The sequence below is a fragment of the Daucus carota genome, chromosome 3 (genome assembly GCF_001625215.2).
Source record: "Daucus carota subsp. sativus chromosome 3, DH1 v3.0, whole genome shotgun sequence".
Classification (NCBI taxonomy): Eukaryota; Viridiplantae; Streptophyta; class Magnoliopsida; order Apiales; family Apiaceae; genus Daucus; species Daucus carota.
The window spans coordinates 38390587-38534765 of record NC_030383.2 but is presented as its reverse complement, the minus strand read 5'-3'; the positions used below and the strand labels follow the sequence as shown (position 1 = coordinate 38534765).

Sequence of the window (144179 nt, the reverse complement as noted above, 5' to 3'; positions counted from 1 at the left end):
CAAATAAACAAGAAATTTCAATCAGGATACCACAACCAACAGAGCATGATCAGGATCAACAACAGTATAAAGCAAAGCATAAACATCAATATCCAGATCTAGCTAATCAAAGATGAGCAGGAAATAGCAAAAAAGATGAGCAAGAAATAGCAAGTCAAGACACTTACAACCCCAATTGCATAACTTCTTGAAGTTCATAAAAGTATCCCGGGTAACCTGATGACCCAAGCAATCACAAAAATCACGAATCTGCCCCAAAGCCTCTCCCTCCAAAGCGGGGGCACGAAAATCAGTAACAACCCCATCAGTCGCGATATAAGGCATGAACTCTAAATCCAAGCCCTTCAACATTATAATTCCTCGGTTCCAGTTCTTCAAAGAGGAGCCCAGGACCATAGGCCTCTCATCACCAGGTTCAAACCCGCACTCCGCACCCTGGAACCTCAACTCATAGAAGGGTTTATAACTGGAATGAGCAAAAGTGAACAAGTGGTGGAACAACTTAAAAGTGGGCTGCAGATTCATCTTGTCACAAGCAATCATGAACCATGTCATCCACTTCACCCCGTTGGGAGTAATCTGCATCACAGAACACCTAAACTTATATTTACACAAATGTTTTAGAAACATGTGCCATCTGGGATGCCACCCGGATCTTAAATGTTCTAACCACACGGGGATGAAGCCATCATCCGGACGATGGTAAATCTTCTCCCCGGCCACCGGCCATTGATAAGTGGTATTTATACACACTTATAGGCCTTCATTTCCACTTAAATTGGTTGGTTGTACTTAAGTGTTTAGTGTCTTTTGATATGTTTTTATTGTTTTTCTGTGCAGGTCACGAGTTGAGGTGATGAAGTGATTTTCTATCATTTTAGGTTGGTTTTGGTGCATTATTTGCAAGAATAGAGAATTGTGGATTCATCACGACTTGGGATTTTGTGGGTATATCTTCTACAAACCCTCACGAGAACACACTCGTCCACTAGAGCTATCTAGGGGTTTAAAGGGCTTGTTGCATGTGCTAAATGCAACCGTGATCACCTACGGAAGTGGTACTAGAAGCGAGGAAGGACATGCACGCGAGAACGAGCGAGAAACGAAGAAACGAAGCTGCCATGACAGACAGTAGCGCGCCCGCGCTAACTTCTAGCGCGCCCGCGCTACAGACTGCTGCAACTAGCGCGCCTGCGCTAGTTTAGCGCGGCCGCGCCCAGCAGAACTTCCCCGGGCCGATTTTTACAGCTTTTCTGATGGATTTTCGCAGCGGTCGAGGCCCGGTTGACTTGGTCAATGTATTTTACTTTCTCGTGTGTAAAACCCTAGCCGTATAGAAGTAGTTTAGTAGAGAACAATATCGTAGTTTTCAGTTAATTATTGAAGCACATTATCAGTTGTATTGGATCGTTCTTTGCGAGGAAGTGACAGTTTCGAGCGAGATCGTGAACATCAAATCTGTAACGTGTGATCCTTATTATTATTAATTCAAGCATTTTTATTCCATTCAATTCTTGTCTTTTATTTATCATGTTTTCATTAGAACCCATGATGTCGATTAGTTCGATTATGAACTAACCGCCTTCATGGGATTCTAATGGATTTATCGATGTAATCTAGTAACGAATATTAATTACTTGATCTTGTGACGTACGTTGATTTCTTTGCATGAGCCGTGCTTATTCTTCTTAGGAGCGTAGCTAACTTCTAAGTTGTTTGTTAATTCTTTCTGAAGCGAGAGTGGATGATTGAATTTAGAACTATGCCATGTAAACATAGGATTATGTGAATGAAACATAATTTGTGATAGACTTGAACTATTTTTATCACCCTGTGTAATCACGATAGATGACTTGTTTTTAAACCTCTCTGCTTACACTACCGCTATAGAGATATAGGGTCTGAGCTTTGTTGGTGTCCATGAGATTTCTGTCTTAATTGTGGATTTTGATTGGTATGATATGTGTGCAACGAGAGTTGGCATGTATTACTTTCGTGTTGTCTGATTAGGATCAACAGTCGCATGTTAATCAGTAATTTCAATTCTAGATGAATTCGATAATGAAGTTAGAATCCCATATGTTTTCCTATTCTGAATTTGATTAGTAATTTTAATTATTAGTATAAAAGAAACCAATCCTTGTTAATTGTCTTAGCAGTGAAAATTACTCATACATTGTTGCATAGGTGCGTATTCTTAATTCACCAGTCTCTGTGGGAACGAACTTAATATATTACTTGTGATCACGTGCGCTTGCGTGTAGATTTTTGCGAACAAGTTTTTGGCGCCGCTGCCGGGGACTCGGTGTTAATTAATTAGTTTATGTACTTGTCATCAGTGTGCATTAAAATTCACTGACTAGGATTCTATTCTCTTCTCACTTTTCTTCTTTTCTTTAATTCAGGTACTTGGATCACGTTTATACTAACGAGTTCTCAAACCCGTAAGAAAGCAATGGATTCATCTTTTTCTTCTGATTCTGAAACAATGGATTATGCTAGGACAGCAGTTGGAGAGGCGTCACGTGAATTTTCTCGGTTGAAAATCAATGATAATCAGGCTGACACAATTGAGCCAGCGATATCAGCCAGTGGTATTCGCATCAAGCCATCAATCATTCTCAAGCTGCATGATACTATTCAATTTGGGGGATCTGTTCTTGAGGACCCAAACCTGCATCTAAGGAATTTCGAGGAATTTATTACTGCATTGGATTTCAATATCGGACCTAAGGATCTGGTGAAGCTGAGACTCTTTCCATTCACGCTACGTGATGTAGCACGATCGTGGTTTATCTCTCTCTCGGCAAGCACTACTAATAGCTGGAACAAGTTGGAGAAAATATTCTGTACAAGGTTTTATCCTCTAATCAAAGTATCAGCTATCAAAAACACTGAAGGTAAATTCTCTCAATTCTCGGGAGAATATCTTTGTCTAGCTTGGGACCGATTCAAGAAGATTCTCGAAAATCTCAATGAAGATGGCATGCCTCCTGGAATGGCAATTCATTATTTCTACAGGGGTCTTAATGATCAATGTAGAGCAGAGTTAGACGTGGCAGCTGGAGGAAACTTGTGGAGCAAAAGCTTCGAGGATGCTTACGAACTGATAGAGAACCTGGCTGCTGCTGAGCACAGAGACCTAAAGTGGAAAATTCCAAAAGAGGAAGAATCAGAGAATGATGAAGCGGTCGAAGTCACTCAGGAAATTCAGATGACTAACTGGCACAGAATTAGAGCTCACTCAAACTCAATTCCTAATGCATGTGGAGACACTTGTCCTCTACTCTCTAGCAGTGCGAGTAGCCAATCTGTAATTCAATCACCTGCTGATTCAACATTGAATGAAGTACAGTACCGAAGGATAATCCGGCGTATTGATGCGGTGGAAGAACGAATTGGTCGCTTTGCTGATATATTAACGGACTCTCTTGCTGAAGCATTCTTGGCATTAGATGTTAATGTTACTTGGGATTCGTTTGGTTATGGAACGAGGTATCCTCCACAGGATACTTCATCAGAATCGGACTAATTCTGGACTTCACGTCGAGCTAACGACGTTAAACAAGCGCTTCGTGGGAGGCAACCCACGCATTGGAACCACATTGTACCATTGTAAACCTCAAAAACACAAAAATCGAGAAAAATCAACCCCCGGTGTCAGACACTAGCGCGCCCGCGCTAGTGTCCAGCGCGCCCGCGCTAAGTTGCACAGCGCGCCCGCGCTACTGACTGCCGGGATTGGCGATTTTTCTCCCAAAAATATTTTCTTTTCGTTTTTAAAAGCCCACAATCCTAATTTTGCATGCCTAGCCCGAAATACATCCCATAAAACCCTAACTCAGCTCTCCAATCCTTATATAAACACAAAACCCATCTCCAAATCCCATAATAATTCTCTAAACCCTAATTATATATACACATCCATATACACAACCTTCATCCAATCTCTCAAACCCACTACACATAAACCTCTTGCAACTCTAAATCTCTACCAATGGCACCCAAAAGAGCCCGAAGATCACAAGGACCGAGCACCCAAGCCCCTACATCTAGCGATTCTTCCTCGATGGGTGAGGTTGAGTTCACTTCCGATGGTGCACGAACCGAATTTCAACGGCTTATGAATAAGTCGATAGTTAAGGAGAGAGGATTCTTACCCACGGCGGAAGATGGTGAGCTCTTGAACATGATTCAAGAACGGGGTTGGGAGTCTTTTTGCGAGGCTCCGGAGGCGGTTCCCTTGGCTATTATTCGAGAGTTTTATGCTAATGCCAAGGAGAATCGCGATGGATTCACGATGGTGCGGGGAATCCGTGTTGATTATAGTGCGGAGGCGATCCGTAGAGTTATTGGGGGGCGTGCCAAGCGCCGTAATGAAGAAGATTGGGTTGTGGAGAGGATCGGGCGTGCCAAACGCCGGTTTGATGATGATCCGATAGATTTTGAGCGGTTGGTGTATGACATGTGTGTGCCGGACACGACTTGGAAGATGACTGCACCTCCTTTGCCGGCACATGTTTCTTTTCCTGCAGCCGCGTTGAACCGGTATGCGAAGGCGTGGAACGCCTTCATCTGTGCTAACATCATGCCATCTTCACATGGGCATGAGGTGACAGTGGATAGAGCTATTCTGCTCTTTGGGATTGTCTCGGGCAAGTATATTGATCTGGGACATGTTATTCATCAGGGGATTCTGAGGTTCTTACAGGGAGGAACCACTGGTGCCATTCCATATGGCACAATTGTGACGAAGCTCTGTCGATCGAGTGGTGTTCGTTGGCCAGCCAACGAGCAATTACAGTTGCCGGCGACACCTATTGATCATTCGGCGATCAGTCGGATGACAGAGTGGGATGGAGGAGTTCCCCACCCTCGAGGCCTCGGGTACTTATATGATGAGATGCCAGGGGGACGTCCAGCATTTGTTAGGAGGGAGCAGACTAGAGCTTCTGGAGCTGGTACTTCTCAGACGGAGAGGAGCTCCGAACCGATGGGAGATGTTCATTATCGCCGATTAGCGAGACGGATGGACACCATGCATGACATCCACCAGAGGTTTGCTTTTGATTTGACACAGGCTCTAGGTAGTGCTTTTCAGGCACAGGGGGTCACAATTCAGTGGCCAGTATTCGGAGCGGGGATGCAGTATCCTCCACCTGATTCACCTCCAGCAGAGGAGGGGGAGGACTCGGACTCCGAGTAGGTATGTGGGTGCTCTAGCCTTTTTATCACTTTCAATGGGGACATTGAAAATTTTAAGTTTGGGGGTGGTAATCTAAGGAAGAGCATATATTATATATTTTATTGCATGTGTTAGTTAGTTCATGTAGTTCACGTTTATTTTATTTTATCTTTGATTAATTCTCACGTTTTTTTTTTATTTTCTCACGTTTTCTTCCTAGTTTTCTCATTTTTTTTATTATTTTACATGTTTAGTGGTAATTGTCGTAGTTAGTATCACGAGCATTTGCATGAATTATGAAGTTAAGCCAAGTTAATTGCCTATGATGAGTTATGTGCGTAGTTCTTGATTAGTAGTTTCAATTGCAATGCTAGGTTAGTACTTGGAAATTGCTTGTGTTGGAAATTGTACTTCACATATGTTCTTGAGATAGGATTTAGACGAATTTCCATGAATTCTAGGATTGAATTGAGCATCCTTCAGCTTAGGTCTGTAAATCTTAAGTTTGGGGGAACTGAGGGGTAGATATGCCTTTCTAAATAGAAAAAAAAAGAAAAGAAAAAGAAAAAAAAATAGTAGTAAATAAATTCACTAGAAAAAATAAGTGGTAGAATTAACTAGGTTGAGCTCATTAGTACTCGAGTAATTAAGTCTGAGGGGACTTTGTGCCTAACAACCTAAAGCCCTTCGTGGTTTGGGATTGTTGACCCAACGCTCGCTACATGGGTACTAGTGCATAAATCTTTAGGGATCTCAACCATTGCACGGTTAAATAAACCACTAGAATAAAGTGAATAATTGGTGTGTGAAGTCTTGTGGTGTTCGTAACGCATTTACACTGCGAAGCGCTCTGACCTTAGACCGAGCAATTAATCACCAATAAAAAGAAAAAAAATATAGTGAATAAAATAGAAGGGTGTGGACATTCTTTGGGACCTTGGCTTTTAGTTGGACTTAAGTGACGGGGTGTTAGTTTTAAACTTTTACGATTCTTGATGGGGATTCTGTGGGAGTAGTAGTTTTTATCTTGTCTCAATAAAAGAGCATGCTTGCACACACTGGCACTCCACACTTGTAAATAGAGGAGTAATTGACTTAGTAGCGAGAGAGATGAATTTCGAGAACATTAGCACAATCTGAGGTATAAAAATTGGCAAGGCAATTACTTCATAGTTTACTCATTCATCACGTAGTTGCATTCATGCATTGCATTGTATTATTGTTAGTGTCGTTGACGCTTGAGGACAAGCATCAGTTTAAGTTTGGGGGTGTGATAAGTGGTATTTATACACACTTATAGGCCTTCATTTCCACTTAAATTGGTTGGTTGTACTTAAGTGTTTAGTGTCTTTTGATATGTTTTTATTGTTTTTCTGTGCAGGTCACGAGTTGAGGTGATGAAGTGATTTTCTATCATTTTAGGTTGGTTTTGGTGCATTATTTGCAAGAATAGAGAATTGTGGATTCATCACGACTTGGGATTTTGTGGGTATATCTTCTACAAACCCTCACGAGAACACACTCGTCCACTAGAGCTATCTAGGAGTTTAAAGGGCTTGTTGCATGTGCTAAATGCAACCGTGATCACCTACGGAAGTGGTACTAGAAGCGAGGAAGGACATGCACGCGAGAACGAGCGAGAAACGAAGAAACGAAGCTGCCATGACAGACAGTAGCGCGCCCGCGCTAACTTCTAGCGCGCCCGCGCTACAGACTGCTGCAACTAGCGCGCCTGCGCTAGTTTAGCGCGGCCGCGCCCAGCAGAACTTCCCCGGGCCGATTTTTACAGCTTTTCTGATGGATTTTCGCAGCGGTCGAGGCCCGGTTGACTTGGTCAATGTATTTTACTTTCTCGTGTGTAAAACCCTAGCCGTATAGAAGTAGTTTAGTAGAGAACAATATCGTAGTTTTCAGTTAATTATTGAAGCACATTATCAGTTGTATTGGATCGTTCTTTGCGAGGAAGTGACAGTTTCGAGCGAGATCGTGAACATCAAATCTGTAACGTGTGATCCTTATTATTATTAATTCAAGCATTTTTATTCCATTCAATTCTTGTCTTTTATTTATCATGTTTTCATTAGAACCCATGATGTCGATTAGTTCGATTATGAACTAACCGCCTTCATGGGATTCTAATGGATTTATCGATGTAATCTAGTAACGAATATTAATTACTTGATCTTGTGACGTACGTTGATTTCTTTGCATGAGCCGTGCTTATTCTTCTTAGGAGCGTAGCTAACTTCTAAGTTGTTTGTTAATTCTTTCTGAAGCGAGAGTGGATGATTGAATTTAGAACTATGCCATGTAAACATAGGATTATGTGAATGAAACATAATTTGTGATAGACTTGAACTATTTTTATCACCCTGTGTAATCACGATAGATGACTTGTTTTTAAACCTCTCTGCTTACACTACCGCTATAGAGATATAGGGTCTGAGCTTTGTTGGTGTCCATGAGATTTCTGTCTTAATTGTGGATTTTGATTGGTATGATATGTGTGCAACGAGAGTTGGCATGTATTACTTTCGTGTTGTCTGATTAGGATCAACAGTCGCATGTTAATCAGTAATTTCAATTCTAGATGAATTCGATAATGAAGTTAGAATCCCATATGTTTTCCTATTCTGAATTTGATTAGTAATTTTAATTATTAGTATAAAAGAAACCAATCCTTGTTAATTGTCTTAGCAGTGAAAATTACTCATACATTGTTGCATAGGTGCGTATTCTTAATTCACCAGTCTCTGTGGGAACGAACTTAATATATTACTTGTGATCACGTGCGCTTGCGTGTAGATTTTTGCGAACAGCCATCTCCACTCTATATCCGAGTCAAGTTGAAAAGCGGCTCGGACAGCAAAATCAACCTCGTCAGCGGGTAATTCAGACAAGAAGGGTTTTAGGGGAAAAGGATCCCGGATCATGGGGAACTTTTCAAACTTGGAGTCCAACTCCTCTTTGTTATAAGGACCAAGACGACCCTCGGCATGCTTGAATCTATAAACTCCAGCCAAATTCCTAAAATAATACCCCGTCTCAATATCCAGTGCTCTCCTGATGAAATAGAATCTACTATCAGCCCAGAAACCATCCGGACCGAAGGGAACCTCCCCATCTTCAACCTCTCTCACAACAATCCTTCCATCAACAATCCCGTTCTGCCTGTCCCTTCGGACCCGAACCCGCTCAGCAAGAGGCATATCAGAATCACTCGAGCTTTCACTCTCACTGGAAAACCCGGAGATAATCCTCCGAGCACGCTCCTTGGTCCGGACCATTTACCTATATATTCGACAATCCGGGTTAGTTTTACGTGTTCAACCTAATCTCTACAAATTTTATTGATCCGGACCAAACAACTAGCCATAAAACAGAAGTCACAAACGATCCGGACCGAAGCCACAGATCAGGACCACACTTACGTTTCTACGAAACAACGAAAAGCAAGTCGACAAATTTAACATGGTCCTGGCCTGCCCGCCTGAACCCAACCCAGCATGACACCCCCAAAAATAAACCCAGATCAAAGCCCAACCACAAGAAACCCAAAAGCCCAAAAACACTTTACCGAAAAGTGCCACAACACAACCCCACAATCCGGACCGGACCAAACAATTGATCGCGAGTATGAGCCGAAGAGAATCCGGACCAACATCACAAGACCCGGACCACACTTCGCCTCATGCATACGACCACACCGTGAAAAACCAAGCAAAGAAATAGGTCCAAATCATAATAAACAACCTGCCAATCCTGATTCAACCTAAACACCCGCCCCGGCACTACTATCCCTGCCTTCAAAGGAATACACCCGAATCAGGACTCAACCCCGGGAAAGCGAAAGGCTGCAAACACTTTACCGAAAACATCACAGCAAAAAACAGGATCTAGACAAAAACCCTACCATACGCATATATACATACAGATATACACACAAAACCATCAAACCGAGAACACCATGGCAGTTCTTCAACAAAGCCAGAAAAACGATTACAAAACCCGCAAAAAACCAACAACTCAACTCAAACCCAACCCACCAATCCTGGTCCAACCCAACTGCCCGTTCCCGGATCAGAATACAGCCCCGGGAAAGTGAAAAGCCACAAACACTTTGTCAAAAATTTCAAACCGAAAAACAAAATCAAACAAGAAACCCTAATATACATACAGGCATACACATAAACACCCACCCAAGAACATCATACCAAGCTTCCAACCAGTAACCCAGAAACGAAATCGCGAAGCACCTACCTCTACCAAAACTCAAAACCGAAAGCAAAAACACACGCCACTTCCTAGACTCAAGCCTACAAGCATTCAACATTCAAAACCAAACGACAAAGCCCGTGCGCAAGAAAAATCAGCGGAAAATAACACGAAACAAGTAAATCGCACGAAGAAAAGGACAATCACAAAAAGAGGAAGAACAGAGACAAGAACTTACTCGGCCGACGAACGAAAGAATGGAATACACGGCAGTGACAACAACCCAGCGAAGCAACGGTGCCGAGAGCCCGAAATCTTGCAGTGTTTCACAGAAAAATAAAATAGAGAAGATGATCAGTGAAAAGGCTTGGGCGCGGTTTTTTATAAGCCCATGATGGAAAAAATAAACAGCCACGTGGCGAGAACCGATTGGCCCGGTCATTAAATGCTAGCAGTAAAACAATCAACTATGACTGACATCACACGACTTTTCACGGAAAGTAACCGCTGAAAATTCAAATTTTGGGGAAAATAAACGCACATTGCTTCGTATTCCGCTCGCAAAGACGCTTCACATTCAGGACAATCCGGATCAGTATCCGAAAAATTCCAAACTCCCAAACCATAATCCGGATCACCCTAGATCAAATGAAACATCCCAACAAAAATAAAACCCCATCCAGGACTACCCGAATTGGGGGGCAAAATTTTAGCAACCTCCAAACCTCGATCCACATCAACCCGGGTCATAAAATAAGACTCAAATATTACCACATCAATCCGGATTAAAGGACAGCCCCCAACCTTTCCTTACCAAAACCGGACCCATGACTCGCCACCGCGACATCCAAATTAACTTCCTCATGCAGAAAATCCACATAAGGAAGTGGGGGGCAAATGATAGGATATAATCCATTCCGGCCAAAATACACTGATCCCGCTACAAAACCACCTTCGGGAGATCCCGCTGCGACCACTCCTTTGGAATCACTCTCCTCCCAGCAACGCGAATACAAGTCCAATCCCGCTACGACAATCCGGACAAGACCACCTAATCCCGCTACCCCGATCCAAGAAGCCAACAGAGTCCCTTCTGAGACATCCCAGACATATAACAAACATGACCCCACATGTCTGTTACAACAGCTGGTAACGGTCGGAGGAATGGATGCAGCCAAACGTACGAATCAGTACACTCTTGGAGTCATCCTCAGCCTCAACAACCGGGACACGTGTAAGGCGCTGGTTAATGAAGGATGTCCTTCTTGGACCACCACAGCAGTCAGGACACGCGTCAAGCGATCAGGACCTACAGCTGTTCCCAGATGAACGGTCAGGATCAAAGGTACCAACCCTTAAACCCTAGTCCTCCACCTATAAATAGGGAAAGGAACAAAGGTTTAAGGGTTACGAAATACATACACACTCAAAAGCTCACACACTCACCCTCTACATTTTCTGATATCTTCTATTTTCATATTCCCCTTCCAAAGCTACCAACTTACTCTCACGCCGGAGGCGCCGCGGGGCCACAACCCCCCTCCGGTGTTGTTTTGCAGAATCCCACCAGCAGCCACACCACGACGAAACCATGCACGGCGGAGGAAGGACCGGAACGGAAAAAGGAGTTATCAGTCATAATCCTGATTAGTGAAGATGTTCTCAGTTTCAGGCATTTTGCCTTTAGATTTGCTAGCTGCAGAAGAATCCTTTTTACTTGCTCCCTCTCCACCCTTATCACTCCTATCAGTATCACCACCCTTATCACTCCTATCAGCAGCATCAGCATTGCTGTCATCCTTATCTTTGTCATCCTTATCCTTCTCCCCCTTAGTTGAGGGATCCTCTGGAGTAGACTGAGATGTTGACGGATCGATCTTTAAGTGTTGAACAACTTGAGCCAAAGTTTGCTCCAAATTGTCAAGCTTCGTCAGACAGAGCTCCTGAGTTGTATCAAATTTGTCCATCCTAGAGTGAATGCCCCGTACATGATCATCCAATTCCTTTTTCAGAGAAGTAAAGGAGGGATCAACAACTTTCTCTTGCAGAGTCACCAGCTCTCCACTTCTGAACCTTGCATTCTCAGCATTCAACCTTTCTATCTCAGCTCTCAGAGCAGCCATTTGTTCCTGTAACAGATCTGTCTTGGTGTGTGCACTCACCTCACGAACACTCAAAGATTTTTCACTATCCTCTCGTGCATGTGTTTCGCTCGGTGTTTGCCTGATTTCACTCGTAGTTTTCACACCGTCACCAGAACCTGTATATACAACCATAGTCCCCTGAGATGGAACCGTAGGAAGTGAAGGAACAAATTGTCCTTCAGATGCCTGTGAAGGCTGATGTACTTGCAGGTTGCCAAGTAGATCCTGATCCAAAAAGAAAGTGTGATCAGAAAGATTTTCATATAACATGTTTTGAAATTCTATGCTCTCTCTAAGTGAAGAATCAAAAGACACAGGTTCAGTGTTTACTAGCGTGAGTGCTAGTTGTGTGCTTGACTCTTTACAGGATACCGCGGTCGGACGGCCAATTTCAATAAATGCATTCTGTGGAGAGAATGAATCTAGAGACTGTATATTTACCGTTTCAGTGTCCAAATCCTTTTGGGAGGAAATGGATGCAGCTGCAGTTGTCTCTGGTTCTGCCACCCTTTGCTTCTTATGAGACAGAGCTGCGGGATCTCGTAAAAGTGCACTCCCACTCCGTTTCCGGGCTACCTTTCTAACAACAGGGGTTGAAGTAGTGTTGTTTGAAGTGTTTGATGAAGAATCAGTAGTTGAAGTGGAAACATCAGCTTGGATATGAACCTGGGTGTTTTCAAGTTCAATGCTGGGAGTCTGGAAATCAAATCCAATATCACAATCATAATCTGCAATATCAATATTAAAGGTATCAGTGAGATTAGAAAGTACCTGAGCTACCTGTAAATCACCCCTGAAGTCCTGTAGGCCAGGATTGATAGCAGAATCAGCAGGCAGTGGCTGAGAGGTTGATTGTGGTTGAGGAATGGTATGTGTATGTGTAGGTGAAGGTGTTGGTTCAGATTGAGAGGGAAGAATGGAGGCTTGTTGGTCTGGGAAGAAGTTGTATTGTGGAGGGGATTGGTGTTGAGATTGGTGAGGAGAATTGTATGATGATTGGTGAGGTGATTGTTGTGGTGAATTGTAAGGAGGGTTGTAGGGAGAGTAATGTGAGGATTGGCTGGATGACTGATAGTCTTGAAGTAGTTGAAGTGGTTGATAGTTTTGAGGAGGTGATTGTTGTTGCGGTTGTTCTTGTTGAGCTTGTTGTTGTGCTTGTTGTTGTTGTTGTGGTTGATATTGTTGAGCTTGTAGTGGTTGTGGAACCTGAATAGGTTGAAATGCAACACTAAATTGCTCTAGCATGAAAGGAGTCACCACCAGTGGCACATTGTCATGCTTTTTCTTGTTCACCAGCCTGGTCTGGATCTTGGCACAAGTCCTCTGAATAGGAACAACAGGAGAATCTACGTACATGTGCCTATCAGCATCATCCATTTTATCATTCATGAATAACATCAGAAACCTGGGGTAGAAACATTCAACTTTCTCATTCCTTTGAATTGATCTCTGTGTAACAGACCCCATCTTTCTGATAATCTCCTTTAGCAATATCTTCCCAAAATTGATTCGACGGTTATAAGCTATGCTGAATCCAAAGATTTGCAGCATTGAAGATATATTCTCAAAGTTCTTTCGATTAGTGGGAGCAAACACCTTGGCAAGGGTGTCAAAGAACACATCCCATTCAGCCTTCAGATTTCCCTTTGACATCTTCGGGAGAAAAATCTGACCTTGATAGTGAATATCCTGAAAGAATTGTCTCAGTTCATCCTCTGAGGGATCTGGCTCAAAATTGTCCCTTGGAAGTCCTAAGATCCGGTTCACATCATCGACAGTGATTACAATACGTTTCCTATTAGGAAGATCCCCTATGATCTTGTAATTCTCCAGAGTCGTAGAATTGACAGCATTTGAGTAGAAGTCAAAAAGAGGTTGCAGCTTAATCGGAATATCTGCAGTCAGTGCCGTACTGACTAAACTCTGTCTCGAAAGGAATCTGACCCATGTCCGGAATCTATCAGAGCAATCATCAGGGTTGAGGCTGGCACAGTAGTTAGTCTCAGCAATTAAGAATTCTCCGGCCATTTTTAATAATTAAAAATTGAATTAAGCGAGAATTTTTCAAATAAAATGTGAATTCTCAAATGTCTCGCAAATTTCAACTATTAATTAAAGTTTAATTAATTAATTAATAATTCGAAATGATAGAGTAAAATCGAATTAAAAGTTAATTAATTTAAATGGCACTTAATCAATTAATCCACAAGCTAGCCAAACAAACAAGTCCTTAAATCAAAAATAACCCAACAAAGCCAAACGCGCCCTTAAGTCCAAAAAGCCCCAATTTTCACTAACTCCAAACCAAACGTAGCCTTAACTTCAAATTCAAACCCAAATCAACTCCAAACCCTAAATAAATCCAAACCCTAGAATAAACTGAATAAACGTGGTTCAAGAATACACCAACAAATCAGATAAGCCGAGATCGTAGGCGTTCACAGCAGTAACAGTCGAGTGTGGAATTCCGATCAAAAACCGGCAGAGTTCCGGCTGAAATCGATAGATTAGGAGTAACACAGCAAGCGTTTAAGCTTGAAAACGTGATCAAAGCAAGTTTTTATCGATTAAACTTGAAAAACGGACTGAAATCGGGTGTGTGTATATGCAGTCGTGTGTATATGCGAGGTTGGAGAAGATGAAGTATCGGGCAAGACAATATATATTGTCTTGTTCGATTGCCTAACAGATGGTTAAGTACAAGCTAGCAAGACAAACACCAGTTTAGTCTCGGTAAGACAATTTAAGATTGTCTTGCCGAGATTTTAACGAAGCAGACAAAACAAGTGTCAGCAAGACAATTACAATTGTCTTACGGACACAAATGGCGGTTAAAAAGACAGGCTCGGTAAGACAAAATAATTGTCTTGCCGAGTTTTTTGTTTGATTTAATAGAGATAAACTGAAAAACCAGTTCAGCAAGACAATTTGAGATTGTCTTGCCGAGCCAATCAGTAGACAATGTAATTGTCTAATAGAAAAACAAATAATAATAATAATAATAATAATAATAATAATATGATTTTTGATTAATTTAAAAGATAAAACTTTTTGCAATTAAAATCAAAAATCTATAATAATAATAAAAAAAACAATACTATAAATTACACAAATATTTTGTAAATTTCAACTTTAATTAAATATAAATACTTATGACTTTAACTTTAATTCAAAAAGATGAATTAACTTAAAATCAAATATTTATGCTTAATTAATTTTGAAAAATACAAAATAATTACAAATAATTATATAAATGCTTAGGGAATATTACAGGGGAGAGTGTGAGCACTTAGAAAAATACAGACTAATATACAAGCATGCATAATTATTCAGAATATTATCAGATAATATACAGAAAATCATATAAATTCTAATAATATAGATATAATTATACAGAAAATTCACAAAAATATACAAAAACATATAATGCATATGAAAAATATATACAAGAGAACTATGTCATATTTAACATCCCTAACTCACAAACCAGCTTAGAGAAAGTGGATTCATCCAGTGGTTTCGTGAAGATGTCAGCAATTTGCTCAGTCGTGGGTACAAAATGTAACACCACTGTACCATTCATGACATGTTCTCGTATGAAATGATACCGGATATCAATGTGCTTGGTTCTTGAGTGTTGAACCGGATTGTTGGAAATGGCTATGGCACTTGTATTATCACAAAATATAGGAATTTTGTTTACTACAACACTATAATCATTCAGTTGATTCTTGATCCACAAGATCTGAGCACAGCAGCTTCCAGCAGCTATATACTCAGCTTCAGCAATAGAAGTAGACACGGAGTGCTGCTTCGTGCTATACCAGGAAACCAACCGACGTCCTAGAAATTGACAGCTTCCAGACGTACTCTTCCTATCAATCCTGCATCCTGCATAATCAGAATCTGTATAGCCGGTTAAGTCAAAACCAGTATTGTTAGGGTACCAAATACCCAATCCAGGTGTACCCTTAAGATATCTAAAGATTCTTTTGACGGCTATAAGATGTGATTCTTTAGGATCAGCTTGGAACCTAGCACACAAACATGTTGCAAACATGATATCTGGTCTACTTACAGTAAGATAAAGTAGAGAGCCAATCATACCTCGATAGCTTGTGATATCAACTTTCTTACCAGATTTATCCTGGTCAAGCTTTGTGGCAGTGGCCATGGGTGTCTTTGCCGGTGAAGAGTCTTCTAGATTGAACTTTCGAAGAAGATCTCTGACATACTTGGATTGGCAAATGAATATACCATCTTCCTTTTGGCTTACTTGAAGACCAAGGAAGTAGGACAGCTCACCCATCATACTCATCTCATAGTTACTCTGCATCAACTTAGCAAATCTCTTGCACAAGTTATCGTTAGTAGAACCAAATATAATATCATCAACATATATTTGTACAAATATCATATCCTTATCATGCAATTTGTAAAAGAGAGTTTTGTCTATGACACCTCTAGTAAAATTGTTTTCAATTAAAAACTCAGAGAGAGTGTCATACCATGTCCTTGGTGACTGCTTGAGTCCATAGACAGCTTTGAATAGGAAGTATACAAAATCAGCAAACTTGGGATTTTCAAAGCCAGGGGGCTGTTCCAGATATACTTCTTCTTCTAGCTTTCCATTCAGAAATGCACTTTTCACATCCATTTGATATACCTTGAAGTTGGAGTGTGCAGCAAATGCAAGAAATATTCTGATGGCTTCAAGACGAGCAACTGGAGCATAGGTTTCATCATAATCAATTCCTTCTTCTTGTGAATAACCTTTTGCAACCAGTCTGGCTTTGTTCCTTACAACAATGCCATCACCATCTAACTTGTTACGGAAGACCCATCTAGCTCCAATTGTAGATTTTCCTTTTGGTCTTGGAACTAGGGCCCAGACTTCTTGTCTCTCAAATTGATTGAGTTTTTCTTGCATGGCAAGAACCCAATCAGGATCAGCAAGTGCTTCTTCTATTTTCTTTGGTTCTAGTTGAGATAGAAACCCATAGAATAGGCATTCATTTGTCGTAGCACTTCTAGTCCTGACACCAACATCAGGATCACCAATAATTAAATCAAAGGGATGATCTCTGCTCCAAATCCTTTCCCTTGGAAGATGTGTCCTTGATGATTCAGCAGTATTATCATTAAGCTGAAATGTGTGACTAGTTGATCCATCAGCTCCCCCTGAGTTGTTGCCAGGTTGACTTGATGATCCACCACTGGCATCAGTGGAATCTCCAGCATTATTGCCATTTCCTCCACCATTGCCTGGATCATTATCATTGTTGTCATCTCCTGTTGCAACCTCAGGTGGTATATCATCATCTGAATCAGAGTCTGGATAGTTGTCAAACTTCAGAGACTCAGATGGATCAGCAGATTGTAGACTTGGAAGTTTAGTGTCATCAAATGTAACATTGACACTAACTTTTACTGACAGAGTATCAATTACAAAAACTCTATAAGCATTATTTGTATAACCAACAAAAATTGCTTCAGATGCCTTTGGCTCAAACTTGTTCAAGTTCTCTTCACCATCCTTGAGAACATAACACTTGGCTCCAAAGACATGAAGATGTTTGACATAAGGTTTCTTGTTGTTATACAGATGAAATGGAGTTTTCATATGATCCTTGTTGATCAAAGTTCTATTCTGGGTATAGCAGGCAGTAGACACAGCTTCAGCCCAAAAGTACAGAGGAAGCTTTGCTTCAGCAATCATAGTCCTTGCAGCTTCGATCAGTGTACGATTCTTTCTTTCGATGACTCCATTCTGCTGAGGAGTCCTTGGTGCTGAATACTGCCTTCTAATTCCCTTTTCAGAGTAAAAGTTGATTAGAGTTTGATTTTTGAACTCAGTTCCATTGTCTGATCTTACAGCTTTTACAGGAACACCTTTTTCCAACTCAACCAACTTGATATGATCAATTACTATCAGGGGAGTTTCATCCTTAGAAGCCAGGAAGTAAACCCATGTAAATTTTGAGAAGTCATCCACAATAACCAAGGCATATCTTCCTCCATCAATGGATGCAACATTCACAGGGCCAAACAAATCCATATGCAACAAATGAAGTGGATCTGTAATGGTATTGATGGTTTTGCCTTTGTGAGATGCTCTCTTCGCTTTTCCTTTCTGACAAGCTTCACAAAGATCATCAGTTGAGAATTCCAGGGAAGGCAACCCTCTCACTAGATCTCTCTTGACTAGAGAGTTCATGGTTTTGAAGTTGAGGTGTGAGAGCTTCTTATGCCATAACCAACTATCTTCAGCAGACGCTTTGGCGTAGAAACAGTGAACTTCGTTTCCTGGTCCTGAAGACAAATCAGCTACGAATATATTGCCTTTCCTTATGCCACATAGTGAAGGACGCTTATCCTTGATATGCTTAATGATACATATCTCCTTTTCAAAATGAACATAATAACCTTTGTCACAGAATTGACTGACACTCAGGAGATTATGTTGAAGTCCTTCAACTATTGCAATATCTTCTATGATGATCCTTCCAATTTTGTACTTGCCATATCCCACAGTACGACCTTTGCTATTATCAGCAAAACTGACTGTAGGGCCAGCTCCTTCTCTTATGTCTTCTAGCAGGGATTTATTGCCAGTCATGTGCATTGACGCTCCACTGTCAAGCACCCAGGTAACACGAACAATTCCACTGGCACCCTGTAAAAGACAATTTGATTAAACATTCTTTGGGACCCACACTTGATTGGGTCCAGTAAACTTAAAGAACTGATTTCTATCAGGTGTAACAACAGAGCCTCTTGGACTGATACTTGGTTCAGACTTGACTGAACTTACTTCCTTAACAACATCCTTATAAACCTTAGTTTTAGGCTTTGGAACATAAGTCTCCTTCCTAACATGAGTAGGACTAGCAGTCTTTGATCTAGCATGCTTGTTGTTTGTGTGTTGTCTAGGCGATGTGTTTTCATTTTTAGCATGCAAATTTTTAAAATAAGCAGACATCAAATTGAAAGCACAAGTCATACAATTATCAACACTACAATATTTATGACATGCATCAAACGCAGGAACAACAGGAGTATCAGTCATAATAATAGGAACATCAACAGATTCTACTCTACTATTGTTAACAGTTTTAAAATTCTCAGTAGAATGGCATCTATTGTTTCTGTTCTTACTATTCACAAAGTTATTAGGCTTGTTGAACTTAGTTCTTTCAGAGTTGACACCTAAACCAGCTTTAGGCAACCTAACATTGCCTTTCACTTTGATTGGTTTCAGGTTTGTCAGAATCTCATCTCTCATCTCATTACTCTCTTTCATTTTAAGGTCTTCCTGTTTTAGTTCATATCTAATGACAACAGGAGTCTCTAAAAGAGGTTCAGCTTCTGAGGTTTTAAACAAAGGTTTAAGGGAATCTTTCAAAACAAAAGGAATCCCTCTTTCCTCAGCACTCTTCTTGAAAGGAGTAATGTTACTAGCCTTACCTACGGATTTGTTATAGTCAAAACCTATTCCAACAGTTCTCTTGATCTCTTGTTTATCATTAAGTTCTTTGACTATAGTGGAGGCATCCTTAAAGGCTTTACACTTAACTTTCTCTTCGTCTAGCTGAAGTCTTAAAGCAATCTCACCTTTCTCTAGAACTTTGACTTTAGCACATTGTAATCCTAAATCCATAGTCAATTGTTCTATTTTAGGTTTTGATACTTTCATCTCATTCATCTTATAAGCATGAATTTCTAAGACTAAAGTATCAATTTTAAGATTGGCAGCTTTCATCTTTTTAATAGCATCATCTCTTTCAAGTCCTAATTGCATAAACAGTTTAGGGCATGTAGGATCTACCTGAAAGCTTCCAGCAGGAGGAGGTGAAGATGATCCAGCATTAGCCATGAGAGCAACATTCCCAATCTGCTCTTCTTCATCACTATCTGTATCATCCCAGCTTTTCTCTTCTGCTAGATATGATTTGCTCTTGAAGCTTTGACTTCCAGAAGTACCATCATGCTTTCTTACTAAGGCATCATACTTCAGCTTCAGCTCATCATACGAATCCTTTCTCTTTCCTTGAACCTTGGGCTGCTTGCACTCAGTTGCAAAGTGTCCAGGTTCACCACAGTTGAAACATTTAAATTTACTTCTGTCCACCATCCTAGTCTTGTATCCTCCTTTGCTTGTTGAAGATGAATAGCCTCCCTTCTGAAACTTACTAACAGTAGGTTTGTATTTATAGGAAGGATTCTTCCGGAATCTCATGTTTCCAAACTTCTTGGCAAACAGTGATAGAGATTGATCTTCTAACTGTTCAAGCTCTTCCATTGTATAGAACTCTTCATCACCACTGGAAGAAGCAGTCTGACCCATCTCAGGTACAACAAATTCCTGAGTAGTCTTAGAAGGAACAACAACATCCTTCTTTTCTTCCGGTGCAGGTGACTCAACAACTAGAGCTCTCGAATGGTTCTGTGTTTTACCCCAGCCATATCTCTGTTTACTCTGAACTTGCTCCAGTTCATAAGTTTTCAAAACTCCGTAGAGTCTTTCTAGAGAAATCTCATTCAGATCTCTGCTTTCCCTGATGGCAGTGATTCTGTGTTCCAGATGTTCAGGAAGTGTTAAGAGAAACTTCATGTTGACCTCTTTCTTGTCATAGAATTTCCCATTCAGATTTAAATTATTTATCAAATTATTAAGTCTGATAAACACTTCTGAAATCCCTTCTCCGGGATTGGAACCAAACTGTTCATACTGAGCCATCAGTATCTCTTTCTTGTTTTCCCTAACTTCCTCTGAGCCTTCATTGATAATCTCTAATGTATCCCAGATTTGCTTGGCATTCGTACAATTTACAACAGCATTGTACATCACTGGATTTAGAGATTCAACCAAGATTAGTTGAAGAGCGTCATCTAAGTTCATCTGTTCACTCTCTTCATCTGTGTACTCAGAAAGTTCTTTCGGAATGACCTGATGAGGTATTAACACACCATCCTCTTCGTGTGCTAATATGACATTCATCGGAGTAGTAACACCTTTGTCTAAAATCCCGATGTATTTTCTGTTCGCTGTTCGGAGGAATAGGAACATGTGCATTTTCCATAGGCCAAAGTGTTCCTGGCTGAACGGTGGGATTTTAATGCTACTGATCTTTTGCGTACTCATTTTTTTTAAGAATTTAAAGTGAATAGTGTTTGGAGAGATTTGGATTTTTGAAAGAAAAATATTTTTAATCAAAATTAATTTTTGGAATAAAATTAATTCGAATAAAAAATATTTGGACGTTACAGAGTGTGTATAGGATCTGATACGAAAAATAGTATCAACCTCTCTGATGCCAATTGTTAGGTCCAGATATGATTGTAGAAGGGGGGGGTTGAATACAATCAATACCAAATTGTCGCGGAAGTGATTCTGATTGAATATAACTTGTTAATCAGATTATAATTAATTAATATAACAATGTTTGAAGTCGTTATATAATTAATATGGTTCAGTTTTAATGTCCACTAAAAGTTCGTAGAATAAATTCGACAGGGTATATTCTAGATTTTAGTGATTAAAACAACCGGGTTATCAAAGCACAGAAAACTGTGGATATAACGATCAAGCAAGTTACGAACAACTTGAAAGCTTTACAAATGCTTTGATTTACAAAGTGATGAACACTAAAAATGAAGAATGCAAAGCCATATTTATAGGCAAAGCATTTGTACTTGTAAGACAATTGAAAGACAAGACAATTGTAAGTAGCAAAGAAAAAGTGGAAAGGGCAAGATAATTTTAGATTGCCTTGCAAGCACAAGACACAGCAGAAAGACAATTTTATAGCTAGCAAGACAATACAGAGCTCGGTCAGACAATCTCCATTCGGTCAGACAATCAAAGATTGTCTTGCTGATCTTCATTCGGTCAGACAATCTACATTCGGTCAGACAATCAAAGATTGTCTTGCTGATCTTCATTCGGTCAGACAATCAAGGATTGTCTTGGAGGCTTCATTCGGTCAGACAATCCAAGATTGTCTGGGAAGCCACAGACATTGTCTTGCAGGCAACACCACACAATCGGTAAGACAATTGTGATTGTCTTGGCAGAGGCTAGAAGAAACGGTAAGACAATTAGGTTTGTCTTGCATGCTTCCCTGCTTTCTTCGGTAAGACAAAGGTTGATTGTCTTGGTTGTTGCAGCATTCATCCTTGAAACAGATTCGGTAAGACAATCTTGGATTGTCTTACTGAGTTTGTTTTGTTGATTTAAGGATGTAATTTAAGATATATATTAAATAGAAAATTATCCACTTAATTAAATTAATCATATAATTCATACATTAAATTAATTCGTGAGTGAATTAACTTAACAAATAAATTACATAATTAATATAATTATTTGTGAAGTGAAATAATAATCTATTAAATATTTAATCACCTATTCTTCAGTAGAACAGTTTCCCGTCTTCTTTAAACATTAATAACTTCGTCTTGATCTGTCGAACGAACGAACCACCAACTCTGCTTGACTTCAAATATTTAATTTGAATAACTGATACACAGATGTACTGTCTGGTTCATCTGTATCTAGTTAAATCAAATATTCTTTGTCAAATAAACATTAGGAAATTGATTTGTTCGTCGAGTCTTCGTCTTGTAAGTACTTCTTCATTAAATGGAATCTTCTGATAAAATAAAGTATAGAAACTTTATATCTTCTGAACTCCTGGACGTGCCACAAAAGATTATTTGTGCACTGAGGCTTGAACATATTAATGAACTTTTTTCAGTGGTGTGCAGCAGCATCCTGGAATTTATCCGACATATAATTCCCATAAATCATTTGACGTTCTTCGTACGGATTCCGTTGACTTGCTATTTACTGAGCTTTCTTATCTGAGTTGAGTTGTATCTCTTTAAATACAAATAGGCTGAACATATGCCTTTCAATCTCCCCCTATTTGTTTGTTAACATAACATGCAAATTTCCTAGAGGATAACTCAACTAATAGATAAGACAAAGATTTAAACAATGGAATGTAAATAGCAAAAGTTTATGGCTTGCATTAAACATTAAACCATGATCATAAATAGATTACAAAAGGATGTTCCTTGAACATATCTAACAAATATCCTAATCAATCTATTCACTCAGAACGAGTACACTAGTTTTTAAAGGCCCTTGTAGGCAAGGCCTTTGAGTCACACCACTGCATAAAGTTAGTTTAGGATCATATCAACCTGTATAAATTAGTTTGGAGTCAATGCCTTAAGTGGAGATGCCTCATTCCCACTAAAGAACACAAGTGTCACACATAGAGTCACATTTCAGAACCAACTTAGGGTGCATTGCATTTGAGTGTGTCATCAGTGAGGCCTTGACCTCATATTGAGTCCATGAGTTAGTTTTAAGTCATATTAGATTGTTCAAGTTAGTTTAAGTCAATGCACTTAGTGTAGATACATTATTTTAACCAAGGCACATAAGTGTCGCCAAGGTAAGCATACTAGTAAGTCACTTAGGTTGCACTTCACTTGTAAGTCTTGGGAGGTGGGGCACAAGTGTGCCTTACTATTAATTGGTTAAGTTGAGGTCAGTAGAGTATAGTTAGGAGGTGTTGGTCTTAGACCTTATGTGTTACTTGATTAATTGCTTAAGTGACTTCGGTATAATTAGAGGATTATTAAGTGATAATAGTTAAGTAATAAAATGCCATGCTTTACTTGTTATGTGCATTACTTGATGAACATGTTACTTGTTTTAATTAAGATTAAGTGTATATATATATATATATATATGTATAAATTTATTTATGTATATATATATATATATCTATACATGAAAGGGTAGTTAGCTTTGTAGTGACGAGGATACTATTGATTATAGGTGCAAGTAGGAGGCCAGGCAAGGAACCCCTAGAAGCATCTATACAAGAGCTCAGTAAGCTTAGTCCAAGCAAGTGAAACTCTTCCTTTATACTTGCTTGCTAATTGTATACCCTGTGAATGTTGAATTACTGTTTACTTAGAACGGAATCACCTTATCACCCCTTATGATCAAAACTTTGGATTCCAATAATACCCTTAATACTTGAATTACCTTTTTCATATAATATCACCTTACACCCACATGAATACACTCTAATAGTCCCATGATGAATAATGAGAACTTGATACCCCACATTAAACGGAACTATCTCTTTTGGAACCCTGATCTTAATAACATTCCCTCATTTAGAAAGATCACTTGTATTTTGAAAATACCATTGCTTATGACTTGTCTTTGATCAAGACTCCTTTTTGAAAATGAATTGAATTGATATGACCTTAAAAGGAATTGGATAATATTTTTTATTTAAGACTGAGGCGCCAGTCAATTAATTGCAGCATCAGTAGCGGGGAGCCTGATGCCTGTTTATGGCCAATGTGTGCCGAGGATCCTCCCTGGTTGAATCACTTTATGTGGTTCTGATCTTGGTGTGGGTTGATCACCCCTCAATACTCGTAGCGCTGTGTGTTTCCAATTCCAATAAATTCGCTATCCCACTTGCACCTTTACTTGTGATTATACCTTGTGATATCTATTGTTGTTTTTTGCACTTGTTTATATTGCATATTGTGAACTGTTATATACTGCTTTCACTTGCTGAGCTTTTTGCTCATACATATTGTTGTTTATTATAACCCTTCAATGAAACCCGAGAATGGCATGATTCAAGCAGACCGCCCATAAGTCCACCTCAGGATCAGGGATTGCGTACCGCCGTATGATGGAGCAGGTTGGGAACTCATAGTTCCCTAATTTTATCTTTTAGAAACTTTTGGGATTTGAAATGTGTAGTAATGACTTAGACTTTAATTTGGGTTTGTAATACTTTAGATGTTGTTCATACTCATTCCTGGTGATCCGGGGATTGTGGATTTAGATTTTAGTTCTAATATTTTATAACTCTGTAATTCTCATTTATTTATCGTTTTATGCATGCTTTAGTCGGATAATTATGGTGGGTCCGTCACATTTCTTTTGAAAAATTCTCGCTTGATTCAATTTTTAATTATTATAAATGGCCGGAGAATTTGTGATCGCTGAGACCAACTATTGTGCAAACCTGAATCCTAATGACTGCTCAGATAGATTCAAAACATGGGTCAGATTCCTTACAAGCCAATGTCTAGCCAGTACTGCACTTACAGCTGATATTCCGATTCAAGTGCAACCACTGTTTGACTTCTACTCAAATGCTGTCAACTCTACAACTCTAGATAACTTCAAACTGATAGGTGATCTACCTAATGGAAAGAGGATTGTCATCACTGTTGATGATGTTAATAGAATCTTGGGATTTCCAAGGGAACATTTTGAAGAAGACCCTACAGATGCTGAGATTAGACAATTCTTCCAGGACATTAACTATCAGGCACGGATCTTTCTCCCTAAAATGGCTAAGGGAAATCTGAAGGCTGAATGAGATGTATTCTTCGACACCCTGGCAAAGGTGTTTGCTCCCACTAATAGGAAGAATTTTGGCAATATATCTTCGATTCTGCAAATCTTTGGATTCAGCATAGCATATAATCGTCGGATCAACTTTGGGAAGATATTGCTGAGGGAGATTATCAGAAAAATGGGTTCTGTTAAACAAAGATCTATTCATCAGAATGAGAAGGTTGAATGCTTTTATCCGAGGTTTCTGATGTTATTTTTAAATGATAAGATGAATGAGGCTGATAGGAACATGTATGTCGATTCTCCTGTGGTTCCTATTCAGAGGACTTGTGCTAAGATTCAGACCAGGCTGGTCAACAAGAAGAAGCATGAGAATGTGCCACTGGTTGTGACTCCTTTCATGCTGGAGCAGTTTAGTGCTCCATTTCAGCCTGTTCAAGTCCCTGAACCTCTACAACAGCATCAATATCAACAACAACAACAACAGCAACAGGCTCAACCAGAAATACAAGAACAACAACAACCACCTCAACAAAACCTCCAACCACTACAACTCATCCAAGACTACCAATCCTCCAGCCAATCCTCACACCACTCACCATACAACCCTCCATACAACTCACCATATCAATCACCTTACCAATCACCATACAACTCTCCTCGCCAATCTCAAAACCAATCCCCTCCCCACTACAACTTTTTCCCTGAACAACAATCATCAATCTTTCCTTCACAGTCTGAACCTATACCTTCACCTACCCATACACATCACATTCCCCAAACACAATCCACCTCTCAACCCCTGCCATCGGATTCTGCTATCAATCCAGAGCTACAGGACTTCAGGACTGACTTACAGGTAGCTCAGGTACTTTCTAATCTCACTGATACTTTTAATATTGATATTGCAGATTTTGATTGTGACATTGGATTTGATTTTCAGACTCCCAGCAATGAACCTGAAAACACCCAGGTTCATAACCAAGCTGACGTTTCCATTTCAAAAACTGATTCTTCATCAAACACATCAACCAACACTACTACTACACCAGTTGTTAGAAAGGTAGTCCGGAAACGGAGTGGGAGTGCAATATTGAGAGAACCCGCAGCTCTGTCTCACAAGAAGCAAAGGGTGACAGAACCGGAAACAACTGCCGCTGCATCCATTTCCTCCCAAAAGGATTTGGACACTGAAATGGTAAATATATAGTCTCTAGATTCATTCTCTCCACAGAATGCGTTTATTGAAATTGGTCGTCCGACCGCGGTATCCTGTAAAGAGTCAAGCACACAACTAGCACTCACGCTAGTAAACACTGAACCTTTGTCTTATGATTCTTCACTTAGAGAGAGCACAGATTTTCAAAATATGTCATATGAAAACTTTTCTGATCACTCTTTCCTTTTGGATCAGGATCTACTTGGCAACCTGCAAGTACATCTGCCTTCACAGGCATCGGAAGGACAATTTGTTCCTTCACATCCTACAGTTCCATCTCAGGGAACTATGGTTGTATATACAGGTTCTGGTGACAGTGTGAAAAATACGAGTGAAATCAGGCAAACACCGAGCGAAACACATGCACGCGAGGATAGTGACAAATCTTTGAGTGTTCGTGAGGTGAGTGCACACACCAACACAGATCTGTTACAGGAACAAATGGCTGCTCTAAAAGCTGAAATAGAAAGGTTGAATGCTGAGAATGCAAAGTTCAGAAGTGGAGAGCTGGTAACTCTACAGGAGAAAGTTGTTGATACTTCCTTTACTTCTCTGAAAAAGGAAATGGACGATCATGTCAAGGGTATCCACTCTAGGATGGACAAGTTTGACAAGAACCGGGAGCTCTGTATGACAAAGCTTGATGGCTTGGAGCAGACTTTAGCTCAAGTTGTTCAACACTTGAAGATCAATCAGTCTACATCTCAGTCTACTCCAGAGGATCCCTCAACTAAGGGGGAGAAGGATAAGGAAGACTCTTCTGAAGCTGATAGAAGTTATGAAAGGTCAAAAGTCAAAGAGCCGTTACATCATTCTGATAATGTCTTCAACACTGACAATTATGATGATTATCCGAAAGACATGGATGATGATGACGTCTTCGATGCTACCCATCGTCAGGCTAAAGAAGAAGGTAAATTTGATGAAAGTTATTTGTTTCAGGAAGAACCTGTTGATCTTGAACACGAGGAGAATGTCAGGAAGTTCAAAGCAGAAAATGAATCTAGGAAGCGTAAGCTTCGTGATTATCAGAAACTTCTGGAGGACAAGTTGATCACAGAGGAACAAATCAAGATTGAAAAATAGAAAATCTATGATGCTGCGATCAAGAAGAAGAATCTTGAGATTAAAAGAAAGGAAGGAGAAAGCTGGGACATTGCAAGAAGGATCTTTGATGGACCTCAAAGGGAACCTTTCGATGACAGAAAGTTCTTATCTCTGATTTATGATCTCCGAGAGGTAAACCCTGATGAGGATGTCTTTATGCATGCCTTTGCTTTAGAGTTGGAATATTTAACTGTTGCAGCTAAGGGTTTTCTAGAAGAATGAGAGCTGATTGTCTATACACAGAGGAATGGTTCATTCAGACTATCTGTTGAATTTCTCAAATCATTCTTTGTATCTGAGCTCTGGGTACTTCGCAACAAAGTCAAGCGTTGCTCCAACTTGAATGAACTCCTTCGCGACAAACTGTTGGATTGTGCTGTCTTCAACAGTCCTCAGGTTGTCAAGAACCCATACTGTGTCAAGTTCATTCACAAGGAAGTCCTCTGCACTGTCTATCTAAATGAAGAGGCTTTGCCAAAGTACCCTGCCAAACGTCTGGCTCTAGCATCCACTTTACTGAGAACCAAGGGCTTCGCTTCCAAAGCCAAGTCTGATGCTGATGATGTAATCTTATCTTACTGCACCCGAAGAAATATTTCTCAATACTTTCGGAGGATGAAGGGTGTAACAAAATCTCAGCCATCAGACTTCCGTGAAGACCCTGTGGAATTGGAAGTACTTCACCAGCTAGCTCTGGCTCATGAAAGAAAGAAGCGTGGAGAATCCACTCCAGCTGAAGAGCCTACTCAGAATGTGCCTTCTACTCCAATCATTTATTTCTCAGATATCGAAGAAGGAGAAGTCACTCGTTCTGAGTGAAATAGATTGATTAGGATATTTGTTAGATATGTTCAAGGAACATCCTTTTGTAATCTGTTAATGATCATGGCTTAATGTTTAATGCAACGCCATAAACTTTTACTATTTAGATTCCAATGTTTAAATCTTTGTCTTATCTATTATTTGAGTTATCCTCTAGAAAATTTGCATGTTATGTTAACAAACAAATAGGGGGAGATTGAAAGGCATATGTTCAGCCTATTTGTATTTAAAGAGGTACAACTCAACTCAGATAAGAAAGCTCAGTAAATAGCAAGTCATCAGAATTCGTACGAAGAACGCCAAATGATTTATGGGAATTATACATCAGAAGAATTCCAGGATGTTGTTGCACACCACTGAAAGAAGTTCATTAATATGTTCAAGCCTCAGTGCACAAATAATCTTTTGTGGCACGTCCAGGAGTTCAGAATATATAAAGTTTCTATACTTTATTTTATCAGAAGATTCCATTCAATGAAGAAGTACTTACAAGACGAAGACTCGACGAACAAACCAAATTCTTATTGTTTATTTGACGAAGAATATTTGATTTAACTAGATACAGATGAACCAGACAGTACATCTGTGTATCAGTTATTCAAATTAAATATTCGAAGTCAAGCAGAAGTGGTAGTTCGTTCGTTCGACAAATCAAGAAGAAGTTATTAAAAGTTTAAAGAAGACAGGAAGCAGCTCTACTGAAGATTGGGTGAATAAATATTTAATAGATTATTATTTCACTTCACAAATAATTATATTAATTATTTAATTTTTTTATCAAATTAATTCACTCTCGAATTAATTTAATTTATGAATTTATATGATTAACTTAATTAAGTGGATGATTTTCTATTTAATATATACTTCAAATTACATCCTTAATCATCAAAACAAACTCTGTAAGACAATTAAAGATTGTCTTACCAAATGTGTTTCAAGTATAAAAGAAGACCAGCAAGACAATTTCCTTGAAATTGTCCTACCGAATGAAATATGATGCAGCAAGAGAATTTCCATGAAATTGTCCTACCGAAATTTGGATGAATCAACAAGACAATTTCCATGAAATTGTCCTACCGAAATTTGGATAAATCAGCAAGACAATTCCAAATTGTCCTACCGATTCTTTGAGTGGCCAAGACAAATTGTCTTCCTGCCTTGAATTGTCTTGCCCCTTCACAGAATTGTCTTGCCCTTCTAAATTTGGCTTACTGCCATGCTTTTAGCTTGTTAGGCAATTGTAATTGTCTTCCCTTTCTTTTAGTTTGTCTTGCCCAAGCTATATTGTCTTTTCTACTTGTATTTGTCTTGTCTTTCCTTTGTCTTACAAGTACAAAGCTTTGCCTATATATATGGCTTAGTTTTTTCATTTCTAAGTGTTCATCACTTTGTAAATCAAAGCATTTGTAAAGCTTTCAAGTTGTTCGTAACCTGCTTGATCGTTATATCCACAGTTTTATGTGCTTTGATAACCCGGTTGTTTTAATCACTAATCTAGAATATACCCTGTCGAATTTATTCTACGAACATTAGTGGACATTAAAACTGAACCATATTAATTATATAACGACTTAAAACATTGTTATATTAATTAATTATAATCTGATTAACAAGTCATATTCCAATCAGATTCACTTCCGTGATTATTTGGTATCGATTGTATTCAACCCCCCCCCTTCTACAATCGTATCTGGACCTAACAAATAGATTGATCACTAGCATCACGCATGATCTCGAAAGGGAAATTCCAACCTAGTGGTTGTATTATTGGAGAAGAGATAAGAGCTTTCTTTAACCAGTCAAAAGTCTCAACACAAGCATCATTAAAAACAAAAGGGACCTCTTTGCCTAAGAGCTCAAATATATGTCGAGCAATTTTCGAAAAATCTTTTATAAAGCGGTGGTAAAATCCTGCATGACCAAGAAAAATTCTTACACCCTTCATCGAGGGTGGGGGTGGTAAGCGCTCGACAACCTCTACCTTAGCTCTATCGACCTCGATGCCTCTGTGTGAGACAACATGACCCAAAACAACTCCTTCTTGTACCATAAAATGACATTTTTCCCAGTTTAAAACTAGACTAACTTCCTTACATTTATGAAGCACCTATTCTAAATTATTTAACCAGATGTCAAAATCTGTTCCATAAACAGAAAAGGCGTCCATAAACTCTTCAATTATATCTTCAAGAAAATCTGAGAAAATTGTCATCATACAACATTGAAAGGTTGGAGGAGAACCACATAATCCAAATCATATTCTACGACATGAAAATGTATCATATGGACATGTAAAAGTCGTCTTTTTCAGATCATCTTGATGGACGAGAATTTGAAAGAAGCCTGAATATCCATTCAAATAGTAGAAAAGTGAATGTTTTGCCAACCTTTGAAGCAATAGATTAATAAAAGAGAGAGGAAGATGATCTTTTCTGGTGGCTTTATTCTACTTTAAGCAAACAATACACATACCCCCACTCAGTTACAGTTCTGGTAAAGATTAACTCACCCTTATCATTTTTGACAACTGTCATTCTTCTATTCTTTGGAACTAATTGTACATGCCCACTTACTATCAAAGATAGGGTAGATTATACATGCATCAAGAAGTTTTAAAACCTCATTTTTGACTATCTCCATCATATTAGGATTAAGTCTCCTTTGAGGTTCTATAGAGAAGGCTTACTCATCCTCAAGAATGATCATACACAAAGATAGATTGATGCCCTTAATATCATCAAATGTATACTCAATGACACTTTTATATGTTTTCAAAATCGTGAGTAATCACTCAATTTGCTTGTCATAAAGCCCAGTATTAATAATAACATGATATGTACTATTAGGGCTCATAACCACATATTTCAAAGATGCAGTAAGTGGTTTTAGTTCTACCTGAAGAGACTTACAACTCTCCTTCACATCTTCTTGGTTTAGTACATTGAGATGAGATTGCATAATTGTGGGTGTTGCATCAAGAAGTTTATTGTAGTCTATACACCCTATATTTTCAACATCAATGCCTCCCACAAGAACATCTTGAAGTGGATCATCACATGATAGAGTGTCAACCTAGGTGTTTTGCTTCTTCTAATACATCCACCCTGTTTATAGTTTCACCCATCGGGGGTGAGTCATTGAGTTCTGAAGCTGAAATTCCATCTTCTCCTCTCCCAATTGAAAAAAAAAATTCCCACTTTGCATGTCAATAATAGCACCATCTGTCGCTAAGAATGGTCTCCCAAGAATTCAGAGAATACATGTCAAAGATGCTCTTTCACCTTATCAAAAAGCCACTTTATGCTTTATGGGGAAATGGAGTAAACTTGGTTGCCTAAGGTTACTTTATGCTTTATCATTTTAAAATTAAATATAAAATGCCCATTATTTTGGCTATAAATACTACCCACCCACCCCCCCCCCCCAATTCATTTATCTTAAGCTAAGAGCCAAATATATGCTAAAGATTTAGTTAAAAATATTAAAAAAACTAATCTAACAACACTTTGTCCCCCGCAGCGGCGCCAAAAATTTGAAAAGGCTGTCGCGTGCCTGCCAAATAATAAATATCTAACAAGACCTCCGAACTATGTAGTAGGGTAAGTCGACTCTCTCACAGAAACAAACATCTCAACCATTAGTTATTCTCGTTTCAATCCAACTAAGCAAATGACACAATAAAAGATGGAGATATGATCAAACTAATATTATACTAATACAAATAATACTTATTAAGCAAATAACAAAATATATTTAAAATCAAGGATCCCCACTAGCATGAATCAATATAATTATGAATTTCTACCCCAATTAATCATATATGTTACTCACGAGTAAGGATGCGCCCTAGAAAATACAAATAACCTCTTCTGGGTAGGGATGACAACGGGTCGGATCGGTTCAGATATTTGAGATATCCAAATCCAAATTATTTTTAAAATCCTAATCCAAATCCAAATCCAATCGGGTTTCACATATCAAATCCAAATCCACGGGTTTCGGATCGGGTTCAGGTTTGTTCGGGTTTATCCAAAACCCGAATCCCGAAATGTAAGTTAGGGTCCCCGTTTGATTGCTAGGGTCGAGGAGATCATTCGTATGGCTGAGGACCGCTTGGCAGCTATTCCACCCTACCGCGAGCGTGAGAGTCGCATCACTTTGACCGCCATTACTGACGAGCTCCGCCGTGTGATTAGCAGTCTTCGTGAGCCCGTTGCCAGTCCACCAGCTTCACCAGCATCATCATCATCCACCTAGACTATCTCTTAGTCTATTTATTTCTGTTATCGTGTTATCCGTACTTTGACTTTTATTCGTACTTGTACCCCGGATTGTTTCGGGAAGACTTATTCGCATTTTACTTTCTGTTGGTACTTCGACTTGCACTTTATTTCGGCTTAATGTTTAACATTCGCACTTTGATTATTTATCTCATTTTGCCATCATATTACCATTGAATATGCCATGCTTAGATAGATTTTGCCATGTTAAACCCTTTAGAACTTGATTATACTCAGACTTTACCAATATACAATGAATATGACCTTGACCGAATGATTGTACCCTTTTTATGTGATACCTTAGACTCTAATAATATACCCACATACCATCATGCCATGTTAATAACAACAATAAACCTTTACATTGTGAATAATCCTTGAATAATACCTATGTACCCAATATTTACCCTTTAATATAACTTGTATGCATATATTGAACTGTGAATAAGCTTTTCTTGTCTACATTCAGAATCATGCCTCCTCGAAGAGCCCGCAACACCAACAATGAAAATATCGAAGAACCACCACCAACCTTGGCTCAACTTATGCAACTTCTTCACCAATAATCTGTCACCCTTGCTCAACAACAACAATTACTCCAACAACAACTCCAGCAACAACAACAAGCACCTCCACCACCACCTACTACCTTCAAATCTTTTCAGGCTGTGAAACCACCCGAGTTCCGAGGAACTCAAGACCCTGTTGAAGCTCAATCCTGGCTTAAGGAGATGGAGAAGGCTTTCACATTGGCTGTGGTAACTGAAGAAAAGAAAGTTGAGTATGCCTCTTATTTTCTGAGAGATGAAGCAAACTATTGGTGGGAGTCAGCACGTGCTTTAGAAGAAGGTGATGTTATTGCTTGGGACAGGTTTAAGAAGATTTTTCTAGACAATTATTTTCCAAGGTATATGCAAACTCAAATGGAGTTGAAATTTTTTGAATTAAAGCAGGAGGGAATGACTGTTGGAGAATATGAAAAGAAATTTACAGAATTGGCAAGGTTCGTGGGAGATTATGTGGACACGGATGAGAAAAGAGCAAAGAGATTTCAACAAGGATTGAAGCCTTGGCTACGAAGCAGAGTGGCTGCTTTTGAATTGGCCACATATGCTGAAGTGGTCCAGAAGGCAATGGTAATCGAAGGAGAAAGTGATCAGAATCAGAAGAAGAAGGACAACAAGAAGAGGAAGTTTGGGAATAATAGTGAAGGTTCGGCGCAAGGGAGCCAAAAGGGGAAGAATTTTAAGAAGTTTGGATTTCAGAATCAAGCAGGTCCCCGAGGTTTCAAGAAAGGTAATAATAGGAATGTGAGGAAGATTCAAGGACCAAGTGGTCAAAAGAGTCAACAAGCAACTTCAGAATGTAAGTTCTGTAACAAGAAACACACGGGAAATTGTAATAAGGCTGATATTGTCTGTTTCAAGTACAACTCGAAGGGTCATTATGCAAACGAGTGCCAGAACCCGAAGCCTTTTGTTACATGTTTCAAGTGTGGAAAGACCAGTCACATGTCAAGGGATTGTAAAGCTTCTGGAACCAACAAGTTGATGCAATTGGCAGCTACCCCATACAATCAAGGAATGACATCTTCTGCTCCGATTCTGCAATTACCTTCTACTCAAGTTTTTGAGTCTGCAACTCCTGTTTACCATCCCTCTTATCCGGCTCAAGCAAGGACTTTTAACATGAATATCAAGGATGTTGTTCAGAGTTCTGAGGTTGTGGCAGGTACGCTTTCTGTCAACAACATCCATGCTAAAGTGCTATTTGATTCCGGAGCTACTAGATCTTTCATATCTGAATCTTTTGTTGGCAAGTTGAATTGTGAAATTGAACCGGTAGTTGAACCTCTTTCTATCATTATTGCTAATCAACAACAAGTATCTGTTAAAAGTATTTGCCCCCGGTGTACTATAGAGATTTCTGGCTTTAGTTTTCCTGCTTCCCTTATACCTTTTCGATTAGGAGAATTTGATGTCATATTAGGTATGGATTGGTTAGCAGAAAATGGTGCTCAAATAGATTGTAAGAAGAAGAAGATAATCCTTAAGTCTCCTCAAGGCAAGAAAGTAGAGTTTAAAGGGCAGAAACAAGTTAAGACATTTTTGACGATAATTCAAGCTAAGAAACTGTTAAGACAAGGTTGTGAAGGTTATTTGGCTTATGTGATTGATAGATCTAAAGAGACGCCGAATATAGAAAGTATTCCGATAGTTAACGAGTTTCTTGATGTGTTTCCTGACGATCTTCCTGGATTGCCGCCTGACCGTCAAATTGAGTTTTCTATCGACTTAGCGCCCGGCACGGAACCAGTTTCGAAGCAACCGTATCGGATGGCACCGGCAGAAATGAAGGAATTGGCCAAGCAATTACAAGAGTTGTTAGATAAAGGAGTTATAAGGCCGAGTGTATCCCCGTGGGGAGCTCCAGTTCTTTTTGTGAAGAAAAAGGACGGAAGCATGAGATTGTGCATCGACTATAGAGAATTGAACAAGCTGACAATCAAGAATAGGTATCATTTGCCTCGTATCGACGACTTATTTGATCAACTCAAAGGAGCAACTTACTTTTCAAAGATTGATTTGCGTTCGGGATATCATCAATTGAAGATTAAGCTGGAGGACATCCCAAAGACAGCTTTTAGAACTCGGTATGGACATTACAAGTTTCTAGTTATGGCATTTGGATTGACAAACGCGCCAGCCGCCTTCATGGATTTGATGAACCGTGTATTCAAGAAGTATTTAGATAAGTTCATCATTGTATTCATCGATGACACTCGAAATCTGAAGAAGAACATGCTGAACATCTGAGGATAGCTTTGAAACTTTAAGGAAGGAGAAGTTATATGCAGAGTTCTCTAAATGTGAATTCTAGCTACGAGAAGTGCAGTTTTTAGGGCATATTGTTGGAAGTGAAGGAATTCGTGTGGATCCAGCGAAGATAGAAGCTGTAATGAATTGGGAAAGGCCAAAGACCCCAACTGAAGTTAGAAGTTTCATAGGATTGGCAGGATATTATCGAAGGTTTGTGAAGGATTTCTCAAAGATTGCAGTACCGTTGACAAGATTGACTCGGAAGAACGAGAAGTTTGAATGGACCGACAAATGTGAAAAGAGTTTTCAAGAGTTGAAGCAGAAGTTAGTTACCGCTCCAGTTTTGGCTTTGCTAGATGATCAAGGAGATTTTGTTATCTACAGTGATGCGTCGTATAAAGGATTAGGTTGTGTCTTAATGCAACACGGGAAAGTAATAGCCTAGGCGTCAAGACAACTTAAGCCACACGAACAAAGATACCCGACTCATGACTTGGAATTGGTAGCAATTGTGTTTGCTTTGAAGCTTTGGAGACACTATCTTTATGGCGAGAAGTGTGAAATATTCACGGATCACAAAAGCTTAAAGTACATTTTCACGCAAAAAGAGTTGAACATGAGGCAACGAAGATGGTTGGAATTGATTAAAGACTACGACTGCACGATTAATTATCATCCCGGAAAGGCAAACGTGGTAGCAGATGCGTTAAGTCGCAAAGAAAGGTTGAATATGGTGGCCATGGCTCAAGAGTTATCACAAGAATTTGAGAAGATGGGAATTGAAATTCGAGCTCCAAGTGCACCTACAGAAATGATTTGTACCATGACTTTTCAGCCTGAATTGATGGAAAAGATAAAGAAGTGCCAAGAAGAAGTAATGAATGAGAAGATGAATGAGTTGACCGGAGAAGAAATTCGTACACAAAAAGACAACCAAGGAATCTTGAGGTTTTCATCAAGGATTTGGATACCAAATGTGGAAGAATTGAAGAATGAGATTTTGAAGGATGCTCACAATTCAGAATTTTCTATTCACCCCGGAAGCACAAAGATGTACCAAGATTTGAAGCAAAACTTTTGGTGGCCAGATATGAAGAAGGAAATTGCTCAATGGATCAGTAAATGCTACACTTGTCAAAGAGTAAAAGCTGAACATCAGAAGCCAAGTGGAATGATACAGCCTTTAGAGATACCAGAATGGAAGTGGGAGCACATTGCAATGGACTTTATAGTTGGATTGCCAAGGACAAAATCTAATCATGATGCTATTTGGGTAATCATTGATCGATTGACCAAGTCAGCTTATTTTCTGCCAATCAACGAGAGATTTTCAATGGACAAGCTGATTCACATGTATTTGAAAGAGATTGTTACTCGTCATGGAGTTCCAGTATCTATTGTGTCAGATCGAGACCCTCGTTTTAACTCTAGATTCTGGAAGCAATTTCAAGAACATTTGGGAACCCGACTCAAGATGAGTACTGCTTATCATCCACAAATGGACGGACAAAGCGAGCGTACAATTCAAACTATCGAAGACATGTTAAGGTCTTGTGCTTTGGACTTCAAAGGAAATTGGGACGAGCATTTGCCTTTGGTTGTGTTTTTGTATGATAACAGTTATCATGCCAGCATTGGAATGCCCCCGTACGAAGCTCTTTACGGGAGGAAGTGTAGATCTCCGATATATTGGGATGAAGTTGGAGAAAGGAAAGTAATTGGTCCAGAATTGATCCAGCAAACAAAGGAAGCAGTATATGTGATTCGAAGCAGACTGATTGCAGCTCAAGACAGGCAACGAAAGTATGCTGACCGGCACAGAAAGGATGTTGAGTATGAAGTAGGAGAAGCTGTTTTGTTGAAAGTGTCACCTTGGAAAGGAATAGCAAGATTCGGAAAGAAAGGGAAATTGAGTCCAAGATTTATTGGTCCTTTTGAGATTCTAAGCAGAATTGGGAAAGTGGCATACGAATTAGCCTTACCGCCTCAAATGCAGCACGTTCACAATGTTTTCCATGTCTCATTGCTTAAGAAGTTCAACCCCGACACCAAGTGCATCATAGAGAATGAACCAGTTGAAATAGAGCCCGATTTGTCTTATATCGAGCAACCGGTTAGCATTCTAGATAGAAAGAATAAGGTGTTAAGGAATAAAACAGTTCCTTTAGTTAGAGTTTTGTGGAGGAATCCCAAGGTTGAAGAATCAACATGGGAATTAGAAAGTGATATGTTAGATAAGTATCCTCATTTATTTATTTAGATTGTGGGGTCAGAATCCTTTTAAGGGGGGAAGGATGTAACGCCTGTAATATTTGACTTATATATATATTACATTATTTCATTTTTGGTAATATATAAATCTTCGTGTCTTAATTGCCAAATTATGTGAATTTGACTCGTTTATTGTTATGTGACTTCCGATTATAGTTTAAATGTACTTGTTTAATATTTGGTGAATAAATCTCGCTACGCGATTAAATGATACTACTAGTTGCGACGGTTTTGACTTAATATTAATAAATGTGATCATTGTCGCTACCCGATTTAATAATAATAGAGATTGATACGATTTAGTAATATTCGATAAATTGCGAGTAGCCGATAGATCTTAACTTGTAAAATGACGATTTGATATATATACTCTTCTCGAGATTTTACGTGTATCATATTCGTGTTTTTATATTTATGTGTAATGTGAATATTAGAGCTCTACTTTTAGTAAATCCTTTAAAATTCATTCTTTGTCCAAAATTTTTGAAAACTATTTTATTAAACTTTTAAAATCTCATATTATTTGTGATATTAATTTCATGATTTATAGATTTGTACTTTATTTATTAAAACTCTTTCTTTTAATACTTTTAAATCACACTTTAAATAATTACCAAATGTCTACTCTACCCTTGCATGCAAACACCCCTTACATTGCTTCCAAGGACAAGCTAGTCATTACAAACCCCGCTAACTTATTTCTAGTCAAAAGAAGGATCAAGGCAAGCACTTGGCTCCACTTGTCACACCCCCTTTCACTCACCAAAACCCTCTCCACTCTCCTCTCTTCTCTCCCTCATCTCTCTCGGCCGAATCTCTCTCTCTACACCTCTCCACCATTTTCTTCATTTCTTCTTCATTTTCAAGCTTGTCAAGGCACATACTCCATCATCCAAGCTTGTATCTTCATTTTGAGGTTAGAACTTATGTTGCATGTTGAATTTGGAGCCGAAATGGGGCCTTAGTTCTTATGAGCTTAGGGTCACCATTTTGGGGGTTCCTAAAGATGAGCTTGAGGTGTTCTTGGTGAGGTTTATGCCTCCATTTGACCAAGACACGCGCTTGTTTCATCACATTCGGCCATGACCTTTAAGGGAGCCGAATGAAATGGATTTTTGGTGATTGGTTTTGAGAATGAAATGATGTTATACTTATGGTTTTGAGAAGATTTGATCCCTTACCATATGTTTTATAAAGTTTTAGAGCTTGCATGTTATGATTTGTACAAGAAATATGTGAAACTAGTGATTTTATGCCATGACTTTCGAATGGATGCTATATGTGATGATTTGGAGTTTCTAACTTGGTTTTTGATTAATGCATGCTATGTTACTTGTGAAACATGGTTGGTTCTTAACATATATGATAGTTTACAATGATAATCAGCGGTTAGTTTGAGAGTATCATGTTCATATATTCGAAATTTTGCTCATGTATGCTCCCTGAAAATTCTGCTCTGTTTTGGCTCACTATTTTGCTTCGGCATTGTATTTTATATGGTTAAAAATTATGGTATCTTGCTTGGTGAGGATAGACAGTAGATATATGTATCATGTAGAGTAGTTTTGTGGCTTGTTTGCTTGGAATATGGCGTTTGGAAGGGAGTTAAGGTGGAAGGAGTCACACACACACCAAAGCAGATTTTTACACTATAGAAACCATGAAAAATGGAGATGTCATGCTTAGGCCCTCATAGGCCCAAGTTACCTGGAGCTGGGACTTGGTATATACAAGTCTCCAGTAGCCATAAAGGCATAAAAACAATCATTTACATAGGTACACACACACATTTTTGAGTACAGGGCAGAATAGGGCACTTTAGGATCAATTGCATCCTTGAGTGGTTAAAGCTATGTCATTGGTGAGGCCCTCATGGGGCCTTAATCTAGATGAGTTTAGGGAAGTCTTAGGAAGCTTATTGAGTCATTTTATTGGTGTATTGGGTGAGTTTAGTGAGTTTCAAGTTGGTAAGATCAGGGTAGTCCCCACAGCAAGTCAAGGTGTTCTGTGCCAACTTGGCATGGAGGCCCAAGGAGGCCTGAGCAAGGGGCCTTAGTGTCATTCCAAGTGCACAACTTAGATTTATGTCTTAGGTATCCAGAGGAGTCACAATTTCACCAAGGCACATGGTGGAAACACTTGTTTTTGCCAAGACCCCCAAGAGGTGCCAAAGTGCTTAGGCAGAATGGTCACCTTAGTACACTAGTTTTTAAAGGCCCTTGTAGGCAAGGCCTTTGAGTCACACCACTGAATAAAGTTAGTTTAGGATCATATCAACCTGTATAAATTAGTTTGGAGTCAATGCCTTAAGTGGAGATGCCTCATTCCCACTAAAGAACACAAGTGTCATACATAGAGTCACATTTCAGAACCAACTTAGGGTGCATTGCATTTGAGTGTGTCATCAGTGAGGCCTTGACCTTATATTGAGTCCATGAGTTAGTTTTAAGTCATATTAGATTGTTCAAGTTAGTTTAAGTCAATGCACTTAGTGTAGATACATTATTTTAACCAAGGCACATAAGTGTCGCCAAGGTAAGCATACTAGTAAGTCACTTAGGTTGCACTTCACTTGTAAGTCTTGGGAGGTGGGGCACAAGTGTGCCTTACTATTAATTGGTTAAGTTGAGGTCAGTAGAGTATAGTTAGGAGGTGTTGGTCTTAGACCTTATGTGTTACTTGATTAATTGCTTAAGTGACTTAGGTATAATTAGAGGATTATTAAGTGATAATAGTTAAGTAATAAAATGCCATGCTTTACTTGTTATGTGCATTACTTGATGAACATGTTACTTGTTTTAATTAAGATTAAGTGTATATATATATATATATATATATATATATATATATATGTATAAATTTATTTATGTATATATATATATATATATATATATATATATATATTTATACATGAAAGGGTAGTTAGCTTTGTAGTGACGAGGATACTATTGATTATAGGTGCAAGTAGGAGGCCAGGCAAGGAACCCCTAGAAGCATCTATACAAGAGCTCAGTAAGCTTAGTCCAAGCAAGTGAAACTCTTCCTTTATACTTGCTTGATAATTGTATACCCTGTGAATGTTGAATTACTGTTTACTTAGAACGGAATCACCTTATCACCCCTTATGATCAAAACTTTGGATTCCAATAATACCCTTAATACTTGAATTACCTTTTTCATATAATATCACCTTACACCCACATGAATACACTCTAATAGTCCCATGATGAATAATGAGAACTTGATACCCCACATTAAACGGAACTATCTCTTTTGGAACCCTGATCTTAATAACATTCCCTCATTTAGAAAGATCACTTGTATTTTGAAAATACCATTGCTTATGACTTGTCTTTGATCAAGACTCCTTTTTGAAAATGAATTGAATTGATATGACCTTAAAAGGAATTGGATAATATTTTTTATTTAAGACTGAGGCGCCAGTCAATTAATTGCAGCATCAGTAGCGGGGAGCCTGATGTCTGTTTATGGCCAATGTGTGCCGAGGATCCTCCCTGGTTGAATCACTTTATGTGGTTCGGATCTTGGTGTGGGTTGATCACCCCTCAATGCTCGTAGCGCTGTGTGTTTCCAATTCTAATAAATTCGCTATCTCACTTGCACCTTTACTTGTGATTATACCTTGTGATATCTATTGTTGTTTTTTGCACTTGTTTATATTGCATATTGTGAACTGTTATATACTGCTTTCACTTGCTGAGCTTTTTGCTCGTACATATTGTTGTTTATTATAACCCTTCAGTGAAACCCGAGAATGGCATGATTCAAGCAGACCGCCCATAAGTCCACCTCAGGATCAGGGATTGCGTACTGCCGTATGATGGAGCAGGTTGGGAACTCATAGTTCCCTAATTTTATCTTTTAGAAACTTTTGGGATTTGAAATGTGTAGTAATGACTTAGACTTTAATTTGGGTTTGTAATACTTTAGATGTTGTTCATACTCATTCCTGGTGATCCGGGGATTGTGGATTTAGATTTTAGTTCTAATATTTTATAACTCTGTAATTCTCGTTTATTTATCGTTTTATGCATGCTTTAGTCGGATAATTATGGTGGGTCCTTCACATTTCTTTTGAAAAATTCTCGCTTGATTCAATTTTTAATTATTATAAATGGCCGGAGAATTTGTGATCGCTGAGACCAACTATTGTGCAAACCTGAATCCTAATGACTGCTCAGATAGATTCAAAACATGGGTCAGATTCCTTACAAGCCAATGTCTAGCCAGTACTGCACTTACAGTTGATATTCCGATTCAAGTGCAACCACTGTTTGACTTCTACTCAAATGCTGTCAACTCTACAACTCTAGATAACTTCAAACTGATAGGTGATCTACCTAATGGAAAGAGGATTGTCATCACTGTTGATGATGTTAATAGAATCTTGGGATTTTCAAGGGAAAATTTTGAAGAAGACCCTACAGATGCTGAGATTAGACAATTCTTCCAGGACATTAACTATCAGGCACAGATCTTTCTCCCTAAAATGGCTAAGGGAAATCTGAAGGCTGAATGAGATGTATTCTTCGACACCCTGGCAAAGGTGTTTGCTCCCACTAATAGGAAGAATTTTGGCAATATATCTTCGATTCTGCAAATCTTTGGATTCAGCATAGCATATAATCGTCGGATCAACTTTGGGAAGATATTGCTGAGGGAGATTATCAGAAAAATGGGTTCTGTTAAACAAAGATCTATTCATCAGAATGAGAAGGTTGAATGCTTTTATCCGAGGTTTCTGATGTTATTTTTAAATGATAAGATGAATGAGGCTGATAGGAACATGTATGTCGATTCTCCTGTGGTTCCTATTCAGAGGACTTGTGCTAAGATTCAGACCAGGCTGGTCAACAAGAAGAAGCATGAGAATGTGCCACTGGTTGTGACTCCTTTCATGCTGGAGCAGTTTAGTGCTCCATTTCAGCCTGTTCAAGTCCCTGAACCTCTACAACAACATCAATATCAACAACAACAACAACAACAACAACAACAGCAGCAACATGCTCAACCAGAAATGCAAGAACAACAACAACCACCTCAACAAAACCTCCAACCACTACAACTCATCCAAGACTACCAATCCTCCAGCCAATCCTCACACCACTCACCATACAACCCTCCATACAACTCACCATATCAATCACCTTACCAATCACCATACAACTCTCCTCGCCAATCTCAAAACCAATCCCCTCCGCACTACAACTTCTTCCCTGAACAACAATCATCAATATTTCCTTCACAGTCTGAACCTATACCTTCACCTACCCATACACATCACATTCCCCAAACACAATCCACCTCTCAACCCCTGCCATCTGATTCTGCTATCAATCCAGAGCTACAGGACTTCAGGACTGACTTACAGGTAGCTCAGGTACTTTCTAATCTCACTGATACTTTTAATATTGATATTGCAGATTTTGATTGTGACATTGGATTTGATTTTCAGACTCCCAGCAATGAACCTGAAAACACCCAGGTTCATAACCAAGCTGACGTTTCCATTTCAAAAACTGATTCTTCATCAAACACATCAACCAACACTACTACTACACCAGTTGTTAGAAAGGTAGTCCGGAAACGGAGTGGGAGTGCAATATTGAGAGAACCCGCAGCTCTGTCTCACAAGAAGCAAAGGGTGGCAGAACCGGAAACAACTGCCGCTGCATCCATTTCCTCCCAAAAGGATTTGGACACTGAAATGGTAAATATATAGTCTCTAGATTCATTCTCTCCACAGAATGCGTTTATTGAAATTGGTCGTCCGACCGCGGTATCCTGTAAAGAGTCAAGCACACAACTAGCACTCACGCTAGTAAACACTGAACCTTTGTTTTATGATTCTTCACTTAGAGAGAGCACAGATTTTCAAAATATGTCATATGAAAACTTTTCTGATCACTCTTTCCTTTTGGATCAGGATCTACTTGGCAACCTGCAAGTACATCTGCCTTCACAGGCATCGGAAGGACAATTTGTTCCTTCACATCCTACAGTTCCATCTCAGGGAACTATGGTTGTATATACAGGTTCTGGTGACGGTGTGAAAAATACGAGTGAAATCAGGCAAACACCGAGCGAAACACATGCACGCGAGGATAGTGACAAATCTTTGAGTGTTCGTGAGGTGAGTGCACACACCAACACAGATCTGTTACAGGAACAAATGGCTGCTCTGAAAGCTGAAATAGAAAGGTTGAATGCTGAGAATGCAAAGTTCAGAAGTGGAGAGCTGGTAACTCTACAGGAGAAAGTTGTTGATACTTCCTTTACTTCTCTGAAAAAGGAAATGGACGATCATGTCAAGGGTATCCACTCTAGGATGGACAAGTTTGACAAGAACCAGGAGCTCTGTATGACAAAGCTTGATGGCTTGGAGCAGACTTTAGCTCAAGTTGTTCAACACTTGAAGATCAATCAGTCTACATCTCAGTCTACTCCAGAGGATCCCTCAACTAAGGGGAAGAAGGATAAGGAAGACAAAGATGATAACAGCAATGTTGATGCTGCTGATAGGAGTGATAAGGGTGGAGAAGGAGCAAGTGGTAAGGACTCTTCTGAAGCTGAAAGAAGTTATGAAAGGTCAAAAGTCAAAGAGCCGTTACATCATTCTGATAATGTCTTCAACACTGACAATTATGATGATTATCCGAAAGACATGGATGATGATGACGTCTTCGATGCTACCCATCGTCAGGCTAAAGAAGAAGGTAAATTTGATGAAAGTTATTTGTTTCAGGAAGAACCTGTTGATCTTGAACACGAGGAGAATGTCAGGAAGTTCAAAGCAGAAAATGAATCTAGGAAGCGTAAGCTTCGTGATTATCAGAAACTTCTGGAGGACAAGTTGATCACAGAGGAACAAATCAAGATTGAAAAACAGAAAATCTATGATGCTGCGATCAAGAAGAAGAATCTTGAGATTAAAAGAAAGGAAGGAAAAAGCTGGGACATTGCAAGAAGGATCTTTAATGGACCTCAAAGGGAACCTTTTGATGACAGAAAGTTCTTATCTCTGATTTATGATCTCCGAGAGGTAAACCCTGATGAGGATGTCTTTATGCATGCCTTTGCTTTAGAGTTGGAATATTTAACTGTTGCAGCTAAGGATTTTCTAGAAGAATGGGAGCTGATTGTCTATACACAGAGGAATGGTTCATTCAGACTATCTGTTGAATTTCTCAAATCATTCTCTGTATCTGAGCTCTGGGTACTTCGCAACAAAGTCAAGCGTTGCTCCAACTTGAATGAACTCCTTCGCGACAAACTGTTGGATTGTGCTGTCTTCAACAGTCCTCAGGTTGTCAAGAACCCATACTGTGTCAAGTTCATTCACAAGGAAGTCCTCTGCACTGTCTATCTAAATGAAGAGGCTTTGCCAAAGTACCCTGCCAAACGTCTGGCTCTAGCATCCACTTTACTGAGAACCAAGGGCTTCGCTTCCAAAGCCAAGTCTGATGCTGATGATGTAATCTTGTCTTACTGCACCCGAAGAAATATTTCTCAATACTTTCGGAGGATGAAGGGTGTAACAAAATCTCAGCCATCAGACTTCCGTGAAGACCCTGTGGAATTGGAAGTACTTCACCAGCTAGCTCTGGCTCATGAAAGAAAGAAGCGTGGAGAATCCACTCCAGCTGAAGAGCCTACTCAGAATGTGCCTTCTACTCCAATCATTTATTTCTCAGATATCGAAGAAGGAGAAGTCACTCGTTCTGAGTGAAATAGATTGATTAGGATATTTGTTAGATATGTTCAAGGAACATCCTTTTGTAATCTGTTAATGATCATGGTTTAATGTTTAATGCAACGCCATAAACTTTTGCTATTTACATTCCAATGTTTAAATCTTTGTCTTATCTATTATTTGAGTTATCCTCTAGAAAATTTGCATGTTATGTTAACAAACAAATAGGGGGAGATTGAAAGGCATATGTTCAGCCTATTTGTATTTAAAGAGGTACAACTCAACTCAGATAAGAAAGCTCAGTAAATAGCAAGTCATCAGAATTCGTATGAAGAACGCCAAATGATTTATGGGAATTATACATCAGAAGAATTCCAGGATGTTGCTGCACACCACTCAAAGAAGTTCATTAATATGTTCAAGCCTCAGTGCACAAATAATCTTTTGTGGCACGTCCAGGAGTTCAGAATATATAAAGTTTCTATACTTTATTTTATCAGAAGATTCCATTCAATGAAGAAGTACTTACAAGACGAAGACTCGACGAACAAACCAAATTCTTATTGTTTATTTGACGAAGAATATTTGATTTAACTAGATACAGATGAACCAGACAGTACATCTGTGTATCAGTTATTCAAATTAAATATTCGAAGTCAAGCAGAAGTGGTAGTTCGTTCGTTCGACAAATCAAGAAGAAGTTATTAAAAGTTTAAAGAAGACAGGAAGCAGCTCTACTGAAGATTGGGTGAATAAATATTTAATAGATTATTATTTCACTTCACAAATAATTATATTAATTATTTAATTTTTTTATCAAATTAATTCACTCTCGAATTAATTTAATTTATGAATTTATATGATTAACTTAATTAAGTGGATGATTTTCTATTTAATATATACTTCAAATTACATCCTTAATCATCAAAACAAACTCTGTAAGACAATCAAAGATTGTCTTACCAAATGTGTTTCAAGTATAAAAGAAGACCAGCAAGACAATTTCCTTGAAATTGTCCTACCGAATGAAATATGATGCAGCAAGAGAATTTCCATGAAATTGTCCTACCGAAATTTGGATGAATCAACAAGACAATTTCCATGAAATTGTCCTACCGAAATTTGGATAAATCAGCAAGACAATTCCAAATTGTCCTACCGATTCTTTGAGTGGCCAAGACAAATTGTCTTCCTGCCTTGAATTGTCTTGCCCCTTCACAGAATTGTCTTGCCCTTCTAAATTTGGCTTACTGCCATGCTTTTAGCTTGTTAGGCAATTGTAATTGTCTTCCCTTTCTTTTAGTTTGTCTTGCCCAAGCTATATTGTCTTTTCTACTTGTATTTGTCTTGTCTTTCCTTTGTCTTACAAGTACAAAGCTTTGCCTATATATATGGCTTAGTTTTTTCATTTCTAAGTGTTCATCACTTTGTAAATCAAAGCACTTGTAAAGCTTTCAAGTTGTTCGTAACCTGCTTGATCGTTATATCCACAGTTTTCTGTGCTTTGATAACCCGGTTGTTTTAATCACTAATCTAGAATATACCCTGTCGAATTTATTCTACGAACATTAGTGGACATTAAAACTGAACCATATTAATTATATAACGACTTAAAACATTGTTATATTAATTAATTATAATCTGATTAACAAGTCATATTCCAATCAGATTCACTTCCGTGATTATTTGGTATCGATTGTATTCAACCCCCCCCCCCTTCTACAATCGTATCTGGACCTATCACATAGATTGATCACTAGCATCACGCATGATCTCGAAAGGGAAATTCCAACCTAGTGGTTGTATTATTGGAGAAGAGATAAGAGCTTTCTTTAACCAGTCAAAAGTCTCAACACAAGCATCATTAAAAACAAAAGGGACCTCTTTGCCTAAGAGCTCAAATATATGTCGAGCAATTTTCGAAAAATCTTTTATAAAGCGGTGGTAAAATCCCGCATGACCAAGAAATATTCTTACACCCTTCATCGAGGGTGGGGGTGGTAAGCGCTCGACTACCTCTACCTTAGCTCTATCGACCTCGATGCCTCTGTGTGAGACAACATGACCCAAAACAACTCCTTCTTGTACCATAAAATGACATTTTTCCCAGTTTAAAACTAGACTAACTTCCTTACATTTATGAAGCACCTATTCTAAATTATTTAACCAGATGTCAAAATATGTTCCATAAACAGAAAAGGCGTCCATAAACTCTTCCATTATATCTTCAAGAAAATCTGAGAAAATTGTCATCATACAACATTGAAAGGTTGGAGGAGAATCACATAATCCAAATCATATTCTACGACATGAAAATGTATCATATGGACATGTAAAAGTCTTCTTTTTCAGATCATCTAGATGGACGAGAATTTGAAAGAAGCCTGAATATCCATCCAAATAGTAGAAAAGTGAATGTTTTGCCAACCTTTGAAGCAATAGATTAATAAAAGAGAGAGGAAGATGATCTTTTCTGGTGGCTTTATTCTATTTTAAGCAAACAATACACATACCCCCACTCAGTTACAGTTCGGGTAAAGATTAACTCACCCTTATCATTTTTGACAACTGTCATTCTTCTATTCTTTGGAACTACTTGTACATGCCCACTTACTATCAAAGATAGGGTAGATTATACATGCATCAAGAAGTTTTAAAACCTCATTTTTGACTATCTCCATCATATTAGGATTAAGTCTCCTTTGAGGTTCTATAGAGAAGGCTTACTCATCCTCAAGAATGATCATACACAAAGATAGATTGATGCCCTTAATATCATCAAATGTATACTCAATGACACTTTTATATGTTTTCAAAATCGTGAGTAATCACTCAATTTGCTTGTCATAAAGCCCAGTATTAATAATAACATGATATGTACTATTAGGGCTCATAACCACATATTTCAAAGATGCAGTAAGTGGTTTTAGTTCTACCTGAAGAGACTTACAACTCTCCTTCACATCTTCTTGGTTTAGTACATTGAGATGAGATTGCATAATTGTGGGTGTTGCATCAAGAAGTTTATTGTAGTCTATACACCCTATATTTTCAACATCAATGCCTCCCACAAGAACATCTTGAAGTGGATCATCACATGATAGAGTGTCAACCTAGGTGTTTTGCTTCTTCTAGTACATCCACCCTGTTTATAGTTTCACCCATCGGGGGTGACTCATTGAGTTCTGAAGCTGAAATTCCATCTTCTCCTCTCCCAATTGAAAAAAAAATTCCCACTTTGCATGTCAATAATAGCACCATCTGTCGCTAAGAATGGTCTCCCAAGAATTCAGAGAATACAGGTCAAAGATGTTCTTTCACTTTATCAAAAAGCCACTTTATGCTTTATGGGGAAATGGAGTAAACTTGGTTGCCTAAGGTTACTTTATGCTTTATCATTTTAAAATTAAATATAAAATGCCCATTATTTTGGCTATAAATACTAACCCCCCCCCCCCCCAATTCATTTATCTTAAGCTAAGAGCCAAATATATGCTAAAGATTTAGTTAAAAATATTAAAAAAACTAATCTAACAACACTTTGTCCCCCGCAGCGGCGCCAAAAATTTGAAAAGGCTGTCGCGTGCCTGCCAAATAATAAATATCTAACAAGACCTCCGAACTATGTAGTAGGGTAAGTCGACTCTCTCACAGAAACAAACATCTCAACCATTAGTTATTCTCGTTTCAATCCAACTAAGCAAATGACACAATAAAAGATGGAGATATGATCAAACTAATATTATACTAATACAAATAATACTTATTAAGCAAATAACAAAATATATTTAAAATCAAGGATCCCCACTAGCATGAATCAATATAATTATGAATTTCTACCCCAATTAATCATATATGTTACTCACGAGTAAAGATGCGCCCTAGAAAATACAAATAACCTCTTCTGGGTAGGGATGACAACGGGTCGGATCGGTTCAGATATTTGAGATATCCAAATCCAAATTATTTTTAAAATCCTAATCCAAATCCAAATCCAATCGGGTTTCACATATCAAATCCAAATCCACGGGTTTCGGATCGGGTTCAGTTTTGTTCGGGTTTATCCAAAACCCGAATCCCGAAATGTAAGTAGTATTGTAAAATTTTTTTGATTTTTTCGCCCTTGAATTTCATTATATTCAAAATTAAACTACACTAATAATAAATTATTACACACTAATAAAATCTTGAACCGTATTTAATAATTTCTAAACAAAAATCTTCACTATATAGAGTATGAAATTTTAAAGTAATTCATCAATTAAACAAAAAAATACATTATCGCCCAAGAATATACACATCCACAATTTATCTATATATATTATAAAAAAAATTAGTATATTTAAAATTAAAAAAAATATATTAGTATACTCTATACAGATACATATATACATATTTAGATATTTGGATTTTTTTTTCGGGTTTCGGGTTCGGATCGGTTTCAGATTTCGGGTCGGGTTTCGATACGGAATACCTAATATCCAAATCCAAATCCAAACTCGTTCGGGTCTAAAAATCAAATCCAAAATATCGGGTTCGGTAAAATCCACTCGGTAGAAACGATCGGGTATCCATTTGGATCAGTTTTTTCTGCCATCCCTACTTCCGGGTATTAATGGCTTCTCTAAAAATATAATCAAGCCTATTTCCATGGTATCATTCAATTCACAGACATTAAACACAACATCCTCATTTCCAAACAATTCATTCTACCTATTTTCATGGAGAAGTTCATGTCCTTATTGAATAAATCACAACCATCTAAATCCAACTTTCGTTGATAAATAGATATCGGTTCAAACAATACACATAATCACGTCTAACCTGTAATTGTTAATTAGCACAACTCAATAAGCAAGAGCAAATAATAAATCAAACTGGGTTTGGGGGAATCATGCATCTATCATAGCTAGGGTATAACTTAATCTCATATTATAAATCTACTCACTCATATTTAAACTAACAAAACACGAGATATAATAAAAACACATAATTAAACTATTATTGAGAATAGACAAACAACCTTTGATCTTCAATCTTTCGACAAGAAGAAAAGTAAAAGTCTCGCTCTATTTTTTCTCTTTCTATCTCTATATATGTATATATCACTAATAAAAACTTATTGATATCTTCCCAAATAGAATTATTTTAATGTTTTAATGAATATATAAGACAATCTTGGAAACCGAATAGGATTCTATAATCAAAATTCGTAACTCTGTTTTCTCCACAGTTTATGGGTTTTTCTATTTGGGTTTTTCTAAAATTTGCGTGAACTGTAAGATCGTCAAAATTTGATGTATATGACCCAAACAATGTAATAATATGTGTAATCCAATAAATCCCAATTCTCATCTAAATTTGAGCCCAATTAAGCTTTCTTTCTCCAAATCCTTCCAACTTTAGTAATTTCTTACACTCTGTAATAAAACATTGAAATCTATTAAATAAATATCCAAATCAATGCAAAATATAATTAAATATGAGAATAAAATCATCTAGTATATATATATATATATATATATATATATAATATACTTTATTATATTCAAACTTACATATTGTTGGGATTTATGGGTGATAGACCGCGGTCAACTCAACATTTTCATGTACTTAAATTTATCTAAGTAGAATATACTGTCACAGCCAGAGTATGTCTTTGTAGTGTCTTTTTCAATACTGTCGATTGTAATACATGTATACCTGGAAGAAGTTCAATTGATATTGTTCATGCCCCAAGACGCAAAAAAGAATGACAACAAGAATGAAGGATTGCTACTGTCAGATGGTTGGCAACAGTACTACACAAGGCAGACAGTTGCAAGGTCAAGACAGCCAGTCTATCTGACAGCAACATTGATTGAAACTCCGCATACAACAAGTTTCCGCTCGCATGACAGCAGAACTTGGCGTTCCTACCAAAAGCGTACTCAAGAAGCCACTGTCATCTCAATCTTTGCTTGACAGCAAGTTCTGGTGTCTCCATGTGACTGTCATTGGAGATCTTGGATTAGATTTGATTCCCCATCAAGTCAATCCTGTGGCAGATAAAGATGTTCAACATTTTAGGATTGCTACAGAAAGATGTTTTGTAGCAGACCTACCAAGCCTACAGCTTGAAGCTCAAGGATACACAAAAGTCGTGGATAGCAACCTGGAAAGAAGACAAATCACTATTCACTCAAATCTGTTAAGCGTAAAATGGAATGTTCCTAGGTTGCTTTTCATACAATGTAACAACTGTTGATTAGTATTTTAGGAAAGTCACATGGGCTGCAATCTACAAAGTAGCCGCAAAAGCAAAAGTCTACTTTATAGATCTGCAGAACCCGTGGTGACCAAGTTATGTTTAACTCTGATATATATATATATATATATATATATATATATATATATATATATATATATATATATATATAGGGATAGGATCAAATAAAAACTTTTTTAAGTTACAAACTTACAAACTTTTTTTTATTCTCCCATCGTGTTAATCCTTAGTTATAATAAGTATACATGTTGAAAATTCTTCAAAAAACATCACAATTTTTAAAAATAACGCATAAATAAATCGCGTTTTCAACACATTTATAACTGGGGTTCAACATCGGGTGTTGAACACTAATTATCATTGTGTTGAATATATCTAAAAAGATGTTTAAACTATACCTCTGGGGTTTGGGTAGGGTCTAGAAACATAAATATTAGTTAAATAACATTTTTACCTTAGTTCTTACATTTAAAAATTGGTTTATGTACTTCTCCACCACTATTTTAATCGATGTTCAACGAAATATATTAAAAAAATGTTGAACTCAAGTTATATATGTGTTGAACAAAAAAAGTTTGTAAGTTTGTAAGTTTGTACCAGAACCCTCCCCTATATAGGGATATATATATATATATATATATATATATATATATATATATATATATATATATATATATATATATATATATATATATATATAGGAAACATAACATAAGCTTAGTAGAATATCAAACAGAGAGAACACCAAAAGAGTGAAACACAAGTGTATTCCTTGAGAGAACTGAAGCTCGAGAAACTTTTTCTTGAGGTTGCAGCAAAACAACAAAATAAATAAACCATTTATTTTGTAAAGTTAAACTACTGTGTTCTTAACTTAGTTTGTATCATTCTCTACTGACATATTTAAATCTTGAATTAGTTGTTGAATTAGGATTTGAATTTATCAGTATTGCATTCAACCCCCCCCCCCTCTACAATACATCCGAGGACCAACATATATACAATAAAAGTGCTACCATAAGAAATTTTTTGTGAATTTTATATTCAGCTAGCACTTTCGTTTTTAACCATTTTTTAAAATATAAGTTGACGATTTTTATTTGAACATATATATTTATATTTAATTTATATTTGACGTATTGCAGTTCCTTCATTTCAATTTATTAATATATCGTACGAAAGTATATAGTTCATTTCATATTTAAAAAAAAATCATATAATTGTTTTATTATTCATGTGCCAATCTTAACACAAATTTATTATAATGAAATATGTTTATACTATTAAAAATTTAAAAATACAAACATTATTTGCTATGAAATTCGTACACTTATCAATATTTATGGTATACAATAAATAAACTTGTTTTTGGTAAACTACTAATGTTTAAAACTTTAAAATTTAAAATATTCGATATCCAAATTTAAAAACAATAATTGTCATTAACAAGATTATAATAGTATAAAAATATTTCATGTATAACAAATATGTTGTTAAAGTTAAAGTATGGACGATAAAATAGAAACTTAAAATTTTCGGAATATTAAATAAATAAGTTTGGAAAAAAATGTAGTAAATAAATTATCTAATAGAAGGAAGAAGATTGTTAAATTTTAAAAAATATAATACATATATAATAAAATAACGAATAATAGAAGTTAAAAAGAAAGATATTAAAGTATAATGTAAATATCTTTGTTTATATAAAAAATTGTAAAAAATGATTAAATATATTGTGTTGAAATCAGTGTTGTAATAATTAATTAATCCGCTTATTAACCCGCTTAAAATTCCGCTTAAGCGTCCGCTTTACCGCTTAAGCGCTAGAAGGCTCTACCGCCGCTTAGAACCGATTTGCGTTTTTCACAACACTGGTTGAAATCTGATTGGATGCATTCACTTCAATAATAATGTTACCCCATTTATCTACATCAATCACTCAATCACAATTTTCTATTTGTGCCACATCATTTGGTAAAAAAAATTACGAAATTTTTTTGGGGCACAAGCATTACCCATTTCAAAAAATTTAAAGTACATTGAGATATTTCACAAATTCCATCATTTATTGAAATAAAAAAAAATCCATTAGCATTTGAATACCATCATATTTAGGTGGATTTTAAACAATCCTAATTGAATATTCTCACTCAAATAAACCAAAATTTTACTCCCTCCGTCCCACCAGGTTCTTTACGTTACTTTTTGGCACGCATTTTAAGGCTCCTATAAAGTACACTTGCGTTATATATTTAATTTTTAAAAAATTCCTGAAAAAAAGTTTGACGTTGAAACTTTTATTAAAAAAAATTTTAAAAAATATTATTAAACTATACTTTATAAGAGGCTCAAAATACGTACAAACAAAACACGGAACCACGGAGGGAGTAATAGATTACAAACGATCCCAACTAAATAAATACATGTCCCATCGAATAAGCCCCGTGAATTAAAACAATCCTTAATAAAATTAAAGAATTGCAGGCCGCCTAATGATCATTTTTTAAGCTATGCATTATATATCCAATAACCAGTGACTTCGTAACATCACAAGTAATATATTTGGAATAATCATGGGACGGTCATGTTGTTCGGCGTTTGTGTTCCCACGATCCATAATGTTGTTCATGTTATTCACCCTTTGTCTTCACATTCACATGATCGAGAAGGTCCATGCTGAAGTCGTTAAAGGCATCAATGGCCTCGATAAATTCGTCCTCCGTGAAGCTCGCGGCAGTTCCGCTGAGGTCTTTTTAATTTATTAATTAATTTTTTCTTATTGATTGTTTTGATGGGTTGATTATGCCTCTGATTTGATTTGTGTTGTTTGGGTGGGTTCACTTGTTTGTTTATGGCAGCATTGTGCATTTTGGTTTCACTTGTTCATTAATCAATTGCGCCAAAGGGCTTAGATGGGTAGAGATAATTTCTAATTGTGCTTATCACAGATTGCAAGTGTTTATTGATATGTCCATTTCTTACAGATATATTTGTATGGTGCCCATGTCACTTCTTGGAAGAATGCCTGTGGGGAGGAGTTGCTTCTTCTCGGTAGTAAGGTACCATGTGCTTCATTGCGATTGATGATACAAAATTGCATATATATACTTCTTTCAGTAGGTTATGCATCCTCGGTATATGACTGAATTGTTATCATTTCAATTAGCAAAAAATAAAATTGTTTTCATGTCTCTTCAAGTAGCCTGAAAATTTCCATGTTGGCTTTGTTATCGGAAGTGTCAGTTGGTCCTTTCTGTTCCAAAGTGCCAGTATTAAGGCCCCTTCCACTGGAAATGTATCAAACATGTGACCTAAATTCATTTCTTAATTACTTTATATGAATGATTAGAGCTTGAAAATTATTCTAGTTGTTTTCATTTCTAGACTACACCCTATAGGATTGGCAGTTCCTATCTACTTCCCCATTTATAAATTAGTTGCTACTTCCGATTTATAAATTAGTTGTAATTTTTTAAATAAGTGTAATCTGCCGATATGTATGTTTATGTTATTTGCCTTTTGCAGGCAATTTTCGAGCCTCCGAAGCCAATACGTGGGGGTATTCCGATATGCTTCCCTCAAGTACGTGTGTCAACCACTATGTGCTTGCTTGTTTTGTGTTGATCTCTAATTTAATCGAACTTTCACTTCCGTATGCGCAGTTCTCGAACCATGGTCCTCTTGACTCTCATGGTTTTGCTAGAAACAGGGTCTGGAGCATTGATTCTAACCCACCTCCTTTTCCAACAAGCTCCGCAAGTAAGACTTTTGTTGACCTGATCCTTAAGCCTTCTGAAGATGATCTAAAGATATGGCCCAATAGGTGAACGTTAGACTTCCCTTGCAATGTTTGAAATATAGAATGCCATTACTTGACTGCCATAGAGTCAAACTGGTTTAGAGTTTTTTTTTTTACTGGCACATTTTCTCTATAGGTTCGAGTTTCGGCTAAGGATTGCACTTGGACCTGGAGGAGAATTGACGATGACATCTCGAATCAGAAATACCAACACTGATGGAAAGCCATTTACATTTACATTTGCATATCACACCTATTACTCTGTTTCGAATATCAGGTACTATGTCTATATGTGGTTATGTGATGCACAAATGACTATTGACATTATAACCTGTGTAGTCTCAGTTCTATAGTTTTTGATTGAACCTTAAATTTTTTTAGTATGTATCCTGGTTGGATGGAGTTTATATATAGCTTGCACCATATCAATTTTCTATTACTATGTGTACAGTGAAGTTCGGGTTGAAGGATTAAAGACACTGAACTATCTTGACAATCTGCAGAATGAAACGAGAATCACTGAACAAAGAAATGCGATAACTTTTCAATCAGAAGTAGGATTCGCAATTCATTCCCTATTTTACTCTATCCTTTATCATGTTCTTTTACTGCACAGATATGAAATGCTGGCCTGACTGGAACTATTTTATTAGGTGGACAGGATATATCTTAGCACACCAACAAACATTTCAGTTCTGGATAATGGGAAGAACCGGACATATGTGATTCACAAAGATGGACTTCCTGATACCGGTTAGAAAGTCTTTACAATACCTGACTGAATACTTTGTTACGTAGTGAAGTTGTAAGCTACAATTTCTTCTCTTCCAGTTTTCGTGGTACCGTAAACCCTTTCTAGTACCTAAATTGTATTGGTACGTTAGGTTCTTCTTGTCAGACAACATGCAAAGAATAAGAAGTAAGAATAGAGATCTTAAAGTCAGATCTGAAAGTATTGAATTTGCATTTTGAGTTAACTTGTTCATCCAAGGCATTTAGCAACTTATTTTTTTGATTGGTAATTTGAATCTAGCTTCTTGAACTTTATGTTCTTAAATACATCTGGTTCTTTCCTGTTATCATAAAAGAAATATGTTACACAGTTGCACTACTTCTTGTATAACAGATTCTGTCAGTGTATACTTTGTTCATTGCTTTCTTCTATCTTTTGATAGATATGATTCTTAGACATCTGTAGTTTTCCAATAAACCACGTTTTGTAGTGGCTTTTCATGTTACATACACGAAGGATAAAACCATTAATACTTTTTTAACTCTACATTTCAGTTTTGTGGAATCCTTGGGCGAAGGCTGTTGCAGATCTCGGAGTGGATGATTATAAGCACATGGTTTGCGTTGAGGCTGCTGCAGTGGAAAAACCCATTACCCTGAATCCAGGTGAGGATTGGAGGGGAAGCCAGGAAATCTCAACAGTTCCTTCAAGTCCCTGTAGTGGGCTGCCTCTTCCCAGGAAAGTGCTGGGTAACTAAAAGATTAAACACGCTGGTCCATGTCGTGTACAGACAGGGGCAGAGCTTCTTTCAGCCGAGAGTGTGTACAAGCAGAGACGGAGCTACTCTCAGCCGAGTATGCGACTGCAATCTTTACTAGCCCTAAATATAATATTAGTGATTCATGTGTCTGTTTGATATAATTTTGAGTTTTATGTACATACTGGCCTAAATTTTAGTTAGTGATTGGCCAAAATTCTGTTATATCATTAATCTGGTATTCTGGTTGTAATTATTACGAGGGAGAAAAATTGATGTCGAAATTAGCAAAATAGACAACAAGTCTTTTTCTCGCAACTTGGTATAGATAATCTGTAACTAGAAATGAACTCTAGATCTCAGCAGCAAGAAATAAGGGTTTTATATCAAACAGGCCACCCGTTACGTCTAAATATCTCACTTGACCCACTCATCTCACCGAGAACTCATTTAAGGCACTGTAAATCAAATATATATCATTTTACCCACATCATTATTCATACCTCTTTACTTAATCACTAGCTTTTTTTGCCCGTGCTACGCACACGGGTATTGATTCTCTGATTTTCTATTAACTTAATCTATACTTTTTCTCGTGATTAACCTCAAATCTGACGGGTAATCGGCGTAGTCAAACTATTTATTAGGAGTTTTAGATTATAAAATTTTATGTGTTTATTAGCATTTTAGCCTGTGCTACGCGCACAGGTATAATTTTTTGTTTTTTTAATCTATTTAACCTATACATTTTTTATTAACAAACAGTATGATAGGATATATAATTAAGAAAGACAACGTATGTAAGGGTCAAAATACTCGAGTTATGTTATTGGCGATCAGTACGTGATGTTATTGGCGATCAGTTCGTTGTAGATGTTAACGATAATATATATATATTGAAAAAAAAAATCACGCAACGCAACAGAAATTATAACGACGCAGACTATAAATTTTTATATTTAGAATCATAAATAATTACCCGTCTGTCCCCCTCATTTCTTTACGTTACTTTTCGGCACGTTTTCCACACTCATTTAAAGTATAGTTCCATAATATATTTTTTAAAATTGTTTTCTCTGAATAAAAATTTAATACTTAAACTTTTATTCAAAAAAGGAAAATTTTAGAAAAAGTTCTACGACTATACTTTATAGTAGCCTCAAAATGCGTCAAACAGTGAACGTAAACAACCACGGGGGACGGAGGGAGTATAAATTTAACCTGATTATACAGATTATAAAACTTCCATCCATTCTTTAATTGTAATATTAAGGTGAATATGGTGATGATGGAATTTCCTCCCGTCCTTAATAAAAAATAATAAATAGGTTAATAAATAATTAAGCTTAAGGGAATACATCACTAAAGGACTACATATGTAGTCATAATTTAGTTACATTACTAAAATTATATGCTACAATTATTGCATATAGATAAAATTGATAATAAGAAGATCTACGTGATAAAAATCCATAATAAAATAGACTCTCTATTGATTTTATAACAGTATAGATTTTTCATTAGTATAATTAATATAACCAAATATTTAATATAATAATAATATTTCATGTTTGGAATAAAAATTTAAAAGTTTCTGGATCTATTATTAAATAATTATTTGTATAGTTAAAATAATAAAAAATATTAGGTAATATTTTCTAAATATTTATAAAAAACATTAAAATAGTAATAACTATATAATTAAAATTTCTCGGCGACACATCTTATCTTAAATAAAATAATAAAAAATAATAATAAACTGTATGTAAAAAGTTTTATTGTTAAGTTATTTAAATGAAAATATGCTCATATATCAAATTTTTATTTAAATAAATATATACTCATAGCATTTTGGCCCGTGTTACGCACACGAGTATGATTTTTTTTTTTAATCTAGTTAACCGATACATTTTTTATTAACAAACAGTATAATATGAGATATAAGTTATGAAAGGCAACGTATGTAAGAGTCAAAATACTCGAGCTATGTTATTGGCGATGAGTACGTTGTAGATGATAAAGATAATATATACAAAATCTCGATTGAAAAAATTAAAGCATGCAACAGAAATTATAACGACGCGGACTATATAAATCATTGTATTTAGAAACATAAATAATTAGGCTTAATGACCTTTTAGCCCTCGAAGTATGGGTGGAAGTTCCGATGCGGCCTCGAAATTTAAAAACGTATTTTTCGACCCTTAAAGTATCTTTGTCGTACCTTTTAGCCCTTTTTAAAAATACCGGTATAAATTGGGGGATAAACTTGACAATTCATATTCGGGATAAAGTTTGGACGTAACTTTTAACCCTTAAAAGTATACATCTCGTTCCTTTTAACCCTTAAAGAATACATTAAAATACATTAGATGTTCTTTTTAACCCTTAATGTTTAATGCCCCTTTTAACCCTCACGTGTGAAATGTCAACTTTGTCCAGCCCCGTTATATACCGGTATACGCCATAAGGGCTAAAAGGTACGACAAATATAATTTGAGGATCGAAAGGAGCGTTTTTAAATTTCGAGGCCGCATCGGAACTTCCACCCAAACTTTAAGGGCTAAAAGATCATTGAACCAAATAATTATGAACTTAACCTGGTTATGTAGATTATAAAGCTTAGATTCATTCCTTAATTATAAAATTAAGGTGAATATGCTGATGATAGAGTTTCCTCTCGTCCTTAATAAAAATTAATAAATAGGTTAAGAAATAATTAACATCAAAAGAATTCATCAATAAAGGAATACATATGTAGTCATAATTCAGTCACATTACTATTCCATTATATGCTATAATTATTGCCTATATTGAAAATTGATAATAAAAATATATACGTGACAAATATCTATAATGAAATAGTTTCTTTATTAATTTTATAACGGAATAGATTTTTCATTAGTATCATTAATACAACCAAATATTAGATATAATAATAATATATCATGTTTGGAATAAAAACTTATAAGTTAATAGATCTATTATTAAATCATTATATGTATAGTTAAAATAATAAAAAAAATATAGGTAATTGTTTCTAAAATATCCATTAAAGACATGATAATAGTAATGACTATATAATTAAAATTTCTCGACGTCGCCTAACGGCGATCCCTCGTATCTTAAATAAAATAACAAAAAATTATAATAAACAGTATGCAAAAATTTTCAAATGAAAATATATTCATTTATCAAATTTTTATTTAAATAAAAATATGCTCAATAACATTTTGGCTCGTGCTACGCACGCGGGTATGATTTTTTGTTTTTTTTATCTAGTTAACCTATACATATTTTATCAACAAACAGAATGATATGAAATATAAATTAAAAAAAGCAATATATGTAAAAGTCAAAATACTCGAGTTTTGTTATTGGCGATCAGTACGTGGCAGATGTTAAAAATATGATAAGGAAGGGCTTGGTGAAAAAATTAATACATGTACGAATACTATATATGAGATATGTTAATAAAAAATTAAAAAAATAGAGTGCGAATTGATTTTATATGTGCTATACCTTAAACAATGCATTACACATTTAAAACATATAAATCGTTATCATATTTACCAACTTTGACAATGTAAAACATATAATTTTATAAGAATCATACTAATAAATTTCAAATTAATAAAATCAATTAAAATTTGACAAAGTTTCTTTATTATTTGCATATGAGTTATAAACAGCCTAAATTCCTGTATTTGAATATTTAAAAAGTCTGATATATAAAAACTTCTTAAATAGAAGTTAAAATTGTGGAGTGAAAAAATACTTTACTAATCGAAAATAAAAACTGCACAAATTATACGAAAAAATATTGTAATAATATATGCTAAAATTAGTGAAAATCAAATTAAGTTTGATTACGTTTTCTTGTTTGCATATGAATTATAGCTTGCTAAATTCATGTATTTGGAAATTGAAAAAAAATCATTATCAAGAACTAAAATTTTGGATTTAAAAAGTGTTCCATTGATATGAAATTATATAAAAAAAAGTCTAAATTTGAAATTGAATGTGGTGAATATGGAAACCAGTACATATAATAGGAAAAAAGATTGTAATAATAAATGTCAAAATCAGTGACTATTTTTCCTTATTTACGTATGGGTAGCATGCTAGGCCCATGCATCCAAAAATTTTAAAAATTCGAATATATAAAAACTTTCTTATCAATAGCTAAAATTATGGAGTGAAAAAATTCTCTATTAATTTTAAATTATGACAAGAATTCTTAATTTGAAAATTGAATATAACGAACATGAAAACTATAAAAATTAAATGAAAAGGCCTTTTAGTAATTAATGTCAAAATCAATGGAAATTAAATAAAGTTTGACTACCTTATTTGCATATGAGCTATAACAGTCTTGATTCATGTATCTGAATATATAAAAATTTAATATATAAAAACTTCCTTATCAATTTAGTTTTATTATTATCATTGTTTTTATATAATATATACTCCCTCCGTCCCACCCATTTCTTATCGAATGGGTTGGGCACGGAGGTTAAAGAATATGTATAAAGTAGTGGAAAAGATGAAGAAAAGTGGGTAAAGTGGTGGGACCCATTGATTTTTAATGTATAAAAATAAGTTAGTGGAGTAAAAGTAGTGTGAAAAGAAAAGAAAAGTGGAGAAGTGGTGTGACCCATTGACTATTTTTGGTAAGTTTTGAAATGTAAAGAATTGGATGGGACGTCCCAAAAAGGAAAGTGTAAAGAAATGGGTGGGACGGAGGGAGTATTAATGTTCAATATTTTTTAAATTGGTAGGAATCTAATTTTGTATGTTTAGGCAAAAGATTTTGCTGATTTACTTTTTTTTGATGTTTTATATCTCTTGTGCTAATTTTATGGGTAATTGTGATCTTCAAATCTTTTGCTATATAAATATTCTTTATGAATATTTAGTATCATTTATGGGGGTCATTATTGATGATATTATTGTGCCTTTAATGGCATATAATTTCATGATTGTGTGCCATTTTTATGGCTTGTGTTACCATTTTGATGGTCATTATATAATATATATTTGATTATGTTTTAATGTCATTATTTTGTTACTCGATTAAATAATTAAGTTTTATGTATCCAACCAAAGGAATCCCCTTTGGTTAGATTTCTTTTCTATTAATTATTATTTCTTATTATTTTACTTCTTTTATTTTATTATATTCATTCCTTTCATTTTTGTTTTATTAAATTTATTAATTTTTTACATTAATTAAGTTTATATATATATATAATATTTATATATGATTTTTTGTATTGATTTATGTTTTGTTTTTTTTCTTTTTTCAAGATTATTTGGAAGAATAGAAGATGGTTTTATCTTTTCAATCATTAAGGTCTTATTTTCTAATTTATGAGGCCATTTTGCATGACCTTCAGTTAGAAAATAAATTTTTTTTCAATCAAACAATTTCCTTGTGGTAGCTATTGTATTCGATACAATTCATCTATGTGTATGTAGACCTTTACCCAAAAAAAACAAAAAAACTTCCTTATCAAGAGATAAAATTGTTGAGTGAAAAAAGACTTCATTAATTTGAAATTATAACAAAAAATCTAGATTTGAAAAATAAATATAGTGAATATGGAAACCACTACATATTATACAAAAAAAAGGATTGTAATACTAAATGCCAAAATCTTTGAAAATCAAATATATTCTGACTACTTTTTCTTATTAACATATGATTTATAGCAGGCTAGATTCATGTATTTAGACGGAAATTGCGTCATATTCATTCTCGGTGACTCAAAGAAATATTTGATAAATAGGTTAAGAAATAATTAACCTCAAAGAAATTCATCAATAAATGAATACATATGTAGTCATTATTCAGTTACATTACTAAAATTATATGCTACAATTAGTGCCTATATTGAAAATTGATAATAAAAAGATATACACGAAAGATATATATAACGGAATAGATATTATATTGATTTTATAACGGAAAATATTTTTCATTAGTATCATTAATATTACCAGATATTTAACATAATAATAATATTTCATGTTTGGAATAGAATTTATAAGTTTATGGATCTATTATCATATCATTATTTGTATGTTTAAAATAATAAAAAATATTAGGTAATTTTTTTCTAAAATATTTATAAAAGTCATGAAAATAGTAATGATTATATAATTAAAATTTCTCGGCGACGCCTCGTATCTTAAATAAAATAACAAAAATTTATAATAATCTGTATGTAAAAATTTTTACTGTTAAGTTATTTAAATGAAAATATGCTCACTTATCAAATTTTTATTTAAATAAAGATATGCTCATAGCATTTTGGCCCGTGCTACGCATACGGGCACGATTTTTTTTTCTTTATCTAGATAACCTATACATTTTTTTATTAACAAACAGTATGATGATATAAGTTTTGGAAAACAACGTATGTAAGATTCAAAATACTCAAGTTATGTTATTTGCGATCAGTACGTTGTAGATGTTAAAATATAATATATATACAAATGTCGATTGAAAAAAATAAAATCATGTAACAGAAATTATAACGATCGGACTATATAAATCTTTGTATTTAAAAACATAAATAATAATAAACTTAACCAGATTATGCAGATTATAAAGCTTTCATCCATTCCTTAATTATAAAATTAAAGTGAATATGCTGATGATAGATTTTCCTCCCGTCCTTAATAAAAATTGATAAATACATTAATAAATAATTAACCTTAAAAAGATTCATCAATAAAGGAATATATATGTAGTCATAATTCAGTTACATTACTGAAATTATATGCTACAATTATTGCTTATATTGATAATTGATAATAAAAAGATATACGTGATAAATATCTATGATGGAATATATTCGGTATTGATTTTATAACAGAATAGATTTTCCATTAGTATCATTATATTACCAAATATTTAATATAATAATAATATTACATGTTTCGAATAAAATTTATAAGTTTGTGGATTTATTATCAAATCATTATTTGTATAGTTAAAATAATAAAATATATTATGTAATTTTTTCTAAAATATATATAAAAGTCATGAAAATAGTAATGACTATATAACAAAAATATCTCGGCGTCGCCCCGTATCTTAAATAAAATAAAAAAATTATAATAACCTGTATGTAAATAATTTTATTGTTAAGTTGTTTAAATTAAAATATGCCCATGTATCAAATTTTTATTTAAATAAAAATATGCTCATTGCATTTTGGCCCGTGCTACGCACACGGGTATGATTTTTTTGAAAAATGTTGTATATGAAAACTTCCTTCTCAAAAGCTGAAATTATGGAGTGAGAAAGGACTCAATTAATTTGAAATTATGACAAAACTCTTGATTTGCTTATTGAATATAGTGTATACGGAAGACAATATATTTTATATAAAAATAGATTGTAATAATAAATGCCAAAATCATTGAAAATCAAATAAACTTTGACTATGTTTCTTTATTTTCATATAAGTTATAGCTAGCTACATTCATGTATCTGAAAATTTAAAAGTCTAATATAGAGAAACTTCCTTATCAAGAGTTCAAATTGTGGAGTGAAAAATACTCCATTAATCGAAAATTATAATAAAAAGTCGATTTTAAATTGAATATAGTTAAAATAGAAACCGCACAAATTATAAGAAAAAATATTGTGGTAATAAATGCTAAAATCAGTGGAAATCAAAATATATTTGACTACATTTCCTTACTTGCTATGAGTTATAGCATATGCCCATGTATCGAAAAATATAAAAAAATTTAATATATAAAAACTTCACTATCAAAAGCTAAAATTGTTGTGTTAAAAAGTGTTCCACTGATTAGGAATTATGACAAAAGTCTTGATTAATGTACTGAATTTGGAATTCAGTATATATTATACAATAAAGGATTATAATACTAACGGCCAAAATCAGTTAAATCAAATAAATTTTGACTATTTCATATGGGACCCATGCATCCAAAAAATTTAAAAAATTGAATATATAAAAACTTTCTTATCAATAGCTAAGATTATGGAGTGAAAAAAATACTCTATTAATTAGAAATTATGACAAAAAGTCTTGATTTGAAAATTGAATATAATGAACATGGAAACGACAAAAATTAAATGAAAAAGCCTTTTAGTAATTAATGTCAAAATCAGTGGAAATCAAATAAAGTTTGACTTCCTTATTTGCATATGAGCTATAATAGTCTAGATCCATGTATCTGAATATATAAAAATCTAATCTATAAAAATTCCTAGTCAAGAGTCAAAATTGTGGAGTGAAAAAAGACTCTTTTAATTTGAAATTATAACAAAAAATCTGGATTTGAAAATTGAATATAGTGAATATGGAAACCACTGCATATTATACAAAAAAAGGATTGTAATAATAAATGCAAAAATCATTGAAAATCAATTATATTATGACTACTCTAATAAAATATATTATGTATTTTTTTCTAAAATATATATAAAAGTCATGAAAATAATAATGACTATATAAGTAAAATTTCTCGGCGTCGCCGCGTATCTTAAATAAAATAATAAAAATTTATAATAACCTGTATGTAAATAATTTTATTGTTAAGTTATTTAAATTAAAATATGCTCATTTATTAAATTTTTATTTAAATAAAAATATGCTCGTTGCATTTTGGCCCGTGCTACGCACACGGGTATGATTTTTTTGAAAAATCTTGTGTATGAAAACTTCCTTCTCAAAAGCTGAAATTATGGAGTGCGAAAGGACTCCATTAATTTGAAAATATAACAAAACTCTTGATTTGCTTATTGAATATAGTGTATACGGAAGACAATATATTTTATATAAAAATGGTTTGTAATAATAAATGCCAAAATCATTGAAAATCAAATAAACTTTGACTATGTTTCTTTATTTTCATATAAGTTATAGCAAGCTAGATTCATGTATCTGAAAATGTAAAAGTCTAATATATAGAAACTTCCTTATCAAGAGTTCAAATTGTGGAGTGAAAAATACTCCATTAATCGGAAATTATAACAAAAAGTCGATTTTAAATTGAATATAGTTAAAATAGAAACTGCACAAATTATAAGAAAAAAATATTGTGGTAATAAATGCTAAAATAAGTGGAAATCAAAATATATTTGACTACATTTCCTTACTTGCTATGAGTTATAGCATATGCCCATGTATCGAAAAATATAAAAAAATTTAATATATAAAAACTTCACTATCAAGAGCTAAAATTGTTGTGTTAAAAAATGTTCCACTGATTAGGAATTATGACAAAAGTCTTGATTAATGTACTGAATTTGGAATTCAGTATATATTATACAATAAAGGATTATAATACTAACGGCCAAAATCAGTTAAATCAAATAAATTTTGACTATTTCATATGGGACCCATGCATCCAAAAAATTTAAAAAATTGAATATATAAAAACTTTCTTATTAATAGCTAAGATTATGGAGTGAAAAAAATACTCTATTAATTAGAAATTATGACAAAAAGTCTTGATTTGAAAATTGAATATAATGAACATGGAAACGACAAAAATTAAATGAAAAAGCCTTTTAGTAATTAATGTCAAAATCAGTGGAAATCAAATAAAGTTTGACTTCCTTATTTGCATATGAGCTATAATAGTCTAGATCCATGTATCTGAATATATAAAAATCTAATCTATAAAAACTTCCTTGTCAAGAGTCAAAATTGTGAAGTGAAAAAAGACTCTTTTAATTTGAAATTATAACAAAAAATCTAGATTTGAAAATTGAATATAGTGAATATGGAGACCACTGCATATTATACAAAAAAGGATTGTAATAATAAATGCAAAAATCATTGAAAATCAATTATATTATGACTACTCTAATCAAATATATTATGTAATTTTTTCTAAAATATATATAAAAGTCATGAAAATAATAATGACTATATAATTAAGTAAAATTTCTCGGCGTCGCCGCTTATCTTAAATAAAATAACAAAAATTTATAATAACCTGTGTGTAAATAATTTTATTGTTAAGTTGTTTAAATTAAAATATGCTCATGTATCAAAATTTTATTTAAATAAAAATATGCTAATTGCATTTTGCCCCGTGCTACGCACACGGGTATGATTTTTTTGAAAAATCTTGTATATGAAAACTTCCTTCTCAAAAGCTGAAATTATGGAGTGAGAAAGGACTCCATTAATTTGAAATTATAACAAAACTCTTGATTTGCTTATTGAATATAGTGTATACGGAAGACAATATATTTTATATAAAAATGGATTGTAATAATAAATGCCAAAATCATTGAAAATCAAATAAACTTTGACTATGTTTCTTTATTTTCATATAAGTTATAGCAAGCTACATTCATGTATCTGAAAATTTAAAAGTCTAATATAGAGAAACTTCCGTATCAAGAGTTCAAATTGTGGAATGAAAAATACTCCATTAATCGGAAATTATAACAAAAAGTTGATTTTAAATTGAATATAGCTAAAATAGAAACCGCACAAATTATAAGAAAAATTATTGTGGTAATAAATGCTAAAATCAGTGGAAATCAAAATATATTTGACTACATTTCCTTACTTGCTATGAGTTATAGCATATGTCCATGTATCGAAAAATATAAAAAAATTTAATATATAAAAACTTCACTATCAAGAGCTAAAATTGTTGTGTTAAAAAGTGTTCCACTGATTAGGAATTATAACAAAATCTTGATTTGGAAATTAAATGTATTTAATTTGGAATTCAGTATATATTATACAATAAAGGATTATAATAATAACGGTCAAAATCAGTTAAATCAAATAAATTTTGACTATTTTTCCTTATTTACATATGGGACCCATGCATCCAAAAATTATAAAAAATCGAATATATATAACCTTCTTTATCAATAGCTAAGATTATGGAGTGAAAAAAATACTCTATCAATTAGAAATTATGACAAAAAGTCTTGATTTTAAAATTGAATATAATGAAAATGGAAACGACAAAAATGAAATGAAAAAGCCTTTTAGTAATTAATGTCAAAATCAGTGGAAATCAAATAAAGTTTGACTTCCTTATTTGCATATGAGCTATAATAGTCTAGATCCATGTATCTAAATATATAAAAATATAATATAGAAAAACTTACTTGTCAAGAGCTAAAATTATGGAGTGAAAAAAGACTTCTTTAATTTGAAATTATAACAAAAAATCTAGATTTGAAAATTGAATATAGAAACCATCGTATATTATATAAAAAAGGATTGTAATAATAAATGCAAAAATCATTGAAAATCAATTATATTATGACTACTTTTTTCTATTTACATATGATTTATAGCAGGCTAGATTCATGTATCTGGACGGAAATTTCGTCATATTCATTCTCCGTGGCTCTTGTCAAAAAACAATGACACACGATAAGAAGTAAGCTCAAGATCAATAAAGCAGATGTTGAGGAAAAGTGAATATAAATCTTCACACGATGAGCATCCGATAGTGGCGTGGATGAAGCATCTCTATTCAGTAGCTGCAAGGAAAACTCAATAACAAAAAGAGCCTCAATAAATACAGTACTGGAGGACATATATGCATCATAATCACTATCAATACGAAGGGAAATTATGCAAAAATAATGTAAAAAAATTACAAATTATAATGTCATCTATACAATATAAAAAAAACTCAAAAACTGGAACATGAATACAAAAAGGAGAACATAGACCAGTGCTAAGCGACAATCCCATATGTGTAGGTCGATCGTATACTTTCATTGGATCTTTTTTCAAATTCCTGGAAATTAAAATCAATAGAAATCGTGAGGAAATATCTCTCAGCTTTTCTCTGTAGCAAATTATCAAACACGCTATATACAAAATCATGTATTGATTACGATACCTGCAGCGTTCAAACAACAAACTTCAGAACCCGTTCGAGATTGGAGCCAGGAAAAGTAACACTGCTTCAGAATCCGTCCGAGATTGGAGACGCGGTTGAAAAGCCATAAGACGTGGGTGGAGCCAGTAGAAACCATAAGATTCAGAAAACGCCAAAAAGAACAGCATATACCGCTCTTCTAGTTTGAAAACCAGGCTTCTTAAACTGATGTCGTGATCAAAGGCGTTAAAAATAGATTTGTGTTTATTCTTGATAGAATTAGTAAGAACACTAACTTTTTTTAACATTTGGTTTTCTTCCACAATCCTTTGATACCAAACCATGGATGTCGAACAAACCATCAAATACCTGGTGCATGTGCTTTTTTTTATTCTTGAAAATTGTTTCAACACTTGAACCACATCCTTTCCTTTACGCACCTGCAGAAACAAAATTTTACGATTATAATCGAGGATTTCGATACTGCAACATGACCTACCATAGAAAGGATTGCAAAACTTGTTGACGACGTTGAATCCGTCTTCATGCTAAAAAAACACGACCACCGTTATCACTACAATATATAAAAAAAATATTAGTACCAAAAACTCTGCAAATCGAGAGAGAAAAAATGATCAAATGATTACAGATGCAAGCAGATTATAAGAATTTCGAATTTCAAATGAAAAAAATAGCATAGAGCATAATGGAGGAGGAAGAGATTGATTAAGATTATTAAGCATGGATTTGTTATGATTAACTATCATGTTTGAATTTGAATCAATCAGACGTAGTAATGAGTGCCATGATTGGAGGAACCGAATTCAATGCCTTTTTCAAACTCTCACATGGTTGGAAGATACTATGAGATCCAACATTATCTGGGTCGGGTTACATGAAGATCCGAAATTTGAAATTATAGTGTTAATTTGAATAAGAAAGATGCTGGGTCGATCCGAAGCTTAATGGGTTGATCCAAGAGAATGTGAAATTACCAAACCAGCCTTAAAAAATGACTCATGCTTTAAGAATTATATAGATTTATTAAAAATTAACCGTTTATTTTTTTATTACGAAACCATTTTGAGTACTTTCATAATTGTCTCTAGTATTTATCAAAATAATTTGAGAATTTATAAAGCAACACAAAAATGAATCACAGTTAATATGTTTATAACATCTAAACATAAAATAAAATTTTTGTTTCTGAAAAATAAGATTAGTCAAACTAACCTTATTATTCCTTTTATAAATTTGAAATTCCAACCTTCAAAATGAAAAAACAAATAAAATTGGATTTCCAACACAAAAACCAGAGCAACAATTAAAAAAAAATGAATCACAGTTAAGGTGTTTATAACATCTAAACATAATTGAAATCACAGAATTGAACCAAAAGTCAATCATGAAGCATAAGTTGTGAACGCCCATGAATCTGAAGAGCACGACAACGGCAGCAATGTAGAATCAGCTCCCGAAGCCAACAAAAGCCGTGTAATATCATCACATCTCAGAAGCTGAGAAATGTAGAGAGGAGTGGCACCTTTGTTGGTCAAGGCGTTCACCTCAGCTCCCCTGTTGAGCAACACCTCTACCATAGCTTGGTCGCCGCTCTGAACCGCCAAATGCAACGGAGTGTGGCCATCGGCATCGCGAGAATTGATCAGTTCTGAGCCGTACTCAACCAGCAACATGGCTACGTCCTTGTGGCCTTTGATTGCAGCCGCGTGCAGAGGACTCAGTCCGTATTGATCGCAGTAGTTAATCTTAGCGTCCGTTTCTAAGAGCTGTTCAACTAGTTTTACATGTCCGCTTCTTGAAGCATTTAGTACCGCTTCCCCGCGTTCAAGTAGCTCTACTACTTCCTTCTGCATCATCAAAATAAATATGTAAAAATTTCCGCGACAGAACTAATCATTTAACATGATATCGGAACATCAAAGTTGAAATACCTCAAAACAAATATATAAACATTTCCGCAGCAGAACTAGTGATTTAATACGATATCAGAATCTCGAGTTAAAATATGTCAAAATAAATATATAAAAATATCCATAGCAGCATTGGTCATTTAACACGATATCAGAACGAACCAGTGATCGTTCACGTGCCAGTTGGAGAGGAGATCGTCCACGATGATCTGAGGTGGGGTCCGCACCCATTTGAAGGAGGAGCTCCATCATCCGACGGTCACCATTAGTGAATGCTTTATAGAGCGCCGTCCGACCGTCATGAGTCCTGGCGTCCACGTTAGCACCTGCACGCGCCAGCACCGTAACACATCCCTCAAACCCTTCCTTGGCTGCCAAATACAAGGCGGTTCTGCCTTCCGCATCTTTACAATCCAACGGCCCGCCTTCTTTCTTGCTTATCAAACTCGAGATCTCGTCCGTCCGATTATTCGCCGCCGCCACGTGTAATTCAGTCCAGCTCAGTTCCCGGTCGTTAATAAGACTAATGTTATGTGTTGTTGACTCGGTAAGCAACTCAACCATGGCCTCCGAGTTCTCCAACTCCGCCGCAACTCGGACGAGTGACTCAGCCTCCCGACTCGCCAGCCCCGTCTTCTGCCGCCTCAAAACATTCCTCGCCGACTCGTAATCTCCGGTAATAACCGCGTGGCGCAGGAGAAACGGGCCCACGAAGGACACCTTGAGTCTCACATCCCGAGTCACGAACGAGTCAGGGAGCGAATTGAACCAGGAATTAACGTCACCGAGTTGCGGCGGCGCGAGGGCGGTGCGGACGAGGAACTTGTCGCAAGGAGAGCAGCGAGGGAAAGGAGAGGGAAGCTGCGACTGAGGCTTGAGAATGACTTGAAACGTGGTGTGAGAGAGAGGAGCGATGAGTCCGGAGGGCGGATTGACCAGGAATTTGTGCGGAGACGAGGTCTGGATTTTGAAGGCGGTGGAGGCGGTGGAGCTGAGGGATCTTAAGTGGACCGTGGCGCGGCATTTGCAGCCGAGTGAGAAGTCTATGCATATTTCTTGTTCAGACACCTCTACGAGTTTCTCGGCCTCCTCCTCCTCCATGTTTTTGGTTGTGATGATGAGAAATGTGTTTGATGATGAATGGGCTGCATGTGATGCACCGGACCCATCAGAACAAACTTTATCAATCATGCATCTGTATGAATATGATAGGTATGTCGTCTAATGGACTGGACCTGGGCGATGATGAATCGGATGAAATCAAACAGGATATTCGTGGATGTATTCAAGTGAGATTTTAATGAATTTGGTAATAATTTGTAGATGAGATTCTGATAGATGTTACTCATTTTGTGTAGATATTGGACTGAATTTTCGACATATTTTGTCTAGCTATTTTTCATGATCCATAAGTGCAAGCCCTGCACCATAAAACGAACTGAAAATGATATTGAAACCTTAATCAAAACGGATGATGTTCTTTGCCAGGTTTAATGTGTCTGAAATGGTGTTCTGTTATTTTATTTTGGATTTATAAATAAAATGTTGTAATTATTACATATCTTGTATGATTTGTAGATGAATTGAAGGATCTAGTGATGTACCGAAACTTTTTGAACGTGTTATTGAAGAGTTACAGAGTAGCCTTCTTTACTGGACATGCTGATTTCACCTGTGGATAGGTTGATTTTACTGTAATGTAAGTTACAGTATATTATGACAATCAATATTGCAAAAGCAGCATTTTGGGTTGCAAACTTGCAGTTTAAAGTTTAAACTAGCACTATCAGCTTATAAATAAATCTGCTATTAAGTGCAGACTTGCAGAGTCTTACACTAGCTAGTCACTACATTTTGTTGCTGTTGTGGAAGGTTTCTTACTTGCTGCTACCTTCCGGACTAATTTTGCTGCTGCTGCTGTATGGATTCTTGTCTCTGCTGATTTCTTTATCCAGGTACTTAATCTAAAGGTTATTCGTTATACATTTGTGGAATTGTAGCTTGATTCTACTAAGTGCCTAATTGTGATATCTAATTTATAGTATGCTGCGAAGCTCACAGTTTGTTTCGATATCTAGCAACTCCTAAGTACCCATTTCACAGTTTGTAAATCTTGATGTCTTGCGGATTTCTTTTGATGCATTTCCAGCTTAGTCTCAGTTAGTTTTAGATTTAAACCACACCATTCTTGTGGAGTATAAGTATTGTACATATGGAAAATTCCTATTTTATTACAGGGAAATCATAGCAAGAAAAATTCTGATTCCAGCCTATCTCTTTATTTATAAGGACCAGATTCTCATTCTATTACCAATTTCTCCTAAATTCAGAGAAGAGGACAATCTATTCAACAAGTAACATACAGTGCCAGTACTGAAAAAACCAACCAAGGACACTAGCTATTTACTATTGCGAAATATAAGAAGGGAAAAAGAACCTCTGCCTCTTGCTCTTTGCACGATAGTTGGAACAAGTCGACGAGGTAACCACTCTACTCAACACCACTTTCAGGGATTGTTTGATCATGTTCGCGTCACCAGCCCCGTTCAAGCTCTTGCTGTCCTTTGTACAGACCACGAAACAGCTTCTTATTCGGCCTCCCAAACAAGACATATCCGCTTGAATCATTTTCAATCTTAGGCTTTCAATCGCCTGGCTTATCTCCCCAAAGAGTTCTGGCCTGTTCTCACAACAAATTGAGGCCCTCATGAACATAGCATTAGTACTGGAGCTGGCTTCTTGATCAGGACGACAATCTGTGACGGATACTTCATCAATACCTGATGGAATTGCAATGTGTTGGCTAACCTCCATAGTTTTTCTCTTCAATTCCTTCAAATGTTCAACTGCACTTCCAAGAAGAGCTGCCTTGTCCATCTGTAACTGGTTTAGTATTAGACCAGGCAATTCCTGTCGTGTACTTTCATGTTCGTTGGTGTACTTTCATGTCATGTACTAAAAACGTAAACACGAAATTTTCGTGTCGCTCATTCGTGTTATTGTGTACCAAAAATTTCCATGACTATTTAATATTTCCCTTTTAGTTAATCTTGCAAATATATGTGGTGTTTGGTCTTTGTTTTTCCAGGACTAGTTAATATTTCCCTTTACCGTTAGAAAATATAACTGTAAGTTTGGTCGTTTTAACCTGCCCAAATCATGTGTGCAATAGATCCCTCGTACTCCCTCCGTCTCTAAATACTTTTCCTGTTTGTACTTTTCACGTTTGCCAACACACACTTTTAATCGTTAATATCTTTAATTTCGTAGTAACATTAAATATAAAAACTTCACTGTATTAAAGTACTCGTGAATACGAATCTAACAAGATCACTCATGACTATATTTAGTTTTATAGATTAGATGTAAATTAGTAATTTGTCTCATGTTATGAACAGTACCGACATCCCAAATAGGAAAAGAATAAAGAAACGGAGGGAGTAGTACTTATCCATTTTACAGCTGACAAAGTGGACAAACCTGACATTCAACTAAACATCTACACGTGCATGAACCAAACTGGATCATGCATGACCACATCTTTCGCGATATCTAACTGAAGAAGGCCATCATTGGTGAATCCAAGACCCACTCATAATGATGACTGACGATGTACATAATACTCTTTCAGTACAACAAGGTAACAATTGGATATTACCCCTGGCCGTAAATTTATATTACAGAGATGATAATATTAGAACAAATCTCTGACTTAGAAGTAGAGCAACTCCAATAACTTAACTATTTTCAGTTTTAAATTAAAATATAAATAATGTGGGAAAAAAAATCGCTATAACGATATCCAAGTGATTTCTTAAATCGGTAAGATTTTCTTCTCATTCCTTATTTTTAACGAATCTCTCTCCTCTTCTAACTCTTACTATTTTATAATATAATTTGTTATTACATAGGATGAATACGGAGAATGTTGTTGGAAATCATATTGATCTCTTAATTTACTAGAATCTGATATTTTATATTAAATTCGAGAAATGAACTAAGATGTTGTTAGAGATGCTCTTAGAATCAGCTATTTACCTTATCGGATTTGGGAATCAGCTTGCGAAGAGTAGCCAGTTGTGCATTGATTCTGTCCCTGCGTCGCTTCTCGGCTTGGCTATGGCTCTTGGAAGCAGATGCAGCAGATCTGTCTTCTTCCCCTCCTTGAAATGATTTCGGCAACTGAGAATGAGAATAACCATGCATGTAGACATTAGAATCATCAGGTAATTGCAAGGAACAAGTACTTCCCAAGTCTTCGTTCACTGCGGCAGCTCGAGATTGAGAAAAATGCCAGGCCTCTGTTGCTGCTGCTTCAGCCCAATAATAATTTTCCATCTCTCGCTCTCATACAGTATATAACATGCAGGATTGAATTTTGTGGCAATGCCAGTGTAATAACTTGTCTAATAATGCAGAGAAATAAGTCTAGTAACCTTTGATTGGTCAGACCATAATTATTATTCTTGCTTGCACTTATCGTCTTGTCACGCTTAAATTGAAAAGCAGTATATGTTCAAAGAACGCGTGTGGAAGTACTGCTAGTCGGTTATAAACTTTTAAAGTTGTTTGAATGGTTGAAAATTTTAGCACTTTATCAAACCTTTTTTTTCTGTGTGGGCAAAAAGTTAAACATTGTTAATTGCAAACGAAACTCGATCGCGCGAGCATAATTGTCCGAATGGGATCTAATCCAGTTCATCTAAATCGCTTAAAAATAGGTTTTTGATTTTGTAATTTGTTTGATTTGATTACGATTTTGATAATTAGAAAATCGAATTTTTTTTTATTGGCATTCGGTTTTCATTTATAAACGGACCGAAATAACCGAACAAAAATGTTCATAAATATATTTTAGAAATAATATTTTAACAATGAGCTTCTGCCAGTTTTTGGAATGCTACCGATTAGCTAAGCATCATGAAATAGTAAACTTGAAGCTGGCAAACGTTGGATAATATAGTGGACTGTAAAATATTTGTTATGAGACACTTAAAGTGCTATATGGTAAACATGATTGCATGATTGCTTCTGCCAGTTTTTGGAATGCTACCGATTAGCTAAGCATCGTGAAATAATACCTGAAGCTGGTTATTGTTACAATGAGCTAGCAAATGTTGGATAATGTAGTGGACTGCGGAGTATTTGTTATCAGACACTTAAATTGCTATATGAGAAACATGTCTAGATGGAGTACTGGATTGCGTTCTGAGAGGGTATGTAGTTATACACGTCTCCCTTTTCTTATTTCTTGGTTGTACATCCACGTGGTTGATTCTTTTGTAAATAATTTACAGACAATCAGAAAAGTGTGTTGCAGAAACTAAGAGCGATGTATGCTCACCGAACGCTGTTGGGGTCCAAAAACAAAAAAAGGCCTCTGGTGCTGCAGAAAAATGTCAATTTCACAACGAGTAAGTTGTTATGAGATTAATGCTTTTAATATCTTCCTGATGTGTTCCACGAATGTTAGATTTTGTGTTTAGGTGATACATTAGTTTGTGTGGTATATTGAAACACTTGTTTGCATAACTGATGATCAAGGAATGCATGATATTTTATTATTACTTTAAGCCATTGCGTTTTGTGATGGATGTCTTAAGGGTTGTCGTATTACTCACATCATGTGTTATGATTACCTACAAAATCTGTTATCAATTGTTTTTTTAATGTGTCAACAACAGAAGTCGTTATAATATATGTACCTTCTATCTATTATGTAGTTTCATTGTGTTATCAGTCCAGTTATAGTCAAAAAGATCATGTTATTTGAAATGATATATCCGCAAGTTCTTCAAGCTTCTCAAAGTATATATACCTACACATGTGCATACTTTTGTAGGTAAATGTACAATTATTTTCATGTAAAACAAACATGTAACTAGCGCAACACAAATTCTTTTTTACTCCTAACAAAATAATCTTGCACGCATTGAGAACACAAGTTGTTCACTGAAAGCGGAAACTTCAAAATACATGTGAATGATGGGACACTAACACAAAGTAGCCAAAATGAAGCAAGATTCAGGGGAATATTACAATATAAACCAAACGAAGGGGATTATAATAAGAACCATATCCTAGCAGTAGTCATAATACACTAATATAAGGGGAGTAGCCAAATGACTCAAAACATATATTAACGGACAAGAAAAGGCTGCTGAGTTACATAAGCAACATGAACATCGTACAACGACATTAAATTATCTCCAAGAACAAAGATATGACTCCGCATTATTTTTTCAGAGTCGTGCAAGTTCGCGCATGGTGTCATTATTGATCTGGACTTCATCATCTCCATCCTCGTCACTTTCACAAATGTCCTGATCATAATCTATGTAAGAATGTTCAGAATTTGAACTCTCAACATGGGGGACATCTTGGACACCTATATATAAAACAAAATTCAAAATTACATACCAACCCAAACATTAAAAACTATAGTGAATCACACAACCATCTAAATAAAAAATGCAGAACAGAGATGCTAATGAAGCGCCATACCACATGTGTAGAACAAAACACAGAAGCACTGGAACAAAATAGAGTAACAATGAACACGTCTTACACACAACTACTCGATATATGAATACATAAAACAAAATTCAGAATTACGTACTACCCCAAACATTAAAACACTATAGTGAACCACACACCCATCTAATTCAAGAATGCAGAACAAAGATTTCAATGAAGCACAAAACCAAATGTGCAGGCTGAAAACACAACAAAAAAAAAAAAACAGGAACAAAATAGATTAACATTTAACACATCTTGCACACAAATACTCAATATATAAATACACAGAGAAACTTTTTAGTGTGACAAAAAAAGTACAATTTACATGAAATATCTTTTTTATTAGCCATTAGACACTGGATACGTATAATAAAAGAAAGTGTTGCAGTAGTGGTTTATATTGTCTCCTATAGATAAAAAAAAAGAAAAAGAGAAAAAAAATGAACGAACGACTGCTGAACACTCTTCTTTCCGGTAATCCACAAAACTCTCGAACAGTTGTAACTGCTGAGTGATTCAAGCAAGAACGCGCGCCAGTGATCCCTGGTCGGCATAATTACTCTTTTACCTTTCAATCATTGTGTCATAATCTGTAATTTGTGTTGGATATAGCACGCAATTGCACGCCACTGTATTCCTATTGTGATAGCCTGTTGGCTTGTAGATCCAATAAATATATGTTTGAAAGGCACATCCTTTTGAAGTTTTGTTATCATATTTTTTGAAGAACCGGAATATCACTTCACTAAGATCCTACTTTCAACACTAAACTTAATGCTATCATGGGTCAGTGTTTCAGGATCACATAATTATCACTGGTACATATCCTCTATGGTTTTTGCGAGTTCTTTACAATATCTGTGGGAAAATACGTGTCATATAAATTAACATCTGTGTTGTCGTGTTTCTTCACGCACACACGCACGCACGCACCATCTATAAATATTTGGGCTTTTTTTATTCATAACTACGTTTTCAATCTTATTTCCAAAAATACTACCTTATCCAATCTTATTTTCAAAAATACTACCTTCTCTAAAATATTTTCAAAAATACTGTGGTTGCATATGCAACTACAAATCCTGATTTCAAGTTCCAGATTTCAAATGTCATTTTCGACCTCATCGTTGGAGTCGATATATATATATATATATATATATATATATATATATATATATATATATATATATATATATATATATCGACTCCAACGATGAGGTCGAAAATAAGATTGGATAAGGTAGTATTTTTGAAAATAAGATTGAAAAAACAATATACAAGATAATTCCCCTAAATATTTTTTCAACTAATTATAAATATAATTTTTAATTTTTTCTTTAAAAAAATATTATTTATCTTATATAAGTTACATGATACTTTATTTGTCTTGAGTAGAATACATTAGAGTTAAGAAGACACATATAAGATTATCCCTCGTTATTTAATATATTTTTGTTTAATATTTAAAATAATATAAACAAAATGATAATCCAATAATAATCAAAAATATATACCCAGACTATGATTAGTACAAATATCGTATTCTAGTATTAGTATATCCATATATACATCGGCATATAGCACTTTTTTTGTGTCAGGATATAGCACTTATTTTTAATAATATGGAAATGGAAAATAACCTTAGAGAAACATTATCGCGGCACCTTTGACATGCAAAATCAGCTGATAATTACGCTTAAACAAGAGATTGGCGCACAGTTCACCGCGGGAGTAGTAAAAAGAATGAAATAGCACCTTCTAAAAGCATCTCCGCAGCATCTTTACATATTTTTTAAATATAATATAAAATATTAGATCCAAATGACTTCTCACCTCCAACGATATTTTTTATATTAATTTCTTGTATACTAATTTATTGTTAAAAGTTATTATTATTACAATAGGTGAAGAGAGAAAACATATTTGTTGTCAAAATTTATTATAAAATAAAATTTAGGAGAGGAGAAAGGTTAGCTAAAGATAAAGCATGACTAATAGATCTTAGTGATTTAGGGAATGACTAAGATATTATCTTATTGGAGTGGATTATTTTCTCATATTTCTCATATTTTGGTTTAAGACTCCAAATAGCTAAGTTATTAGAGTTGCTCTAACTTCTGCATGTGAGACTCTTTCTGAAATTATAGATTGTAGGGACCATACATAAGCATCCACAGCGCCAAATTTGTCCTGCCCAATAAAAATAACCTTAAATTATCGATCCTTTAGCTTAAAAACTACCATTGCATTGCGTTAAACAATTTCTAAACGCTCAAGTTCCATAGGTGGTGTCTAGGAAACGTTTATAAGCCCGGCTTCCGGGCTTTTAAGTTAGAAGCACTTATTTGTATCGTTTGTGTGAAAATTCGAGAAGCACTTAAAAAAAGTTAGGATTACTAATTTTTGTTTCAGAAATTCTACTTATTTCCCAAACAGTTTAATCACTTATAAGTCTTAATTTGCTTCTGACTTCTAATTCACTTTTTTACTTTAAGCAAAAATCACTTATTTTAAACTTACCCAAACGGTCCCATAAATTTTTGTGGTGAAATCTTGATTGAATAATAATTGATAAGATAATAATTTTATCAAAAACATACTAAATTATTCAATTTGCAATTAATTTATTAATTGATTAGTCACTCGAAAATATCCAATCTCGCATACTTTGAAATTTGAATCGAGAGTTTTCCGTAAAATGGACATTTGTAATCCAAATCCTGTGTGGATAACTAGATACGGTACTTTATCCTGGCGAGCGGAGACCTTTGTGCATCACATAAGAAAAAGGTTTAGGTGTGAATGGAATATATGATGCCACCGATGTAAATAATTCTAGTAGCTTTCTTTCAAATCAAATCTCCAGCGGACTTGACATTCTTTTGTCGCCACCCAACAATACAAGACCGAGTTAAAATGCACTCTTGGAGTTACCGACTGTAATTCGAGTCGGCAAGCTGAGTCTAATTTGAGCCAAATTTAGTCAAGTCAAATCGAGTTGATTGAGTCTAAATTTTCGTTCAAACTCGATTCATTTAATTTCTAGAGTCCACTCGTGATGGCTCATTTAACTAAACAAGTCGGTTAACGAGTCCGAGACAACTAGTATAATTTTACATCTAATGGAGTGTAAATCTCCACCCAAAGTTGGCTCTCGTTTAATTAAACAAACTGTAATTCTTCTTCGAATTTCAGCTCATTTAACGAGTCAAAGCCGAGCCGAGTAAAATAAGTTCGAGCAAGTGAGATCGCGAGTCGCCTAATTCGAATTACAGCTCCACTTAGAGTCAAGAAGCAGTAGGACCCCCACTCACTTTCATATCTCTCAAATGGAGGATACAAATTACAATGGATTGATTCGACAAGTGATCTACCCTATTAATCCGATTTTCCGGAGCGTTGCTTTCGTATCTTAGAAATTAGTGGCTAATCTGATTCGCTTGCTTTTCCATCTATCATTTTCTGTCAATGTACTAGATATCTATGCAGCGGCTAAGTTATCATCTATGACGGTTTGTGATAAGTGACGGATAATGAATAATACTTAAGAACTAACTTGTGTTTTAGAATTATCACGAGGAGGAAAAATAATACCAAACAAAAATACATGTATAGCGATAAAAAAAATTGAAATATAGACTAAAAATTATTTGTGGGAGTATATAGAGCCGTTTGGATATACTTAAAAATGTGTTATTTAGTTAAAATAAAGATATGGACAAGAAATAAAAAATATATCAAAATTTATAATTAATTTAACTGTTTCGTTGAAAAAGAAGTAAAATTCCTAAAACATCGTTTTTTAAAGTTCGGCAGAGCCCCATCTCTTGCGTGTTAATAATCATTTCTCGCCACCTTTGCTCATGCTTATCTTCGGCTCCTAACCATGCGTTGCAATTAATTCATTATGAACAACGTATTAATCCTGACAAAAAGAAAAAGAAAACGTATTACTAATAGCAGGCTTGCTCATTACACCGACAGTCAAACACCATAAATCTGGACTAGCCCAATACAGCCCATCTTGAAAACATTTACTTACTTGGGCCAAGCCCGAAAATACTAATTCAGAAAAAGTCGAGAAAATCATATAAAAAGTTGTCGTATTTGATTTGGAGCAGTGCGGTGATTACAAATTTGGATAGTAGAAACACAAGAGGGAGAGATTCTGGGAAACCAAACAGATCGAGATGATCAGCAAGTTATTTCATAATTTTGTTCAATCGCCCCAGGTAAAATATCTATCTTAGTAATAATTTCTTGATTTTCGATCGAAATTAATAATAATAGTTGTTGTTAATTGTTATTATGTGTTGGTGCAGCCTGAGAACGAGGAGGAGAAGAAGACATTGAAGGACCTCCAACCATGCGTTGCAATTCATTATGGAATCCCCTCTGCTGCTTCAATCCTCGCCTTCGATCCGTTCCAGCGCCTCTTGGCTATAGCGACTTCGTAACTTCTTTCTCTTTCTTATGCTCATACTACTGTAGTTTTTATTTTTTATTTTCTCCAATTCTCAATGTAACTATATTCCCGTAATAATCACTTATGAAACAAGCTCATTCTGAGCTTAAATTGGGGAGGAATTATACTATGAGTGTAGGGATTCAGTTTGCCTCGGTCCTGCCAACATCCTACTAATTCCGTTTTATAAATAAGTTGATCAACATCCTGAATTGCAATTTCAGACTAGTATATTTAAAGTCGCATTCGTTCTTCGTAAAAAAAGACCCAACCACCCTCCCTTCTATTACTTCTTGCTCTACTAATTAATATAATCACGTTTCCTTTGATTTCTTCCTACAGGGATGGAAGGATTAAAGTGATTGGAGGTGATAATATAGAAGCCCTTCTTATAGCTCCAAGGCCTTCATCTTTCAAAAACTTAGAGGTTTGCTGTTAGGCTAGAAAGCGATTCTAAATTTTTTGGTGAAATGTTTTATTGATTGAGTGATTTGGAATTTGCATATAACATCATTACAAAAGCTCATAAAATTTAATTGTAGTGTACATATATGTAATATAATTTCATCATATGAGACACAGTCAATTAGTTACAAACGTGGCAGTTTTATTTCATTAAAGAGAAGATCAACTCTAATGTATGTTAATAATTTATGGTATTTTTTTCCAAGGGGTTAACTATCAAACAGCTCACTTATTGCACTCCAATATATCATGAGGGTTGCCCATAACTTTTTAATCTCTATTAAAACATTCAAGTTGTATATATTGCACCCTGTTAAATTTTTTTAGAAGAGGACTTTAAAGTAATCGTTTACCATAAATTCTTGGGTTTATTTGTGTGAAGATCTCTATGTGATGAAGTTGGTGAAAAGTAATATCATTTTGTTTAGTTCCAAAAACATTTAAATTCCACTCAGCAGGAAAAAACTAAATAAATAAAAATTATGGTCACAACCATTGGTTCGGGGTCCCATGTACTGAAGGACCTGACTATAAACAACTAATCTGAACGACATTTGCTACCTTTTTTTAACCGGTGAACCAGATTCCATTTATATTTTTTTTGATATTTGCTTCGAAAACTTGATTTCTGATTAAATTATACAAATTCTTACATTATATTGCATGTGTAATTCATTGCCTGCCAACACATTGACTTCCAACGTCATGAGCTAATTACCTATTCATTTGAATTAGTATTTTAACTTGTAGAGTGGAATCGGAAAAGATTACTTGTCTGTACGTTATTACCGTCTTTAGTGTCGAAGTAGATAAACATTCCCTGGTGGAAAGAATCATATTCTGAATTCTGATTAATAACCGATTTATCTTTCTCTTGTGCAGTTTTTACATAATCAAGGTTTCCTAGTGAGCGTCTCGAATGAAAATGAAGTTCAGGTACTGTGCCATGTGTGACCTCATTTGAAACATAGCAACCATGTTTCACAAACGGTCTAATTTCCTTAGTTCATATCATTATGTGATATCTTAAGAGTTATTTTGTATTATCAAACTTCATATCCTTTTTGTTTGTTGAAGGTCTGGGATCTTGAATACAGGTGTATAGCTGCTCATACGCAATGGGAGTCCAATATAACTGCATTCTGCACGGTCTATGGCTTTCCTTACATGTAAAAGATTTCACACAAACTTTCTTAGTTTAAATAAGTTTTGAGATTATTAGGGCTGACATGGTAGTACTTGGCTTAAAGCAATTGTTACCCTGTTAATATGATTAGGTATGTTGGAGATGAATATGGATTTTTGTCTGTGCTAAAATTTGATGCCCAAGAAGGAAATCTCCAACAATTGCCCTATTACATTGCTGCAAATGTTGTAGCTGGTAATGCTAGTGATACTTAATTTACGTGTTAGCATATTAATCACTTTCTCAGCACATGTGTTGAAGCCTTTTTTTTGTGCATTATCAATGTTCAAAAATTATGTTTTTGCACTTAACTCTTTTAAATTGTTCCATCAATATATTTAAATTATGTATAAGAAAGATGATGCAAGTTGTTTATGACCTGTGCAAATATTTGGTAATACACAAAAACTCCTAAAAGATCATGATTTGTTGAAGCAGTTTGTAGTGATACATGAACATGTAGTCTGGACTAATTGGGTAACCCACAACCCCTAGAAGATTGGTGCACTTGGTAGTGACACTTAAGCTTTTATACTAAACTAATTGTCCCACATGTTTTGATGTGGGACGGGGGTTTTACAAACTAGACTATCTAAAAGAAATCTTTGGAAGTCAAACTCCATTAATTGCTATGGCATCTTGCCTCTCGATGAGTTGTTTCTTGGCTGCTCATGTTTAAGGCTTTTGGATCACTTATATACTAAAATGAATCTGTCACATAATTTATAGTAATATATTAGACTCATATAGTGTAACATTCAATTTATTTATATGAGCAGTTCATTGAAGCTGGGATTTGCAGGTCCACTTTAACAAGAATATTGGACTCACTTGTTACCTGCTCACTACTATTCAGGGTTTCTTATTTTAGGAATTGACTTGGAGATTCCATTAGGGCGTATTTGGTGTTGTACAGGTTCAACCAAACATATATGGAAGCCCAAAGTTTTTCTGTACTGATGCGAGTGAGTGAGTTGATGCTGTTTATTAAGTGTTGACTTAATCAGTTGATTTATTGATTTGGTGAGAGAAGTGATAGGTCATTGATGCAATGAGTTGGTAAATAGTGGCGAGTGATGGTCACTAACTTGAAGTTGAGAGATGTTGGTATATTGCAAGGCATTTGAGATGTATATAAGAGTTGAAGTTGGAGATACTTTTTATCGGGAGTACTTTTCTTTTATTAATGTCATTATCAAGCTAGGTCCTGAAAAGCTATGAATGGACCATAGAGTTCAAAAGTACAGATGAGAAACTAGATTGACAGACAGAAAATGGAGGCGCTGAAGGGAAGAAGAAAGACATTCTCTAGAATTTTAATACTTTGCAAGTTTATTGATGAAACTAAAATGCATATATACATTCATATATACACAACGAAACATACTAGAAGCCACAACTCGCTTTATCATCAGTGCTAATTACAGTACTGCTATTACTGCAAACTAATTGAAACTACTCCTGGTTGATGTACACGACAGTCTCTATGTTTTCCTCCAGAAAATTTTGTAGCCGTTTGGCTTTTATATCAGTGGTAAACTTCTTGCACTAAAATGTTGCCACTATCTTATAAATGCAGCATTTTTGTCACATTGCAGATGGGACTGGGGTTTCACTACCTGATCATCTGTCTGTTGTTGGTGTTTTACCACAGCCTTGTTCCTCAGGAAATAGGTAAGGTAAAAAGTAGACTACTGAAAAAGTTTCTCACAGTATCGATTTAGTAATCTGAATCAAAATTTTATATGTTGACAATATCTATAAGCAATAATACTCCAATTAGTTGCTGGATGCTCCTCTCATCTTCTGCATCTGCTGAATATTATGAAATTTTTGGAGAATGCATAGATGTTGCTTTGTTGGCTATTTTCTTTCCGTTTAGTAGATGATGACATGATGTTAGTGGATTACCAAATTTAGTTTTCCATAAGCTGTATATAGGAGATACTAATTAACTAATTCACTGGCTGTAATCAAGGATGCTAATTAGCAGATTGTGACAAGCTGTAATTAGAGATAACAAGTAGGAGAGTCTCGTAAGATAGTCAGGCTATAATTGAAGCATAATGTATGCATCTCTTGTGTATAATTGATACCAAGTAGTCAAGTACAGAGGTAAGGATATTGAATTCAACTTTGATAGAATGTAGGTCCCAACATGAATCCTTGTCTTTTAAAAAATAAATAAATTCATATTTGGAATTTTATTTAATTGTTTATTTGATGATTGCAAGATTAGCTATATGCATATACACATCAAATATAAGATTAATGCTATGTACCCCAAAAACTTCCCAAATATGTTCCCAAATGATGAGTTGGCTGATTTTAACCTGGAAGATTTATGTGCAAAATGAGAATGAAGCAAATCAGAAGTTGACGATTAAGATTTGGGAAAAGTTCGGAAAAATTTTAGGGTCTCTAGTATTTTCCCAAATATAAATCAGTATAGCTATATTTTTGTAAGGGCTTTAAATATTATCTCATTTCTATCATAGATATGTAATGTCATTAGGAGTGATAAATTTTTCTTTTTATGTGTTACCCATATATCACTATTCAATTCCCTTACAGAGTTCTGATTGCATATGCAAATGGGTTCATTATTTTGTGGGATATTACTGAAGATCAAGCCGTCCTTGTTAGTGGGCGTAAAGATATTTTGCTGAAAGATGCAATAGTAGTCAACTCTTCAGATGATGTGAGACATGAGCCTTCTGAAGGCACATCAGATAATAATGGACAACTAGAGAAGGATATAAGTTCACTTTGTTGGGTATCTTCTGATGGTTCAGTTTTAGCAGTTGGTTATGTAGATGGTGATATATTGTTGTGGAACCTGACAAATAGTGCCTCCACCAAGGATTTACAAAGTCATAAATCATTAAACAATGTCAGTAAGCTAAAATTATCCTCTGCTCAAAAGAGACTTCCCGTCATTGTTCTACGTTGGCATTCTAATAGTGCAGATAAAGGTCCAAAAGGCCAGCTCTTTGTGTATGGCGGTGATGAAATTGGTTCAGAAGAAGTCCTGACGGTATGTCGTAAATGTATACAGTTTTATTGCCTATTTTTTGGGAACCCTCTAGCATTAAAATCATCAATAGTATTATATAACTATCTGAAAACAGCTGTTGATGTAGGTGATTATGTTAGCATATCTTGTTTTGGAAAATTGTTTCTCTTAACAATAAACTTTTGATATGTGACTACGTTCTTGTAGGGGTCTCCAATCCCCATACATGTTCTTTCCATGTTTAGCAGTTTGCAAACCAGTATGTCTGAGTTTGGCATCTGTATGCATACCATTTAGGAGTGTTATGCACTTTTAAAGTGTAGTTGATCATTTTGATTTTACGGTTGTGTTTTATGTCCTTCACTCCATTTTATCGTCAAATACTTTTGTTGTCATCTCATTGTTAAATTTCTTATTTAATAAGATGATGATCTTAAATTTTGCTAGTCGTACTTTTCTGTTCTGTTTTGTAGATATTAACTCTTGATTGGCCACCTGGGATAGAAACATTAATATGCATTTCCCGTATTGACCTGACACTTGGTGGTTCGTTTGCGGATATGGGTTTGGTACGGAGTGGTGGTTCTGGAGAACATAGTGATGTCTCTACATTGTTTGTATTGACTAATCCAGGACAATTGCATTATTATGATGAGGCCTTCTTATCAGTTCTGATGTCCAATCCAAACAAAAAACATTCTGCTCATGCCATTCAATATCGTGCAGTTATACCTACCACTGAACCCAACATGAGTGTAGGAAAGCTCAGTGTACTAAATGAAGAGGTAAGTTTTCTGGGTTTTCGTAGTCGATGCATTTAGTTGCTACTTTGGAATGGTAGTGTCTTTCATTTGCTGCATGGGACTTGAGTATCTTTTTATTCTTTCCCTATCAGCATTGATTCTTCATTTAACCCCTTCATTAGGCAATGTGTGTAACCAAACTTCGAGGCATATCTACTAAGAGTGGTACAAGTACAAACTGGCCTCTGAGCGGCGGCGTTCCCTATAAATTATCCTCAGACGAAAGTAGATGTAAGAGAATTTATATTGGAGGCTATGAAGATGGATCTGTCCGAGTATGGGATGCAACATTTCCAGTTCTGTCCCTTGTATCTGTTATAGGATGCCAGGTTAGCGCAATCGTACTAAGTATTTGTTAATTGCAACCTTGTTGAATTTCCAAACACAATACTTCCATTACATATAGTGATCAACAATTATTCAATATATGCTAAACGAATGGTATATATCATGCCATTGGCAGGTGGAAGGTTCTGAATTAGCAGGCACGGGGTCGTCTGTATCAGCATTGGACTTTTCCTCTTCTACTTCAAGTTTAGCTATCGGCGAGGAAAGTGGTCTGGTGCGGTATTTTACTCTACTAAAACTATTTTTAAAGGAAAATACATGTCTACAACGTCGACATGCAAGGAATACTCTCTTATGAACATAGATATAATATGCAGGTTCGTCTATATTGCTTAATGCAGAGGTCTGAGAAATCAACCCTTCACATTGTTACGGGAACCAACCATGAAGGTATTAGTGTGTGTTAGTTCTTAAGTTGTATTCCTCCGTGGCATTAAATTGACCATATTCATTAATTAACCTGTCCCAACAATTTTTGGCCACATTAAATTTTATCGTCAGTTGAACATTACAATGCATTATTATAGGCTTTTTTAATTTCATGGTAATAGATACAAGGATAACTACAATATCAATAGAATCATGCTTCTGATTTGGGGTATGCTTTTAAATAAAATAAATTGTAGTAGTAATTAAATGTTTAAACTTGATTGTTTAACAATATGTTTGTTGGTCAAGATTGGTAGTAATTGATTCCGTGTTGCTATATTAGCCTTTGTTGCAATAACTTCACTCTTTTTCGATGAGGGGTGGATCAGCATAATAATTTGGATTGATGCTAATTTTGAATTCTAATAGAAGTTATAAAATGCATAAAATTGGTTGATATAGGAAAAGATTTATGTGCTAGTATGTATATATATATAGTTTTTGTTTATGTATCTATAACTTTGGGTTATATTGGGTCAGCTTTTGATAACCTGAAAATAACCTGATTTTTTGGTAATCCTGAATGCCAAGTTAGGCATAGAGCTATTTCTATCGGGAGATGGGATGTCAAAAAAATTTGAAAAATCCGATATCCGTCCGAAAAATTCGCATTCGAATCCGAGAAAAAGCGGATATTATCCCTATCTGAAATTAAATACATATATGATATTTAAATTATATAATATATAATTATATATAAGTAAAATGTTATTCTATTAGCTTGTAGTGTGTGTATATGCATTTAATAATACACGTAGACAAATTTTATATAATTATACAAATTCTTTATACACATAAAAATATTATTTAAGCTTAGTTGCAAAATAATTGCTCTAAAATCATCGTGAATACGGTTGGGCCATCAAAGAAATCTGACATCTGTCTGAAATATCCACATTCGTATCTGAGAAAAAACGGATTTTATCCGTATCCGAAGTAAAGCGAATATTATCCGTATCTGAATCCGACGATTGCAGATATGGATAGGGATATAAGCGTATCTGTATCCGAATTATCCGGTTGACAGCCCTCTCATAGTTAGTAAGGGCATTGTAGTCATTTCAGGGCATATCTGGTGTAGTCTATAAATACCAGACAAGTCTGTACATTTCTTTAATGTTGAGTATATGAAATGGATTGATTTCCACCAATTCTAACTTTCTCTCTCTAGGCCCCATTCCATCTATCTACTCAATCTCTGTCTTGTCCGTCTCTTATCCCTTCCATTTCTCTATTGATTATCTCTTGATTATCTCTGAATTCTCTCTCTCTCTCTGCCTTGTTATTTCTACTTTACTTGTTCTTGCATTTTGCTAATAGAAAATACTCAGAATCCACCAATTCCTGACACCGAATCTGACGCTAAAACTCCATCCTGAATACTATGATGCTCGAACTCGCCTGTTTACCCTGCCCTACCTGTGTCGACACGACACGACCCTGGTACGGACATGGAATCCGGATCGGATTCGTTATGTGAAAAACCGACTCGTCAACTCCGGTCTGAACTCCGACGACTATCTGAGTTCCGTGGTTTTGTTCATAATCAAGCGTGTCAGTTTGTAAGGAGGATAGAGCATGGAAAAAGAGAGAAGATGAGAGCTTGTATCATGATTATTTCTATTAAGTGAAACACTAATAAAGTGGAAAGAGAAGCGAGGGAGAAGATGGAGAAGATGCAGAGACACATATCTCAATGAATTGATTTATTAAAATATTGTATTTCTTTAATATGTCATGGCAAGCTGTAACTTTGTACTGCCAGCTTTTTTTTTTTTTGATAATGAGAATGAATCTCAACGAATATGAAGCAGCAATTCACCGTGATAATTATTTCATTCAAGAAAGTTTATCATCTAACCATCGGACATGCAAGATGACCGGGGAAATTTAGATAATAAAACTTTAATGTCCGGAAAGAAAAACCCGTCTTCTTCCAAATATCCTGAAAATATAAACAAAGGAAACAAGGAGAATATCAGTCCATATATAACTGATTATTTATATTATTAAAAAATAAAGGATAATATGTCCAATAATTAATAATTATTAACATTTTCAACTAAAATTATATTTATTAGCTGCAAATATGGATCTGATTGGTAACATTAATAACATTCAAATATAATACAATTTAAAGATAATATATTTGAACTGTGTTTCACAATTGTATTTTAGTTGTGGCACTTTTTCTTTTTTAAATAACACATATATTTTTTTTATTTTAAATAATTTAAAAAGTCAAAATATTAAAAATGGAGTGTCCATATCCCCGAATCGGATCCTCATTAAACGAATCCTCTTGTCTATAAATATTGATTTTGAAGAACCCGAGTGTCCATGTCGGATCCGTCCAAAAGAGTCCGAGCATCCTAGCCTGAATATGTACTTCTTGGGTCAAATTCATGTCGAGTTATTGGGTTGGGTCTGATTTTTGCCACCCCTAGATGCGGGTTGAAAGCAACATTATGGGTTTCGTTAATGATGCATAAACAAACCTTGGTAGGTTAAATTCTGAAATCTAATTACTAAGGTTTGAAGCCCTAATTATCAGTTAATTTGGATTGGTTATTAAAGCTCGATGGAGCAAGAGGTTACACTTTACACTTTCCCTGAGAAAGCTCGAGCAATAAGATGAAAGATGTAACATCTCATGTGACTGAGGAGCTGACCTCCTCCTTCAGAATCATACTTCTGTTTCTATTTTGAATGATGAATACCTATCAAGCCAACACTCTAAATAGGGGTTTCTTCTTATATGCGGAGCTATGTCTTAGATTGATCCTCATATGAACTGAGGTACATAGGCATCTCATGTTTGCAAGATGCATAATTTCTTACGTGCTGACTTTGGGCTGAGATAGCCACGATTGTCTCAATAGAAACCCATAAGTGCAACCATAGGTCTGCAGCCACGATTGTCTTACTAGAGTCTGACACTCTTATTCATGAAAGTTACTGCCTCTGAATAGGCATTATTCTTCTGTATCAAATCTGTACTTAATATGAGATATACTATATTAATTACATTCCTGAACCAAATTATCAGTCTAGCATATATCAATTAACTCCTGCAAATATGTACATCCTGTTCTGCCCAATATTTTTTATTTTATTTTTTTTAAAAAAAATCCATTAGCTTGTAGTCATGTCAGGATTAGCCTGTATACTATCAGCAGCAGTAAGCGCTGTTTTGTCATTTCAGGAGTTAGTTAATCACTAGTAGTAGTGTATATACAAAAGTAGCAGATCATGCAGATTTAACTACAAATTATTCTTTGTGAAATGTCAAAAAGGGCACATGTTCCACCAACTGCTCTCTCCTTGCTCTCTACAGTTTCTATCTCTAGAAACTTTTATCTAGTTATTTCTATTTCTAAATTTACATCTCTCTTGTCACTGATTTCTCTATTCTATCTCTATATTTGCCTTAATCTTCCTGGTTCCTGCTGTATCTCGCTCCATCTCAACTATTATCTGTAATTTTCTACTTCCAATCTAGAGAGCACCAAAAGCATACATAAAAGTAAGAAGCAAGCAGTTCCTGACAATATCAGAGCCCTGTTTTTTATCAATCATGCTTCGATTGTGTCTTGCAAGCTGAGACAAGTCGCGCAAAGTGATCACGTTGAGAATCACAACAAAAATCACAGAGTTATGAATTACGAACATCTGGTGTCTGATCTCTGTTCTCAGTTATGTTATGAGTTGAAGTTTTCTAGCTGTTTGCTCCAGTTTGGAATATAATTAGTAGAGGCCATTAATGGACACCCACCACTTTTTACCAGTTAGAAAGCTGGTTGCTTACTAAGAAAAATTACAAAAATATTATCAGTAGTTGTTTTGCCTAGTCTTCTGTACTGTGTCACTGTGTTTCTTCAAGTTAAGTGTTTATGTTTCTGTATCAAGTTATGATGCTGGTGGTTTTGTTTTCTCTGTTCAATCTGTTGTGAGATCTGAATTGATTGGTGAAGTATTGAAGAATTGGCGGAGATAAGTTGTGGTGCATTGGAATTGTTGTCAGTTATTTGTGTGCCGTTGAATTGGTGTAAAATTGTTGTTTTGCATAGAAGCTGATTGATAAATTGATTGTGAGGTGATTGAATTCTTTTGCATAGTAGCATAGCTATAGGTTTTCTGGAGATCACACAATTATTGCATTGCTTACAGCTTTTGTTATGTAGTTCTAGTCATACTTGTCAAGTACTGGTGGTGGTGGTTAAGTGTGGAGTACTGGCAATTGAATGTAGTTGTTTGAAGAATTGAATTGTAGAGGTTAAATGGTAATGATGGAAGAGGAAGATGTTTCCTGTGATAAACGATGCAGGAGGTGCATCAACAATTTCTGTTATGCAAGGACTGTGTGGTGTACCAACAAGAACTGAAGAAATTAAAGGAGATGATGGAGCTAGCTGTGCTGAAATCGATTCTTTTAAGCAGGAAGTTCACGTTAGGAGGATAGAATTGTTAATCTTTTTGACTGGAAGGAAGAAATGAAATCGATCAGAATCGGAAAACCCTCAAATGCTCCTAGAGTGTCATTTTATCATCACGGCCTGCAAATTCCTAAGTTTGTAGGTGCAGGAGCGACTGATTAGTTAGAGGATTGTAAATGATATTTTGAGGTGTTTGGTGTAAGTGACAACATGCATCAGAAGGAGTATCTAGGAAATGGTATCAAGTGTATATAACAGGAAAAACTAATTGGAATTGGTTGGATTTTTCTGTTCAGTTTTTTAACAAATTTGGAGTTTGGAACTATAAGGGGATATTAAGAGTAACTGGAATTGTGTTCATCCTGGGGGTGATCATCATCATGTTAGACTGCTAGATGATTATGAGTTCTGTAAATACTTCCAAGAAAGTGATACAAGTCCAGAAAGTTGGTTACAGGAGAGGGCATTATTCAAGGAGGAAAAATGGAATGTTGAGGAAGAATGTTTTTTTAATATAGCCACCTGGTGACATGTACATTTTTGCACCTTAGCAGGAAAGTAAAATGTGTGGAACCATAAACATTTCATCCCACATCTTTCTTGGTTATGTATCAGGTACCATAGGAAGTTCAACTACAAATTGCAAGACTGCTCTTCGAAATTTACCTACCTGATCTACGTTTGAATCAGGTTTGTAGAACTGGATATCTGGGGATAGAAACGTGGATACATTCTTGTTATTGAACATCTTTACAGAAGATACAAATAAGCCTTCTGTCGGAAACAACTCAGGTGAGAAGTTTGAGGTGAACGGTCATTCACTACTCTTGAATCAACTTGCAATTCACACCTTTAACCTAAAGTGAAGGTCTAAAGTTGTACATGGACGGGTTGATAAGTGAATTGTTTTTGTTGTTTACAAGGGTGAAGAGGAACGATTCGCTGTTGAGGAAATAACCTTAATGATTATTATAAACATGGGTGAAATTGCTGAGGTTTTTCGATAATTACCAAAGACTTCCTAAGAGCACCCTAAGAGCTGCAATTTCTTCCTGTTTGGTCAAGCGTATATCAACTTTGATGACAAATACATGCTGATAATTGATCCTAGTGGTTATGGTCCAATTGGCCAGAAAATATCTGTCGTTGATATGTTCACAAAACTGATCAGGAATATGAAATTGAAGTTGGATAAAGTTGCAATAATGTAACAGCTAGTGGTCAACTGGGACAATCTCAGGAAAGTGTTTATTTGAAGTTACGCCAATAGAGCTGTTGTTGAAGAAGTGTCCTCCATTAGGAAGGTGGACAGATTCAAATTGTGAATTCAGCTAGAATTCGAGGACAAGATATTCAAGGAGTGTGTATGAGACTAATAGAGGAGTCCGTGAGATCAATTAACCAAGTGTGATTATGTGAAAGTTGGAAGAAATGTAATACCGTACAAAGTACATGGTGGTGAGACAGGGTAGCCCTGAAATGAACAAAGCAACGAGACCTGAATATCAGAAAGGCTAAAGAAACATGGTGTTCATAACCATCTTTGATCCTGGAAGATTTATAATTTTCTTTTATAGTGCAACTTCTTGGCGGTTCTGCTGCAATTCTGCATGTTCAGGAATGGTTACGAGATGTTTTCAATGGAATAGAGCTTTTCCTTTATAATAAATGAAAGCATAGCAAAATCATCATCAGAGATTAAGTCGATTCAGGTGGAAGGAAGTTGTGAAGTGCATTGTCCGTCATGAGAACATGGCAAATTTCAAGGAGGGAGAATTGTCAGGATTAGCCTGTATAAGTACTATCAGTAGTGGTAAGGTTAGTTATTTCATTTAGGGAGTTAGTGACTCATAGTAGTAGTATATTTGTAGGCAATGTAATTTCAGATTATGGTTTATGAAATATCAGAAAATGGCACTTTGTTCTGCCAAATGCTCTCTCCCTTCTTTCTACACCTTTTTTTCTCTGGAAACTACTATCTTCTCCAAGCCATCTGTATCTAACTCTAAATTTGCTGTTCTATCTCTCTTATCACTGATTCCTCTGTTCTATCATTGTATCTCTGCCTTAATTTCTCACTGGTTTCTGCCTCGACTCCGCAGTATTTCTCCGTATCTCAATTGTTATCTGCGGTTTCATACTTACAATCTAGAGAACATCAAAAGAAATATAACTCGTAACAAGCAGTTCCAGACATAATATGTAAGATAAAAATAATAATAATGATTGTAATAATATTTGCATTTGTGTTAGTAGTTTGACTACTAAGAACTACTATAATAATATCTATATATTTACCAAGTAATGCAAGATATTTTCTTTTACTTTAAAGATTTTAATCGTAAAGACTTAAGAAAAAGTAGTAGTGATAAAGAGACATAAAACCAAGTCAAAATTAGACAACAAGTATTGCATGCAATTTATTAAGTTCATATTTTAAGTATCAAATAGATCGTTGATGTATTAAAGATAATAGATAGGTCATGTTTTTGTATTTAGTTGCCCAAATTTGTGACTGCATTCTGCCCATTGACTGGTTCAGCCTCTGTATCCCCTCCAAGTTAATGCTGCTGGAATAAATGTAAAATGTCATGTGAAGGCTGATTTATTAATTTTTTTTGCTGTTGTTTGGTCTGAATTTACTTAAATATCACTATTTCACGTCATTGGCATGGAGTGTAATGGACAATTTTGCATTATTTGAGAAGTAGCTTTTTTTGTAGTTAACAATGTGCCCAGTGGAGGCCAGAATCAATGCCTAGCTGTGTTCTCACTTGTCAATTCTCCGGTACGCTCCCTACAGTTTGTAACATCTGGATCCAGACTTGCTATTGGATTTGAATGCGGTCAGGTAAGCATTGCCCATATAGTGTTTGATGTCAAATAATTCTATCACGTGGAGTGCAATGTGGTTGAAATCATTGTTATTATACTATTTTGAGTTATTTCTTTTCAGGTTGCAATGGTTGATCTTAGTTCATCAAAACTATTATATCTCAAAGACTGCATATCACGGTCAAGTTCCTCAGTGATATCTTTGACTGTGAAATCATTTCCCGATACCCTCGACAATAGTTTAGGCCTTTCTAAAGATAAAAAATCAGCTGAACCTGCGGATGAAATAGCTTTCGTTTTGACAAGAGATGCTCAGATAACTGTTATTGACAGCACCAGGGGAGACATAATTACTGCCTTGCCAACTCAACCAAAGACACAATCAACTGCTTTGTCTCTGTATATAGTAGGCAAGTGTTTTCTTACCATGTTTAAGTGTTTCCTGTTTGCAAACAGCTCTATATCCTCTCAAGACTTGTTTCTGTGCAGAGGGAAACAACTCTATCTCTGACGTGTCTGAGAGTTATCTGCTGAATTCATCTCAGGATTTAGAAGCCAAAAGCAAAATTGAAGTTACGAATGAGTGTCAAAGTGATATTAAAGAAGTTAATGTCAATGCCCATTATAATCCTATTACTATAGGGCAGAGATTTAATGACTCTTTAATTTTACTTTGTTGTGATGATGGGCTGCATTTATACTCATTGAGTTCGGTTGTACAGGTGCACTCTTGTCTTGTGCATATTCATTTCAGAAGTTGTCTAATTTCACTTGCAACTTGAGGACTGACGTCAGTGTTGCTTCAGGGTGAAAATAGGTCTATTCGCAGTTTGGAGCTTACTACCATTTGTTGCTGGACTACAATCTTTGAAACAGATGAAAAATGCCTGAGCCTTATTTTATTCTATCAGACTGGATTGATTGAAGTCAGGTTTTCAGTTTATTAATTGTTTACTTTGTCACTATGAAATTTTTCGAGTATTGCAATAATCAGAAAGTCTTTGCTAGCTCTTTCTCTTAACAGCTATGCGGCTATATTAAACAGCTAATATATCTTGTTTATTCCAAATATTAAAACACATATAAATATGGTCTATTTTAATTTATGGGCAGGTCCTTGCCTGATTTGGAAGTAGTGGGTGATACCTCTATTAGTTTACTTCTTAAGTGGACCTTCAAGACTAATATGAACAAGACGATGAGTTCTTCTGGTACAGGGCAGATAACAATGGTAGGTTTTCTCTTGTTCCCAAAAGCATGTTATTTTGTTGGTTAGGGGGCCGATAAACCGCTTATGAATTAAGTATAAAGACTATAGAATTATGGAAAATTAATATGTATTTTATAGATTCAGATCTTCCTTGTCTATACAGCAATATATCAACTAAATAAAAATAAATGAGGACAATATCTTAGAGCAATATTCAACACTAATCTAATCCGTTCAGAAACTCTTGAGTGTAACTATGTCATACGTTCTAGCCTTCTAGGTCTTTTATTTGACTGAATACAAGTTTAGTCTTGTATTAGCGTTTATTTGATAGCTAACGCTAATAAGCATCTCAATAATATGTTTTGTAACAGTCCTTGAATATGGAGCTGCATAACACTACCCTTTGTTGGTTTTAAAAACCTTTTTGACTATGCATAATGATGTTTATAAAGATTTGCCCACTTACTGCAAGTCATCCATCATTGATTTCAACTCCTAAAACTTACATTGTGTTCTATCTGGTCCCCACCTACATGACTTGAGAGCTTCTTTTCTCTCTCTCTATATATTTCTTGTTTGTGTATTGCAACTTGTGCAGCCGGGCAAACCATTTATTTTGCATTCGGATGTTTTTGCACGACCTCCGTTCTTAAACATAATCTTGTAATTTTTCTGCACCAAGTGGCACTTAAATTTTTTTTCCTCTTAATCAATTTCAGGAAAATATAAAACATCTGAAAAACTGAAATGCCATCAATTGCTACTGTGCCTTGCCTTTTGCTTTAATGTATGCTCCGTCTCCAGTTCGACATTGAAAATTATATGACTGCATGCAATAACTGTGGTAGCCAACTTTCTGTAGAGTTTTTGCAAGCATAACATGAAGCGACATATAGCTCATTCTCATGTGGTTGTACAATTGCTGTCTTAATGTCTCCTAAATTTTGCATATATTTTCCTCGTTACAGTTGTCCGCATTTGTTACACTTGATGTCAGATTACTACCAAAACCTTCTTTGTAGGTTATATTCTTGCTGGGAGGAAATTTCGGATAGTTGTTATAGTCATGTGATTTTTGATGAATTGTTTGGCTTGAAAAGCCCTTCCATGTATGTTTCTAGCCTCATAAGCCTCCTCTGTTCCTTTGCATTCTTCCACGTCCCACGAGGATATGTTTCTAGCCTCATAAGCCCACTCTGTTCCTTAGTATTCTCCCATGAGGATATAGTAGCGGCAACATTTTTAGAATCGTAATAAGAACTTTTCAACTATTTTTAAATTTTCATCACAGAAAATTCAGATCCAAAGGCTCGCCTCACTAACAATGCAGAAAAGTCATCCCCATCTTCCTCTAGTATCAGTTCCAGTCTGTGCCGGACAAACATTATTTAGTTTTGAATATTATGAATCGAGAAATATTCCATAATCAGTAGACTTATATGTGATTTTACTTTCTACTATGTGTATATAAGTTCGGCTCCCTTACGAAACTAACCAGCCTGAACGCGTTCTTTTCAAAAATAACCAGCTTCGTTTTGACTTTTCAAAACTAACCAGTCTAATTCTACTCAACTCGGGCGACCCCTGCTGATTATGGATGGGGGGCTAGGGTCGCTCCTGGCTTAGGCGACCCCTGTTGGTGGGGTTCCTCCTCCCAGCAGGGTCGCCCCTGCTATGGGCGACCCAAATTGTTTTTTAATTCGTAATGAACAATTCTTATTAACCTAATATTTAAGCTTGAATCTTATATTAATCAAAATTTAATGTGTGTGTGTGTATATATATATATATTTTAAGTAATTATTGAAATGTGATGCAGAGAATTTTTTTTTTGAAGGGTATGCAAATAATTTAAATTGTATGGTCACATCAGGTTTCTGCAATAGCTTTTTTAGCTTTTTTTTTACAAAGCATTCATTGAACACTGGATTTTCTGCAAGCTTCATTCAAATCATGCAATAATTCAATCAGGCAGCCTGTGGATACTGCTCAAAGATTTACTTTAATGCTGAGTTATAGATTTTCTGCAAACCATTAAGTGGACACAACAATTGCATCTACTGTTCAAGCACAGTGGTTATTTTTGAATTGTGTCCTTAAAAGCTGAAGCATGTGTTTTTGGCTATGAACAAAACCAAAAAACTAACCACAAACCTCATATTATCAATCTGCCCTGTGAAAAAATCCTAGCAGAACACCAAAACCATCAAAAAAAACACACACATTAAAATCAAAGATGGACGGATACGTTAACGTTAATTTCTTTTGGGGAGGTGAAATCATAAAACAAGATAACTATATTCTCTACTCCCTAGATCCGAAAGAATGATGTTTGTGAAATTGGGCAGCTCGTTTGAAAAATTACGAGATATGGTGTTCCAGTTGATTCATATCAGTAGGTATCATTGGGATGTCAAGCTCAGTGTCAAATATCCGCGGATCGGGGTTGCTAACCTCGTTACGGGTTTTTTTTGTCAAGTCTATTAAATCGGACGATGATGTTAGTAGGATGTTAAGTATCCCCGTGAGATTTCACTTGGGGGGAGACGTAGCATTGTTTATTAAGGCTGAGAGTATTGCTCAGCCGAGCCAACAGTACGGAGAGCCATGTACCCAACAATCCGGACAAACCGCTGCTGGAGGTGAGTTCGCAAATTATGTTGGAAACTGCGGTGGGAGTTTTGGAGGGGATTATGGGGGGAACTATGGACAAAACGACTTCTGGAGCATGCCAGGGCGGTCCAGCGGCTTCTTCAAGAGTGGCTACAACTACAGGGCTGTTGGGGAGTTCGGTGGCGGCTCGAGTAATACGGGTCGTTTTGTTGTTGAAGAGGTTGTAGACGAGGACGATTTTAGTGGAAGACAGCCATCACCACCTCGTGAAATGCCGAACAGAGGTGTAGTTGTTACTCTTGCACTTGAGTACGAGGACGAAGATGAAGAGTATGGCTCGGAAAGAGCCATAAGCAGCAGTGACGATTCGGATTGGAAGCTGTCATAGGAGGAGCCTGCGGAATTTGAAGATTTCTCGGAGGCTGAGTCAGACGAAGTCCGAGAAGGAAACACGAGTATGCAAACATAGACGATGACTATGCATGAGCCTAGAGCTGCCTGGTTTGCAACCCAGGATTACGAGTTTGTTATAGTTTCTAACACGGACGTAGTTATGTCACTCGGTTTTGACCCCGCCGCCGATGATTTAAGCGAAGGAGCTCTATTTGCTAGCAAAGAAATACTTATTTCTGCTGTGAAAGAGGCACACATACAAACAGATCGAAACTACCTCGTGGAGAAAAGCACCACGCAGGTCTACAAAGCAAAGTGTGTGGTTCACAACTGCAAATGGAAGCTAAGAGCTGCGAAAAAGAGGTCCCACGGGCTTTTTCAAATAACTAAATGTCCAGAAAAGCACACATGCCTACTAGATAGACCAACGCAGGACCACTGCAAGAATGATTGGATCTTTGGTTGCTCCCTACGTAAGTCGTACGACCCCTTATATCATTATACGCCTGACTATTTTGATTTTTTATTCGCCTGTTAATGTTAATACTTTTTTGTTTGAACAGGTGTCTCAAAACCCTCAGTTGAAGGTAAGCAACGTCATAACTATGGTCAATGATGAGTACCACCATTTGATCAGTTACATGAAAGCATGGAGGGGGAAGATGGCTGCCATGAAGAGCACTTATGGTAACTGGCGATCAACCTATGACGAGCTCCCTCGGTTCCTTAACGTCACGGCCAGTACAAATGCAGGAAGTGTAGTTGTGGTTGACGTCGTTCCACATCACACCGAGGGGGGTAAATTTAAATCAACATTTGTTCGTGTATTTTGGTGTTTGAAAGCAATGATTGATGGTTGACAGTACGCACGGCCCAATTATTTCCATTGATGGTACATTCCTTAAGGGAAAGTATAATGGGAAGTTGCTGGTAGCGGTGGGAGTCGACTCTAACAACCACCAATATCCCATATGCTTTGCCCTGGTTGATGAGGAGACTACGGAAAACTGGTCTTGGTTTCTATGTCTTTTACGAAAACATGTATGCCGAGATAGACGTGACGTTTGCATTATTTCTGACCGTGCCACGGGGATTTTCGCTGCAATGAATGACGAACGTAATGGTTTTACCCCGCCTCTGGGCGTACACAGATTCTGCCTCCATCATGTTAGGAGCAACTTCTTCAAGAATACCCAGGAATGGAGCTGAAGATGTACATGTGGCTCGCCGGCGGTACGCCACAGATCAGGAAACATGAGGCCTACATGAAGAAGATTAGGGAGATTTCTGAAGAAGCCTTGAGGTGGCTGAGGGCAATAAATCCTGCCCTTTGGACAATTTGTTTTGACACAGGCCACGCTCGTTACAGCCTGGCCACCACAAACATCACGGAGAGCTTTAATGGCAACGTGCGTGTGGCTCGCTTCCTACCTGTGACCACAATGATTGAATTCCTGTTTAATAAAACTGTTTTAAACTGATGGTCTTGGTGTCCTGCTAGGATTTTTTCACAGGGCAGATTGATAATATGAGGTTTGTGGTTAGTTTTTTGGTTTTGTGCATAGCCAAGAACACATGCTTCAGCTTTTAAGGACACAATTTAAAAATAACCACTGTGCTTGAACAGTAGATGCAATTGCTGTGTCCACTTAATGGTTTGCAGAAAATCTATAACTCAGCAATAAAGTAAATCTTTGAGCCGTATCCACAGGCTGCCTGATTGAATTATTGCATGATTTGAATGAAGCTTGCAGAAAATCCAGTGTTCAATGAATGCTTTGTAAGAAAAAAGCTAAAAAAGCTACTGCAGAAACCTGATGTGACCATACAATTTAAATTATTTGCACACCCTTCAAAAAATAATTCTCTGCATCACATTTCAATAATTACTTAAAAAATATATATATATATATATATTTACACACAAATTAAATTTTGATTAATATAAGATTCAAGCTTAAATATTAGGTTAATAAGAATTGTTCATTACGAATTAAAAAACAATTTGGGTCGCCCATAGCAGGGGTGACCCTGCTGGGAGGAGGAACCCACCAACAGGGGTCGCCGGAGCCAGGGGCGACCCTAGACCCTCATCCATAAACAGCATGGGTCGCCTGTGCTAGGGGCGACCTACTCTTCTTTCCACTAATCAGCTGGGGTTGCCCGAGTTGAGTAGAATTAGACTGGTTAGTTTTGAAAAGTCGAAACGAAGCTGGTTATTTTTGAAAAGAACGCGTTCAGGTTGGTTAGTTTCGTAAGGGAGCCATATAAGTTCTATCCCCCAAATTTGTCTTGCATTAAGAACCAACAAGCTGATTGTTATGACTTCGAGATTTGAAATGGAATGCTTAAGTTGGGCCGCTAGACTTTAAATGAGATCGTTTCAAGTTAAGAAACTTGGCTTTAATGGCGCAAACCATCTGCTGTTGAAAATTTTTCTTTATAGGTTATAAATTATATTTTACTTGTAGAAATGGTATCTAATATCTATTATGGTATAAGCTCACTAGAGTGAGGATGCAATTTTGAATTGACAAGTGACAAGTGTTCGACATTTTGACGAATGTTAATGAAGCTAATAATGTTTGGGCACATTAGTGATGGTTGAATGAGAATATAGATTGTCACATTATAGAATCTGTAAAGCTTTGTTGTGTACCTAGTTTTAAAGATAACCAAGTACCGTTTTTGAGTATTTCATATAGAGAAATATATCGTTAGTGTTTTTAACATATCCTTACATGGTAATAGGTGAACGGGTGTGAATTTGCTTTGTTATCTCTTTTGGCCTTTGAAAATGATTTCAGGTCTCCCCCCACCCCCTCTCTCTCTCTCTCTCACACACACACATGCGCACACACCCCTACCTTTGTATAACTCAACATATGAACTGAATTTAGCATTACTAAGATGTAGTTGCATGTTCTTTAGGATTCCAGAATCCCTACCTAATCTTCATGATAGAGCCCTTGCAGCTGCAGCAGATTCCGGTGTTGCTTCATCCCTAAACCCAAAGAAGAAGCAGGTCATTATGTTAAGAACTTCTATGTTGCCTTCGAAATGTTGCATTCCTGGAAGACTTTAGAACTCTTTTCATCTTATGTTGCTATAGATAACTACAACTGGAATATTAAGTGGTTTAATCAAAGGATTCAACATTGGTAAAGATCAGAGTGGAGACATATATGAAACTCGAGAAAGTATTGTTGAGCATTTGGATCACATATATTCTAGGTTCCCGTTCTCTGGTTCCTTGAATATTCCAGATGAAGACCTTGCTGAATATGACATAGGTTATCTCCTATTTAACTTTTATTTCTCACTTTACAATCTCCTATATAACACTTGGCTTTTGTTTATAATTTTTTTCTTTCTCAGATGATATTGAGATTAATGAACCTATCCAGCTTTCTCCTCCACGTGTTCAAAACACAGATGAAAGAAAAGGTAAATTAATATTATAATATATAACTTCTTTAAAATCTATTATGTGCCTGAGCTCTCATTTTTGTGCCATGTAGACAAGGAAAAAGAGCGAGAGAGATTATTTGAAGGAGGCTCTACTGAATCCAAGCCAAAACTTAGAACTGCAGAAGAAGTCAGAGCAAAATATAGAAAGACAGGGGTAATCATTTTTAAATCAACTAACAAATGCTTCTGAATTTGGAAAACCAATTGATGGATATATATATATGACTTCTAGGATGTGTCTGTTGCTGCTGCACAAGCAAAAGACAAACTCATAGAGCGACAAGAGAAGCTAGAGGTAAGACAGCTGCCTGCAAGCTATTTCGTTGGATTATTCTTTTTGTGCCAAAATGCTGTTCCCTTGATATTGGTTACTTAAGAGTTAAGAGTATGCATGGGATCAAATATGAGGATATTTGCTATGATAACCATGCATAATAGTAACTGTAACAGAAAGAAAAACAAGAGATATATAATAGTGCTTGTGTTGATTGATGGTTTTCTCTTATAGAGTCTATTACATTACACCTAAAGATAGTAGAAGATTCAACATTTTGAAGTGCCCAACAATCTTACAAAGTCTGAATCAAAATCTTTTTTAAGCTAACTTATTTAAAGATGAAGTTTACATTGGCCGTAAAAGCCAAGAGTCATATCTTTGTATATTTTGCAGACTGATGCGACACAAAAGATTGGCTCTAAGTTAATCTGACCATTTTATTTCTTTTAATATGCCAGAAACTCGGCCGAAACACAGAGGAGCTACAAAGTGGAGCTGAAGATTTTTCATCATTAGCGAAGGAACTTGCCAAAAGAATGGAAAATCGCAAATGGTGGCAATTATGATAGGGATTCAGCAATTAAGTGCTGATGTGAGTATCATGTAGCTGATGTCACATTCATAATTAATATCATACACAGAATACCGCTTCCATATGAGACATTATACATGGCCTCCTCACATCAATGATAACATTTGAATATAGGCAGCCCTCCGGCCCCTCTCCATTGCCTCCTGTCTGGAGATGTCTACGCCAAGTGAATGGTAAAAACATTTAAAATGTTTGTAGCCTTTTCATAGTATCATTTATAAGAACATAACAGAGAGAATGTAAACAAAAATATGTTAAGATATGTTCCTCTTTTCATCCCGCCTTAATACAGGGTGAATTAATGTTCTAAAATCGGGCGACTCGGATGAGTACTCAGATGTAAAAACGTAGCGTGTACAGGACTAGTCTTCTTTTCTACTTTAACTGGTTCACATCTACCAGTATCATATATTTCTTTTGTAGCGCATCCACCATTATCAGATATTCCTTCTGTAGCTCTTTCTCTTTGTTCACAATCCAGCGTAATTTAATTAATGTAATGATGTCTAAAACGGTTATGAATGAGCCGAAGTTAGGTATACACATGTAATTTACTCAATAAAAAAAAAAAGGTATCGGGTTATTCGTTACTTATATTTAACTAATGTTTTAATGTTGTTTGATTTGCATGATGGCGGAGGCTAGAGTTTTAAAATTCAAAAATACATATCCGTATTATTAATTATATTTTCTAAATTATAAAGTGTTCAATCAGTTTAGATTTCAATATGTCCATATGATCGTATTATTTAAATTATATTGTAATTTTTTTTAGACTTATTAATCTTGAATTTCTTTTGATATTTTCAGGTGCACTATCAATTTCTTTGGACAAACAAGAGTGCTTTCGATTGGAAGACAGCCATGGTGTGTCACTTAAACCGTGGATAGATCTTTTACGTTCAAAGCTACTTGTAAACTGTCTATTAGAATAATTGTTGATGGAGAAAATAAAATATGGATCACTTAGGTCATAGAGATGGATTGATATGAACACTAATTAATATAAATGTCATTGTAACAGATCTTTAAAACGATCATGTATATCATTAATTTGTTGATAGATAAAGAATCTTGATTTTTTTTCCCTTCTGACAACAGATTAGAGACTCCTGTTAAAAAGAAACATTATAATGTCAAAACTTACATTTAGCTATGTCTAGTTCAGTACTCAATTTGATAATGATAGGGTGAAGTCATCTTAATGTTTATTCAAAATGCTCTGCACAACTTGTTTTATTTGGGTCAAGGGGAGAGAGTGATGTTCTAGGCGAGCTGACTTTTTAGGATCCCTCAAGTTGGGGGCCGTTTCAATGGTGACCTATTTACTTATTTAGAAAAATGTCTAACACTGGATTTCTTTTAAATAATCACAACCTCCCTTCGATCGATTTTTCACATGCGTTATTAAATGGGCATTTATCGCACAATTTTGTGGATTATTTTTTAATTTTCATTTTATAAACAAAACTTTTTAATTTTGTCAATACAAGGTACCATCTTAATAGAGAATTGAATATAGGATGTTCAGTTTGTGACATAAGGAAATAATATCAAAAAGGAAAAGTTTAGTTATAAATTATTGCATTAGGTGTAAGAATTATGAAGTAGGGCCATCTTTAAAAAATTAGGATTACACAAAGATGTTATAATTGTATCAAGACAAAGTTGCTTCTCACGTAGTAGCAATAGAGTTAGGTTGAGGGAGAGAGACGACTTTCTTTCATATAACGTGAGTGGACTTTCTCCAAACACCTACAGGCTACAGTACTACTGCGAGTTCACGGGTTTCCTTGGGAAAATTGGTTGCCCACGGATAAGCTTAAAATAATTAAATAATAATTTACTGTCGTTTAATGTGACAAGTGAAGGGTTTAAATTATAAATCGTGCGTGCGCGTTTATATACTCTCCGTCTTTAAATACTTTTTCTGTTTGTGTTTTTCACATTTGTCAACACACACTTTTGATCGTTAATATCTTTTATTTCGTATTAGCATTAATTATAAAAATTTCACCATATTAAAATACTCATGAATCTAACAAGATCGCTCGTGAATATATTTAATTTTATAAATTATATATAAATTAGTAATTTGTCTCATGTTATGAACAGTATTGACATCACAAACAGGAAAAGAAAAAAGAAACGGAGGAAATAGATAATTACTGTTCTAAAATCCGGGATTTAATTGATTAATCTTCGATTAGTCGTCCGTTTTGATTTCTGATTTTCTTATAAATTTTTCTTAATATAAATATATATAATAATTTATTAAAATTAAAATATTATATTATTTTAAATATGAACAATAAATAGGTCTTTATATAATTTTAGAAAACGTATAGAATTAAATGAAATGGAGAGAATAATTTTTTTCCTTGAAAAATTTCTATATTTTTGTAAATAGAAATCATAAATACAAAATACTAAATTATGGAAAATAATATATAAATATAATTTTTTTTTGACAACCACCTCTCTATAATTCAGGGATATTTGACTCTCACCAGTCGCCTCGCCGCCATCCAAACCTAAAAGTTAATATAAAAGCGCGTAAAATGAAACTGAAAAACTGGCCTTTCGAATATATTTGACTTTGAAGATTTTCAAAGTTTGACATTAAATGTGGATTTATAAGCACATGATAATCCTTTGAAACCAACTTCTGCCACTACTCTGCACATGAAGATGGCAAAATTCCACACCAACTTCCCTGGCGCTCAACTCCTTCTCCTCCTCCTAACTCACACCATCCTATTCGCATCCTCTGCCACCGTCTGCCCCAACTGCGGGACCACCCCCGTCCCGTACCCGCTCAGCACCGGACCTGCCTGCGGTGACCCTGACTACAAGGTCCGGTGCCAATCGGGTACAAGTACCCTCTTTCTCGACACCCTTAACAACACTTACCCCATAATCTCAACTCAGCCTCAAAACCAGCGTTTCATTATTAGACCTGCCAATTTCCTCAACAACAACAAAAACAACAACACTTGTGTCACAAGTGACATCACTTCCGAAGGCGTCCAGCTCAACGCTTCATTACCTTTCAATGTGACTAGCAGTAACACAATACTTTACTTCAACTGCACGTCTCTGCTGCTGAGGTCACCTCTCAACTGCACGGCCACCAGCTTGTGTCATTCCTACATTAACGGATCCAGCGACGGATCCGTGTGCAGGAACTCCAACTTGTGCTGCACGTTTCGAGCAGGCGGATCAACCAACTCCTACGCGATTCGTGTCAGGGACTCGGGCTGTCGGGCTTACAGGAGCTTTGTCAACTTGGATTACTCGTTGCCTGTCAGTAAGTGGCCTGCACCGGGGCTGGAGATACAGTACGTGTCTCCGCCTGAGCCAATTTGTGGAGACCAGAATGATTGTGACGCTGACTCTACTTGCGGTTTAGCTGATAGAAATGGTAGCAATGGCTTGAGGAGGTGTTTTTGCAATTCTGGATTTCATTGGGATCCTGTTCTCGGCTCTTGTGCTGCGGGTAAGTAATAATGTTAACTTTAATGTTATTTCTGATTTTGATTAAATTAATTATGTCTAGAGATTTGGATTTAACCAATTTCTCGGATAAATTATAAGTTATTATACTGTCGGTGTCCCAAGAATCTGCAAAATAGGTATCAGAGTTTAATTCCAGATTACGATTAGTATAATAACATGTTCTGCTATCTGAACAAAATTGGGTATAAAATTTTGCACAAAATGACATGACAATTGAGATAAAAATTGGTGTTATTTATGTGAATACAAAAGGCTCGTTCAAATCAAACTTAGCACATGTCATTTTGTGAAAGATTTTGTTCCCAATTTTGTGTTGGAAGCATTTTCGATCTTCTTTTTGGACATGTTTTGTGATATAAATAATTCGGATTAGAAATGTCGGATATCACGGTATTAAGTTAAATTCTAGTTCCTGTCAGACACAGACACCCCCAATTTTCCAGGTTTTGTGTTGTGGATTTCTTATTTCAGCAATTTATGCTTTAATGGGTCATGAATAATTCGTTTTTTGCTTTTCAATTTAGATGAAACTTGCGGGAATGGCAAGGATTGTTCAGCAGATCATACGGCACTTATAGCTGGTATGTACTAATTGTTGGAACTTGGATGTTACTAATATTTGTGAGTTGTTGAGTATATTGTAAATATGACTTAATTTATTATGACGTTATATAGGTTTGACAGCGGGCTTGGGAACAGCACTTGTTGCAGCAGTCATTGGGTTTTTACTATACAAACGCCAGCAACGCATCAAATTAGCACAGGAGCGTTTGAAGAAAGAGCGTGAAGAGATCCTGAATGCTAGTGGTGGAGGAAAATATGCAAAGTACTTTACCGGCAAAGAAATTAAGAAAGCAACAAACAATTTTGCTATTGATCGCTTACTTGGTTCTGGGGGATTTGGGGAAGTTTATAAGGGTATTCTTGATGATGGGACTGTTGTTGCTGTTAAATGCGCTAAACTTGGAAACGCTAAAGGCACTGATCAGGTTCTAAATGAGGTCCGGATCTTGTGTCAGGTCAACCATAAAAACCTTGTGCATTTACTTGGCTGTTGCGTTGAACTTGAGCAGCCAATGATGGTTTATGAGTACATCTCGAATGGGAATCTCTCTGAGCAATTGCATGGTCCCCACCGGGGTGCTCTGTCATGGAGACGCAGACTTAATATTGCTCAAGCAACTGCTGAGGGACTGGCTTATTTGCATTTCTCTGCAGTTCCTCCCATCTACCATCGAGATGTGAAGTCCAGCAATATTTTACTAGATGAAAAGATGAACGCCAAGGTTGCAGATTTCGGGTTGTCAAGATTGGCTGAGACGGATATGAGTCACATTTCAACTTGTGCTCAGGGCACCCTCGGTTATCTTGATCCAGAGTACTACAGGAACTACCAGTTGACAGATAAAAGTGATGTCTACAGCTTTGGAGTCGTACTACTAGAGCTCCTGACATCTCAGAAAGCAATCGACTTCAATAGGCCTTCAGACGATGTGAACTTGGCAGTTTATGTGCAGAGAATGGTGGAGGAGGAACGCTTAATGGACGCGGCTGATCCTATGCTGAAAGAGGGTGCTAGTCAACTGGAGTTGGAGACGATGAAAGCATTAGGATTTCTGGCAATTGGTTGTCTGGAGGAACGAAGACAAAACAGGCCCTCCATGGAAGAAGTGACTGAGGAAATCGAGTATATAATTAGTATTGTATCAGCTAAAGAGGAGTAGAAAATGGGGGCATCCACAACTTGTTTTCACATAGTTAGTTCTGATTTTGCGCATTCCTTTTTCGATTGTAATCTTATAATTCTGTGAAGAGGAACAGTTGGTGTAATACATGATGTTTTGCAGTGTAAAGTTGTGGGTGATGTATGCCATATTGCCAGTAGGTATTGCTATCAACACCTCAAGTGTATCTCAGAATACCAAGTACAATTGGCTGCACGTACATTGAAAATATCCAAGTCAGGGGCGAAGGCATACTACAACTTTCGTAGGGTCCAATTTAACTAAAAATAATTGGCATAAACATTAAAATACAATTATTTAATAATGCAATATTTTATATCTATATTTAATCGTGAATTATAGTTTTGGGTATGAATTAGTAGATTGCTAAAGAGTAAATATAGAAAATGTTATATATCAGATAATTTGACGAGAACGCATAAAAATTAAGAATCGCTTAATTTTTGTTGTATAAGAGCATCTTCAATGGGGTCGGCTATAATCATGGGTTAAATTAAACTTACAATATCCGGATGGACAAAGTTTCTTTCGTTCAAGAAAATGTATAAACTAACCGAAAGTAAGTAATCACTTCGGATGTTTAGATAACATTGTCTTTCAAGTCTAAAGAGATAACCCACCAAAAAGGACCTCGTTAAAACCTCTCAAGAGTAAAACTCTATGGGGAAAAACTCAAGGAGGAAAAAGAGTGCCCTACAAATTACATCGTTTACAAAACATAGAAATATATTGATGTCTACTTTATTCTCTTCTATCAATATTTGTAGCTTAATTGTCTTGTACACCAAGGTTTGCGTCTTCTGAAATAAATTCATAAAATCTCTATCAACATCCTGAAAATAAGACAAAACTGAATAAAAGAAATATGAGTGAATTTGAAAAAAAACTAAAATAAAGACATAAATAAGCCACCGTTACGGCACTTAAATGACTCTATAGGCCAAAAATGCCCCAATTATGATCACCATAAATGGTACAAAAAACCCATAATTAAGAATAATTATTATTCTTAATCAAAGGCACAATTAAGCCCAGTTAGCGCCCTTCTTCTCTGCCCCTTCCAGATCTCTTCATCACCACCATGAATTTTACGATCTTGTTATGCAAGAAGCTCCTGCATCCATAACAATTAGCAGTACCAGAACCAACACAACAATATATATGTATAAATATCAATATAAAATGAAAAAAGACAAAAAAAATTAGAGACGCGCATAACAAGATTAGATCAATTAAAAAGTGTAATTTAATAGACAGAACAAAATGAGATTAAGTTCGTCAACTGAAGGAGGGTTTGAAGAAAACTCAAAAACAAACCAATATAGCCATTAAGTAAATAGACCAGATCTTGATTCACCGACAAAATCGTTGCCGGCCTTCCGCCATATTCATGACAAAAGAACACGTGATTTTGGGACGGAGGGGGGCGACCTTACACAAACAACCGAAGCGTAAAAGCGTAAAGAAAATGGAAGAAATGAGAGAGGAACTTTTACCGACCAAAGCGTTAGAGTTTGAAATCAAATGAAGCGGCCATCGATCCAAGAGCGTGTCGAGCCATCTTAAAATTTACCAAGTATTTGATGTCTAGATACGTGATCTAGATATTACGTAAAATTTGTTGAGAGCATCTCCAATGAGGTTGGTTATAATTGTTGGCTAAATTGGATATGCAAGACATTATGTAAAACTTACTGAACCTGTAACATATTGTGCTTCAAAGGTATTGACTATATTGATTGGCTATAATTTAAAAATAATATGTTATTAATATTTTATATTGTTAAAATAGAATACATCAGTTTAATAGGGAATAAATGATATGCAATCATCCTATAGATCTCTTACAGACCTGTAGAGGTTCGACAAATATAGTCATCCATATAGGAGGTTGACTAAATTTATAGACAACGGATATGTATGGTTGGAGTGTGAGTTTTTCGATAGGTTGTCTATATTTTTTTATTTTTGGTATGTCAACTCACATTTTAGCTAAGGGCATTTTATGGTTGGAGATGCTCAGGCGTTGTGCTTCAACGGCATTGGCTATATTGGTTAGCTATAATTTAAAATAATATGTTTTTTTTATAAAAAGGAATCAATTCATTAATCAAAAGCCATACGGCATCTACATATATAATCGAAATTGGACAGACGCTGAATTATGTAGCTGTTGAATCATTCCTTCTTGGAGAGGCAACTAAGCGATTTGAAGATGATTTGAACATATGTACTTGTTTTCACCTGATTGGTTTTCACCCGATTGGCTTTCACCTGACTATTCTGAACAATCGACCATATATGTGATTCCATAATAATCTTCAAATATGAATCAAACCCATGAAAATCATGCCGATCTATAACCTCGGTCATGGAGAACATCAAGACACACCAAAACAAAAATCAACTCTCACAAGAAGGAGAGACTAACAAAACCCAAATAAATTGGGAACTTATTGGAAGGAAAATAAGATTTCAAACAAGAAACGGGGAAAAGAAATCGGGGCTTTCCACCAGTGAAAATCGAAGAAATTAAGTCATTTATAGGAGGTTGGCTAAAATTATAGATAAGGGATGAGTATGGTTGGAGTGTGATTTTTTCAAGAGGTTGGCTATATTTTTTATTTTTGGTATGCCAACTCACTTTTTAGCTAAAGGTTTTGTATGGTTGGAGATGCTCTGAAGACAATGAAATACACAATTGGAAACAAGAATCATTCTTAATTATTTTATTTGCTTTGTATCCAGAAAATAAATATGTAACGAAGTTATTACTTGTATACTTGAATATATAAAATTGTTAAGATGGAGAAAATATAAATATTTTTAGGGGTTGTTGTTTTGTAATGTATTTTTTCGATTATTGTTGGTAAAAAAATCGTTGGCTAAATAAAAAGGTAAAAAATATCAACGGGTAAAAAAAAAAAATAGAAGAACGGGAATTATACTTTTTCTTCAACAAACAATAAAATAGAATGAATCTAATCGATTCTATTATCCTTCATTAAATACTACTCCCTCCGTCCCAGTCAATAGTATACAGTTATTATTTTTGTACGTCCCATCATTTATATACATTACCTTTTATAGTAAATTTTTAATATTATAAATAGTAACCGTGCCTACTTTATTAACTCACAAATAACAGCATTAGTCATGTTAATCACAAATTATTTGTTGATTAATTATACCTAATTTATCACATTATACTACTATACCAGATTTTACACGGTCACACCCACCTCTCTCATTTTCTCCTCTCTCTCACCTCGATGAACCCTAACTTTCTTTTCCCCCAATTCCCTTTCCGTCTCTTTCCTCCATAATCAATCGAACATGTTTAATGGAATCACAACTGATAAATGATTCAGCCCCATCGTCTCATTAGCTTTGATTGCATGTAGACTCGCTTTCCATATCTTTGAAATCACTAGCCTTGTGACTTCATATTTACGGGCAATTTGGTTGATCAATCATTTCTCAAGCTTGTTATTTTTATAATTTAAAATTAGCTCATGAACAATTTGATTTTTTACTAAATTCGTCAATCTCTTTCCTTTTGCAGGACCCGTAACTGTGGTGGCGGGAACTTCATTGAAATATGGAAATGGTTCTTCATTTAAATCCGGAAGGATGAAGACAGTAGCCATTTTTGTTGGTGTTGTATCGTGAATTTTGTGTTTGTACTGAGTTTGTAAAACAACAAATGTTTGTAAATACAACAGAGGATTTATAATAACAGGACATGTGGTGGGTAGGTGAAAAGGAGGAGAATCTCTTGGTTCTGAATTTTTGATTAGTGGTTTATGTACTGTATTCTACTGTAATCACTTCCCTCCATTTTTTTTAATCACAGTACTTTCTGTACTCTGCATGTGTTTACTATGTTGATATATTATTTCTTTATAGGCTGCCTTGTCCTCCGTGCCCAGATGATTTGTATATAAATCACTGGGATGGAGTGAGTATCAATCAAACATTCACCGAAGAACAAAAAATATGTGTATATATATACTTATCAGTAAGAAATAATTGACAATATTTAGAATTCCAATAAAATTGTATATGTTTTTGAATGACTCCTAAACTAAGTATTATGTCAAAACATAACCTGTGCATATTGATAGCTTCATTTCACGAATTTGACTGCACAATTTATAGAATTGTCGATATATTTATATATAGAAATAACGATATTGACTCGTCAATATCAAAGTTTCTGATATAGTGTTAGTAATTATGATTTAGTGTTAATAATTATTAATATATTCTCTTGTAATATATGCAGGATTAATATTTATTGATATAGTAATATTTGGACTACTCGAAATAGTAAAACCTAGACTTCTCACATAATATCTTATAAAGATCATCTTTTGGGTACCAAGTTGTTTTTAAATTTTAGGAAATGATCAACCAATTATTTTATAAAATATGGATGAAATCAATGTTTGGAAGGTAGAAAGATTGTCGTTGACATTATACACTCATTTGTTAATTTGAAATTAGGATTTTGAAGACATAATTAATAAAATGAAAATAAATAGTCTTACTAAGAATGTTTATATAGACAAAAAAAATTAAGAATTTTTGACGTGGTGTCGTTCGTTTGTTAGTATAGAAACTTGAAGGGCAAAAAACTCCTCGCGAACTAGGACAGATGAGATGATTAACATCTATTAATATGAGGAACCGTACATGAATTTATAATTTAAATGTATTATTTATCGTGATTTATGGTATTATATGTTCGATTAATTTTGAGTGTCTTATTTTTTTGATAAAATTGTTACTAGTTTACACATTCTAAGTTATGTATGCCTCCGGCATGTATTTTATTTGATAAATGTGTAGTTTTCTTGGAAAATATAATGGGTGATGATGTGGTCCTTATAATGATCCATATATTCATTATAAAGGCATCAAACTTGAACATAATTATAGGAAAGCTAGTATGAATTTAGTAATATAATATAAATCAATCATTATCACGACTATTAAAATGAAAATGAGCCTTTTATATGCATATAAATAGAATGAATTAAATCGCGACGCTTGATATTTGGAACCTCTTCAAGGTCACTAGCTCAACAACTACCCTAATTTTTTTGAAATCATGACATGTGAAAGAAATCTAATTCAAAAAGGAGTTTAAAATTTCACTTTTACAATGCCACACTTCTTCTATCTTAACCTTAAAATTATTTTTGAAATTAATAGTCAAATTGAGTCACTTTTATAACAAGTAATTAATTTGATGCATTAATTAGGTGATTAAAGTAATTCTAATAACCGTTAATAGAAATTATTGTCATAAGTGTAGCAAAAACATGTGATCCATGTCCATTAAGAAATAAACGGTGTTAAAAAGTGAATCAGGTGATTGTTATCTTTTTGATGTATTAAATATTAGGGTTATTAATAAATGAGGATGGATATTCGTCACTTGGTCACACAAATAATTATGATGGATATATTACGTTCTATACACATAATCATATGTCGATGATTATATTGATTTTATAATAACTAAGTTTTTTTGAATAAGTGAGAATTTCATTAAAATCAACCATCCACAAGAGTGTCACCAACACACATAACGAAAAAGATGAAAAATAAACAAAGTTATTAAGCGAACAAGATAGTCTAGTCAAAGAATGACTTACCTTGTTTGCCTGTTTTCTAGCAAAAATAACTGAAACACCATTCCTGTTTCTATGGATAGAACAACACTGCTCAATAAGACTCTCTAGTTCCAACTAGTTATACTCCGCCTTGTTAACGGCCTAGACACTTAGCATTGAATCAGATTCCATAATGTTGGGATGGTTTGGCAATCACTAATCCACAACAATGATTCCAATATGCCCACCACTTCAGCCTCCAAAACCGACTCGCCTTGCAAAGTTCAAGTTCCCAGGACAAGATCCACCCATCTCTTATCATGCCATAACAATCTCAGGTGTTATCACCTTTCCCTATCAGACACATTTCGAGCCCACCACACTTCCCACATTACAGTAGTGATCTTGATCAAGTTATCACCCGTCTTAGTCTTTAGCTTATTGAGTAACCATTTATGAGCACTTTCAACGTCTCACATGTCATACGATAGGCCCAACCGTTACTAGAAGAACAAGTGCATCAATTGTTTAATGTCACCTACACACATCACACGGCTGATAGGAACATAAATACAGTTGCCTCTAAGTAGATTACAGACATGTTCATTATTACTACAGTCTCCATAGAAGAACTTTGATTTTATGAGGAATGCATAGTCTCCAAATCTCCCCCCAACTATCAGACCGATGTAGTTCTATTCCTCCCATATGATTGATGCCACTGTTGATAACCTGATTTCACTCGGTGTTGTGCATTATCTGAATGGACCTAGTCTATCATGTCTTGTGTACTATTTTGAGGAATATGGATTGCAAAATTGGTTTCCACATTAGTATTACTAAAGGTAGTTCGAACTTTGTTTTCATCCCACGGCTTATTGTCATTCAAAACTAAATCACAAACCTTTGTGTTACTTTCCGAGTTACCATCCTCATCAACATAAAAACTTTCAGCCATCTGTCAGAATGAATATGTATAGACTTCCGATTGCCTAAAACCAATTTGTAACCTTCCTTCATACTTTACTTGTCTTCCTAGATCCAAATGAAGTATAACTTGACCCCCGTTCTATCAGCTTGTATGAAATTGCAATTTGGATAACATTGAGCCTTCATAAGTCTTGAAACTAAAGCATTCAGATTATTGATTAGATTATAGATTATATTCCAACATTTCTTACCAAACAGCGCCAGGCTAAAGCCATGCAAGTCATGAAAATCTAAACCACTCTTCTTCTTTGACATAGACATTCTAGCCCATGATAACCACTTCATGCCTTTGTTGTTCGAAGAATTTGACCTCTACCAGAAAGAATTCATCATCTTTTTATCTCCTAACACAATGTTTTGCGAATCATAGAACAAGAGTTGGGATACGCAGGAATGGTTTGTGCAACGTTTCTTATCAACACTGTTTTTCCTGATCTAGACAAGAGTTTCGTATTGCAACCTTGAATTTTCTACCAAACTTCGTCTTTTAGATAACATAATACTACTTTTTTGACCTACCAACGAGTGAGGGAATGGCAAAATATTTAATGTTTCCAATATTATTAAACACTCCAAGAAGTTTTCTGATTTTATCTTACTTATCACGTCAAACTTTTAAGCTAAACAATATAGTAGACTTTTGAAAGTTCACAGCTTGCCCAGAAAACACTTCAGATGAATTGGATATTTCTTTGATCAAGTTCGTCTCTACGGTAGTACTTTTCAAAAACTAAAAGCTGTTCTCGGCAAGAGGTAAATAAGTTATAGCTGGGACTTGAGGACAAACACGACACAAGTAATGGAGTCATTCTTGGCTGATGTTTTTATCGACAGGGAAAGTCCCTCAATACAGAGAATGAACAAGTAAGGCGATAATGAGTCTTCCTGGCAGAGACCTCTTTTAGGCAGAATTGGGCCAATTGTCGAGCCCTGGAAAGAAATAGAGTATGAGACCGAGGTTACACACACCATCATCCAACTAACCCATTTATTCGAGAAGCTCATTCAATCTTCATGTTACAAAGTTAGTCCCAACACACTCGATTATAAGCTTTACTTATGTCGAGTTTAATAGCCACTTCTCATTTCCTCATATTTTTTTTGCTTCTTCATAAGATGAATCGGCTCAAAAACAAGTATGTTGTCTGAAATGTGGTGATCAGAAACAAACACACTTTATTCTTCAGAGATCATAATAGGCGAGATTTTCAACAACCTATTTGCAAGCATCTTGGCAACAATTTTGTATAAAACATTGCATAAAGCTTTGGGCCTTGAATAATACTTTCGACGTTTTCTTGCTTACGAATTAGAAACAACATATTATCATTTATATGAGCTAAAAGTTTATAATTAGAAAGCCAACCATTACAACAATTAAATACATCATTACCAGAACTAACAAAATGTTGAAAAAATATTGAGTTTAACCCATGTGGTCCATTGATACATAATTTTCACTACTACTCCTCAGTAGAGTTCCACTGTTAACTTGTCATCTTAAACTTTAGTAACTCTTATTTCATGTAGGAGCTAACAACAGTCTGCTGTAGCAAAAATATTTATGTAATAACTCTTCAATAATTAATATAATCCCTATGACTAGCCTCCGATAAAAATGTTCAAATTAGTCATCAAACTAAACCATATTTGTAATGAATAAGTAATTTAATACATTTAAACCAAACTAGTCTTGGGTTCGTATTTAGAATTACTCCCTCCGTTCCATTTTATGTGACCCTTATTCTTTTTGGGACGTCCCAAAAAGAATGAACCAATCATACTTACTATTTTTGAACACTACTTTTCACTAGAGGTGTCAAACGGATAAAACAGATACAAATTTGCCCATATCCGTATCCGTATCCGCCTACTCAAAATCGGATCCGGATCCGGATACGAATTAGCAAATTTTAGAATAAAAAGATCCGTATCCGTATCCGGCCGGATATTATCCGGATACGGATAATATCCGTATCCTCTTTTTCAAACATCACCAAAATTCAAATATAAATTCTGCGATTAATTAAAAAACATATTTTGAACCGTTCAACAGCAAATGTATATCCGGTCAGGAATTAATAACATACTTTAAAAGAAGTTTGGGCATTCAGCCCAAATATTTCGAACAAAATATTAACTTTAACAACTTAAAATCACAAAACAACACTATCTGCAACAATTTTAAAAAGAAAAAGCTTGATGGATATAGTTCCATTTTCTCCATATGCAAGATACTTGATGTTTCTTTTTTATTTTAAATATTAATTCTTTTTCAAATTTATATGATAAAATAAAAAATATGAGTAAATAATAAATTTATATAAGTATTATTATATACATAATAATAATAATTTCGGATACGGATATTTTCGCATACGGATACGCCTATATCCATATCCATATCCGCAAACCCTGGATTCGAATACGGATAATATCCGTTTTATTCCGAATACGGATTATATCCGCTTTTTCTCGGATACGGTAACGGAATTTCCGGACGGATATCGGATCTTTCGGATTTTTTTGACAGCCCTACTTTTCACTATTACAGCCACTACCTCTTTATTTTATACTCTTTTTTTTATTAAATAAACACTATTACACCAAATACTTTCCTCCACTATCTCATATTAAATATTGATAGGTCCCACCACTTCACCCACTTTTCAACTAAACTTAGAGCAAGTCCAAGAGATGCCCTATATCATGTCCTAAGTTATAATTTAGGGTCATTGATTAAAAAACTTGATCCAACAATGTCCTAGTGATGCCTTAGAGCAAGTCCAAGAGTGTCCTAGTGGCTGCCCTATAAAAATTATAAAATATGATGTCCTAGTAGTTTAGGACATTAGTTTTACACATTCACTCCAACAATAAGCCCTATCTTCAAGCCCTATTATTAAAATATTAATATTTTGAATTATAGCAGTGTTTGAATTGTAACTGCCTACAATCAAGGCAATACATATCAGCAACGTCTCTTTCTGTAAAGGGTAAAATTTCTATCTGTTTTAACCTGGTATCAAATCAAATAATATCCACCTGTATCAAATCAAATCAGTGTGTATCAACCTAATGGATCCTCAGAATGTAATAAAATATTTGATTGACGAAGAAGAAGAAGAGTACGAGGAACTGGAGATGGTTGTATCTATCTATGTACAATCAAATGAGCAGATACAAAGGCCAATTCGTTATGCTGGGTCAGTTCTCAATCATCGTACCATCAATCGTAATAGATCATTCGGTCATCAACGTATCTTTCATGATTATTTTTCTGAAAATCCTACATATCCGGATTATATTTTTCGGAGGAGATTTCGTATGCGAAGAAATCTATTTTTGCGAATTCAAGCTGCTATAGAATCTCATGATCCATACTTTGTGCAAAAATATAATGCTGCTGGAGTCCCGGGGTTGTCATCACTTCAAAAATTAACTGCTGCAATGAGGATTATTGCGTATGGGGTATCCGCGGATGCTCCTGATGATTACATTCATATTGGCAAAAGTACAGCCATCGAAAGTGTTAGGAAATTTGTGATATCAATTGTTCAAATATATGGCGAGCAATATTTAAGGAAGCCAAATAATGCGGACATTCAAAGGTTAATGGTTGTGGCTGAGCAATGAGGATTTCCCGGAATGCTTGGTAGCATTGATTGTATGCATTGGAAGTGGAAGAATTGCCCAACGGCATGGCATGGGGTTTTTTCAGGGCGCTATCATGAGCCAACTATTATCCTTGAAGCTATTGCTTCATATGATTTGTGGTTGTGGCATGCTTATTTTGGGTTACCCGGATCGCTAAATGATATCAATGTTTTGGATCGATCCAACTTATTTTCTGAATGGGCAGAAGGTCGAGCACCCGAAGTTGAATACACTATTAATGGCCACACATACAATATGGGATACTACCTAGCCGATGGAATATATCCTCCTTATGCAACTTTTGTGAAGACTATTTCTGCTCCTCAAGGGAATAAGAGAAAACATTTTGCTCAAATGCAGGAGTCGGCTAGAAAAGATGTTGAACGAGCTTTTGGAGTTCTTCAAGCAAGATTTACAATTGTGCGTGGACCAGCTCGATTTTGGGATATTGAGACACTTAAACACATCATGTTAGCATGTATAATAATGCATAATATGATTATCGAAGACGAAAGAGATATGCAAGATATAGATTATGATTACGAGACGCATGATGAAACACCATCTATTCAAATTTCGCGTGAACACACAAATACAATGAAGGAGTTCATGGAATTTCATCATCGGATTAGAGATAAAAGTGCTCATATTCAGCTTCAAAACGATCTTGTGGAGCATTTGTGGCAAAAGTATGGTGGTTAGGTAATTACGTCCGAAAATATGGTGTCTGTAGTGTTGCTGGTTATTCCCTGAAAAGCTATTCAACCTGAGTTTGAAATTTTTAAGTAACAATCACTACACCATAGAATGCATATGGCAACACCCATGAAACGTTGCTTTAGCTTCATAATATGTTGCCATAGACCAAAAATCGATCAAAGGCAACATATATAAGCGTTGCATTTTTCGATGTTGCCTTTGCTCTTTATGGCAACACTGCATTCCTCTATGCCAACATCAAATTTTATGTTTTATTAGGCTCCAGCAGCAACGATTCAGTTAGCCTATACCAACACAAATATGTGTTGGCGTTGCGTACAGATTTTTGAAAAATGAAGTGGGCCCCACATGTGGGGACCGCTTTTGCTACGTCAGCAGCTGTGTGGACCATAAGTGACACATCAGAAGTTGTGGGACCCACCACTGCCACATAAGCAGTGACGGGACCCTGATGCCACGTCATCACATGTGGGCCCCACATTTGCCATGTCATCAACTGTGGGCCCACAATGTGCCACGTCATCAAAGGTGGGGCCCATATGCCACGTCATCATAGTGGGTCCCACCCTGCCACGTCAGCAGCAGTGGGGACATTTGCCACGTCATCATGGTGGGTCCCTCACTGCCACGTCGGCAGCAGTGGGGACCACAGGTGCCACGTCATTAAGTGGGGCCCACCTCTGGTCCCCAGTTTTTGCCAACATATTTTTCAGCAACTGCAACATATTTTAGCAACATTTTTTTGATAAATCTGTTCTTTTTGCCAACAGTTTATAATAGCAATGCCAACAGTTTTAGATATGAAAAAATGAAATAGCATGTTTGTAAGTGGCCTATCCATTACACAACCAACTGCATAATTACCAATAAAACATCAATACACAACCAACTGTATATAGAATCCACAAACTACAATTCTCCAAACTAAACCACCAACTCCATAAAACCACCAAAAGAATCCACCAACTACATACATCCACCAACCACATAGATTCACCAAAATAATCCAACAACTACATAATATATCCCAAGCAACTACAAGAAATCCACCGAATTAATTTACCAAGTACATACCATTCAACCATAGTTAATGCACAATGTCTACGTTAGAATATTATAAGCAAAAGATAAATTCTCTAAAATAGAGCAGAGATAATTAACTAAGAGCTAGTGCCACCAGTCGTAGGAGTGCCATTTTCTTGGTCACTCGAGACGGTCGTGCAAAGCTCCCCAAGATCAATGTTGATATTTGGGTTTGCTTCACCCAATTTTTTAAGCACATATGTCAAATTTTCCTGGACCTTTTTGTTAACCTGAGCATCCAACTCTGATTGCACCCTCTCACTCACTTTTGCCTCGACTTCTTCCACCAGACTTTCCCTTATCTTGCTTGTGAGGTCCTGCACATACGTCTGTGTTGGAGCAGCGGCAGGAATTTTGGATGGCTCCACTGATCTTCCTACAAGCCAAGATGAACCATGTTCTTTTCCATCTGTGATCAGTTCATCAATCCCCTCTTCTGCTGTGCTGAGCTTCTTCTTAATCTTATCCTACAAATTTAGGAGACCGAAACCAATGAAATATATCAAGTTCTAAGTTACACTAGTAATTCAGTTGCATAGCATTTAATTAAAAAAAACTAAATGCTTACAATTCTGTACTTCATTACAGAAGGCTCAGTCATATATGTGCGTCCTGGGTGTCGTTTACGAGTTTTAACAAAAACTTTCGCATCTGATGGTTCACCCGCATCCGGCATAGTCTGCTGTATCTTCTTTTGCTAGTAGAAAAGATCACAAGTATAGCAATATCAATTAGATGAGACATTAACATCCGATCATATTAGCTAATACAATTTTAAAAAGTACTATTAGCATCAAATTTATTTATCTTGGAATACATATAAACTTACAACATGACTTCAACTTTGATATTTAGTCATAGCACACATATAAATTAGAAAAAACCACAAATTCGAATACAAACTCCATTTATAAACAGCCTATGGACGCAAACTCCATTAATAAATTAGTACATAAACTCAAAGGAAATTTAGGATAGAGCGTATACATAAAATTGAATATAACTGAATTATTAGAAAGATTATGATTTTATGTTTTTGTATATTTTAAGAACACATGAAAATTTAAGAACACATGAATAATAAATAAAACAAGGCATTCAAGAAGTGATATACCATTTTGTATTTTACTTGTGAGAAACATCTAGGACCAGCAGTATGTGTGTCAACCACAAAACTACGGCTCACAACACATTTCCTCGCATTTTCCTGCAAAAAACATGAATGCTATGAATATCGCAAATATCACATTCAAAAAATATTTGAAATAAAAATTTTATAATATTACATCGCTTATAATTTTTAGAAAAAGACCACAAATATAAACACAGTATCATATTACGTTTATCCCTTTTTAATTAAATTTTTATCTCTATTAAAGTGAAAAACAAGGATGCTGAGAGTTTTAAAGTAACACATATACCTGAACTTTTGCATCTCCCCAGTATTTTATCAGCGACTTGAAAGTTTCAAGTGGAACATCTTCAGGCCTATTTTCCAGCCTATCCTCATCATTGTCATAAGGAGTGTAATGTGCCTTCTTCAAGCGACACTTGCGCCCCCTCCAAGATTCTTGAATTGTCATCATCGACCATGCTCTCAATTCCTCAGGAATAATATACCGTTGCTTCAAAAAGTTGAACATAAAATATGTTAAACTAATCTTGAATATTTTACTGTACATCCTGAAATACTAACGAAAAAAACAAAATTTTACATTTATTTAAAGTCAGTATGTACCTTCACATAACTCCACATTGTGTCCTTCAGGCTTTTAGGAACATGACGCCAACTTACATAAGTTAGCGCCACACAACGTCTCGCCATTGTCCCCAAAAAATTGCTAAGTTCAGACACAACTTTGTCGTCATCTGAAATAGGCTGGAAACGGCTATTCATGTCAATCACAACTCTCTTGTCAAAGGGCCTGGAGTGAACTCTATCCATTCTTGTTCCTCCTCGGAATCTCTTTGGAACTTCAACTTTAGGTGCATGAACAAAATAGATGATGCATTAATTAGAGACAGAACAAAAAAACATTACATAAAAAAATAAAGCATATCAGGTCTCGGACATATTATATGAAAACATTTCTGTTTGCAGCACATTTAAATTACTATGCATCCGTATATGGTTTGGGTTAGTCCCTTTACCCCATTATAAAGCCGTCAAGACTAATAATAATGTGTACATAAATTTAGCTTTATAGATATCCATATGTTATCACAATGCCAATACCTATAAATTCAGTGCTTTCAGTCTCTTCTAAATACCATTTAAGAATTTTAGTGACATATAGATTATATTTAATATTATTGATTTTACTGATGTGAATTCTTTTAATTTGACATCACAAAAATCATAAATATTCACATCGATAAAATCAGGCAAATTCAATTTTTGTGAAATTTTTTTTATAGCAAGGCTGTAAAAGAAAAATGAAGAAAGGAATATATGCTGACCTTCATTTTCTTCTCCATCTTCGTAATCAGCCAAACTAGGTTCTGCAGGTTGAGGTGGTTCTGCAGGTTGAGGTGGTTTTTTGGTTGTGGCAGCCTTTACAGAATTCTCCCTTTGGCGTTTCCGCATAGCCATATAATCATCCACCGTACCTTTTCCACCCGCTTCTGGTAACTGAATAGGGACATGTTCCTCGTGGTTTGCATCATTCACTTCCTTGTCACTTGTAACATCTTTCACAGGAGGAGCATTGGATCTTGAACGAGTTGTTGGTCCAAAAAGAGACTTGGTCTTCTTCACATTTTTGGTTTTCTGCAATATATATATATATATATATATATATATATATATATATATATATATAATTAGGTACACATGGTAATATTTAAGCATTTTATGGGTTATAAAGTGGTAAATTGAATCTCCAGATGTGACACACCTTTGCCGGAACTTCAGAATCACTATCATCATCATGTTCCTCCGTATGCTCTGGAACATAATCCTCGCTGTCCTCTTGCACCCTTTCTTTTTGCTTTTTCTTCAAGTCTGGAGGCTTAATTGCAGCTGCTAAGGTAGGCAAATTGAGGGCTATAAGAACTTCATTGTTCTTCTTCAGATTTGCAGCTCTCTGTTTTTCATAATCCGTCAGACCTTTGTCATAATCCTCTATACGCATAGCAAACTTTTTATTTGATGGTGTTAGCGGTGGTGGAGGGGGTGGAGGTGGTAGAGCGGACCCCTGCAAGACAGTATTTTCTAAGTTGTCACTATAAAGGGGAGGAGTTAAAATTCTAAAACATGAAGAGAACTCAAAAATTTGAATGTTGACAAAATATTTCTTACTATTACCTCCAACTGATTATCTCCCATACATTCATCTTCATGTGATGGCTCAGGTAAAACCAATTTCCTTTTAGCACTTGCACAATCTTTAGTCGCACTTGCTTCGTTGTTTTGTTGTTGTTTATTCAGTCTTGGCGACTTTCGAGTTGGCATCTTCACATTCTTACCAACCTGAACAGATTTTTTGTTCAATTGTTGTTGTTTCAAGTGATGAGCAGTAACATACATGCGCTTCATTTGCTTCTGATCTGAAAATTACATTAAGATATAATCAGATGGCAGGAGTTTCATAAATTATATACGTATATGTGCTAGTTTTTTTATCAAAATGTTCAGCTATATAGACTATTTATTTGATACCTGCATATATATTCTCCCTTGGTCGTATAATTACATGAGGCTGCATTTGTGGGAGTGGTTCACTGGTATTATCAAGAACCGTGTCAACATAGAGATCAATATGATCACCACTCTTGGCTTTATCAACCAGTGCAGCCAGCTCTGCATCTTTACTGACCATCGTCCACCCCCCGGATGCCTTCCCCTTGCTTATATAAATTCCTCCAATTTCTGAATATTGGAGGTCGTCTTTCACATGCTCCATCAACACAGTGAAAGAAAATATATCAGCACTGATTCCCTTTATCAGTGTTTGTACTCCACCAACGTAGCGGCTTTTTTGAAATTCCCCTTTGTGATGAAATCTCAGATGCAAGATTTTGTCGTCCATCTAACAAAAAATGCAGAAAACTACATTAGAAATAGTTCTAGACCATAATTAAAGACAATTAGCAAGTATAGTTAAAATTTAATATCACATTAGAAACGTGAAATGCAGAATGAAAATACAAAACCACATTAGAAACCAGAGACAATTAAAAAAAAAATAGTCCAACACATTATAAACAGGCTTGCATTTTAAACAGATTATAAGCAGAATCCATAACTATAACACATTATAAAATGAATTAACTGACACAATTATAACACATTTTAATTTTTGAAAATAGTCTATTGCATTATAAACAGAATCCACAATATAAATCACAAAGCTGCATAACCAAGTAATAACAAAAAATGATCCACAATTAAATGTGTACATTTAAGCATTCACTTAATCAGAATTACACCAATAACTAGTCTATAATTCAAATTCAGCCCCTAGAATTTAATCATTCTTTTTGAGTTCATTAGGCTCAGCACATAATTGTCTTTGTTGGCACATCATCTCTGCGCCAATTAAAATCACTGACTTCATTCTCGATCCCAGCACCAGTATGAAATTCATGTGACATCGGATCATTTTCATCTTCATTCCTCTGTTCGTTCTCGAAGTCACACCAGTCCCTCGGCAATCTCTTGATAACATTCCACATCATTTTTTCGGTTGCATCTTGTATATAGAATACTTGATGAACTTGTGTAGCCATAACATAGGGATCAGACTTATGGAATAATCTGTTGAAATTTACTCGAATCAGACCATATAAGTCCTTTTCCTCCTGGTACCAACAACATTTAAACAATACCACCTTAAATTCTCCCCAATAATCAACCTCCAATATGTCCTCAATTGCTCCGTAGTAATTGACATCCCCAACCAGCGGGTTTTCATCTTTTGAACTTGCAAAACTAGTCGTCAAGGCAGTCAAGAATACACCACTATTTTGTGTTGTACATTTACTATCCCTATACTTTGTATGGAACCTATATCCGTTAATTACATATCCACTAAACCTTTTAACTGTTGGATTCGGTCCCATTGCGAGCACTTGTAATTCTTTTGAAACATTCTCTTTTTTTGCAACTTCTTCTTTTAACCACTTTGAGAAATCTTCAGTATGCTCTCTCTCCCGCTTGTATCTTTTTAACTTTGACTGACCATCGACAAGGGCACGGTGCTCCCTAAAATAATTAGGTTACTTGGTTAAAAATAAAAAAAAATAACAAAGATTTTATTAAAAAAGTACCAGCACAAGTTAGAGTTTGAAAGCTTACTCAATCAAACTTTCAATTTCTTTGCTGGCAGAATTGAATAAAATGTACTGATGACATGCTTTTAACTCAGATTCTTCTAAGTGAACAGCTGTTCCATCTTTGTTTCTTCTCGTGCCAATAGGAAATTCTTGTTTTTGTGGACAGCTTCTGAGTTGTGTTGCTCCCTCATTACCATTCAAGAATCGTGAGCAGAATATTAAGCACTCGTCAGCCAAATAACCCTCTGCAATGGAGCCCTCAGGCTTGCTTCTATTGCGATTATATGACTTTAATTTATTGAGATATCTCTCAATTCCAAACATGCAGCGTTGATTCACTGGTCCACCCAGTTGTACTTCTCTGCATAAGTGAACTAGCAAGTGCACCATAACATCAAAAAAGGCTGGAGGGAAAATTGTCTCAAATTGACAAAGAATTTCAATTATTTCCTTCTGCAGCCTAGAAATTTCACTCAAGTCAATGACTTTGGCCGAAATACCTCTTAGAAATGCCCCTAATCTAATTAAAGGGACTGCGACCTCAGGTTTCAATGATTTTTTCACGGCGAACTGTAACAAATAGTGCAACATAAAATGAGCATCATGGCTCTTATAGCCCGATACTTTTCTCTCCTTCGTGTGCACATAACGGCTAATGTTCGATGCACAACCATGTGGCAGTTTTGCATTTTTCAGAACTGCACAAAATATATCTTTCTCCTCCTTTGTCAAATCAAAAATGGCAGCAGCAATTTCAACACGCGTCCCATCGCCTGATTCAATGGGATGAAGCTCCTTTCTAATGCCGAGATCTTGTAAATCATATCGAGCATTGACGTGGTCTTTTGACTTGTGAGCAATATTCAGTAACGTACCAATTATGTTGTCACAAATATTCTTTTCGATGTGCATAACATCAAGGTTATGCCGAAGTAAATTGTGACTCCAATAAGGTAAATAAAAAAATATTGACTTCTTTTTGAAAGGCGAGTCAATCTTACGCTTTTTTCGTAAGTGTGGATCCCCCCCAAAGTGATTTATGTAGCCTGATAGCAATTCCTCAATGTCTGATCCTGTTAAAATTTCAGGGCACCCTCCCATTTCGACTTCACCATTGAATCTTTTTTTATCAAACCGCCACTTATGTTCGGGATCCAGAAATTTCCTATGATTCATGTAGCATATTTTTCTACTATGCTTTAGGTACATTGAGGATGTCTCGTAGTTACTGTTAGGAATCAATAATTTTTGATGATAACATAAACATTTTGTAACATGTCTTACTTAGAACCTTTATCAAATTTCAGTTGTAATTGTTATGTTTCTTGTCTTTGGGAATTATCAACGGATGGGTAGAATAGGATGGCTAATTGTAAATATCCAATGCCATGTAATTTTATCTAAGTGAAGGATATTCAACTGATGAGATGTAACTATTCAACTGATGAAGACTGGATGATGTTTCAACTGATGAAAATCAAGCATTCAACTGAAGACAAAGTGTTCAACTGATGATGCTGAGGAATTCAACTGATGAGACTGGAACAGCATTCAACTGATGAAGTTTGTAATTCATTCAACTGATGAGCCGGGCATTCAACTGATAAAGTCAATAGCAGTTGAAAGTAACCAGAACTTTCAACTGATGAAGCAAAGAGCAGTTGAAAGTGACTAGAGCTTAAGTCTGACAAATCACATGGATCGAATTACACTAAAATAGACATGGAAGCCTAATTAGGAAAATAAAGAAGAAGCAGAAACATACTTATCTCATGCAATGCAATCTGGATCAAATCAAGATGATGGTCAAAGATGAAGACATCTCAGAAAGCATGCATAAGACAAAGTTGTGCAGCATTGTTTTTAGATTAGAGTGCATTTTGTAATCTAGCTAAAAGCTTTGTAAAACTTGGAGTATATAACCAAGTTAGTAGCATCAGTTGAACTTGTTCAAATTACTTGAGAGAAAAATCTGAGAGTTAGAACTTGTTGAGTGATGAACCAGCAGCTGTGCGAATTGTAAAACAATCCACAGATTCTTCTATATAAAATCTCACGGGTGGATCATTCAATCCACCCGTATTTTTAATACTTGGTGTTTTTCTGTCTATTGTGTTCTTAGTGTATTATTCTTGAATCTTTTAAATTTGTAAAAGATTGTATTCAACCCCCCCCTTCTACAATCTTTCTCATAGTTGGTGTAAAATAACAATTGGTATCAGAGCGAGGTTCCCAACAAACAGGGAAAAAGATCAACACTGCTAGAGAAAGATGGGAAAGAAGGATGCTGGAGTGAAGATTCCTGTTCTTGACAAAGACAACTATTTTCACTGGAAAGTGAGAATGCATCTGCATCTGTTGTCCATTGATGAAAGCTATGTGAACTGCATTGAAAAAGGACCTCATGTCCCCATGAAGGTCTGCACAAGCATGGGAGCTGATGGTGAAGACATGGTAGGTAAGATGATTCCAAAACCTGTCCATGAATATTCTCAAGAAGATACTGAGGAGGTGCACAAGGACAAGAAAACCATGAACCTTCTGTTCAATGGTTTGGATCAAGAAATGATTGATAGTGTTATTAGCTGCACAAGTGCCAAAGAAGTTTGGGACACCATCAGGACTATCTGTGAAGGGAATGAGCAAGTGAGAGAAAACAAGATGCAGCTTCTGATTCAACAATATGAGTCATTCCATTTCAAGGCTGGTGAAAGTTTGAGTGATACATTTAACAGATTTCAAAAACTGTTAAATGGTCTAAAGCTCTTTGGAAGAGTATATCAAGTTAAGGATTCAAACCTGAAATTCTTAAGAGCTCTTCCTAAAGATTGGAAACCCATGACAGTCTCTCTCAGAAATACACAAGAATTTAAAGACTATACTCTAGAGAGACTGTATGGAACCTTAAAGACTTATGAGCTTGAAATGGAACAAGATGAAGAGATTGAGAAAAGCCAAAAGAAAGGGCATTCATCTGTGGCTCTAGTTGCATCTCTGGAGGATACTGTCAAGGACAAGGGAAAGTCTCAAGTTGAAGAAACTGAGAAGTTGGTCAAAGAGGAGAGCTCAGAGTCAAGCAAAGGAAGAAGAAAGGAGAAAGAAGTAGCTGATTCTGGTGAAGAAAGTGATGGAATTGATGAGCATCTAGCCTTCCTGTCAAGAAGATTCTCCAAACTGAAATTCAAAAAGAATTTTAATTCTGCAAAATCTTTTAAAGGCAATCCCAAGTCTGATAGAAGCATGGTAGACAGATCAAAATTCAAGTGCTTCAACTGTGGGAATGCAGGTCACTTTGCAAATGAGTGCAGAAAGCCTAAAGTTGAGAAGAAGTCAAGTGAAAACATTGACTACAAAAAGAAATATTATGAACTTCTCAAACAAAAGGAAAGAGCATTCATCACAAAGGATGATTGGGCAGCTGGAGATGATTCTGATGAAGAGGAGGAGTTTGTCAATCTAGCTCTAATGGCCAACTCCACAGATCAAGAAGAAAACACTGGAAGCAGTAGTCAGGTATTCACTACAAACCTAGTTGAGTTAACTAAAGATGAATGCAATGCTACCATTAATGAAATGTCTACTGAACTGTATCATTTGCATGTTTCTTTAAAATCTCTTACTAAGGAAAACAGTAGAATTAAGGAAGCTAACACCTTTCTTAGTGATAGAAACAGTGCCTTAGAAGCTCAATTTATTGAATTTGAGAAGCTGAAGATTGAGTGTCAGACAGCCAAGGATGATCTCTTGGTTGTTCTGAAGAGAGAAGAGGTCATAAGAAAGCAGCTTGATAAGGAACAAGAGATCATTGCCAAATGGAAATCTGGTAGAGATGTTTCCACCAATATCATTAACATGCAAGGCAGAGAAACCTTTGTGGAGAATGAATGGAAGAGGAATAAGAAAGTGCTTAAGATATCTGAGAACAGTTCAGGTGATGAGAATACTGATGATGATCATCAGTTGAAGAACAAAGTCTCAACTGATGAGAGTCATCAGTTGAACAAAAACTCATCAGTTGACAAGAATGTTCTCAAGAAGCTTAACAAGAAATATGGTCCTGTTAAAAAGAATTTTGTTAAAGGTGAGAATAGTTCTTCTGAGACCAGTGATAGTGTTAATAACACTCTTCATTCTAGTAACAAGAACAAGAAGAATTTGGATACTAATGAGCATAAATCTGAGGAGACTAAAAGGAAGAAAGGAAATAGAAATGGCAAAATAGGAGTTAACAAGCACACCAATTACACTCCCAATGCTAGTGCTCTTAGGAAAACCTGCAGTAAGTGTGGTAGTGTAAATCATTTATCTGCTAATTGTAAAACTGTGGTTGCTCCTAATTTATCCTTGCCTATTCCTATGACATCTGTTCCTCACATGAATTTATCTGCTATGAATATGATGCCTGGTTTATTGCCTCACAATCTCTATTCTCAGCCTAACATGCCATATATGTTCAATCCTTATTTCAATGCCTTTAACATGCCTCAATTTCATTCAAACTTGCATGGTATGAACAATTTATGCATGACTCAAAGGCCTGTGTTTGAAAACAAAGTTGATATTCCAGTTTCTCAACCAAAACCAAAGATTGAACCTATTCAATCCAAGGAAAAGGTTGAGAAGGTGGAAAAGGCTGCTAAGACTAACAAATCTGGACCCAAAGCAATTTGGGTACCAAAATCAACTTGATCTGTTTGTGAAATGTGTGCAGGGAAACCACAAGAAGAATTTGTGGTACTTGGATAGTGGATGCTCCAGGCACATGACTGGTGATTCCTCCCTGCTCACAAAGTTTGTGGAGAAAGCTGGCCCTAGCATTACCTTTGGAGATGACAGCAAAGGATATACTATGGGATATGGCTTGATTGCAAGAGAGAATGTCATCATTGATGAAGTTGCATTGGTGTCTGGTCTTAAGCACAACTTGCTTAGCATCAGTCAGCTCTGTGACAAAGGTTACAAAGTAAATTTCACTTCTGCAGCCTGTGTTGTCACCAAAGGAGATGACAACAATGTGGTTCTGATTGGACAAAGAAAAGGAAATGTGTATGTAGCTGACTTCAATTCTGTCAAGTCTGAATCTATCACTTGCCTTCTCAGCAAAGCAAGCTCAGATGACAGTTGGCTATGGCATAAGAGATTGTCTCATCTAAATTTCAAAACCTTGAATGAGTTAGTAAAGAAGGACTTGGTAAGAGGTCTACCAAAGCTGGAATTCTCAAAAGATGGACTTTGTGGAGCTTGTCAGCTAGGAAAGCAAAAGAGAAGCTCTTTCAAAAGCAAAACTCTTTCATCAATTGTGAAGCCCCTTCAGCTCTTGCATATGGATTTGTTTGGACCAGTTAACATCATGTCTATTTCAAAGAAGAAATATTGCCTAGTGATTGTTGATGATTTTTCAAAATTCACTTGGACTTTCTTTCTGCATTCTAAGGATGAAGCTGGGAAAATCATCATCAATCATATCAAGGCATTAAACAACAATCCAGATGTCAAAGTTGGAAGGATAAGAAGTGACAATGGGACAGAATTCAAGAACTCTGTGATGAAAGAATTTTGTGAAGAAGAGGGAATTACTCATGAGTTCTCTGCACCAAGAACTCCACAACAAAATGGTGTTGTTGAAAGGAAAAATAGAACTCTTATTGAGGCTGCAAGAACCATGATTAATGAAGCTCAACTTCCAACCTATTTTTGGGCTGAAGCTGTGAACACTGCTTGCTTCACTCAAAACATCTCACTAATTACCAAACCTCATAATCTAACTCCCTTTCAACTCTTCAAAGGAAAGAAGCCAACAATTAGCTTTCTTCATGTATTTGGATGCAAGTGTTATGTTCTAAGAAATCAAGGTGAAAATCTTGGAAAATTTGAGGCCAAGGCAGATGAAGCTATTTTTGTTGGATACTCTGATGGAAAATCATTTAGAGTATATAATCTGAGAACCAACATTGTTATGGAATCAATCCATGTGGTTTTTGATGATAAGAAGATTCAAGGATTCTCAGATGAAGGATTTCATGATAATCTCAGATTTGAAAATGAAGGTGAAGGTGATCTGTATGACAGTGATGATGATGATGACATTATTCAAAATGTTGGAATTAATCCTGGAATTAATATCCCAACTGATGACTCTCTAGTGCAAGGAACAACTGCAACTGGAAATTCAACTGAAGCATCAGTTGAAACTACATTGGAGGGATCAGTTGAAACACCTCAAGGATCATCAGTTGAAAGAATGTCTCAAAGTTTCAATCAGTCTAGAAATAATGAGATGTCAAATTTAGGGGGAGCTTTCCAACATGGAAACCTGAACTTCAACAATGAAGCCACATCATCAAGACAATCACTTCCACCACAAAGAAAGTGGACAAGGGATCATCCTTTTGAACTAATTATTGGAGATGCAAATGCATCTGTACAAACAAGAAGAGCAACTCAAGATGAGTGTTTGTACAGTGCATTCCTTTCACAGGATGAACCTAAAGTCATAGAAGATGCTCTCAAAGATGCTGATTGGGTTCTTGCTATGCAAGAAGAATTAAATCAATTTGAGAGAAACAATGTTTGGAAGCTGGTGCCTAAGCCTAAAAATAAAACAATTGTAGGAGTAAGGTGGGTATTCAGAAACAAGGTGGATGAGAATGGAGTTGTCACCAGGAACAAGGCCAGACTTGTTGCTAAAGGATACTCTCAATCTGAAGGAATTGATTTTGATGAGACCTTTGCACCAGTTGCAAGACTGGAAGCAATAAGAATGTTCCTAGCTTATGCTGCTCATGCCAACTTTAAAGTTTATCAAATGGATGTCAAGAGTGCTTTTCTAAATGGTGAACTGGAAGAGGAGGTATATGTCAGTCAGCCTCCTGGTTTTGAAGATCCAGAATTTCCAGGGTATGTTTACTTTTTATTAAAAGCACTCTATGGACTAAAGCAAGCACCAAGGGCATGGTATGACACTCTGTCTCAATTCTTATTAGATAATCATTTTTCCAGAGGAACTGTGGATAAAACACTATTTTACAGAAATGTAAATGGTGCCTTTATTCTGGTTCAAATTTATGTAGATGATATAATTTTTGGCTCTACAGATGAGAAACTTTGCAAGAAGTTTGCTAATCTTATGAAGAGTCAGTATGAAATGAGCATGATGGGAGAGCTCACCTACTTTCTTGGTTTACAAGTTAAACAAGTAAAGGAAGGTATATTCATAAATCAAACTAAGTACATCTATGATCTACTTAAAAAGTTTGATTTATTGGATTGCAAAGAAGCTAAGACTCCCATGCCAACAGCCACCAAATTAGAGTTAAGTCCTAATGAGAAATCTGTGGACATCTCTAATTATAGAGGCATGGTTGGTTCTCTTTTATATCTGACAGCTAGTAGACCAGATATTATGTTTTCTACATGCCTCTGTGCTAGATTTCAATCTGATCCTAAAGAATCACATCTTATTGCTATAAAAAGAATATTCAGATATCTTAAGGGAACACCAAATCTTGGCATTTGGTACCCTAAAGACTCTGGATTTGATCTAATTGGATATTCAGATGCTGATTTTGCAGGATGCAAAATTGATAGAAAAAGTACAACAGGCACCTGTCAATTTCTTGGTGACAGACTGATTTCTTGGTTTAGCAAAAAGCAAAATTCTGTATCAACCTCTACAGCTGAGGCTGAGTACATTGCAGCTGGAAGCTGTTGTGCACAATTATTGTGGATGAGAAATCAATTACTTGATTATGGATTAAATCTCTCAAAAATCCCAATATTTTGTGACAACACCAGTGCTATTGCTATAACTGAAAATCCAGTACAACACTCAAGAACCAAGCACATTGACATCAAATACCACTTCATAAGGGAACATGTGATGGCTGGTACTGTTGAAATGCATTTTGTTCCAAGTGAAGAACAAATTGCAGATATCTTCACAAAGCCTCTTGATGAATCCACATTCACAAGGTTGGTAAGTAAATTAGGTATGTTAAATTTCTCCTAATTTAGAGTGAATTTTTCTGTAATTTGGCAGCCAGAATTTGATTAATTTTGATTTATCAAAATTGAATTAATTATAATTCTGGATAAAATCTATAATATTTCAACTGATGAACTAGTGAAATTGTTTCAACTGATGTTTGAAACAATATCCTCCTGCGCTGTTTTTCATTCAACTGATGACATCAGTTGAAGACGCCTTCAACTGATCTTCATCAGTTGACTAGGAAGTTTAAAGAGGCGCTTATTTCATCCGTTGAAAGTATTATCAGATCTGAGCCGTTGAAATTTCTTTTGTCTCTCTCTTACTTTATATACACGATCGTGTGTGTAATTTTTGTAGAGATAAATAAGAGTAATTTCTTCTCAACGGTAATTTCTCAGCCAATCACAGCAATTTTCTGAGAAAGTATTTAAGTGTTTTAATCTATTTTCATTTCTTTTCATCTTACTCTTTCGAATTCTCAAAGCTCTCTTCTCTCTCTGTGCAAAACCAAGTTCTAATTTCTCTTCAAGCTTTCTCTGTAACTGCAATGGCACCAATGAAGAAGTACACTGCACCAAGTGGGTTTATCTATGAGAAGAACAACTTTGCGTCATTTGTGGATACTAAAGCTGTGGAGGAGAAAGAGTATCACAGGATGATGGAGTTCATCAAGTCAAGCCAGCTCTCTTATGCTATGACTGAAGCTCCCATCATCTACCATGAAATAGTTGAGGAAATGTGGACCTCTGCAGAGTTTAATAGTGAGCATGAAACTCTAACTTTCTCTGTCAATAATAAAACTTACTCTGTTAATGCTGATGTTATGAAAGCATGCTTTAAGATTCCTGAAAATACTGTTTTATCTTTGCCTAGTGATAATCAGTTGGTTAATTTACTTTATGCCATGAATTATGTTTTGCCAACTGATGCCTTAGGTAAAATAGAAAGAAGGGGTCTTAGGAGAGAATGGAGTTACTTATGTGATGCATTTATTAAAGCATTTTCTGGTAAAATTAGTAATTTTAATGCCCTTACTTCCCAGATCTTACAGATGCTTTACATGTACCTGACTAATGAATATTTCAACTTTGGTGGTTTGATGATCCAAGAAATTGGGGAGAAACTAGGTGATAAAACTGATAGACCTAGGAATATATATTATGTCAGATTTCTTATGATGCTAGCTAATCATCTCAATGATAAGCTAGTTATTACTAACAAGGAAGCCAAGCTTCCCAGTTTTGTGCAGGAAAAGAGAGTCTTTAAAGACCTCTTTAGGATGAATTTATACCCCTCCTTGGAGGTGGTGTACCTGCCAACAATGGAGGCTGGAAAGCACAAAGAGGTACATGGCTTTCCTACTACTCTCTCTCAACCCTCAACTTCTTTGCTTTCTGCTATCAGGGCTGTTGAAGAGGCCCATCAACAGCCTACACAAATAGCAAAACCCTCTAAAACCAAGTCTTCTAAACCAACCTCAGATGCCTCCCAAAAGGCATCTGTTGTAAAAACTAAGAAACACAAGCCTGAGGGGAGTGTGATTGGAGGAAGTGAGGGGGAGGGAAAGGGTGATCATCAAAGAAACCCTAAGGATAAGGATGGAGAGGTGAGTGCTAACCAGCCTAGCCACTCTGCAGTCTCCCAAAAGACTGTAGATGTTAATATGGATTTAAGCACATCCCTAGCAGCATCCTCCCAAAAGGATGTTGTTATTGAAAACAGTCCTCAGCCAAGGACACAGTCAAAAAGGGGGAGGGACACCACTTCTTCACCAATAAAAGCCTATGGGAGAAAGAAGCCAAGAAGTGACAAACTGAAGCACTCTGCACACACACAGGCATCCATTCTGGACTTCATGCCTTTAACTTCTCAAAGTCAGATTGATGTGACTCCAATAAATGTGGAGTCACAGCCCCCTTCTTCATCTCAACCAATCACCCATATTCATGATCTTACCATCTCTACTGCTCAAACACAATCCCCAACCTCCTCTGTGGATGTGGAATTAATTCACACCACACTTGTAAATTCTCCATCTTTGGATTTCATGGAGAAGCCCCCATCTGAGATTGATCATCATCATTTTGATGATTTGTTGGATCTTTCTCTTCCAATTCCTTCTTTTGTGAAAGTGTGCTCTGTGGATATACCATTAAAATCAATCACCACAGACTCAACTATCACAGCCTCTAAACCTATTTCTTCATTTTCTTCAACTGATCTCCCTCATCAGTTGACAAGTGTTTGTCCTTCAACTGATCTGCTTAACAGCTCTCATCAGTTGAAAGCATTCTCTACTCATGTTTCAACTGATGTCTCTCATCAGTTGACAACTGCTACTACTTCAATTACTTTACCTTCTTCTACAGCAGTTGATCACATGGTAGCACAAACACTTTTAGGATTGAGTGGAGTGAGCTATGGAGTGGAGAGGCAGCCTAGTGAGCTGGCAAAAGGAGAGGGTGTGGAGAGTCTGGCATTTTCTTCTAGCCAGGAAAAAGGAGAGGATATGAGTGACCCTTTAGTAAGGGTAAGTGAGGGAGAGGTGAGTTGTGTGGTGAGCCAAGGGGAGCCCTTGATGCAAGAAAAGAGAGAAATTGAGAGAAATGCAGGTGTCAGTGAAGGGTTTAGTGAACAAGAGTTTCAAGCTGAATACAGATCCATATTGGATGGTGTTTCACTAGACCCTGAGACTTTTACTCATGGAATGTCTTCCATTCAAGATTTTGCCAGATTGGACAATCAAGCAGCTGAGAGGCACCTTAATCTAATTCACACTACATCTTCTATGCTTAGAGCAAAGGAGGCATTTACAGCTCTGCCTGCCAATGCTGGAGATGATTTTCAATATGATGATAGTGATGAAGACCTCAATGATGCTCTTGAGGAATCCCTTGGTGAACAACCTACCACTTCTCTACCTTCATGGCTCTCCATGCAGTCTGCAAATGCAATGGTTGTCAGCATGGAGCTGGAAAGGCAAGCCTCCACCATTCTTCAATCACAACCTGGAAGCTCATCCTCCTCTCAAGCCATCTCTGCCACCATTGCCAGTCAAGCTTTGGAAAACCTCAAGCTTCACAAATATCAATCTCTCCACTTTCAGAAAGAGATAGAGCATCTCAATTGTCTCATTGCCTCTGTTAAGACTGATCTGACCAAACAAATTGATGAAAAGCTTCCAGCTCAGGTCAAATCAGCTATTTCTGGTTCTGAGCAAAAACAACTGCAATTGGAAAAGCAAGTAGAAGCTCTGGAAGGCAATGTCTATATCTTAAACTCTAGGATGGATGAGATGTTGCAGCATCAAAGAATTCAGACTGGACTCCTTCAACATCTTCTTCTTGCCTCTGGTGCTTCTCTTCCCAGTCCATCCCTTACACTTGCTGCTAACAAAAAGGGGGAGAAAGAATTACCAACTCCTGCAGAATTAATCAGTCAAATTCCTCCTCCTTTCCACACTGAAAGGGAAAAGCAAAAGATTGAAAGGATGAAAGAATTGGACTCCATTGCAAAGAGAGTGGCTCAATTGGGCAAGAAATCATCTACATCTTCTACAGCCACCACAGCTCAAATCTCTTTTCCAACCACAACCACAATTCTCAGGGTAATCACACCTGAGATTGTTATTCCCTCCAAGACAGAGAAGGGTGAGCCATCATTTCTGAATGAGTTCAAGCCAACTCTGTTTCCAAACAATTGTGGTTACTCCAGGCCTGGAAAAGACTCAAGCTCAATCTACTTTCCATTAGCCAGGCCTGACAAAAATGAATACAAGCTTTTGGGCCAAGAAATCAAAAGTTATAAAGATTGTGCAGATGTGGCCTTAAAGACTCATTTTGCCATCATCTACAGAGAAGGCCAGAAGTTGTTTATTGGAACTGGCCATCCTCATTACTCATATGCAAAAGCTGAAGAGGTGGCCAGAGAATGTGAAAAAGAGGAGTTTGAATCCCAACTCTCTTTAAACCAAATAGAGGTGGATGAAAGGTTTGCTATTGAGCTGGAAGAGGAGTTGGCAGCTGAGCTTTTAAATGAGGAAAGATTGCCTCTTGAATCATCTCCAAAGAAAAAGAGAGTCAAATCTAAGACTAAGATGCCTGAGGCAGCCAAGAGAAGAGAAGAAGTGCCAGAAAAGCCTATCTCAAAGCCTTCTTCTCCAATCAAGGACACCACAGTGGTACATCCAGATGTCAACTTCCATGATGAGCCAATAATGCCAAAAGAGGAGCCAGTTGACTTGGAAGATATCCCAATTCCAGCTTTTCTTGTTCAAGAACCTTCCAAGCCAAAGAAGAAAGTCAAGTCTGTTGCTAAGAGGATGGCTAACCCTCCTAAACCTCCAAAAGAACCTGAAAATCCTGATGACTATCTGATCATTGCTAACATTGAAGAAATTTCTGAGTTGGAGCTGGAGCTGGATGATCTTCAAGAAGTAAGAGGAATAGAAGCAACTTCAAAGTTACCTGAAAGATTGGTATTCTCTTACAAAAACAAGGGTGATGTCATCTGGCCTCTTCACAGAGTTCTGAATTCTGAGGGATTCAGTTCTCTAACAAAAATATATGGATCTATGAAGAGGACTGGAGGATTTACACCACCTGCAAAGCAAATGGTACTAAAGAGAATCCTTGAGATCAGGAAGGAATGGAACTCAGATGCTAGTCTACAAAGAAGGCTGAAAATTCCCTACACTGGAAAGAAAATTCATCATGAACCTACTCCAGTTATGGAATTTAGGGACAATCAAGGTGTTAGGAGATTTTTCAGACCTAAAGATCAACTCAAGGTTGCTAGCTTGAATACTCTGAAGACTCTCCAATCCAAGCTCAACAGACAAGATAGTGATGAAGAATGGTTCTACAGGATCTTTCAGAAGCAAATTAATATTCTTGAAGAAAAACTTAAGTCCAGAAGAAGAAGATCTTCTAGGAACAAGTAACTGCTCAGTCTAGAGGAGCATAATCATCTGTAATCTTTTCTAACTCTTGTATTTAAATTCTGCATTTTATTTTATTAATGTTTTTGTTATCATCAAGTGTAGAATTTATGTCTGCATCTTGTCCAGTCATAAATTGGGGGAGATTGTTAGGAATCAATAATTTTTGATGATAACATAAACATTTTGTAACATGTCTTACTTAGAACCTTTATCAAATTTCAGTTGTAATTGTTATGTTTCTTGTCTTTGGGAATTATCAACGGATGGGTAGAATAGGATGGCTAATTGTAAATATCCAATGCCATGTAATTTTATCTAAGTGAAGGATATTCAACTGATGAGATGTAACTATTCAACTGATGAAGACTGGATGATGTTTCAACTGATGAAAATCAAGCATTCAACTGAAGACAAAGTGTTCAACTGATGATGCTGAGGAATTCAACTGATGAGACTGGAACAGCATTCAACTGATGAAGTTTGTAATTCATTCAACTGATGAGCCGGGCATTCAACTGATAAAGTCAATAGCAGTTGAAAGTAACCAGAACTTTCAACTGATGAAGCAAAGAGCAGTTGAAAGTGACTAGAGCTTAAGTCTGACAAATCACATGGATCGAATTACACTAAAATAGACATGGAAGCCTAATTAGGAAAATAAAGAAGAAGCAGAAACATACTTATCTCATGCAATGCAATCTGGATCAAATCAAGATGATGGTCAAAGATGAAGACATCTCAGAAAGCATGCATAAGACAAAGTTGTGCAGCATTGTTTTTAGATTAGAGTGCATTTTGTAATCTAGCTAAAAGCTTTGTAAAACTTGGAGTATATAACCAAGTTAGTAGCATCAGTTGAACTTGTTCAAATTACTTGAGAGAAAAATCTGAGAGTTAGAACTTGTTGAGTGATGAACCAGCAGCTGTGCGAATTGTAAAACAATCCACAGATTCTTCTATATAAAATCTCACGGGTGGATCATTCAATCCACCCGTATTTTTAATACTTGGTGTTTTTCTGTCTATTGTGTTCTTAGTGTATTATTCTTGAATCTTTTAAATTTGTAAAAGATTGTATTCAACCCCCCCCTTCTACAATCTTTCTCATAGTTGGTGTAAAATAACAGTTACAAACTGGACAAGCCAATTTGCCCTTGGTGCTCCAACCGGATAACATTGCATATCCGGGAAAATCGCTTATGGTCCAAATCACAGCAGCACGTAACCTAAAATTCTGACTAGTAAACGAATCATAGGTTTCTATCCCTTCCTCCCATAACTCTTTTAACTCACTAATTAGAGGTTGCATAAAAACATCAATGTTATTGGATGGAGATTCCGGGCCAGAAATGAGGGTTGAAAGAATAAGGTTTTCTTGACGCATACATAACCAAGGAGGCAAGTTATAGTTAACCAAAATAATAGGCCAGGTGGTGTGTGAAGTATTCATTGTTCGGAAAGGATTGAATCCATCAGCAGCAACACCCAACCTTATATTCCTAGTTTCTGACGAGAAATGAGGATACCTAGCATCCATTGCCCTCCAAGTATCGCTATCAGCTGGATGTCTAAGTTTGCCATCATTTTTCCGTCCAAAAGCATGCCATGTCATAAGTTCTGCAAACTCCTCGCACATAAACATTCGTTGTAGTCTTGGCTTAAGTGGAAAATAGCGCATGACATTTTTCGGCACTTTGTGAATCAACTTCTTTGGATCATTGTTGCTGGTCCCTTCTTTTTCCACTATGTTCCACCTCGAAACACCACAAGTTTTGCAGGAATTTTCTTTTTCATTCTCACCCCAATACAACATGCAATTGTTAGGACAAGCGTGTATTTTTTTATAGTCAAGTCCTAGATCTTTAATGATATTCTTCGCAGCATTGAAAGATAATGGTATGTGTGCCTGTGGAAAAGCTTCCCTTATCAACCCTAGTATATCCCCAAATCCCGACTCTGAAATCCCATGAGCACACTTTAAGGAATAAAGTCTCACGATAAAACTTAATCGCGAAAACTTTGCACAGCCTGGATACAAAGGCTGCTTTCCCTCCTGAACATGGCGAAAAACATTTTTGACATCATCATTTGGTCCATTAGTCCGATGCAGCATCTCATCTAGGGTATCTCCAAAATTTATGTTGGTTTCACAATCTATCAGATCTTCACTATCTCTATCAGATCTAAGTGAAACCTCATAAACCCAATTAGCATATAATGTGGATGGACCACTGCATATAAGATGATTGTAGATCACATCTGCCCTATACCACTTGCGGTTATTACAATTCTTGCAAGGGCAGGTTATTTCATCACCTACGGAAAATTTGGGGAATGCATTTTGAATGAATGCCTCTACCCCACTAACGTATCTCTCACTAAACTTAGGAAGATTTATCCAGATAGTTTTCTCGTCGTCCATAACTACAAATAAGAATCATAGAAATATTATAATATACGTTGAATATTATAACAAGATTATCAATGAAAATTGCTGTTAAGGACCTTGTATAAAGTGTAGTATAAAACTTAAAAGTTAGACCTGGAACTCATATGACTATATACATGATTCTTATGTCCTGTAGGTTCTGGTATATATTAAGTCATTAACATACATATGCCTACACTATATAACCTATACGTAATATCTATATAATCACTCAACTTAATTACTAACAGTTCATAATCCTCACCTAAAATACTTAAACATAATCCTCAACTAAAACATGGCATAATACATATAAACAGAGGATATAAAATGTTAAAATAGAGCATATAAACACAGAGCATATAAACATTAAAATGAGCACAATACAGAGCACACAACATATATATAAACTTTAAATCTAGTTGATGATTCCTAGTATCTCAACTAAAGCACCAGAATATATAATCACAAAACACAAAAAACACAACTACTTACATATAAATATTCCTAGCACAACTGAGAAGCACAAAACTAAAAAAAAAATCTAACTCAGCACATCCAACTCGATTTAAAAATATATAATAACAAAACACCAAAAACAGAATATAACACAGAACACATATTAGAACACAAATAATAAATAGAACACAAAACACAAAGAGAATACAAGAGATGAAATTACCTTAAGCTCGAAGAATCTGAGATGAAACCGACTAAAGCCCCAAACCGAAACCCTAATTAGCAAGCAAAATAGAACCGGAATCAGCAAGCAAGCAAGCAAAATCGAACCCAAATCGAACCTGAGATAAAATGAAATCCCTAATCAGCAAGCAAAATAGTAAAAAAAGAACATTAAAAAGCCCTAAATTAAAAGCCCTAATTTCTATGAGCGTGAGGTGAGGTGTGAGTGTGTGAGGTGTGAGTGTGTGAGGATAAGTGTGAGTGTGTGAGGAGTACAGAGGAGGTGACGAGCGGTGAGGAGGTGAGCGGAGAGGTGCGGAGGAGCGGTGAGGAGTTGAGCAGAGAGAGGTGCGGGGAGGTGAGGTGAGAGAGAGAGTGAGCTGAGAGTAGTGTGAGTGTGTGTTAGAAAATGAGTTGTTCGAAATTTTCACTAAGTATGGGCGGTTGTTTTTACCGCTCCCCTAATTTTCAGCAACAACATTAATATAATAATTCTATTTCAATTAAATTGTTTAATTATTTATTTAAAATAAGATAATTTTAATTATTGTTTTTTGTTTATTAATAATCTTAATCAATTTATTAATATTTTGATGTATATTTAATACCAAAATTAAGTTTTTGGATCCATGATTAATTTAAATATGCGGTCTATTGACACGAGTTGGGAGTCTTAACTGATTTGACTGTTAAAAGACCGCATTAAATAAAATCATATTTTTTCGAAAAAATTCTCGCATCACTAAAATCACGAGAATTTAACATCCGTACGGATGGATCTTTGAAAACAGATTTAAAAAAAATACATTCTTCACTCTGCACTAGTCTATTGACACGAGTTGGGAGTCTTGACCGATTTGACTGCTAATAGACTGCATCAGATAAATCCATATTTTTTCGAAATAATTCGGGCATCACTAAAATCACGAGAATTTAACATCCGTACGGATGGATCTTTGAAAACGGATTTAAAAAAAATACAATCTTCACTCTGCACTAGTCTATTGACACGAGTTGGGAGTCTTGACCGATTTGACTGTTAATAGACTGCATCAGATAAATCCATATTTTTTCGAAATAATTCGGGCATCACTAAAATCACGAGAATTTAACATCCGTACGGATGGATCTTTGAAAACGGATTTAAAAAAAATACAATCTTCACTCTGCACTAGTCTATTGAAAAGAGTTGGGTGTCTTGACCGATTTGACTGTTAATAGACTGCATCAAATAAATCCATATTTTTTCGAAAAAATTCTCGCGTCACCAAAGTCACGAGAATTTAACATTCGTACGGATGGATCGTTGAAAACGGATTTAAAATAATGCTTTCTTTATTCTGCACTAGTCTATTGACACGAGTTGACAGCCTTGACCGATTTGACTGTTAAAAGACGGCATCAAGTGAATCCAGATTTTTTCGAAAAAATTCTCGAATCACCAAAGTCACGAGAATTTAACATCTGTATGGATGGATCGTTGAAAACGGATTTTTAAAAAAATTCTTTCTTCATTCTGCACTAGTCTATTGACACGAGTTGGCAGCTTTGACCGATTTGACTGTTAAAAGACGGCATCGAATAAATCCAGATTTTTTCGAAAAAATTCTCGCATCACCGAAGTCACGAGACTTTAACATCTGTACGGATGGATCGTTGAAAACGGATTTTAAATAATAGTTGTAATGCTACCTTTTTTGATTTAATCAAGATTTTGTAAACAGGTTATATTAAAGTAATGGAATTTTTGACCAAGTGCAAGGTTTGGTGCAGTGGTTGGCACCATATACTTTCTCATGGGAGGTTGGGGGTTCGATTCCTCAACCTTAAAAAATGTTCTTCACATTTTCTTCACATCTCACAACACACGTCATCCAGAGTGGGGCCCACAAGGGTCCCCCAATGCCACATCAGTAGCGAGG

General features: G+C 35.8%; 8 protein-coding genes, 1 long non-coding RNA gene and 1 pseudogene across 18 annotated transcripts; 7 read left to right on the top strand and 3 right to left on the bottom strand.

Annotated features, from left to right (window-relative positions):
- Window positions 1-25139: 25139 nt before the first annotated feature.
- Window positions 25140-27509, top strand: LOC135151526 (uncharacterized). The gene is made up of 3 exons (XM_064090022.1): window positions 25140-25829; window positions 26463-27155; window positions 27267-27509. Exons 1-3 carry the CDS (start codon window positions 25140-25142, stop codon window positions 27507-27509), a joined length of 1626 nt encoding a protein of 541 aa, XP_063946092.1.
- A 14666-nt stretch (window positions 27510-42175) lies between these two features.
- LOC108212432 (uncharacterized) lies at window positions 42176-43222 on the top strand. The gene is made up of 2 exons (XM_064090021.1): window positions 42176-42880; window positions 43139-43222. The coding sequence occupies exons 1-2, from the start codon at window positions 42176-42178 to the stop codon at window positions 43220-43222; spliced, it is 789 nt and encodes a 262-aa protein (XP_063946091.1).
- Window positions 43223-53959: 10737 nt separating this feature from the next.
- LOC108213261 (putative glucose-6-phosphate 1-epimerase) lies at window positions 53960-57068 on the top strand. The gene is made up of 8 exons (XM_017385037.2): window positions 53960-54208; window positions 54446-54520; window positions 54987-55043; window positions 55124-55284; window positions 55397-55537; window positions 55712-55814; window positions 55914-56013; window positions 56548-57068. The coding sequence occupies exons 1-8, from the start codon at window positions 54035-54037 to the stop codon at window positions 56748-56750; spliced, it is 1014 nt and encodes a 337-aa protein (XP_017240526.1). The 5' UTR covers window positions 53960-54034; the 3' UTR covers window positions 56751-57068.
- Window positions 57069-69884: 12816 nt separating this feature from the next.
- Window positions 69885-71900, bottom strand: LOC108214385 (protein VAPYRIN). The gene is made up of 2 exons (XM_017386363.2): window positions 70703-71900; window positions 69885-70477 (listed from the first exon to the last, which is right to left on the bottom strand). The coding sequence occupies exons 1-2, from the start codon at window positions 71729-71731 to the stop codon at window positions 70013-70015; spliced, it is 1494 nt and encodes a 497-aa protein (XP_017241852.1). The 5' UTR covers window positions 71732-71900; the 3' UTR covers window positions 69885-70012.
- On the top strand, window positions 71690-72965 carry LOC108214387 (uncharacterized). Of its 2 annotated transcripts, none has more exons than XR_001805620.2 (4): window positions 71690-71829; window positions 72119-72239; window positions 72360-72495; window positions 72778-72965. It is a non-coding gene; the product is annotated as an uncharacterized LOC108214387 (long non-coding RNA). The 2 variants fall into 2 exon arrangements; XR_001805622.2 differs by having other exon boundaries at window positions 71711-71849.
- LOC108214386 (transcription factor bHLH51) lies at window positions 72752-75065 on the bottom strand. Of its 2 annotated transcripts, none has more exons than XM_017386366.2 (2): window positions 74579-75065; window positions 72752-73423 (listed from the first exon to the last, which is right to left on the bottom strand). In XM_017386366.2, the coding sequence occupies exons 1-2, from the start codon at window positions 74876-74878 to the stop codon at window positions 72947-72949; spliced, it is 777 nt and encodes a 258-aa protein (XP_017241855.1). In that variant the 5' UTR covers window positions 74879-75065; the 3' UTR covers window positions 72752-72946. The 2 variants fall into 2 exon arrangements, with proteins under 2 accessions (XP_017241855.1, XP_017241856.1); XM_017386367.2 differs by having other exon boundaries at window positions 72752-73417; window positions 74579-75058.
- A 6067-nt stretch (window positions 75066-81132) lies between these two features.
- Window positions 81133-104688, top strand: LOC108214315 (uncharacterized). Of its 8 annotated transcripts, XR_001805581.2 has the most exons (26): window positions 81133-81291; window positions 81382-81512; window positions 81867-81951; window positions 82872-82925; window positions 83067-83158; window positions 83267-83370; window positions 84774-84849; window positions 85750-86212; window positions 86665-86976; window positions 87117-87323; window positions 87458-87556; window positions 87660-87732; window positions 94931-95058; window positions 95164-95452; window positions 95532-95764; window positions 95849-95973; window positions 96156-96273; window positions 102013-102068; window positions 102193-102286; window positions 102374-102554; window positions 102640-102708; window positions 102783-102886; window positions 102965-103027; window positions 103468-103601; window positions 103716-103774; window positions 104412-104688. XR_001805581.2 is itself a non-coding variant. In XM_017386250.2 (25 exons), exons 1-24 carry the CDS (start codon window positions 81250-81252, stop codon window positions 103573-103575), a joined length of 3306 nt encoding a protein of 1101 aa, XP_017241739.1. In that variant the 5' UTR covers window positions 81133-81249; the 3' UTR covers window positions 103576-103601; window positions 103716-104005. The 8 variants fall into 8 exon arrangements, 5 of the variants coding, with proteins under 5 accessions (XP_017241739.1, XP_017241737.1, XP_017241743.1 ...); XM_017386250.2 differs by lacking the exon at window positions 104412-104688 and having other exon boundaries at window positions 103716-104005; XM_017386248.2 differs by lacking the exon at window positions 104412-104688 and having other exon boundaries at window positions 103468-104005.
- A 1511-nt stretch (window positions 104689-106199) lies between these two features.
- On the top strand, window positions 106200-108973 carry LOC108210645 (wall-associated receptor kinase-like 20). Its single transcript, XM_017382022.2, has 3 exons — window positions 106200-107100; window positions 107645-107701; window positions 107796-108973. The coding sequence occupies exons 1-3, from the start codon at window positions 106287-106289 to the stop codon at window positions 108842-108844; spliced, it is 1920 nt and encodes a 639-aa protein (XP_017237511.1). The 5' UTR covers window positions 106200-106286; the 3' UTR covers window positions 108845-108973.
- Window positions 108974-118557: 9584 nt separating this feature from the next.
- Window positions 118558-119838, top strand: LOC108212433 (uncharacterized; annotated as a pseudogene).
- Window positions 119839-140226: 20388 nt separating this feature from the next.
- LOC108218787 (uncharacterized) lies at window positions 140227-141570 on the bottom strand. The gene has a single exon (XM_064090020.1). The coding sequence runs from the start codon at window positions 141568-141570 to the stop codon at window positions 140227-140229; it is 1344 nt and encodes a 447-aa protein (XP_063946090.1).
- Between the last annotated feature and the right edge of the window lie 2609 nt (window positions 141571-144179).

Coding starts and splice junctions, on each gene's coding strand:
- LOC108214315 (XM_017386250.2), top strand. CDS start 81,250: ATGATCAGCAAGTTATTTCATAATTTTGTTCAATCGCCCCAG. Junction 81,292..81,381: donor ATTTTGTTCAATCGCCCCAG/GTAAAATATCTA, acceptor GTGTTGGTGCAG/CCTGAGAACGAGGAGGAGAA. Junction 95,765..95,848: donor CATTGAGTTCGGTTGTACAG/GTGCACTCTTGT, acceptor GTGTTGCTTCAG/GGTGAAAATAGGTCTATTCG.
- LOC108213261 (XM_017385037.2), top strand. CDS start 54,035: ATGGGACGGTCATGTTGTTCGGCGTTTGTGTTCCCACGATCCATAATG. Junction 55,044..55,123: donor TTCCGATATGCTTCCCTCAA/GTACGTGTGTCA, acceptor CCGTATGCGCAG/TTCTCGAACCATGGTCCTCT. Junction 55,815..55,913: donor CGATAACTTTTCAATCAGAA/GTAGGATTCGCA, acceptor CTATTTTATTAG/GTGGACAGGATATATCTTAG.
- LOC108214386 (XM_017386366.2), bottom strand. CDS start 74,878: ATGGAAAATTATTATTGGGCTGAAGCAGCAGCAACAGAGGCCTGGCAT. Junction 73,424..74,578: donor TGATTCCCAAATCCGATAAG/GTAAATAGCTGA, acceptor ATACTAAACCAG/TTACAGATGGACAAGGCAGC.
- LOC135151526 (XM_064090022.1), top strand. CDS start 25,140: ATGGGTTCTGTTAAACAAAGATCTATTCATCAGAATGAGAAGGTTGAA. Junction 25,830..26,462: donor CTGACTTACAGGTAGCTCAG/GTACTTTCTAAT, acceptor GTTCCATCTCAG/GGAACTATGGTTGTATATAC. Junction 27,156..27,266: donor ATCTTGAACACGAGGAGAAT/GTCAGGAAGTTC, acceptor ATTGAAAAATAG/AAAATCTATGATGCTGCGAT.
- LOC108214385 (XM_017386363.2), bottom strand. CDS start 71,731: ATGATTGATAAAGTTTGTTCTGATGGGTCCGGTGCATCACATGCAGCC. Junction 70,478..70,702: donor TGGCACGTGAACGATCACTG/GTTCGTTCTGAT, acceptor TTGATGATGCAG/AAGGAAGTAGTAGAGCTACT.
- LOC108212432 (XM_064090021.1), top strand. CDS start 42,176: ATGGGTTCTGTTAAACAAAGATCTATTCATCAGAATGAGAAGGTTGAA. Junction 42,881..43,138: donor CTGACTTACAGGTAGCTCAG/GTACTTTCTAAT, acceptor TCTCACAAGAAG/CAAAGGGTGGCAGAACCGGA.
- LOC108218787 (XM_064090020.1), bottom strand. CDS start 141,570: ATGGACGACGAGAAAACTATCTGGATAAATCTTCCTAAGTTTAGTGAG.
- LOC108210645 (XM_017382022.2), top strand. CDS start 106,287: ATGAAGATGGCAAAATTCCACACCAACTTCCCTGGCGCTCAACTCCTT. Junction 107,101..107,644: donor TCTCGGCTCTTGTGCTGCGG/GTAAGTAATAAT, acceptor TTTTCAATTTAG/ATGAAACTTGCGGGAATGGC. Junction 107,702..107,795: donor TCATACGGCACTTATAGCTG/GTATGTACTAAT, acceptor GACGTTATATAG/GTTTGACAGCGGGCTTGGGA.